A 141845-nucleotide genomic window follows, 5' to 3' on the forward strand; every position below is an offset into this window, starting at 1 on the left:
ATGTTTGTAGAGATCTCCCAGGTTAGCTGTTGAACAGAAGACAAATAAGGCATTTCCAATCTATAGAATTGAATCCTGATTTTTGTCAACAGGATTTCTTAGCACCTCTAGAGTAGCGCCTTCTTCCAGAAATACACAAACGACTCAGTCATTAAAGCTGCCAAATCTTTCAGTCATTCAGTTGACTTTCTTGGTCATATCCTACAGTTCATGTTCTGCAACAGTCCCACTGACCTCCATGAATCTGATTATTGAACAAACAGTCCCACTGATCTCCATGAATATGATCATTGAACAAACACTCCTTGCCGTCAACAAGAGCTTCAAAAGGTGACTTTGTAGGAGCACATGGGACTTACAGACCTATTGGGATAGTGCAATATTTTCAGACCTTCTGCCCATACATTGCTCACAAATAGACTGCAACAGTTTCACCTTGATTTTAAACTTGGAAATATTTCTATTCCTCAGAAGTCTCTATACCTCAATACGTGTAAGGGGAGTTTTTTTGGACTGAACTTGTCCTCTGGCATCCAAGTAGTCCCAGTGGATTTGAACCAAAAGAAACTTCAATAAACTGCTCAACTAAAAGAACAAAAATAATTGCCTCCAGAGGAAGAACCTCTCCACTGTCACAGCTACACAGCACAGTGATAAAACTGAATAAAACTGGTCTCGGTCTCTGTTGACTCCTGAGACCTGGATGGATTTTGTTGCCATTGCTTTGAACTGAAGGACACAAAAGACCTCATTTAGTCTTATTTCTTCGTTCCCTGCCATAAAAGCCAGGAAATGTAGTAATATGGCATTTCCAGTGCCATTTCATTCACTTTGTGCCTGAATTATTTTTATTTCCCAAGGCAAATGGAGACGCATGAGACAAGCGTCCGTCCTTAATTCCAAATTTCCTGCCATTGCCCAATTTAAACCATAGATTTAACATTGTAAGGACAACATTTTCTTCTATATGTGTCTTACTATTGATGTTAACCACTTACTGTTTATTTCCTACAGCAGCTGGGAACGTGGAAACATGTACTGAAAGGACTGAGTCACCTCCCTGTTTTCTCATGTTAGCCTTGCATGGCTCAGTAAGGTCATTTTTGACTCCAAATTCAGGAGCTGAATTTGTGGCTGAGCACAGACCTTCAAAGAGAAGAAACAAGTAGCAAGGAGCCCTGCCAAAACAGGGAAGGCCAAACAAACAGCGAGCAGGGATGGACAGTGGACCTTAAATCCCACTAAATGCAAAGCAAATAACACTGAAGGAAAGGGACGTCCTACTACTCTGTCTTGTTGTCAGAACAGCCAGGATTCCAGCTCTTTTGTGGAGAACAAGAGCTGGCAGGGATGGAGGAGAGCCTTTATTTCCTCCTCAGTTTACACCACCAGCTGGAGCCAAGCCCCCAGCAGCAGCCCCTGGCACCAGCCTGAGGACCCCTCCATGGACTCAGCTTGGGTTAATGACATCCATCTTCCCTGGGAGCTAGGGATTTGTTGTGGAAACCCTGCCAAAAGAGCCTAACTTTGGCTTCTCTTCCCAAACATTTGTGGAAAGGCTGCAAAGCATCTGCTAGGGCCCAAAGCCTAAGATAAGCCAAAGACAAGCAGGGATAGATGTCCCATTAGGATTTTAATTCCTGCCAGAAATGTGGTGCAGAATCAGACCCTGGGTGTCCTGGGTAGGAATGGATAGAAGAGCCTCTTCTTCCTTCCCTCCTTTTTTCCAAAATCTTCCTCTGAAAAAAAAAAAAAAAAAAAAAAAAAAAAAAAAAAAAAGGAAAGGCTAAATCTATGGGGCTCATAGGCATCAGGGGTGAGAGCTCAAGGGTTCCTTGCTGCCCACTCCACTTTTGCACATCTCCCTTGGGAAGGAGAGGTAAGGAAGGGTACAAGGAAAACATAATTAACTTTTTATTTTTTTAGGGAAATAAAGGAAAAACAAAAATGGAGGATATGAGACTGCCAGCAGGAAACCAGGTCTTGGCAAACTGAGGTGTAATGAACAGAAAACACCAGTCCATAGGGCTCTCCACAGGGGATGGTCACAACTGTAATGGAGCCATCAAAAAATTATTGTTTTCCTTACAGTAACACCTCAAGCTCAATTTACAACAAAGAAGAGAGAGCTGTAAAAGAGTTGGAAGTCTCTTCATCCACTGCTGCTTCCCAGGGACTGCATGAGGCCAGTTCAATTTGCACCTTTTATCACCCCTGCCTGTGTTTCACTTGTTTGCAGGAACCCTCGCCCCTAGGCAATAAAACCAAAATTACTGCAGAAAGCAGAACATAGAAACTGTTTGTTTGGAATTAAAAGGGGTTTTACTGAGGTGAGGGCTGCCAAAAAGCACTGCTGGACCCCTCTGCCCCAAGCACCCAAAAACCCTGATCAGTGCCCTTTGCACAACATTGGAGTAGTACAAGATGAGCTCCCCCATTTCCTCGAGTGCCTTCCCATCCATATATTTCCTTCTACCTCCACTTGAAAGTCCCAGCCCAACAGGGACCTGAAGGCTGAACCCTAACCCTAAAACAAATATAATTTTTCCCACACCTTAGGGAGCCATGGCTGCTCAGCACCCAGCAGCACCATGCCCATTTTGGGTTCAGCCCAAAACACAGAAAGTTTACCAGCTCTACTTGGCTTTTCAGCTTGCAAGCTTTTTCCCCAGCTTGGCTTTGTTCTTGTCATGGAAGCATAGACCAACCCTCCAAATTACAGCCTGTTTTAGGGCCCAGCTGCTAACCACAAGAGCAGCAAGCCCCTCTCAAATTTTTTCCATAATTTGTCTTCTCCATTTCTGGGAATTAGGGTCCACAGGGCTCCCTGCCTCTCTCCCAGTGCAGCACTGCTGAGGATGTGATTTGCCTCCAGGAGCTGGTGCAGTCATCAGCCAAGACACATAGCACCTGCATGGAAAGGCAGCAACAGGGGAAATAAAGCTTTTTGCCAGGGGGGTTGATCAAGGTGAATTTTTAGGTGCCTGTGTTAATGAACCACAAGCAGCCAGAAGTAATCCCCAGCTTGCTCCAGAATGCCAAAGGCATTTTTGCCCATCATCTGCACGGTTCTGTATAGACAAGAAATTAGAAATACAGGCAGCCCTGCTTCTGTGGGCTGATAAACTGCAGCTCTTCAGGCTGCTGTGACCTGCCAAGCAACCCTTCCCTGACCCAGAACTCCTCTCCCACTCAGCTTTGCTTTCAGGAAAAATTAGGCTGAGTTTCAAGCAAACCTGGGCTGAGCTTCAAGTGAGCCTGAGCCAACTCCTAATTTATGCAGCCAGTGTATTGTTTGGGGTCAAAGCCATAAGACACATGAAGGCTTTCCCTCACTTCTGCTCCAACCTGCAAGCACATCTGAGACATCCTGGCTGCAATTCTCAGCCAGCAGTGCTCTGGACCACAGCACAGGACTTAGCTGGGAGCAAAAGGCAGCAGGGCTCTGAGGCCAGGCTGGAGCAAAGGGTTAATGCTCGGGGGGCCAAGTCCAGCCCGGGTGGTTATTTCCTCATTGTCCTCCAAAGTGATGAATTCTCAAAAAAACCCAAACCTCACTGCGGGGGAAGATGCTGTTACTCTTAATTAGGCAGAACTGCACCCTAACAAGTTACCCTTTGCCTGAGAGGGTGCTGGAAAGGTGAAGTCAGAAACAGGCTTCTGAAAGCTGCAGAGGCAGAGGGCATGGGGGTCACCCCCAGTTAGCAGGATGTAGGGAAGGTAAAGATCAAGTAGGAAAATGCTCTTTTATTTAAGGATACTCCAGAGACTAGCTGCATTTTACAGACACTGGGGTATCAGAGGGGTTATCATACATGTCTGTTACACTGCAGGCATAAGGCACTGATGATACTTAGCTTTGCCCCTTTTGAAACATGAAAACTGACTCCTCTCCTGGTCACTTCTTGCAGGACAGAACAGAAGAGACTCGCACTGGAAAACAAGGGCCAGAAAAGCCACTGACCCATTCCCACAGCAGCGGGAGGGCTGCACATCCAGAGCCCCTCTGCTCCCCACACTTACTGAGACTACTTGCACCACATCACTGCTGCCAGATAAGCAGTTACAAGTGCAGGAAAAGGTATCCCACCTCATAGCAGATCTGCCAGGTGAACTGAAGGAGAAAAAGTCAGACTTTCTCCTTTTAAAACCTCTGTTCCACTCCTATAAAATTCACAGAGAAAGATTTGGCACCATAAAACCCCAAACCACCTTAAATTAGCAAAAAGGAATGGTAAATTAAACTAGTATCAGGGCACTAAAGTAGGATAACCACCTTCTCATAAATTTTAGCAACAGCGCAGCTGGAAAAACTGGTCAAACTTCACCAGGAACCTCAGTTCAGTTCCATGCAAAAATTCCCATATATCTGTGGCATATTGGTGTGACACACAAAATACATTCAAGCCACCTTTTCACAGCGTCAGCAGAAGAGGCAAGCCATTGTCTGCAGTGGCAAACAAGGAGTCTGTAACTGCTTTCACAGCAAACACTGGGCTGAAAGTGGCTACCAAGAAGGTGCCACAGAGGTTGCCATCTCAGTGGAGAAGGACAAAGGAGAACAGCTCTTCTCTGAGAATTTTGTTCATTTCTATGAGAAAGTTTAGTCTTGCTGGGATGTTGCATTTATATTGTGGCTGAAGGACTGCTCCAAACTGGAGACCAGTAAGTTAAACAATCTCCCCAGCTTGTCTTTGTGCTGCAAATATGTTCCACAGTGCTTCAATAGTTTGGGCAACAGTGGGGCTGTGTGTCATGTATTATTTCTGTCCATCTGGAAGGAGCATTAACCACAAATAAGCAAATTTGCTTGTTCTTTACTGCAAAGAAAGAAGAGCCTTGCCAGAGCAATGCTCCTTTCCACCAACGACAGATGTTTTGGGTATGCTGGGGTACCCACGGCTGCATGTAAACCAAGAGTCACCCTCCTCCACCCTGAGGAACTGCCAAGTTTTATGGGCTGAGATTCTGAAAAACTAGAAAGAGAGGGAAGAAAAAAGATATTTTTTAAAACTGACCTTTTAATATGAATCAAGTTTACTTTTTCCATGGGTCTCTGACCTGGTGTCCCTGTGGAGTGAAGCTTACCCAATGGGTCTTCACTCCTTGCCCTGCCAGTTTTTGCAACACCAGGCAGCTTGCAGGCAAGGTAGAAGGAGCTGGCCAGGATGGTTGCCTAGTTGAGGATGGAGGCACAGGCACAAAAGCAAGGCCCCTGTGGGCCATCCAAACTGGTGCTTGGGGGGGAAAAAAAAATCCCCAAATCTGGGGATTGCAAACTTCAAGTGCCAGCCCCACATTCCCTGTATCCATACACACTTTCTCCCCCACCTTCTGATACACATACAGGCTGCTTCTCTCTCTCCTCCAACCTCCCACATGAGCCAGAGGGACAAAATTAAATCAATAAATAACCACTGTTAGCTCCTGCATTTTCAAAGTGGTACTCAGGGATTTGAGTACATGCAACTTTCATTAACCTCATTTAGAGTCAAAAACATAACACCTTGGCCTGCAACACTGCTCTGCAAACACTGAGACTTTGCTGCAAGCCACTGGTGCTGGCAAGCCCCTGCTGTTTCTTTGCCCAGACCAAGGCTGAGGTTTGGGTTTGTTTTTGGCTTTTTTATTGCTTTGCTTGGGGTTTTTGGGTTGGGTTTTTTGTTTTTGTTTTTCTTTTTTCAAAGAGGAACAGTTGGTGTCCTGAATTTCTCATTTCCCCATTATTGTTTTTGATTGCTGACATTATTCAGAGGTGATCTAAGATCCAAGACCATCACATCCCCATGTGTCAAGGTTTCAGCAGCAGGCTGACGAAGTGCTCTGTGCTTTACTGCTTACATCTGCTTGGAAGGAACACCCAGACAGTCTTGTTTCTTATAGAAGGTGCCCCAAAATTGTGTGGGCCAGGAGCTCCTGGCTCAGTGCAGGAGAGGGTTTAGGTACAGACTCTGCTTCCTCTTCCAAGGCTTGTACCTGTGCAGGTGTTTATTCCAGGATGGGGGCAGATAAAAGTGACAGGAGGCTGAGGCTCCACAGCCTCCGAGACACTGCACGAACACCGCCGCTCTCCCAGAACTGGGAGCAGGTACACCTACTCTCACATCAGCCTCACAGTGCAGCTTTTGAAGAGCACATCCCCTCTCCCACTCCACAGATCCAGAGGGTTTTCACAAAGAGCCATAGGATTTTTGGCAGAGCCCTGAAGCAAGTGCTGCCACCCAGAGCGGGAGGGCAGGGAGCTGTATCCCACCCAGCTTGGGCAGTCAGGAAAACATTGCTGCATCCCAGCAGTACAGGCATTTGTCATTCCTTTTATAAACAACCCTTTCTTTACACCAGGTAAAAACCAAGGGCTCACTTGCTGCAGCCTGAGAGCAAAGGATTTCTGTGTTTTTCCAGCCTTGATAGGCAAGGGATGGAATCAGCAAATTAAAGCAATCACAGTGTTCCTTGTCTTTATTCTGGGAGGCACTGAGCAGCTCTCTAAACCACACCTCAGTAGCATATTGCTGTACATTTACACCCTGACCAGCCCAGACCTTTGATTGTGTATTTTTAGAGAAGACTGAGAAAATACATCAATTGTCTTCCTTTTTGGGAAGTCCTTTCCAAGAATACTAATCTCTAATGAGGTCTGGTTGCAGAAGAAAGCATCCTTCCACAGGAAAGAGCCTTCAAAAAGGCTTCCAAAATCTTCAGCAGCAAATTTGGGAGGCAGGTGAATTGTTCACAGAATCCTAGAATGATTTGGGTTGGAAGGTACCTTAACAATCATTGTGTTCCAAACCCCTGCCACAGGCAGGGACACCTTCCACTAAACCACATGGGTCCACCTGGCCTTGAGCACTTCCAGGAATTGTGGTGTGCACAGCTTCTCTCAGCAACTTGCACAAGTGCCTCACAGTAAAGAATTTAGTTCTAATATCTAATCTTAATCTACTTTCCCTCACCTTAAAACCATTCCCCCTTGTCCAGGGAATCACTGCAAGGTTTTCCTCTGGACTCATTATCTCCTCTTACCTACTAGAAAGTAGACAAGAAAAATAGAGAAAATATTAATTTCTCTAAAATGACAAAACCAAACATTTGTAAGGAAGATGGCAAAGAAAGAAACATGTACATGTAAATTTCATGTAACTAAAAACTCTACTTCAGGTAAAGATACTTCCATAAGTTCATTCCCATGGAAAAAAAACCCCAACATAAAACATTTGTAACACTTTTGTCAGAATGTTTTTAAACAAATGCCTTTTGTTTAAAGAAATTCAGCTGCATCTCGAGCAGTTTAGCACATGTAAAGAAAGTGTGCAGGCTGTTGGCAAAGTTATTTCTCTGTCAGAGCAGTTGCAAGGATTTCTTATTAAAGAGAGCAGCTCTGGGCTCTTTTCCTCTCCCTCAGCATCACCAGTGTGGACGGTGAATCCATGAGCTTGGTCAGTGGAAAAAGCTTCATTATTCTATACATTAGCTTAAAAAAAAAAAATCTATGCAGAGGCTGGTTTTGCTCAATGAATTACTTGTTTTCAGCTACACTTAAGCAAAGCTTTCAGGTCGTGTCTGGAGATGAGTGAACAAACCCCCAAAATCGATATTTGTACACATGCATGCACTTCCATACACCTGGTGATAAAAGAACAAGGCCATCTATGCAGAGCAGAGCCCCTGGCACAGGAAGATACACGCTGTTGTACACAGCTGTGGAGCAGTGGAGTTTATGAAACCTCCTTTACTACGTCCTCAGACATCTGGCTTAGCCTCGCTGGTGTCTGATACAAGTTGTACTCACACAGTGTTCCCCTCAAGCACATGGAAAGATTGTGGGGTTTTTTAACCTTTTCATAAGGTCATCCATTTTGTTCAAACCCTGAGAGAAGTGAAAAGCCTTAGGGTTTTCTCCCTCCCTGCCCTTAGCTCAGGCTGAAGCCAGCCAGTGGGGAAGACACACCAGACACTATGCACAGCCGTGCTGTCATTGTAGCTCACTTCATTTCTGCAATAAGCTGACCAAACCCATCACCAGACAGAGCTGTGTGTAAATACTGAGTCTCTGCTCAGTTCTGCACCTACATCTGGGTGCAGAGGGGTACAAGTTACAGTAGAAGACACTACCTGGGGTGCAGGAGCACACACCTCTCTCACCATCAGCCTTCTCCTCGCATAGCATGGGATCTGCCGCCCTAAAAATAGGCAGCTTGGACAGCTGATCCCCACACAAAGGGCCCTCCAAATCCCAGGAATTCCACATGGCTGACAGACAGGGGAGCAGCCCTGCTTTGTGCCCTGAATACCACTGTCAGCCTGTCTGTCCTGCCCAGCACCACAGCATCCCCACAGCTGAGCTTGCTGCAAGCCCCAGCAGCCCCACACGCCCCCGCAGATGCCTCTCCCCATATCCTGCTGCCGAGAAAGCCAGCGTGGATTTACACCAGCACATAAAAACTTGGGCTTTTCTTATTCTCACAGGCTGGGCTGATTTTCCATAGAAGAGGTCTTTCCACTCCTTTTCCTTCTTCAGCCGAAATCTGCTCTTTTCACCAAGTCATTGTAGTCTTTATGGTGGTTCTTTACAGCATCCACACAAACTGCTCAGGGCAGGACATGCTCATCATAAGAGCCAAAGCCTGCCAATCCCAACAGCAAAGCAAACCCAGACTTCAAACAGCACAAAGCTGCCTGAAAGGCATCAAAATTATGCCATGGGCAACATTATGAAAAGTTATGGTAGTTTTGAAAATAGCTAGCAAGCTTGGAAAAGACTAGCTGCCTGCTGGTGTACCACTCTCAGTATTTTAAGTATCCTTGGACTGCCAGTGCTGCTATAGCAAAACGTTGCAATACCTCATCAAAGCCACAGCATCGTTAGGTTGTTGGTTTTGTCCTGCCCTGAGAGCAGGTAGGAAATGGAGCATCTGGGGGCAACAGCACCTGAGGGGGAAGCACAGCCCAGCCAGAGAGGGAACAGGGGAGGAAAAGCCTAGGTAAGACTGCCCAGAATGACCTGTGGGCAGGAGGACAAGCCTCACAGAGAACCCTTTATCCAAGAGCGGTGGATAAGGCTGGATAAGCCTCCACCTGGGGCAGCACATGGCAGGTATCACCATCAATTACAATGGATAGAGCTGAGGCAAGCAGGGCACCTTTTTAGGACTGCAACAGCCATGTGTAGGAGCTGTCTGGGCAGCCAAGGCTGGAGCCAGCAGCTCCGGGCTCCAGCCTGGGGGGTCCATCCAAGTGCCACCTGCCATGGCCAGTCAGCACCACAGAGCGAGCCCACTGCAGATGGACAGAGGTGCCTAACGGGCTGATAAATGCCTTATCTTGTCATTTTGTTATCCATGTGCACTTAAACCCTGGAGCAGATTTCACTGGCTCCCCAGCTGCATTTCCCCACTCGCGCCTGCCAGGCTGGGCAGCAGAAAGGTGCGAGAGCTGCTCTGACACCAAATCTCTTTGTTGTCTATTTATACCCTGCCCTCTGGAAACAGCTCACTAGCGGCTGTCACTTGGTGTCTTATCTCCCCTCGCTTTGCAAACTGTCTCCTGGCAGCCCACAGCACCCCTGCCACTGCCTGGGAGGCTGCTCCCTTACCACTCACTGTTTTTTTATTTATTTAAAATTTAAAAAAAAAAAAAAAAAAAAAAAAGAGATCATCACAAGGCACTGTTTGGTTAAGTGACAAAAAGGCAGGACTTTACTCTTCTTTGTCAAAGGCATAACAATTTGCCAATGATCCCAAGATCCAAGCCCTTGCTTTCATCTCATTCTTGGCATGCAGAAGTTGATGCCTCCTGCTGCAAAAGTGGGTAAGTGTCATGGTTTGACACGGATAAGAACCATAACAGTACCTAAGGCAGGGCACTAAATAAAATTCATCACAATGAACTCCAGCCGTGTTTGCTTGCATAGCCTTAGGTCTCCAAGTCCTTTTAAAAGAATTTCTGTATCATTATTCCTATTTTATAAAAGGCAAAACCAGAGACACAACAGAATCAAATGACTGCACATATACACTCAAAAGCCATGATCCCAAAGCCTTTGAGCTTGTAAGGCACCAAGAGGACCAGGTCAGCAGTGACTGACCCATGGATTCACAGAGCACCCACCTCCCTTCACGTCCCTCAGTGTCAGCACTTGAGGCCTATTCTGTTCATGTCTGCAGGGTCTTCCAAAGAAGCCAAAACACGTTCACCAGCCATGACACAGTATTTGACTCAGTCCAGAGAAATTTCCCATTAAACCATTTCTCCAGCAGTGGCTCATGACACAGTCTCCCTCACAGAGGAGGCAGGCCCACAGCAGCATCAGAGCCCAGCAGCACACAGGGATGTGTCCCAGGGAAGGACCCTGGTGCACCCTGCTGGGAACCAGCCCCCAGCCCTCTATTAATCCTCATTTTTCCCCTGTTCAGGCAGCAGACAGGCATCCAGGCACCAGGACTGACAGACAAGGGCTTTTATGAGCAACCCAAGTCTCTGCACTCCAGGGAGCCTCCAGCTGTCTCTGGACTGCTTGCAAAGCCACAAGGCCAGAAAGTGTCAGCTGGGGCTGGGGGAGCCCTCCCTCCCCGGGTCTTGTTGCACAGTCAACTGGTGGGGATGGAGGAGGATGAGGAAGCAACTGGGCTGTTGGTACCTGCTTGTCACAGAAGAGCAAAATAGCCAAAACAGGGAGTGAGAAGAAGCAAAGCAAACCTGGGTGCCGTGGTCCAGGTGAAAGGAAGGCAATGGGGTGCCAGAGATGCATGATCCTACCACAGCATCAGGGACATGCAGAGAAAGAGTGACCATGCCCCAGGAGCAGAGAATCACCACAGAAAGGTCTGGGCTGGCAGGGACCTTAAATATCATTTGGTTCCGCTCCCCAGCCATGGGCAGGGACACCTTCCACCAGATGAGTTCACAGCCCCATCCAATCTGACCCTGAACACTTCCAGGATGGGGTATTCTCAGTTTGTCTGGGCAACTTGGGCCAGTGCCTCACCACTCTCACAGGGAAAAATTTCTTTCTAACATCTAATCTAAATCTCTCCTTTCTTGGTTTGAAAATGTTCCTCCTTGTTCTACTACTATTTGCCTGTGTAAAAAGTCACTCACTCTCTTTTTATAGGCCCTCTTTAAGTACTGAAAGGCAGCACTGAGCATCACTGGAGACAGGCTTGCCATCAACCCAGAGCCCCCAATGCCACGAGAGTCACTATTGCAGCTTCCTGAGCACCCTCTTCCTTTCACCAGCCTGGCCTTCTCTCCCGACTATTCATTCATCCTGCCTCCCAGCTGCCTGTCCTCAGAAACAGGCTGGAAATGCGGTTCCAGCTCCGAAAAGCTGCTGCCATCTCCTGGAAAGAGGCTCCTTCCCTGGAGAGTGGCGAGAGTGCTCTGGGACCGCCAGGACAGAGGCCAGAGGGGACCTGGGGCCAGCAGCACCGGCTGCTCCAGGGATGGCTGATCCTCCCACCCCTGGCACACCTCTCGGCCCAGGGACAGAGGTGATGCCAGAGAATGGGATTACAGGCTGGTACCACGGAGAGAACAGGTGGGGACCATGAGCACAAGGGCTGGGGCACACTGTGATGTCAGCACAGCCTGCAGGAACACGCTCCTTCCCAGTAACTGTTAACCAGCACAAACAAAACTCAAGGACCAAGGGTTTCCTTCTCCCCCTCCTGAGTGAAAAACCAGAGTTTTTGAGGAAAGGAAACAGCACAAGATGATCCCCCACATCAGGCCCCAGGACCCCATCACCCCCAGAAGGCTGAGGGGTAAATCAGTTGTGCTCACTGGGTCTCCTTCCCTCTGCAGCACCCCATGGGCTATGCACAGCTGCCCAAAATATAACCCACCCCATCCACAGCTCCACACAGAGACAACTGGCAGTCTCAGAAGCCTCTCTAGGGTACTGATATGCATTTTCATAAAACACATCTGGCAAACAGTGCTGGCATGGCCTTTTTTTTTTTTTTTTCCCCTTAAAAAGAAAAAAAATGGAGCCATTTCTTCCTGATGCTGCTAGAGCAAGGGGTTCAGATTGCCTTCCCTGAAGAGCGGCGCCCGCCGAGGCACAGCTGATGGCCTCACACCGGGCTGCTTGTGCCCAGGAGCTCTGAGCTGGCCCGAGGAAACGTCACTGCAGTATTTATATCCTTTTATTACACTTTAAACCACTGGGGAGAAACAGGTGCAGAGCTGTCTGTGCAAGACTGGCCAGCAACTACCCCCCTCAAGCCCTGAGCTGTTATATACACCAGCACAGACACACAAATGAGGGAGGACAGAGCTGGACCTTTGAAATCCCTATGAGTGCCAAAGTCATGGATGAAATCAGTCCAGGAGGAGGACACACACCCACCCACAGCAAAGAGCTGATGGGTCGATTAAACACAATTAATCTGACAAGGACACCCTGCTTCAGCCCGTGCAGCGGTTCAGAGGGGTCACAGTCAGCTGGAGATACCCTCAAGTGCCTAAGAGAATATTTTCCAGCTTCTTTGACAACTAAATCACTGCTGCCCTTCCACTGCCACTCTGGAGTGCAGTCTTAGGGGGATCTGCTCACAGGGGCCCAGAACAGAGTGGGAAGGCCATTTGTGGTGTACATAGGGTTTGGGCTGTACTTCTTTTTGTGTCTCTCAGCCAGCAGTCCCGGGGGGGTTGCTGGGGTCAGTCTGTCATTCCTCTGCAGAGAGGCTGGGTTTTCTCCTTCAGAATAAAACAACTCTTCTGGACACAGACTAGACTCTGCCCATTTGAGAGCCTCTGAAAGCTACCCATCTTCTTCCTTAGAAGGAGGATGGTTGGATGGTTGGCTAATTTCCTTGAAGAATCTCCAAGGAAATAACCTTTCCCAAACCAGAGTGAAGCCACAGCATCCTCCAGGGAACCAGAACAGAAGCAGGGCCCAGGATGAGTACATTATTGCCCTCATCCCAGACAGGGTGTCACCATCTAACTTGAAATAAACCTGACCCAGACCTTCCCAAGGCAAAATTAAGGGACAACTGGAAGACACCAGTATTTTTTTAGCCTGAAGTCAACTGAAACAAAAGACAAGTGCCCTCACCGAGCAGATCAGCAGTTCCATAACTTGGGTAGTGTTTTGGGAGACTTCCCAGATCTGTCCAGCCAAAAACACATCAAGGGAGAGCACCAGGTGATACCTTCAGGTTCACAGCTGCCTGGCCAACACTCAGGTTTCCTTAACATGGATGAAGGGTGGTATTAGGATTACCAGTGTAATAGCCCAGTGCCTCAGCCTGCCTGGCCTGGGGCAGTAGAGAGCTGGGCAGCAGAATTCAGTGGAAGCACCTGGATTCAACTTGCCTGGTTTTCACAGGAAGGACACAGGAAGCCTTGAACTAATCGATTTAGCATTAATACTTCACTGCTGGAAATCAAAGCTGAGTTTAGCTTTGAAAGCCAGCTTTTACAGATAGAGACATTACCCCGTGCTGCACCATACTGAATTACTCCAGAGCAGGATAAGTCCAGGTGCCACTGTGACAACTACTATGCTGAAAATGAGCCCTTTTCCTTCCCAAGCAGGGGAGATCAATGTCAGAGTCCCCTGCAGCCAAGCACCTCATAAATCTGCCCTGTGGAAGTAGGGCAGCCCCACTCGGGGCGCAGGGAAGAAAGCAGGTATTGTTCAGGGGGGCCCGGGTACGCCGCGGGGAGCGTCTGCACCGAACGCCAAGCGCGCACGCCGCGGGCCAGGCTGCTGCCACAGCCGGCCCTGACAAAGGGCTGCTGCTTTCCTCCCCGCCAGGCTCCAGAGAACTGTGCTGCCGAGCCCTGCACGGCTTCGGAACGGCCACGCACCTCGTGTGAAATGGAAATACCAAGATCAAGTTCGCCTCCTCCGCTCCCCTCCTGCACACGTGGTGGGGGTATCTGTTGCTGGACGAAGCTCTGGGGTTCTAGTTCCCCCAGTGCCATCCCCAGCAGGATGGAGCAAAGCTTTCATAGCCCACCTACCAGCATCCTTCTCCTTGACTTCAAGGCAAAGTTCAGGGTACCTTTCCACCCCAACAGCCTGGGTTTGTAGATCTATATAACATCTGGCTCAGCAAGGAGAGACCCCCGTCCTCTGTGTCACTGCCATGGGGAAAATGCTTCCTCTCCCTGCATACACCTCCCCTGGGAAACCAAAGGTCAGGGGAGCCAGAGGGAAATTTATGGGCTTCCCCTCCTAAAAGACTTCTCCAGATGGGTCTCCACTGGTGGATTTTTTTTCCAGGTGAAGGGAGAGAGGAGGAGGGAAGGGGAGGTGGGGAGATGGGTAAGGGCAAGACCACAGGTCACACTTTTCTTCTCACAACAAGCACATTGGGCAGAAGGACCAGCAAGTGGCCGTGTTGCTATTCCCTCTCAAGCCATGATGGCAGCAGCAGATGTTAGGCTCAACAGCATGCACAAAGCCAGCCCAGGCTCTGCACCACTCTCAGCTCATGCCAGGCCAACAGCAGAAATCCCCATCACAGCAGCCAGCAGCTGGAGTTGCCCCCTGGAAAAGCTCCTTGTGCTCACAGCAATGTTTTGGTGATTTGAAGCACCAGCCCACACTGGAACCAGCAGTGTTTTAGCTGCACAGAGGCACTGGCACCGTGCACCACTCTGCTTCTATTTCAGCCAGCCCTGCAAGCACCAGCCTCACCAAGCCCCTTGGGCAGCAGGGCCAGGGGTGACATTATTTCAGTGCCCCTGCTCTTCCTAGCTGTCACCTGCGGGCAGCCGGCACAGCGGGACTGCAGGCATCATCCAGCCTCCCCGGATTGCCTGTCAGGAAGAGGAAATGCCACGCATTTCCGAGCTGCTTGTACGTGTGCCAGGTCCAAGTGCCACCCCTAAAAATACCCCCGGGAAGGAGAGATGTCACCGGCCGCTCGCTCACTGCAGCCGCACGCTTCTTTTCAAATGAGGCAGCAACACGAAGGAGCCGAGAGAGCCCCAGCCTGGGCTTTTGCTCCTCCCCACACGGGTCAGACGGTGACAGCCCAGCATCACCTACCACAAGGCAGCAGCAGAGCCACGGTAACACGCTCAGACTGCCCGGAGTCGACGTCCCAGAAGATGCTCTTGGCATCCGTGGGGCACGTCAGGGACTTTGACCTGTGCTCTTAATGAAATTAAGCTCCTGCAACGCTCCTGCCTAACCAGTGGCCAGCCCTGCATTGCTTTAGCCCAAAATATTTTGATCTCTCTGGCAAATGATGACAGGCACCTCACTGGCTTCCCCAAAATTCCACTCCTCAGTAGAGATGGGGTAGTGCTGCCCACACAGAGCAAAGCTGCTCTGTTTGCTTCAACATCCAGCCATAAAAAGCATTCCTCAGCCCCAGACATGTGCACCCAGTAGACCACAGCCTGCTGGGGCAGCTCTCCTGATTTTGGTTTTTTTGTTTTGTTTTGTTTTGTTTTTTTATTTTAACTGAGCAGTGCCTTATTTCCAGTCCTGATTTATCCCAAATGAATGAAACTATGCAAGTCACTAAGAATTACCTTCTCATTTTCAGCTGCTTTCATGACCCTAACAGGAAGAGATGGTTGGGACAATTCAGGGAGGCATTAGACACTCGGGCTGAGCTGGGTGTCATCTCCCTGCAGCCCGAGCCGTTCCTCTGGGAGATTTGCACCTCTGAAAAACTGGCACAATCCAGGGCTATCGCATTGCTGGCACTGAGCAGGCAGAGCTCAGCAGTGTCTCTTGCCTCCCCTCCAAAACAGACCCCTGCAGCTGGTGGTACCTGCATAATTCTCCTGACATCAGCTTTGCCAATTGCTGTTGAAGCAGTGCCCCCCTCTCACCACAGCTCCTCACAGATCAAGGTACAAAGAGCACCCGCACACAGCAAGATGGACAAAACACCTTGGGAACCTTTCAGGGACAAGAAATGCAACAGCTGCAGCTCAGCAGCCACCCTGAGGGGGTCATCTGCAAAGGCAGCAGAGCCCACTTCTGCCTGAACCCAGGATATAGCACAGCCTGCCCAATTAATATAGAGAATTTAAGAGTTTAAACTTAAAGAGCTTAATTGCCAGGCTGGCTAAGCAGTATTTATTTAGAGATAAAAAATGTACTTTTTTTTGTGCAATGCATTCCTGTCACCTCTTTGAAGCCACCTCAAGCCCTGCTTGAATGTGTGGACTCTGCAGGCCCACCTGATGCCTGTGAGCATCCCAGGACAAAAGGCTTCTGTGAGGATGAAGCGGGTGTCCAGGGGTGGGAGTGCAGAGGCCACCAGGGGCACATGTGCAGCTGCCCCAGATCCAAAGGGATGCACCAGCACGATGGGGAAAATTGATGATGATGAGGGAAGTCCATCAGGCTGCGTGCTGGCCCCGCAGATTGATGGCCTCTGCAACGAGCCACACATAATGGCCAAGTTCAGGCTGCAGTGGCCGGGAGCTGAAAGGCAACAGCCATAAATAAGGCAGGAGAAAGAGGGAAGACAGAAAGCTGGCAGGGATAAATAAATACTCATGCTGCAGCAGGGCTGGGGGTAGGCACAGGAGCAAGACCAGCAGCAGCAGAACGGGATGCAGCCCACACTGGGACGGAGGTGCTGTCACACTGTCACAGAAGTGGCTGTTTTGGGGCAAGGTCTCCCCATTTGATAACACTGACCTGTTTCCTCCCCAGATCATCTTTTCACTCAAAACCACAGCTAGATGCCAAGTGGGGATGTAGGACGGGAGGGCAGTGTCACTATGTCCTGCCCCCAAAATATAGTGCAGGGGGACAAAATTAACAAAAGGGGCTTGGGACAAGGAATTTTAGGGTTGTAATCCCACTATTACCAAAGCTCCAACTCGGTCTGAGGCTTCCAAGACCTGGGCATCTCAGCAAGTTTCTCCCTGACCTGGCCTTTCCTCATCACCTTCCTCAGCCAGCAGTATCAACATCAGGCTGCTTCTCCTTTCAGCTATTGCCCAACAGTGAAGAGGGGAGATGGGGGGAGTGTAAATTGAGTTTTCCCTCATTGTCCCCCATCTGCTTCATTCAGGACAGTGACTCTTCTCTGGTGTAAATAAACCCTTTGCATTTTGTTGTGGTTCTTTTCTCTCTTTTGCTCATCTCCGCCGTTTTGTCAGGAAAAACCTTGTCCAAAGGGCTGCTGTGATTTACGGCTGCCTTAACAAATGGCTGAGCTCGGGAGCCTTGTAGGAGCCGCTCGCTGGCAGCCTGCCTGGACAAACACACTAAAAGTCAGCCCTGGCCTGGATACTTGAGGAATTAGTGTCCATACAAAGATGCATTAAACACAGGGAGAAAGATGGGGGATTTTTACAACGGAGGCTTGAAAGGTTCCTCCGGGCTGTTTAACATATGGTGCCTCTTCCCTGCACCTGCCCCTCGCTAGAGCAGCTCCTGGATTCCCGTCCTTGTCACTGGACCCAAATGCCACTCGAGTCACTGTCCCTGGTGGGTGCTGCCAGTGTGACAGGGGCTGAGCCTGCCTGCAAGCTGGGGGTTTGCACATCCATGTGTTAACAGGCAATTTTGCCCCAGCCTTCTTCAGCAGATAGGCTTTGCTGGTAGTAGACATATCCCAGAGCAGCCTCTGCTCAGCCAGGCAAGATTCCTCTCTTACTAGCAAAAATACATCATTTCTAATATATTTTGATACTTGTTTTTCAAATTTTTAATAATTTTAATAATTTTTTAAATGCAATGAATAGAGAGAAGATTTTTTCAACGTCCATAAATCAAACATTTTGCTCATGAAATCCTTACATCCAGCTCAGGCATAGGGGAGAACAGACCCAGGGTACCCAGACATGGAGAATTATTAGGGAAACAGAGATACAGTGGCAAAAATAACAATATTTTAAAACTCTCAGCATTTCCTCAGTGGCTGCCAGGAGCTCCTCAACCCTGCCTGTGTTTGGCTGGATCCTTGTTGCCTCCAGCCCAGGCCAACCGTGCATCCCACGCAGCCCCACCACTCTGTTATTGCCATTTGCTCAAATCCCAGGTGCTGCATTAGAGAGGAATATTTTGCATATGCGTTGTCTGTATGTTTTTAAAGTTAATTCCTCCTCTGCCACCTTCTGCTCAACAGATTTGCCCAGCAACACTGTAGAAAGCAGCCCCATGCCAGGAGAGAGACACTCAGCCTTGCAGAGCATGGCCAGGCAATGTTCCCTGGCCAATGCCAAATTTCCAAAAAAACAAAAACAGAATATAGAAAAATACTATGACCTAAAGTTTAAAAATGAAGTAAAATAAACACCACATCGGGTTCTCAAATGCACAAAACATTTCTCCCAAGCAAATCGTTCCCATATATGCGCTGTCTGGGGTGTGGCTGTGCATATTTGGGAATGGATTTGCTCGGGGAGCAGAGGTGGATGGGGAAGGCTCTGGAAAGGCAGTTATAAGAACCAATGTGCTGTAAATCTCCTGCATTAAATTGGATATCATAACCCGTGGCAATTTAGCAACTGAAGAATCATCATGTTGACCCAGCTGCCATGATGTTACCTTAGCTTACCTCTCCATTCTGCCTCCAAAGCTGAGCTCCTCACCCATCAGGCACGACCCACAGGAGCACACTAGAAATTGAAGGAAAAGTTGGAAGTCTCTTCCAGGTATCTGTGCAGATGGCAGGGAATGGATAAAGAACTGTTTTCCCCCCACCACACTGCATCCTCCCTGAGCCAGGCCAGCAATTCTGTTCAAGCAAAACAATTCTCCTGAAATTCTCCTGTGCCTTTGGCCCCCAGCACAAAGGTTTGCCTGCACAGTCACAGTCAGGAGTGGAAAGAGGAAGACTGTCTTAAGTTGAAAGATTTAATTAAAAGTGTGTATTCCATTTTTTATCTAAGTGGAACATATTTTCTTACCTCTTCTACAAACTAATTCTCTTTCTGGGAAATATCTTCTGTTAATAGGCTATCGTGTATCACAGCATGACTGATAAAATTACATCATCGTATTGTGAGATGCTCTACTCAGGGGGAGGAGCTAAGCATTTTTATTTATATATAATTTGAGATTTAGAACACTAAAACAGTCTTTTCCTACTAGATTTCCAGAAAAGCAGCTGTCTTCTTTATTAGATTTCCAGAAGAACACTAAACTTATCTACCTACTACCAGACTTTTAGAGGAAAGCTATACCCTTCTACAAAATTACTACTTCAACAGAAATACATGTGTCACTGTAAGAAGACTACAGCTATTATTTAATTAGACTGCTACTAACACCCTGACAAACAGGGTATCAGGTAATAATCTGTCTCTGTTAGTAGTTTTATTTTCTTCTTTTTGTATTTTTAATTTTCTTATTAAAGATCTGCTATTCCAATTCCCATATCTTTACCTGAGAACCCCCTAATTTAAAAACCATAATAATTTGGAAAAAGGAGATTTACATTTTCCATTTCAAGGAAGGCTCCTGCCTTCCTCAGCAGACACCTGTCTTTTCAAACCAATACAAAGATGCAGCCAAACAGTCCCACCTGCTCACACCCCTGCACCACTGGCCTCACACAGGGCACAGCTCACCTTTCCCAAAAACACACTTGCTGGATAAAACCCTCTCCCTTCCCCACACCATGATGACTCTTCCCCACCCAGCCTCTTCTTAACAAAAAGCTGTTCCTCCATCAGGGGTGTACCAGCAATGCAGGAAGGGGTGTTAACCTCCAAAGCTGCTGGGGTGTAGGACACGAGGGAGCTGTGAAGTAGACCTTCAGAGTAGCAGCTGGCCTTACCTGCACGGAGCAGGAGCTCAGCTCTCTCCCCAGATCTGCACCCTCCTACACCACCTGGAGGAAGGAAAAGCACAGCCACCCCAGGCTGGACTTAAATGGAGCCAGACCATTGGTGTGGGGAGGCTCCAGGTGAGGCTGCTCAGGGTCATTATGATGCCTCAGGTTTTAGCTTTTATGTTTTTCAGATTCTGTGCTGCTTTAGTGTATGGGTCTGGGCTTCATATGAGAGGATGGTGGCTCTCTGCACAGAGCAGGAGACAAAACAATTCCTGCTCCAGCTGGGCACCAAGGACAGATGATCCAAATCTCAGCCCCAGGAGCACAAACACCGTGGGCTGGAGAGAAAAACAAGCAGGATGGGACTGCCTGGGCTAAAGCTGGACTTGGACAATGAACTCCAAGGTGCAAATGGAGCAGAACTGATCCCAGGGAGAGCCCCCAGGAGCGCTCGTGCATTTTGGGACCACTTTGGTTCATTTGGGTGCAGCCCTGGCTGGACTCTTGTGCTAACCAAGGTGGATCTGTTGAGGCTTTTTAATAAATCCCTGCTTTATTCTTTAGCTCTGTCCAATCTCTGTTCTAGGTCAGCCTTCACAAGGCATCATTAATGCAAATGAATGCCCTCAAGGCTTGACACAACTAATAGCTATCCCAGGGGTCATGTCCCTGCTGGGTGTCACTCTTGGGGGTCTCACAGATCCGTCTGCCCCTAAGCTGTGCATAGCTCTTCACTGTTTCCCTGTGCCCTGGTTAATCCTACACCCGGCCCCTCCGGACAGTTGGGTCCAGTGCAGGATTAGTGCCCGCAGACTTTCTTTGCCCATCCCCGAGGCATAGCCCAAAGTCACCCTTGCTCTGCAGAGCCTTCACCAGCTGAGCCTGCCGTGGTCTCTGGGCAGGGCCTCAGGGCAAAAAGCCTCTTTATTTGCCCTGCCGGGCCTATAAAGCCGAGCCCGGGCATGAGCCCAGCCCCGGAGCGCACGGCGAGCTGCGGCCGCGCTCCCTTCCCCCGGCCGGAGCCGCCTCTGCAGCCAGCCGGGAACGCAGCCCAGCCCGTTCCCCGCCTCTCCAGCGGTGCCCAGAGGGCTGCGCTCGGCTTTTCCACGGGAAAAGCTCCGCGATGAACGGGTCCCCGCCGCCGCGGCGCTTCGGAGCCCGGCGTTTTATCGGCCCCCAGCCTCTCCCATTCCCAGCAGCTCTAAAAAGACACTTTGATTTCCACGGTCTGTTTTTTACTTTGGGAGTTAAAATACCTTTCGTCATCACACACGGCAGAGCGGAGTTAGAGAAAGAGGGAGGGGAGGGAAATTCAAGTAATCGAGGGGAATTGCTGGAATGTGCCAGGCCTCTCCAGACACATCCCTGCCACAGGAAAGGAGCTTCAAGCCCATCTGACTGCGGCAGGAAAAGCTCTGGCTGTCCAAAAAGCATTTCTCAGCCTTTTGGGGACACGGAGAAGCCCCTCTGCACAGACCCAAGGCAGAGGAGAAGCAGGGAGCCCTTAGCAGAGGCTTGGCACAGCCTGGTGGGCTGCTTGCCCCGAAACCCAGCTCACCGGCTTGCCAGAGCCTATAGAAACCCCCAGACCCACACAGAGCAGAAGCACGGCCGCTCAGCCCAGGTGAAAAAGTTTTTCAGCTGAAAAGTAAGAAGAAAATGACTTAGGAAAGATGACTGGAGTTAATGGAGTTATTAGAGCCTTATAAAGAGTAATAAGTGTTGGGAAAGGGCTCTTTAACTGCTATTTTGATACAAATATTAAACCAAAAGTACATTGCTGTGCATTACTGGTTGAAGTATACCCATCAGGTTGTTCTGAGAGAGGTCATGCAGTGTGGCTCTGGGGAGATGAGCCCCATGGCCATGGCTTTTTTTTTTAAATAAATTCTTTTAAAATTTTGTCTGTATACATAAAGATATAAAAATAACTAGGAAAACAATCTGGCTTCTAGGAGTATGAAAATGCTGGGCCAGTCCATACCTGCCTGATGCCCTTCCAAGGTGTCCTACAAGACAGAGTTGTCTTGGAGGGTTCCGAGGGTGAAAGCAGGGCTTTACTCCAAACGCCCTACAGGAAAAACACATCTCCCAACCCCGCTTCCACCAAACTGTTTCCACTGGTGAGATTATCCCAGGAGGGGTTGCAGCAGCAGTAATCAAGAAGCCACAGGGTTCCACGTCTGTGTTTTGCAGGGCTGACCTTGCCAGGGTGAAAAGTACAGGGGGAGCAACGGGAAAGGCAGCACAGCCCCTTGCTTGGACTTTTAATTTACTTTCTGCAAATCCCCCCTTCTGCAGCAAAGCCAGGTCATTGCTGTGGCCTTACCAGGGCCAGCAGTGTGGATGTGACAGCGGGAGGTGGGATGGGCACAGAGCAGCAGCAGTGCCAGGGACAGAGGGGACAGACACACAGACACGCCACCCTCCCACGGGAATCCCCACACCAAAGCCAGGAGTGGGGGAAGGAGGAGTGGCAAGCATTGTCAGGGCACAAACTCAGGACACAGGAGGCAAAACTAGCCAGTGCTATAAGAAATGCACATTTTCCCCCCTCAGACCCCTCTGCCAGGCTTCTCCACACGCCATTAGCAGATCTTCTTTCTGCCTGGGCCAGCCTGCTGGGGAATAGTACAAATGCAAAAATTGAGCAGTTTGCTGAAATATAAATAACTGACAAATAAGTAGATGAAGAAATATCTGGGGAGCTGCAAACTATTTCATTCAGCCACTCTAGGAATGAGTCTGGACAGAGCAGCCATGCCATGGCATGGACCTTCAGGCCAGGAAATGGTCTAAATCAGGCTTCTTCCCTGCAGTGTCCTGTGCTGCTTCCTGAGATATTGTTCGGTTTTTTCCACCCTCTTGATGTATTGTCCTGCAGCACATTCGGGGGCTCCCAGTGTGTGCCAAGAACCTCTGGCTGTGACGCACCAGCCCGTTTTAGGTGGCCAGCAGCAGCTCCTTCCTGTGAGAGCTGGGAAGCCAGGGCTCCCCAGGGCTTCCCCACAGTCTGCTCCAGGGAACCTGATGCATTCATTTTTAACACCATTGAGGCACATGAAAAATGACAGTCTGGGGGAAAGAGGACTGTGAGCAGCATCTCTGTGGCCCTGTGAACTGTGTGGAGCTGTCTGCAAAGCAGAGCCCATTGCATTGCTCCAAAATGTAAGCCATCCCCTGAGTTTTCCTGGATTTGGTCAAATAAAGATAGGGAAGGAAAAAAATAAATAAAAACAAGGCACACCTTTCCTCAACCTGGTTCCCAGGCAATAAAAATATCTTGGAGCAGGAGCCCTGGCTTCACAGCTTGGCCAGTGACACAATCATGCTGTGAGCCAAGGCAGTGGGGAGCTCACCTACATCACTTGGCTTTGCTCATCTGTAAGGGGGATTTTGAGGATCCCAGTTCCCAGGCAGCATCAGCAGAAATCATTTGAGTAAGGAAATTAATGTTCTTCCCTTCCCACTGCTCCCACTGACCCCTTCTCCTCCCCGTCCATCGCCTGCTTCAAGCACTGGTAAACCCCTGTAAAATCCCAAATCTCTCTTGGGAACCATACACCCAGGGGTACATTTGTCCAAGTGTCTCTCCCAATATATATGTCAGCAGCAGAGAGGGGAGGAGAGCAAGAAAGAAAACCATTTTGTGAGTATCTGTCTATTTGCAGATCATTAACTCTCCCTGCGGAGCCCCAGAGCTCTTTCATCTGCTTTTTGCTAAGTTTAGGTCACAGACGTTTTCGGGTGCAAGTGTGGTTCAGGGAAAGGCAAAGGCGCTCTGGGCTTTAGCAGATCACTGAGGAGGAATTTGGGCAGGCAACAGGAAAGCTCTCTCCCCGCCTGGGAGGCATCCAGTCAGGCCAGAAACAATCCTGGCTGCTGGAGGCTTTTATAAAAGTAAGAATAGATGTTTACTCGCAGGAAAGCAAGGAACGGAAAAAGCTATCAACGCCATTGTTTGCCACAAATAATTTCACCTTCTCGAGTCATACAGTGCGTTCAAAAAAAAAAGCCCTGCTCTTTCTTATTTAGCATCTCATACTCGGCTGCGGCTCAGCGCGGGCAGAGCCCGCTCCCGGCGCTGCGCGTCCCCTCCGCGCTCCGCAGCGCCTGGTGGCCAGCACGACCCGGCCGGAGAGCCTGAGAGCCGCTTCTACAGACCGGCCGCCCCTCCGGGCCGCACCTGGGGGCTGCCAGCTCTGGAATTGCCGTTTATGAAACACCCTTCCACAACCCGGAGTGCAAGAAACTTCTCAGTGCTCAGCTCATCGTCTGCTGCATTTGTACAGAATCTAAAAAATAGGAAGGCTAAAACTTAAGGCGTTACCTTCTCCTGATTGCAGCGGGGTTTGGGGGTTCGCGAGCGAGCTCAGGCAATGTCAGAGCACCAGGGGACCAAAAACCTCCCCAAAACACTGCTCTTCAGGCAGAAATTGCGGTCTGCCCGTCTCTGAGGCATGCTGCTCTGGGGGAAGGAGCCACAGCTCCCTCCTTTTCCATCGGACCTTGTGGAAGTGTCCTAGCTCTCCCGCCATGACCAGCATCGCCTGCCCCGACCCCCTAGGACCGATGGCTCCCTGAAAAGGCAGCGTGCCCAAAGCCCGCCTGGCCCGTGTCCGGCCAAGGCCAAGGGCGCAGGATCCCAGCACCACCTCCTGGCAAGGCACCGCCATGCACGGCCCGCAAATCCCCCGCAAGCCCGGGGTCAGCAGCGCCTGGAGAGAGAGCCTGGGGCTGCCCAGAGCCCAGTCTCTCGCGTGCCCCAAGCATGGGCATCCTCCCCTCTGCCTGGCACCACGGCCGGCCCCGGGGTGGCTGCGGGCGCAGGACCGCCGTGGCATCCCCGGGTGGCGGCAGCTGCCTGCTGTGGGGTGAATAGCGGCGCGGCTCGCCCGAGAGGGGACCGAATTTAATTTGAGATGAATGGGCACCTCCCTGCAGCCCGTGACATTTTCATTGCGGGCTAACAAGGGGAGAAAAATCCAATTAGGTGACAAAGAGGGACCCTAATCGGCCGTGCAGCCCGGCGTGGGGCAGCGGGGCCAGCACAGCATCCCACAAGCGAGCAGGGACAGACCATGGGAAAACAAGAAAACGCTCCAAAAGAGTCCTCCTGTGATAGTGCAGAGGCCATACTGCAGAATGGCAAGTGCACTCAAAAATGGATTTATAGCGTTGCTATTTGCATCCCCCAGGGTCCCATCTGTCAGTCTCCCAGGTCACTGAGATAAAGTGCCCCAAAGGGAGCTGAGCAAGGCAGGGACATCTCCCACCTACAGATTCCAAGGGCAGGGGTAAGTAACCTGCAGCCAGAAGCATGCTGCTCCTCAGAGAAAATATTAATAAAATTTGGCAGGCTCCTCCCATGGCACCAAGCATTCAACAAAACCAAGTTCCAGGAGCAGGTGAGAATGAGCCACATCAGGGTTTTTTAGCACTGCAGCTTTTTCAAACCACAAAAAGTTTTGGATAACCTGGGTTGCAGGTTTTCCAGCAACAGGTGCCTTTTGCACTGTCTGAATGCGTGCAGCCAGCAGTACCATTTATCTCCGAGCTCTGGTGCCTCAAGAGGGGAGGACTGATGGTGGGACCCCCACATATGCAAACCCCCCCCCGCCAAAACGTGGGGATGTTGGGGCAGCACGGGATGCAGCGAGGGCATAGCAGAGCACTGGGAAAAGCAAGGGGGGCACACACATAAATAACAGCTGGGGTTTGGAGGAAGGGTGATAAATGGGAACGCCGCGATCCCTCGGGAATTATTAACGGTGGGGGAGGCTGAAACCTTGGCTTTGCCCCAGGAGCTGGGCTATGTGGAGAAAGCCGATGGGTGGGAGCGGGCAGGGGGAACAGATGGCTGGGGGAGGCCCGGGGTCCAGCCGGGAGCAGGGGCTCTCCACCAGCACAGCCAAGGAGCTGTGGTGAGGCACAGCAGCCGCGTCTGCCCCAGGACACGGCTGGGCTCTGCCGGGGGGAAAGACCCCCTGTGCCCTCTGCTCCCTGGAGCCCCTCCGGTGGCTCCAGCCGCAGCTCCAGGTGGCCACCGCTGAGTATTGACCCAGCGCTATCTCAGCTCCCACCTTATCAGGGCAAAGGCAGCTCTGGGCACCAGCACCTGCCCCATTAATCTTCCCCTGTCCCGCAGGCCTGAGGTCTCGGTGCCTGAAACAACCTGGCCAGGGAGGGAGCAGCAGGGCTTGGGCCCCGCTGCCCAGCACCTGGGGATGAGGGATTGGTACCTAGGAGATGACAACGAGAGGTTTCTCTTTTCCCATTCAGCTCATGCTGTTGCCCCTGCCCTGCAGATGGGACCACCCTTTATACCAGGGCATGTTGGTGGCAATTTTTTCCACTGAAATTTGTGTACAGTGAACTGGGGATGTGGTGCCTTGAGAAGGAGAGGAAATGAGCTCCACTTGTGAGCGTGGTGTGGGAAGGAGGGGAGAGAGAATTTCCCTGCAGTTTTGATCTGAAATCACTAGCTGAACATGGGCAAGCAGCCCACATTTCATCCACAGCCTTTAGGCTGAAGGTGGAGATGTGATTCCCCATGCCAGGGCCAGCTCCAGGCAGAGCTGCACAAAATCCAGGCAAAATCACATCTGAGGCCCCAGGAAAATGAGGTAAAGCCTCACAGCTCTGGCTGAAACGAAAACAAAAGGCAGCTATTCTTCATGGCTGCAGCTGCACAGCCCCTGGCTTCAAGGGTTAAATACAGTCAGAAATATCAGTGGGGACCATTAAGCACAGAGCTTGTTTGTCCCTCCCACAGAAGGGAGAGATGCCCCATGCTCTGACCAGGCAGAATCCCCAGCAATGAAGGGGCAGCTGAGGAGATTCCAAATGTCTCATCCCCAGCATTCTGCTCTCCCCCGTGGCCCAGCAAACACCACTGAGGGGGTGTACAGAGCTCAGAGGGGCAGGAAGCTCCTAGTGGGAAAACTCACACTCCTGCTTGTCCCGGCACGGGTTTTCTAGGGACGTTCCAGGTAAGAGAATAACAAGGGAGGCAGTGCCCCAAACAAAGGCAACACTGAGCTTTTGCCATAAAACCCACCAAAGGACACTGTGTGCCCAGGAATGGAGAAAGATGCTGGGGGTGTTATCACACACCTCCTGCAATGGGAAGGAACAGCATCACTAAGTGGTCTAAGCTGAGAAGAGTCCAACTAGCCGGCCAAGGGCTTGGGTTCACAGGCACATTGCACCGGCCCAGAGATTAGTCAGCACGGTCTAGCCCAGTTCAAAATGTAAGTGCACACTGGTCTACCCTTTCCACGTGCACTGTGAAGCCCACAGCTCCCAAAGGGCAGTGCAGAGCAGTCCTGCTGGAAAGCAGTGCTGTCACATCAGCCCAGCCTCTGAGCAGAGCCGAGGCTCTGTGCACTGGGGCACGGAGGCTGCTCCTCATGAAGCTCGCTGCTTTTGGCCTCTCCTTAAAAGCCCCTTAAACCCTCAGGTTATGTTTCCCTTGACACAGAAAGGCCCAATTCATTTGGTGAGGGTGCCACATGAAGCCCAGGCGAGGCTGAAGGCGGCTTAGGGGTACTGGCACCCGGTACCACACCCGCTCCTGCACTCCCCGTCCATGCTGCACAGAGAGGATGGAGTTTCCCCCTTCCTTACACAAACTTGGGATCGCCTTTCAGCCATTGCTCCTTTTTTTTTTTTTTTTTTTTTTTTTGTATTGATTTTAAAAGGGGGCACTGCAGCTTTAAAGAGCTTCCCAGACTTGCCTTTGTGACCGGAGGAGAGGGTGGGGTGGTGGCGGAGGTGGGGACCCAGAAGAATGAAATAAAGAGAAGTACAACAAAAAGAAGTTAAAAGTGTGAGTGACAAGTTTTCGGCAACAGGCTTCAGCCCCTGTGGGGTCGTTTGGGCGAAGAATGGCTACAAATGAACAAATGAGCTGGATTTTCATGCTTGGTGGACGGTGAATGAATAAGCATCTTTTAAAACCCTATCAGGAACTCTTTGGATTGTCATTATAGCCGGGAGGAGGAGGTGGGGGGGGGGGGGGAAAGGCAGACTTTTGAAGGCTGATCATGTGAAAGAATCCCGATTCTTTGCCTTTTCCCTGCCGGTAAGCCCGGCTACACCGAAACGCGCGGGCAGCGCAGCCTCAGCCGAGCATCCTGCCGCGGCCCGGCGCAGGAGCGCTTCTGGGGGACACCGGCGTGCCCCGGGCGCCCGGCAGAGCCGAGAGCGGCTGCTCCGCTCGCAGGAGCCCCGCTGGTTCCCAGCGGCGTGGCGGGGACGGGCAGCGCTTCGCAGCCGCCTCCTCCTCCTCCTCCTCCTCCTCCTCGGAACCGACCGCAGCGTCAGAGGCAGACAATGTGAGAGGGCAGCAAGCAACTCACTTAGAGCCTTAGTTAGAGCGCAGAGTGGAGGCTGAGGTCAAAGGAATTGCCCTGGGATTATGGGAATCACCTTCATTTTCTTGCCATCCTTCAGACACGAGGGAGCAGACCAGGAGCGAGGAGGAGGGGAATGAGTCTGTTGCTGAGGAAAGGACCTGGGTGTTTCTCCTTCCCTGGCCCTGACAATGAGCCTGGCCTCTCTGAACCACGTAAATAATTTACAGCCTCTGTTTTCAGCTGTTTGTTATCCTTAACCCCCCATTTTAACCTTGACTAGAACAGAGCATTGGTGAGACAGTTGTAGGAGATTCCACAGCCAGGGTTTGCTTGAATACCTCTAACGCCACAGAAGAGAGGGAAGATTCAGAGCGAGACAGGAATAAAATCTCCTTATTTCTGTAATAAATAATAACATCACATATTCAAAAAGTCGTAGAACTGTGGAATTGTTAAGGTTGGAAAAGACCTTTAAAATCATCACGTCTAACTGATGTTTAGACTGTCTTGTCTAAACAGAAGGAGACCTAAAACTGAATGTTGGGGGCCTGAAAACACCAGATCGTAGTGAAGCATTCTTCCCTGGCTGCAAAAATAAAAGTTGAGTTCAGCTAATGTGGGATTTCAGCAAGCAAACGTGGCAGGGCCCGGGTTAAGTTGGTTTTCATCCTGTCGCCTGCACGTATGTGAGGGCACAAGCCTGAGCCTCTGGAACAGCCACGGTCCCAGCAGCCACCTGTTTCTCCCACATCAAAAAGTCCGGAGGCCATTGCAGCAGCCGTGGTCATAAAAGCTGGGCACTGGCACTGGGACAGCCCCGTCAAGAGAAATGAGACCATCATGCACTAAACATAGAGAAAAGATAAATGGAAAAGGAGTCTTTCAGTCTTCATTATCAAGTTTCCATGGGTTTGCTAAAACCATAGCAACCAGTTCAAGCAATGATTAACCTAATAATGTGGAGGCAAAGAAAAAAAAAAATGCATTCAAGCCCCTAAAGAAGTCACTAGTTCTCTAGAGGTAGTAAATCTGCACACACACACACACACACACCCCCCTTTCCATCCACCCCCAACCTACAGCCCCATGGCTGGAAGACCAGAAGCATCCTAAGTCTCCAGAAAAAAGAATCAGCACTGCAGTAAAACCCACTCTAGTGACCCCTTTCTGAAAATACAGCAGTACAGACATCTTTGTCAACTTTTGTAATACCTGCTCTTCTGGACTGTCCTGCTCTTCTTGCTCCTTTTCTTGCTTCTGTCCACCCTGAGTTCTCTTTTGTCATTTTTTGCAAAAATACTACTTTTGCCGATAAGTAAGGGTGTCGTGATCCTTCTCAGTCTCACGGTACGTGCAGATAGTGAAGGCAACATGATACCTCCTGCAGGGAGATATCGGAGTGGAGCTGCACTAGCAGGGAAAACATTAAATGATTTTATCACCCAAATAATGACGGTGTTTCGCCTGTGGCCACACACAGAGGCCTTGGAGCACTTTGCAGACAGTTAGAGTAGGAAAACAATACACAATTCAGCCAGAAAGCGGGGGAAGGGGCAGGAATACTATTAGGTCTTTCATTCTGCCTATCTGATCTACGACACAGATAGATCACGTTCAGGACTATAAGAGTACACGCAGGGATAGGCCCCCACGGCCTTTTCCGAGTCCTCAGCCTTGCCCCACGGCCTGTATTTCTCCAGCAATGCGGGTGTTCCTTCTCAAAGCAGTAAATAGGCAAAGGAGGGGGACTCTGCATAGATGGACGGGTCCCAGGAGGCAGCAGAAAGTGCAGATCTCCAAAAAAGATCAAGTAGAAAGTGAGATCTGCTCACCTTGCCTGTCAACACTGGCACCGTGGCACCCTTGCTCCCTTCTCCCTGTGTGGGACACCTGCAGCTCCTCTCCGTGGGACACTTTGTTGAACGAGGCTGGATCAAGTGCACGAGTAACAGGTCGCTGCTTCTACAAAATCCACCCGGCCCCGCGTGTTGTGTGTTTTCTGGTCTGCAGAGCGTCTGGTTAGCACCAGGACCGTGCCAGCCCCTCCCTTCCCCGCAGGACTGGGCGATGTCCCCCACAGCCCACCTGAACGGACAGCACCGAGCAGCTCCCGGGAGAGACACAGCCGGGGGGCTCCGCATCACCCCGGTGGGCTCGGGCAGAGCCCGGGGCTGAGCCCCGGCGAGGGGACGCCTGCGCCGAGTCCCGGCCGCCTTCAGCACCATGGCCAGAGCCGCGGCGCCGGGGCGGCCGGGGCGCCGCCAGCGCCGGGGCTGCCCCACTCGAGCCGCCCCACGGCCCCCGGGCAGCGGCAGCGCGCAGCAAGGGGACGGGGGCGAGGAAGGGGCTCCCCGTGGTGGCTCCCCGTCGGCGGGACGGGGGTGGCGGAGCGGCGAGAGCCCCCCGGGCTGCCGCACCCGCTCAGGTTCCACCCTCTCTCCTCTTTCGCTGCGGTGCGGGAAGGGGAGGTTGTTGCGTGGGGGGGGGGGGGGAGTTGTTTGTGCGCGCAACTTTGTTTCCAGTAACCAAATTTCTTTTGTTCAACAAATTGCCTCAATAGCGTCTCTTTGCTGCGGGCAAACGGGCTCAGCTGAGAACAATTAGCATCACAATAAGCTTTTGGCCTCGCGGGCCGCTTTGTCTGGCGGCGGCCGCCCCGCCGGGGCAGCGCGGAGCGGGGAGGCGGCCTGGCCGTAAATCTACCAGCTACAAATTGAGTCCCGGCAGGAGAGGGCCGGGAAGGGCTGACGGAATTCATGCGGGTTCTCTTCTCACCGTGGCAGCGGAGGTAGAGTCTTTCCCATCTCCTGCGCTCCCCCCGGCCCCGCTCAGCGCTTCACGTTCCGGCTGCTGCCCCCGGGCCCGCCCTGGCTAAACTCACCCCCGGGGAGCACGGGGTCGGCCTGAGGCGACGCTGCCCCGGGCACCAGCGCCGCTCCGGGTGCTGGAGCGCTGTGTCCTTACAACAGCCCCGCACCTGGAGACGGTGGGACGGCAGCGGCCGCAGGTCTGCGGGAAAAGGCACCTGCAGAGAGAGGCCGGTTTTTAATCCGAGCGCGGGCCTCGACGGGCACACGCCGGCGTGCGCACAGGCGTGGGACCCCGCTGGGCCGCTCTCCATCGCCGCTCCTCCCTCGCGAGGGAGCGACCCCGCAGCGGGCACACCGCCCGGGGCCCCGAGGAAACCCCCGCGGGGCCGGCGCTGCCCTCCCCGGCGCCGGTGCGCGCGATTTTGAAACTTCCGGAGAGCCCTCGGTGATAAAAACACGGCGTCGCACAGGTCTGGCCGCAACCCGCTTTATTTTCCTCTTCTTTTTCTTCAGAAAACCCAAAATATAGCTGCGGGTACAGACAGCTGGACCGCCGCTGCTAAAAATACTCTTATATACAAAATACATATTTGTTACGAAATATATTCAATAAATACCGATAGCGACAAATTAATATAATTTACCGTTAACGAGTACAAAACCGTGATTTGTTTTTGTCCGCCCGCTCCCGCTGCGCTTTCCAGCCGAGCGGATCGGGACGGGGGGAGCGGGGCTCCCGCCGCCCCCCGGCGCGCAGCGCGGGGCGGCCCCGCTCCGCCCCGCCGGCGCTTTGAAGGCCACGACGGGGGGACACCGGCCGGGCGGCGGGCTCAGAGGAAGGCGGGGAAGGCGGCGGGGCCGCGGCGCAGAGCGGCGGGCGGCGGGGCCGCGGGGCAGGGCGAGTCCCAGGGCCCGGGGGAGGCGGCGGCGGGGGCTGGCGGCGGCGCGGGGGGCTCGGGCAGGTTCTGCTCGGCCAGGCGGAGGCTCTGTGTGAGCGCCCAAATGTAATTGTGGGCGAAGCGGAGCGTCTCGATCTTGGTGAGCTTGGCGTCGTCGGGGAAGGTGGGCAGGACGCTGCGGAGAGCGTCCAGGGCGGAGTTGAGGTGGTGCATGCGGTTTCTCTCCCGGTCGTTCGCTTTCATGCGCCGGCTCCTCTTCTGCTTGCTGAGCAAGCCCTCGTTCCGCGCCTTGCCGCGGCCCCGCCGCGCCTTCCCCTTCCTGCGGGCCGCCGTGTCCCGCGGGGCCAGGGCGGTGCGGGCCGGCGAGGCGCCCCGGCTGCCCGCGGGGGCCCCGCCGGCCGCCGAGGAGGGGTCCTCAGCACCACCGAAATACGGCTGCCCTTCGTCCGGCGAGCGGTCGCTCTGCGGGGCCATCCTGAGAAGACAATCCCGCGTCGGCCGGCCCGGGAGAGCCCTGTCCCCCGCGGCTGTGTGTGCTGAGCCCGGCCGAGGCTGCGGGGCAGGAGAGCGGCTCTGGCTGCGCGCTCCGCGGCGCTCTCCGCGGTCCCTCGAGTGCGGGCAGGAGAGGTTGCGCCGCCGGCACACGACTGCCGTTAAGCCCCTATATATAGGGCCGGCAGACAATGGGGATTTCCCGGCCGGGCGGCGTGTGCGCCCCCCCGCCCGCACCCACCCCTTGGCACGCTTTTATCTTATCAGTCCGACGGGAGCGTGCCGGCTCCGGCACCGCCCGCTGCCCCGGCCACACCACGCGAGACCTCGCTGGCTTCCACGCCGCGTCGTGCCGGGACCCCCCCGGCCCCGCCCGCCAGCCGTCCCCGGGACGTGACCCCCGGGCAGAACCCGCAGTGGGGGCTGCGCCACGGCCGGGGGGCCGCACTCTCCGGGGCTCCGCCGGGGTGCAGTGAGGGTCGGGGCGGAGCACAGGGGCGCAGCGGTGGCAGAGGGCTCCCCAGCACTAGGCTTCGTAACCGGGGAAGCGCCGGCCCCCCGGAGTGGCCGGGGACGCACCGCCGGGCCAGGCGGTGTCTCATCCGGTGCCAGACGTCAGGGTCCAGCTGGCACCATTCCGGCTCCGCTCCCCTCGGCATAGCCACAACCCCTTCCCGCTGCTCCGGCGCCCCGGGGCACTCCCGGAACATCCCCTCCGATGTTCCAGCCCCCTCCCGTCACTCTTCTCCTCGCCCCTGCAGCGCCGGGAACATCCCCGCGCCCCCCGCGCATCGACCGGCGGAGCTGTGAGCGCTGCGCTGAGGGCGGCGAGCGCCAGCGCCGGAGGGGACCGAACGCCGTTCTCCAGCCCCCACTCGCGTCGTGACTTTGCTCCCACGAGGGAAACAGAGGCTGGACCCCGCGGGGGAAGGGCCCTCCCAAGGCCCGAGGCCGCCCCCGCCCCGTCGGCCCGGCACGGGGCGCGGGGGCAGCCGCGCTGCCGCGGGAGCTCGGTGCGCAAAACGTGCCGGGGACTTTTGCGCACCGGCTGCGGCGGGCGGCGGGGAGCGGCCCGGGCCCGGGGCATCTTTCCCCGGCGGAGGGCGAGGGGCCGGCAGTAGTGGAGCCGGGCTCCCCCTGCACGGCACGACGACCCCGGGGCTGCGGGCAGGGCCGCCGGGAGGGCGCAGCCCCGGCGGGGCCGGAGTCCCCCCTCTCCTTCACCAAAGCGGCGCGGCGGATCCCGGTCGGGGATCCCCGTGCCGGGAGCGGCCGGAGCGGCCCCGTTGGGCCGCGGCGGGGCGGGGGACAGCTCCCCCTGGCCGGCCTGGTCCCCGGCCCCACGGGGCGGCCCTGGGCGGCGCGGTGCGCGGCGGTATGGGGCTGTGCGCGCTGCCTGCCCCGGAGCGCGCTGCGGGCGGACGGCCCCGCTGGGAGGGCGGGGGAGGGTGCCGAGGGGGGCGGCCACCGCGGCGGCTCGGGCGCCCCTTCTCGAGGGGCGGCTCGGAGGGCAGCGGAGGATGAATAGGAAGGGCCCGGCGGGGTTGGGGGTTTTTTTTGTGCCTGTGCAATTGGATGACAAAAAAATCTGGCGAGCGAGTTTCCAAGCCTCAGACTGCCCACTTCAAACGTCCTTCAAACAAAAGCTGAAGAGGAAAAGAAAGCCCCACCTGGTACCGCTGTTTGCTAAAATAATAATAAATAGATTTCGTTTAATAAATAATTACAAGAGATTGTAAAGTGGAGTACTTTGGGAAGCATTAATCATGGGGCTGGGGGCAGACATCACCTGCTGGCAAACAAGACAACTTTATTGTTAAATCACCTTCCCACTGCCACTTTCCGATAACTCCCTCCCGTCGCCACAAAGCCCGGCCGGGGATGTTTACTCATAGTTAGCATAACAAGCACCATATTACCACGAACGTGATAAAAACCTGCGGGGGCACCGCTGCGGGCTCCCGCTCACACCTGGCCGGGCCGCCCGGTGCGGAGCTGGCACCCAACGGCCCTTCCAGGAGGGGCCCTGCTGCCGTTTACATTGGCCTGGTTTACGCTGCTTTATAACAGGTTTACTGCAATCCCTATCTCCCGGTCCTATTTGTCTTATTTTATTGAAAACATATGGTAACCAGAGCGGCCCCGGCGCATCCTTCGCCTGCCAGGCGTCGGGAACGTTTGGCGAGCCGGGGCTCGGCCGCAGCCCGCTCACCCGCCCGCCGGGGGCTGTTTGCTCGGGAGAGGGGAGGCCAGATAAGGCTGGGTCCCCTCTCGATCTTGGGGGTGACCCCAGGGTCCGGGGGCCGCCGGCCGCTCCGCGTCCGCCACCCACCCCGGAGCCACCGGTGCGCGCCGGCGGGGCCGGTGCTGCGGCGACGGCAGCGGCGGGCGCACGGCAGAGGCACCTGCCCCGGGGCCTCCCCATCCTTCCCCCGCTCCCTCCGGCCGGGTTGCTCAGGAGGTGCCGTGATTTGCGCTGCCATATGTCGGGCGGGTCGGCGGAGCAGCTGCCGCCCCGGCCCTACCTACCCGGCGCATAATACCTGGGAGCCGCAGCCCCGCGTCCCCCTTTGAGAGGGCAGCGCGGCGGGGCCGGGCCCGCGCCGCTGTTTTGTGACTTTATTGTGGCGCCCAACAGATGCACGCAGGCCCCTCCTGCCCCTCGCCCCGGTGCGAGCGCGCTGCTCGGGACACAAGGAGCACAGATGCCAGGCGCAAGGTGCACCAGATGCCCCCCTTTGTGATTTCAAACAATATTTCTCCCTTCCTCCCCCCTCCCTCCTTTTCCTACAAGAGTGGGAGAAGAAGGAGTGCAGAAAGAAATTTATATATATATATATATATAAACGAACCAATCTGGAGAGGAAAGGCGAGCCCCGGCAGGAGGCGGCCGGCGCCGCCCGGAGGAGCGCACGGCGGGCGCAGCGGCGGGGCCCCGGGGAGGCGCCGGCCGCGGGCAGGGGCCAGGAATGCAGGAATGCCCGCCGGGACGGAAGGAGCCGCCTCGGGAAGCCGCTCGGTACCTCCGGAGCGCTGACCTGGGCACCACAGAGCACGGTCTGTCCGTTCCATGGGCAGCTGAGGGGCGGGAGCTCCAGAGCGAGCCGATATGACCAGACCTCAGCACCTGATACCGATATGTCCCTTGGGGCCACGAAAATGCTCCAAGGGCTGGGAGAACCTCTGCTGTGAGACAGCCTGAGAGGGCTGGGGGTGTTCAGCCTGGAGAAAGAAAGCCTCTAGGGCGACCTCAGAGCCCCTTCCAGTGCCTAAAGGGGCTCCAAGAGAACTGGAGAGGGACTTCGGGTGACAGCACGGAGTGACAGGACAAGGGGGGACAGTGGCTGAAAGAGGGCAGGGATAGATGGGATATTGGGAAGGAATTCTTCACCATGAGGGAGGTGAGGACCTGGCACAGGTTGCCCAGAGAAGCTGGGGCTGCTCCATCCCTGGAAGTGTCCAAAGGCAAGTTGGACGGGGCATGGAGCAACCTGAGATAGTGCATGGCATCTCTGCCCATGGCAGCAGGGAGTGGAGCTGGATCTTTAATATTCCTTCCATCCAACTCTATGATTCTGTGCAAGGATAAATAAACCCTGCGATAAGGGATGCTGTCACTTCACCAGGAGAGGAGAAGCCCTGATAGAAAGCCCAAGAGTTTCTACCTGGGCTTTCACTTTCACTCGACCATAGACCTTTCTCCATGCTTATGTGCCCTCAAAACAGCCAGACAGGAGATGGCTTCCTAAGGCTGCTAGAGCAGACAGCTCTTCTGAGACATTCTGGATCACAATCTTTAGCATAGCAAAAAAAACCCAACAAATACAAACAAACAAAAAAAAAACCAAAACAAAAACCAACCAAACAAACAAACAACCCAAAAACCAAACCAACCAACCAACCAAACAAAACAAACCCCCTAGATTATGTCTGGATAGGAGAGAGGAAAGGAAAAGAAATACTATGGAGAGGAAAGGCTGGGAACAAATGCCAAGTACACAAGGGTCAGTCTGTGATGCCAAAGGTGGGTCCTGTGAAACCTGTTACCTTAAAGTATTTATTCAACCATCCAAGCATGTGCCCTGGCAGAGAAGGATGGTCCTCACTTCCCTGGGAGCCAGCCTCCTCCTGCCATTCCCAGCTCTGCCAGACTTGCTCCCCTCTCCATTTGTGGCGAGTGGCTCCTTGCCCCAGTCTGTCTCACCTGCCAGAAAAAGGGGTTTCTCCTCCACCCTGTTGCCATCCTGGGCAGACAGGATGGGTTACACATCTTCACTTAGGTTTTCCAAATTCTTTAAGCTTTACACCAGGTTTTGGTGAGCTCTGACAGAATCCAGCAGCACTTCACCAGCTGGCAGTGGTCAATTTACCAGCCACCAGTTGGGCAACACAGACTTGAGGCTTCAGTACTCATCTGCATCAGCTCTCCTTTGGCCATCAGTGAATAATTACAGACCATAGCTATGCTGAGCTCAGACTGCCACCCTCCTGACCAGCCCTTCATTCCTATAAGGATAAAAATATGACTTCTGTCATTTTGATGCATGAGGGGGTTAGAAGCACAGCAAACTGGTCATATGGGCTCTCTCTGAAACTCCTCACTCCCTAGGTGCCATCAAACAGACAGATGGTGTCCTTAATGGCCTCCAAAAATAATAAAAATTGCATTTTCCTCTCTTGATTTAGAGGCCCCACTGGTCAGACTTTGAACACACCAGAATCCACCAGAGCTGGCTTTTGAGAAGCAAAAACGTTGCTAAAAACCAGGAGTTTGAAAGGAAATACCCTGTCCAATCTGAAAAAAAGGGCAGAGATGCCCTGACGGACTCACACACCACCCACCCCTCCACAGAGCTTCATCGAAGCCCTCAACATGAGAAGATGGGGAAAGGTGGGGGGGGTGGGGTGGGGGGGTTGTTTAACCCTTTCTTTGCAACTGAATTTAGTGCCAGGCCGCTGCCACCACAGAGAAGTGTGCCCAGTGTGGTGCAGGGGTCACTGCTGAAGCCAAACTCCCGCTGCCAGAGGGATGTGACTCAAACCTGAGCTGTGGCTATTCTCCCACCGGCCTCATGCACTTGCTAGTAACCGGTTCATGCTCTTCCCATCACCATTCCCGGCTGTGCCATCCACCTCTGCCCCCCTGCCGTGCTGTGATGACTGCCCACGGGGTTTAAGGTACTTGTAGCCCCCACACCAATCGCAGCCACACCCACACTCCCGGGGCATGACCCCATCTCCTCCCTCACCAGCCTGGTCCCTTCCTCCCTTCCCCTTTCAGCCTCGGGCAGCATCGTCCCTTGCCCAGCTCTAGTTTTCCATGCCCTTGCTCCCTCCCCCACACCTTTACACCCCTTTCCTGGTACATCCTGCCCTGGTGTCCCTGTCAGGCAGGCATGGTGCCCCATTGCAGCATCCCCCAGCCATTCCTGCCCATCTGCACTCCCAGCCCTTCATCCAGCACTGGGCTCCATCTGCCAAACTCCCAACCCTTGAATTGGAGCCTCCTCCTGTCCTGCAGTGCCGAGTAGAAGAGGATTTTATACCCAAATGGGACCATCTGCTTCCCCAAGCCCAGGTGTATAATGAACCTGGGGAGGCCACAAGCAGCACAGCCCCTCCTGCCAGCCCATGCCAGGACCTCTGTAAAGCTGAGCATCCAACCTGACTCCTGTACCTCAATTTAAAAAATCATGTATTTGCGACTTCCTAAAAAAAAAAAAAAAAAAAAATCCGTGTATTTTCACCCAAACTGCAGATGTAATCCAGCAGTTTAGCCGCAGCCCAGCTCTGCAAGACACGTCACCAGCAGTGCGTGTGATTTCGGTGAGCCACAGCTTAAACTCGTGGCGGCAGGCTGCAGTGGGAGGAGGGCAATGATCTCAAGGCAGGTAACAGCAGGGAAAGCCCGGGGCTTGCCACCTGCGTGCAGCCAGAGCATTGTCACCATCTGCCCCGGCTGCAGGGAGGGAGCAGGACCAGCCCTGCCCGCGCAGCTGGGCTTGGGGTGGGCTTGGGGTGGGGGGAGAGATGCTCCATGCCCCAGCCCATGTCTAAAGGGTCCCAGGATTCCCGGGTTTTAGCAGCACCCTCATCATTTTCCTTCACCGGCAGGCAACCAGCCCAAGTCACCCCCAGCAGGTCCCGGGTACCGGCGTTTTCTGGGGTCTCTGGCTCCAGCAAAGCCCCTGTGCTCAGAGATACATTTTCTGACACCCTCCCATCATCTGACATCCCCTCAGTGCGGGGGCTACACCTCCCTCCCCCCGCTCTTCACCAGAATCCCCACCATTTTCCACCATCATTTAAGTTTCTGAAGTAATTTCTTTTTTCTTTTTTTGTCCTTTTTTTTTTTTTAAAAAAAAAAAAAAAAAAAAAGCAAAGCATCTACCATATGTTCTCCCCTGAAAGGGGCAATTGTTAACAGATCATTAAAACACCGTGGCGAGTGCTCTGAGATTCCTTCCCTCAGTCTTACGCATTATCCCGTCTCTGTCACCCTTTCAATGCGGCTTTGAGGACTCTGCTTTTCTAACTTCCTTCTCGGGGGGAAAAAAAAAAAAAGAAGAAAGAGCCACTAAAATGACCCTCTTCACAGCTCTCCTCCTTGCTTTTCAATGTCCTTTGCGACACCCAACTATAATTGGGGTGGGGGGCTGGCGTGCCGCTGCTGCTGTCACCGGGCTGGGGGTGGCAGGGCCACATCCTGCCCCGGCCACAGGGTGCCAGGGTTGGGACAGCAGGATGAGGGGTGACAGGGGTGCTGCAGGCAACCTCCCCTTCCACTGCTGGGCAAGGGGACTGCTCGTCCTGGGGGGCTCAAACAGCACATCCCAGCCAGCCTGGTGCTGTCCCTGTTCCGGGCATGGGGGATGACCCCATGACACACAGAGTAGATACAGAGAGCATTCCCCAGAGACCCCATCCCCAGAGACCCCATCTCCAGAGACCTCACCCCAAGGGACCCCACCCCCAGAGACCCCATCTCCAGAGATCTCACCCCCAGAGACCCCATCCCCAGAGATCCCCTCGGGTGCATCAGGTGCCTTCAGCAGCACAAATCCATTTGGTATGGAAATAAGCTACCAGCTGGCTGGGAAGTGAGCTAAGCCCAGAGATGGAGCTCTTTAGGGGGCTTGGCTATTTTACCTCCCTTCCTGGAGAACTAACACTGTTTTAGGAAACACCAAATGATAGGCAGCTGGAGACCATCAGGGCATGGCCCACTTCTGCCTGAACAATGGCTTTGGGTTGAGGGACACTTCCTGCAGGCTCTGCACTCTTGTGACCAGGAGGGAAAAGGCTTTCAGAACTCACACAGAGGTTCCTTACCTACATCTTCTCCCCTTCCACCACGGATTTGGCCATTTCTCCAGAGGACCGTGATCCCCAGCTCATCCAGCCAAGCTCCAGGCATGGTTTTGTCTTCTGCTCCACCTTTCCCAGCAACCAGCACAAGGCCCTGAGAGTTTGCACTTCCCCGCGCCAGCAAAGGAGTGTGCTGCATGGGACCAGAGAAAGCACAACACTCCTGCTGGGAAATAGGGGGAGAGGCAGCTGCCCCAGCCAGCAAAACCCAGTTATGTTTGTAAAAACCACAGAAACTTCAAAGTCCTGCACACAGACTTCTCCAAGAACCAATATTCCACAGCAGCTACACAGCTTTGCCAGGGCCTGCAGGTAGCTCCAGGGACCTCAGAGTGCTCCACTGCCCCTGGCTCTTGTCCTCCAGCCAGCAGGTTTTCCCCAGCACCCTCCAAACCCTCCGGCTGCTGTGCTTATTTTCAGCCAGGGAGGTGCTGCTCTGCTTTGTGCAGCTGAGGGACCTGTCCTGAACAGGTCCCACTGCAGAGTCCCCGAACATCCTGGGAACAGGAGCCAGGAGCTTCCCCAGGCAATCCCCCCTCCCAGAACCCCGGTGCTGACCCACAGGAATCTCCCAGCAGGGCTGAGCACTGTGATGGGGCTGGGATCAGCAAGTCAGTCAGACAGCAGTCCCCAGTGCCCAGGAGGACGAGGTGCCTTTGTCCTGCACATCCCCAGCAGGTCAGCTCCCTTCTCCCTGCCAGCACGGCAGCTTTCAGCTCTTCATCAAGGACAAAACTTTCCACAGGATTAAAAAAAAAAAAAAGGTACCTCTGCAAAGGAGCAGGCTGGAAACGCCCGGGACTCCCACTTTGCTGAGGGCTTTTACCAGCTGCTTTTGCCAGAGCTCCGAGCGCTGCTGCGGGGCAAAGCTTTATCCCTTAGAGCTGCAGAGACACTTCAGCCAGGAGCTGAATCCAAACCCAAGCAGTAAGCAGTTCTTCCATCCCGAGTGCAAAACCAGATGGAGCCGTGTCAGTTTGAAGCAGCACGGAATGCAATTTTGACAAGACAAACAGCAGCGCTGCTGTCCCAGCCGAGGGAAGCTGCTGGCCTCTCTCCCCCTCCCCGGCGGGCACAGACATTAACTGGGGATGCAAAGGCCGAGCAGCTCCCGTGCCACGGCTGCTCCCGGAGGTGATCCCGGCCCAGAACAGCTCAGAGGATCCCGGCAAGTGGCAGCCCCCGCCCTCTGCACTTCAACACCCACCACACCATTTCAATTCCTGAACCCACACAGGAACCTTTGAATAATCAGCTGGGGCAGAAAAGTCGTGAATGCCGGAAAGTCTTAGTGAAGAAAAGAACTTTAGGAAGGCAAATCCACGAAACAACTTCTAGCTAAATAGTTTTTACATCTTAAACGCTGATATTCTTCCCCACCGGGGGGAAATTGGCTCCGAGGAAGGAGGGGGAGCTGTAGGCAGCAGCTGTATCCCGAGTGCCATCACGGACAGATGATGATCACTGCGGAGGCTGGGCGCTGCCGGGGATTTCCCTGGAAGCTGGGTCTGCCCGGAGGAGCTCCCCAAGCGGAGCAGGGCCGGGGCCGCTGCAGGAGCCCTGGCGCCCTGGGGATGCAGAGGGAATTCCCGGCGAGCAGGGATTCCATCCGCGCCACCAGAGGGAGACCTGCCCGGCATTTCTCCTCGGGATCCGCGCTCATGAAAGATTTTTGTTTATTTATTATTTTCACAGCCTCTGCTCGGTACTCCAGCCGGGCACCCAGCTCACCCAGCTGCCGTGACTCTGTGGCCTCACGAAATAGAGAGGGAAACCTCTTTTTTCTTTCTGATGGAAAGCAGGAATGCATGGAGCACGAACCACTGCAGCTCACAGCTGTCAGAGCACTTTAAAATTACACACACATAATAATCCACAATTCTGGGATTTTGTGGCGTTGTCTCAGGCTTTTAAGGAGCAGCCAAGGAACATTTTCTTAAATCAGGTTAAGGATGCATCTGTGAGGAGCAGCCCAGCTGTGGCTGCTCCTGCCAGGAGGACAGGGATTCAATTAGATCAGCATTCTTCACCCATCTGAAGACAATTTTCTCATCAGCTTTCTGGAGAAGACAGCTGAGCAGAGAATCTCTCTCCTCCAGCCACCTCCCAACAGGCATCATCCCTCCCTGCAGTCACCGTGGCCTGTGAAGCCAAGAGTTAATTTCCTCAGATCCTAGGGAATGGGAAGGGTCAATAGTTTCTGAATCAATCATTTATTAAACAAAATCATACAGGGTTTACTTTGTGACTGTCAGGTTGACATCACTCCCACCCAAACTCTGTCAGTGGGGATGGCTGAAAATTCAGATCAGCTCACAAATTTTCTTCATAAGGGATAGTTGCTCTCTTGTATCCCAAAATACTCCCCCCATTTCATTTAAACCACCTAAAGTTTAACCACACTTGGGCCACCTCCTGGTTTCTGGGCTATCTCATATTTCACACCACCCCCATATTTACATTTATTAGGGGAAAAAAAAAAAAAACCCTTACTTTTGTCACCAAAGGAGAACTACCTTTGTCATTCCCATCTTCCCAGCCCAGTCCCTGTACAAACCAACTCCAGCTTCAATTTTCCCATCCTCCCAAGCTGCTCCTCCTCCCTTCTCCTTGCACACAAACCCACCATTAAAACACACCTTGCTTTTTAACTTACCAGAACACATCATTCAAGACAGACCAGGAAAATTTGGGTGGAAAGGAGCAATTAAATATTTAAGTAGTGGCCATGTGCAGGACCCAACGCTAGAGCGTGCTGCGGACCTCCCACTGCCCCTGCTGGGCTGGGATCTGTCCCCAGAAACCATCAGGAACACCGAGCAACCCGGCGAGTCCTTTTTTGGCTCCTGGAAACACATGAAGTTTGTTCAGAGACTCTTGGTGAAGGCAGAGAGTTAAGCAGCAAACGCTGAGTTTTGAAGGAAGCAGAAAAAAAAAAAGTCCAGGACTGTGGCAAGCACATTTCTCTCCCTCTCAGGATTTTTTATAGAGGTGCACAGAGAGAAATGAAAGAGAAAACAATTTCTATTTCTGCTCTTTGTTTTTCCTATGTGGAATGTGTTTGGAGAATTGTTTACCTGGGGTGATTGCTTGGTTGGATTCTGGTGAGGATTGTTTGAGCCTGATGGCCAATCCAACCCACCTGGACTCTTAGAGAGGGTCACGAGTTGGGTGAGAGTTAGAGTCAGAGAAAGTAGTATGTAGTTTTAGTATTCTCCTTTTATATAGTATATTGATGTATTTTAACATAGTTATAATAAAGAAATCATTCAGCCTTCCGAATTGAGTCAGACACGGTCATTCCTTCCCATTGGGTTTGCCTGCGTTTACAATACAGGACAAGAAATTTATTTTAAAAAACAGCAACAAAAAGCAGCAAGGAGAGAATAATGTCAGATGCTGCCCTGTTTTTCTTACTGGAGTGTTCAGAAAATAAGAGATTTATATTCAGGATATAAACCTGCTTTATTCTCATCCTGACTTCGGTTTAATTGAAATATTATGATAATTAGGTTTTGCATTTTGCCTGCAGGCCTGTCTGGGGCTGGAGAGACTGCTCAGGACAAAGGAACACCAACAAAAACCCCAGAGCTCTTGCTGGACTAAGAGAAGCCAGGGAGGCACAGATGTTCAGTGACTCTCCAAAAACTGCTTGGGCAGGCAGCATGCAAGCCAGACTCACAGCTCCTGCTACTTCTACCTTTTGATTCAGCATTTGAGGGACAGGCTTAAGTTACATAAGAAAATAAAAATCATCATAAACGAAACCCATGCCCTTTAAAAAAAAAAACCAACAAAAACTCATTGTTTTTATTTAGACAGTAAATTTTAAAAACATCTTGACATACAGAATTCCAAAAAAATATAAAGTCATAAATCACCTAGTTAATTTACTACAGGGGAAAAATACAGTACATCCAAGACTCAAACATCCTGTAAGTTTATACAAAAGCCACACAGTAATAAACTGCATTAGAAAATAGATCAAGCATTACCTGACCGATTTGACATTGGCATCTGCCCCATTATTAAAAGGCACAGAAAACTGAGCAATGAAAGTGATCAGCATCACATCCATTATTGTCAGTAAATCCATCATGAGTAGCATAAAACCCCACTATTAAACACACGTTTAATATTCACCATGTGGATCGGTAAGAAATCTCTCCGGAAGGAGTAAGAAAATAAAGCTGGAAAAGGACAAACACTTATACAGGACACCCCGAGACGCAAAGACACTTCCTAGAAATCGAAGTTCAAATCTTCTCCAGTTTTTTTCTGGCCGTGTCACCACTCAGCAATCACGCAGAAGGAATTTAGTCACCCACAGACCCGCGTGGGGCCCCTCCGCCGTGTCCTGGCTCGCACCCACCGCCAGCTGCCGGCTGCTCCAGCACCCCCAGCCTGGCCCAGCCCAGAGCACCGGCTTTGCCTGGTTTGCAGGGCTGGGGCTCTGGCTCAGCCCGGGTAGCACATGCAGCAGCCGGCCCCGCCGAGGTCGGGGGCAGCCCCGGGGACGTCCCCGAACAGGCGCTCGCCCAGCTTGTGCTCCGCGATGATGTCCTCCACCCGCGTCACGTACAGCAGGCTCAGCAGCACGCCCAGGAACTGCCAAGGCAACCAGGGCAAGGGCAGCCCAGTCAGGCAGCACAGCCTGCCTCACTGGGGCTTTGGGAAGGCACACTAGTCACAGACAGGGGAGGAATCAAAAAAAAAAAAAAAATCCCCCAAACAAAAGCAAATTGCCTCACCAAATCCTGCAACAGCGATGCTACTGAATTACCAGAATGCTACATTACTTCAGCTCATCAGTTACATTAAATTCACAAAGAAAACTGTGATTATGGTCAAATGGGATTTCCCAGACCCACAAATCACACGTTCCCCCTCTCTCACCTGGGGCAGCAGTATGCCGAGCAGCACGCCAGCCATGATGCTGTAGTTGTCCAAAAACCAAATGAGCACAGCATTGGTGCACCCTCGGACGTAGATAACGTTCTGAACACTCAAGCGCTGAAAAATATCAGAGTAAGGGTTCAGCAGGCAGCTCCACTGGCGTGAGATGCATGTGGCAGATGTGGTTTGCCTTCCCACCTCCTTAAACCCACCGAGTTTAACAAAGACCTCATCAGTAACTCTTCCATCTGTTGTTAAGCTGCTCCACACCTCAACAAATTACTCTATTATTAAAAGTTATTCTACACCCGAGTAAGTAATTTCATTGTCTTAAACCTGTTTGTTGCAGCTATTTTTCAACAAGAAATGCACCCAATTCTCATTTAAGACCACTTGGAATGCAGAGATGTCACTCTTTAGCTTTCATCTCTGCTTCCAAGTTGAAAATACAGCAGTGGAAAAACATAAATTGTGGACCAAGTGCTTTGCAAAAAGACCCTAAAAAGGTCAGGAACAAGAGGATTTTGGATTCAGTCCTGCAAGCTGTGCTGCTCCGTGACCCCAACCCATAATATAAAAGCACTTGAGGCTGCAGAGGGTCCTAAGCAGATGAATGGGGTGAATTTAAGCATAAGCTCAAGTGCTCCGTGTTAGAGCCTGGCTGCAGCCTTCAGGTGATTAAGCCACAAATCAATGAATCTGAATGAAGGCAAGTTGTATTTAAAGATAACCGGTAATCCCAAAAACCAACAACCCAGGCTGGCATTGTGCTCCAAGTACCCCAAATGAGCTGGGGAGAGGAGCTTTTCCAGACCAGCCCCGGCCCTGCCTCCTCCCAGCACTCCAAAGCCAGGAGTGGAGAACTCGGGCAGATCCAATTACCGATTTCCCTTCTTAATCACTCTGCAATTACTGCCTTGAGCTGGCAGCCTCTCCTCTGGAGCCACCGGGGCTGCTCCCTAAAGGGAAGGCTGAAGGAAGAGGCCCCATCCCACTCCTGGAGGGAGGAGAAGGCAGCCAGCACAACCAGGGAAGTCCCCCTGCTCCTCCAGGGGTACTGTCACAGGCTTAAAAATAAAACACCCACTCCTGGGATATAAAATACTTGCAAACAGCTAAGTTGGCTTTTATCAATGCCAGTTTTACTCTGTGAGAAACTTTGGCTTTTAAGTACTAAAAGCTTTCCCCAACTCAAGTCACTGCTTCACATTTTGAAAGCAGCTTTTTGTGCATTGATTGTGCAATTAGCTTGGGAAAGTTGTCAAAAAACCAGGAATCAAGGAAAATTAAAAGAAGGGAAGACACAAAAATCAAACAAGATGAGATTTTTCTCATATATGGAAATTATTCCAGTAAAAAAGAACCATTTTAATTGCCGATTTAACTGCCTGGAAGATTAAAGCACATAGAAAACACTTTTATAACAGACCAAAAAAATGCAGAGGAGCAGCACCCTCTGCCATGCCCCAGGGTGGGCACTGACTACGTTACCTCTTGGTCAATGGTTTTGTATCCACACATAGTGTTGATAATGTCTGTCTGAAAAGAAAACAACAAATATGAACTGCAGCAGGAAACTAAAATCACAGAAATATTATTTTTACTCTGTGTTCACCCAGCTCATATAAAAGCAATGACAGGGTTACTTCCCAGTCCAACACCAGCTTATCCCAGCAGCCCCAGTGTCAGATTTAGTTAGAGCTCCCCATGATTTTAGAGGAATGAGTATTGTCAGTGTGTCACTGACAATCTGAACCATTTCTATCCAACAAAAGCAAGGTGGCACCAGCAACCAAACCAAGCTGTGACAGAGCTGTGTGACACAGCTGTTTCCACAGAATGAACAGCTGAATTTCCTTTTAAAGCCTTAATAACTTAACACACCTTATTCCTAAAGCCAGGGGTTAACACAGCCTTCATGCCAAGATGATGACATATTTAAGCTCAGAAATATCTTAGTTTCAAGTAACTTCCAATACTATGAAGGCCTTTTACAACACTAAATTCATTACAATGTTCATACAATACCATTACATACATGAATATAAAACTCATATACTTAAAAGAGACTGAGTGCTTGCATTCACCACAGACTACTAACATATTTTCTGTAGCCATGTAACGCCTTCTGTGGGTTCCAAGGCTCTACCTTGAGAGCCTGGAAAAGCCAACCTGAAAATCATGAAAATGAAAATCATCCAATGTAAAAACTCACTGGCATCAAAGGAAGCGGCCAATAAGGAGAAGTTTTTAAGCCCCCCAGAAAGCTGGGCTCTCACCTTGAACACACACTGGCTGACAAACAAGGCTCAGCACATTCCTCAAACAAAAAGCTCAGACTCTCCACAGGGCTGTTGGGAAACTGTGTGGGGTACCCATCTGCCAGCCACAGGTAATAAATCCACTTGGAAGTCAGTATCAATATTAGGCACCAGTGTGCTGTGTTGGCTGTGAGTGATTTCATGTTCCCAAAACAGCTGAAGCCTGACTGACTGACACGTGGTCACTCCCAAAATATGTGACCACAAGGAAGGCAGTCCCATCCTTTAACTTTAAACACAGAATTTGCTAACAGGACACCGTGACATAAGCAAATGTACGCAGAGGAGATAAATGCATTGGAAACAGAGGATTATAGGCATTTGGGACTAATTTCTATCCACTCCACTAGTGTAAGTCTTCAGTAAATAATTTGACATAAATATAGTTCCTTTAGAGCCCCCCCAGTACGAGCTGGCTCGTGTTAGCAGAAGGCTTTAACAGAGGATCAGCATCCAGGCACCGACATTAGCAGGAGTTTTCCATGACTACAAAGCCAATGAGTAATAACAAACCATATCTGTAGCTTTCTGGGACAGAAACCAGCCTGTATTTGGAAGGATTTGTCAAACACACAAGACTGATGCATCTTCTGGTTGTTCTTCCTGAGGCACAGCCCTGGTGCTGCGCTCCCGTGCCACACACGGCTCAGCAGCAGCAGCACCTCTGCTGCAGAGCTGCAGCCCTCGCCTGCTGCAGCACCTGCATGAGCCACACTTCCACCTGGGGCTTCTCCCTGCCCTTCTTTAACTTCCCTGGGCTTAACTCCATGGGATACCAGCAGCCTGATCCTTCCCTCCCAGCTGTCGGTGAAGCACACAGAGAATATACCCCCATCTTTCCCTGGAGAAGTTTTTATTTCAGTGCTTTCCCTTTCCTGAAGGCAAAATCCTGAGTTGCTCTGCTCCATCCAGCTGCAGGCTTTTTCTCAAACAGCTAAGACTCAAAGCATGACTGTTCAGCTTTGGTTTCTGAGAATAAATCAAAGCTCATTACAGATTTAAATAGACCATTCCCACACACCAAAAATGTGTGTGCACATGTAATAAACACCTTCCTGTGATACACATTTCTCAGCGACACCAAGGAGGATTACTGACACAATCATTGCATCTATTTGTCTTTTTTTTTTTTTTTTTTTAATTAAACAGCCATGCTGAAGGCAGATGTTGAAAGGGCAGCCTAAACCAGGCAGCAGCAGGATATCCATCTTACACACACCCAGTCTCTCTAGCTCATATTCAGCCTGAGATCAAATCCCAGTGAGGCAGGGACTGGCTGTACTGGAGTAGTTGAGGAATAGTTCTTCATCAAATTCAGCATGACATGCACCCCTCAAATGAAGGGCAGTGAATTACAGAATTAATTAAAACACATTTGCATGAAAATCAATGCCTGCTCCTAGTGCTGTCAGCACCAGTGAGGATCAGTTCATCAGAGCTGAGAAACTGGTTCAGACTCCAGTCCTTCCAGCACTTTAGAGAAAGGAAGTTTTCAAGGATAGGTCGGGGCAGACCTGTGCCCACAAGCATGCCCTCACCCTGAGGTCAGTTGCCCACATTTTTGGATTATTCTGAAGATGACAAGGTCACTCTGTGTGGTTTTTAATTCACGCAGCAGCTGGGGCACATCAGTCTGACCCCCCACCCACAGAAACCAGCAGGTCCCAGGCTTCCTGGCAAAGCTGGAGCAGCAAACCCTGGGGAAAACACCAGCAAAACTGAATTTTAAGGAGGTCTGGTTGGGGCGAGCCATGAGATTAGTGGAGGTCCCAAGATCCCTTCTGGGGCTGAGAAGTGGGTCAGTAAAATGGACCACAGCCAGCACATCTAATCCATTATTTTCTCCCTTTCAAGCTGTCAAGACCCACAGATCCATTAGGGGAAGAAAGGACCCGTTTTCCTTCCCTTCTTACCCCAGACTTCCTAGTGTCAGGTGCTTTTTTTCAGTGATGCTGAGGGACCAAGACTCACCTTATTTCTGATGCAGCAAGTGTAGGGCACCCCACAAGCCAGTGGTCCTGGAGCTTCACAGTTGTGATACACGTTTTGGGACCAATCTCTATAATCTTCCCCACCACAGCACTTGAACTGTAGAGAAAAAAAAAATACAATAAAAAAGACACAAAACTCAATGATATCAAAGGTCTTCTCCAACGTAAATGATTCTTGAATTCCAAAAGGAAAAGGGGAAAAAAATTGTACCTTAAACTCTTTGAACAAGTAGAAAACAAAGAAAGAAGAAAACTATTTTAGAAGCCCTGAGCTACCAAAAAAATCTGTCATTTTATCAGCACAGCATGTATGAATGTGTATGATAAATACAATTACAAAGAATTAAAGATACAGGTAATACTTCTCTGTCACCCTCTGAACTCCTCTGTCACTCAGGGTGCCAGAGCAAAGTACTTGGTGCTAAGTCCACCTCCCATCTTTTCTGAGTTGAAAAAACTACTTTTCCAGCTCTGGACATCATTAAGCAGTGTTTTTACATTAACTCTATCTTGACCTGCAATCTACCTCTGCAGTTGTTTTAAGAATTACAACTACATTTCCAACTGGATCTAAAAGACAAAAGCATTGCTTTAAGGCATAAATTAATCTCACCAAAACATTGTGGCTGTAATTTACAAGAACTGAAAGCTGGCAAACAAATACTTTAAGTTTACACTGACTTAATATAAATATTCACTTTATAATTTAAACGGAGGGAAAAGGAGGAGCTCATTTAATCACTAACGTGTAGGCTCGCTGTACGTACCCATAATTTTGGGCAGTGCATGGAAAATTTAAAGCATTATGAAGCCTAATGACAAAATTTCCTCAGGATGGTCTGCTTCTGACAGACTTTCCATGCTAACTTTGTTTTTCAAAGCAGGCTGCCATCTCCATAACGATGTCCTAGAATATATGTATCACTTCCTAAGTCAATTTTTTAAATAACCATTACTTGGCATGGTCATGGACTTTGCATGGGCCCTGACATCACATTGCTGAACACTTTCTGCTCCTTCTACAGCCTCTGAACTGCATGGCAGAACTCTTCAATAACCCAATAAACATTGCAACAGATCAGCCTTATTAAAAAAAAAAAAAAGGCTGTGAGGCTGTGAGTCAATGCCAGGTGCCATTAAGTAATGCCCAGCTGGGCTCATCAGAGTTTCTGAATTTTAATGGCAGGTAGATGCTCTTCCACTGGTACTTCCTCACAATAAGCACCTGGTTAAATGGCCCTGTTCATGCCCTCGAGCAGCCACACAGTGGCCCAGGTTGTGGCAGCCCAAGTGCCACCTCATTTCTCTTTACCCAATGCCTCCTGTTAGCAAGATGCTTCTCAATCTCCTGGACCAGCCAGCAGAAGCACTGAGTGCAAGGCCATGGCTGGAATTTAGGCTGAATTCATCTCAATCTAGCTGTGGGGCCACTATAAACCTACAGGTTTGAAGGATCTGACCCTGAGCATTGAATTGACCTGCCAAGGCAAAAGCTGCATTTGGCCCTCTCTTTTTGCAGTGATGTAAGAGGATTTTAAATGCCAGCTGGAATGCTGGATGAGCCCTGACCTCAGCAGCAACACCATAAGAGATGACACACAAGATCTCATCCCCCTCATCAGTAACAACTTGACTGTCACACCACCAGAAAAACTCAAAGCTGTTCCTGACTTAGTCCAAGGAGAAAAAAAAAACAAAACAAAACAAACCAACAAACCTGCTTTTGAACAGAATCCATGATGTTCTTGAAGTCTAAATCATCATAGTAATTCTCAATTCCTCTTCTAATGTTATCATTTAAAAATTTGATTGTCTAGAAAGCAAAAGGAGAACAAGATTCATGGGTTGCACAATGGGCACATGGGCTTAGAATTAGAAGAGCAGGTTAAAATGACAAGTGTAACTGATGAGCACAAAATAAAAGGCTTTTTTCCTTCTTTTTTTTTTAGAGAAAAAAACAAAACACTCATTAAAGCCCTGCAAGGACCAACCATCTGTTCTCCTCTAGAGGAGCAGCCTCAGTGCTGGGTTTGGGCTGGCAAGTTCCAGCAGTGCGACACCTCTCACTGCTGAGACTCTCCAAGCACCTCCCAGAGATGGTCCCATTATCCCTGGATATGGATATCCCAGGATCCCTGTCCCTGGGGACCCTCAGCATCTTCTGGATGACAGAGCAGTGGGGTTGGGTGGTGGATCTTGGCACTGTGGTCTGCACCACGCCCCGAGCAACAAGACTTGACTGTGTCACCACCATCCATGAATTTTTTATTTTCCATGAACTTTCCATGAATTTGAGTTTCCAAAGAGTCCATAATTGCCAGATAGAGAGCTTTATTCCACATGGAGCGGAAAAAAAGGTGTGTTTGTATGTTTTTTGTATGTTTGTATGTTGTGTAGCTGTTTTAAGAAATATGGTAGCATGGCGATGGCAGATATAAAATGGTGTCTCCTCAGCATGGCATATTAGAAATTAAATCAACAAAGTGTTTTTAAAGTTCAGAAGATGAGAGAAAAGGCAGGGAAAAAAAGAGTATTTAGTTTTCAAGATCCAGCACAATCTCAGCGCAGCAAAACCAGGGACTAATCACTACCAGAATGTAACAACTTTGCTTTCAATGCAGCTGCTGAAATGGACAAAGCTAAAGCCTTAGAGGTCAAAAAACCTGAAATACACCCAGTAATCTTCTCAATATTACAAACTGCAACACCCACAAACTAACCAGAACAAAAAGGATGATCACATCACTGATGAGAAATAGTACAGGACCCTCCTAGCTGGTCAAAAACCCCATTTAGACTGCACAAATTTGAAAAAGAAGTAGAGAAAGAAATGGGAAAAATGCACATGACATGCAAAACAAACAGGACATACGCAGAGGCTACTACACTAAGCTTCCATAAATACTCTCTTGTTCTCCCTAACCAAACTTCTCCACTAACCTTGAAAAACAAGGGAAGAAAGCTGTCCCTAAGTGTAGTCGTCTCACTGTAAATTGAAGCATAGACATCTAGTACTTGCCATAGTGAATACATTTACATTTTAAAGCATTTCTAACTGAAAAAAAAAAATAGCCTGCTGCTTTCTGTGCAGAAAAATCAAGGGCTGTATACAGTTATATCATGCTTGTCAGTGATGGAGTCTCCTAGATAAATTTGCTACGTTGCTCATGGATGTGGGCAGAGAAGAGCTGTCCTTTAACTGAGGCAAAACATTTGGGCCATGAAATAACAACAGCCTCCAAATCCGTCTGGAAACGTCCCCAATTAGCTGTCAGACCCAGCTGGCAAAAGAGAAGAAAGCATTTTGTCATCCACAAAGAGCTGGAAACTCATTTTGCCTGCACTGCACATTTGTAGCCACCAGATTTTCTCCAAGTTCCTTAACCTGGAATTCATCTCCAGAGCGGTGGCAAACCCCACTGCTGAGCCCTGAAAAGCCTGGGCCTGTCTGCAGAGTGCTCAGGTGACAACTGTTCTTCAGCAGAGCTCAATCACAGCAAAACCTGAAGCAAGCAGCTCACCTGGTTCCTGAAGATCAGGGCCACCACTCCGCCCGTCAGCTCGATCAGCAGGCAGAGTCCAAGGATGTACATGAACTGCAGGAAAGCAAGTGCAAGTCAGTCATTAGACAGAACCCCAATTACTCTTTCAATTAGTTCCTTTAAGTCTAGCGTTCAATTGCCAGTAGACTTGGCTTTCAGTATGGAAGTTTAAAGGAAAATATGAAATTATGGGTTTGTTCTTATGAAACTATCAATGTCATGAGAAAGCCTGTTTTCCTCACTTAAATTACTTTGGGTTTTGCCCAATTGGCAAGCATATTATTTTTCTGCTCTGAACGGACTCAAAACCATTAGATGAAATTATGCTGCCAAGACAGTCCTTTCCACACCAGCATCCCAGAGAAGCATACTGATGGGCTGCTACAAACCACACCACACTCCATGTTTTTATGCTTCCTACAAAACCAGTACTTACCTGTTAGCTTTCAATTAGTGGATAAAGCAGCACACCTTAAGATAATCCAAACCACCTTCTTCTACACTGCCAGTGCTAAATCAAAGCAAAATTCCAGACTTAGTGGCTTTTAATATGTTGCTTCCCACATTTATTTGCCTATGTATATACATGTGCTCAAAATACACTCACGCACAACCATGTGTGCATCCACGAATGCCCATGAAAGAGTGTGCAAAATGTGAAAAATATGAAAAAATCCATTGCACTGTGAGAGAGCTGCAGCATGCCAGTACTTGAAATGTTTTTTCCAACCCTTCAGGCATAAAAAACAGGTGTCAAGCAAATTTAGGTCTGCTGTGTAACAGTGAGCTTCATCAGGAGAGAAGTTTTAAGATCCCTTGTCTGAAAATAATCCCTAATGCTCTCCCCTGAAGGCTGCTTTAATTTCTGTGTGCTCGGTGTCAGGAATTCACCAGGTATCTTTTCTCCTGCTAAATCTGGAATCAGCCAGGGAAGCTGGCATCAGGAACTTGCTTTGTTCAACACCCAGCTGGGTTTGCTACCAGGATGGGAACAGAAAATGTTCCTGGCATCTGACACACCAGCACGCTCAGTGGGAAGAAGCCTAAGGAGGGACTCTCAGTAAAATTCCAAATCCATGGTTATTTCAGGCTTTGCCCTCCGTAACAAACCACGAATTTAGCATTTTGTTAGGCTGAACTGACGTGACAAGGCCAGGTTGGGTCAGGTTTTGAGCATCCTGGTCCAGTGGAAGGTGAGCCTGCTCATTGCAAGGGGGTCACACTAGGTAGCCTTTAAAAGGGCCTTTCCAACACCAACTCAGTGCAGGAGGAAATGAAGTTTGCACCCTTTACTTTTAATTAATCACACGTGCAGCTTCCATCTGCTACCTCAGGAATTTCCCTAAAATTCACCTTTTCAGAGGCACTGGGGAGAAAAACCTTGTGCCTTTCATTTCACCCTCAGGGCCCTTCTCTCAAAGGCCCAAGCTCCACGTCTGAGGTTGGACACACATTTTCCAGGGCAAGACAGACAGACTCTGGCCATGTTGGATTATAAGTGATTTTGAGTTTGTCAGCTTTTGCTACACTATACTATAAATGCTTTAAAGTTAATAATTTAAAATTACCCCTCATAAGTCTTACTACAATGTATCTTTCATAGTTCTATTTCTCTGACATATCCTTATTTACAGAGTCATCTTTTCAAACTTATTTCTAATTCTATTTCTCTCTCAACAACATCTGTTTTTATTCTATAACATTTCTAAGTCAACATTTCTTATCTCAAAGCCTTCTATCAGACTTCAAGAATTCTCTAGAAACCCATTTCCCACAGGACCACGCCGGACGTCAGCCTGAGCCAGGGCTTCTCCCCTGAGCTGCTTCCCCTGGGCTGAAACGAGCAGCCAGCACCAAGTGGCACCTTGGCAGCTGGGTTTGCACAAGATACACACCGACTGATAATAACTCCCATTCCTGGTTATTTCCCACACTGCCTGAGCTGCTGGAAGCTCCTTTTCCCAGCGCTGGGCTCAGACCTCGCCGCTCCTGCCGCTGACAAGACCCAGTGCTGCTGCTCCCTGAGGAAGGGACCACAGCCACTAAACTCACATTTAATTAAATCTTTTTAAAAAGCAACCTCGTTCAAATGTTTTTCAGCGCAGACATAGTTCTGGATGTGAATTCAGGGGACAGTGGAAAGCAAAAGCAACAAGCCTTAGAAACTAGGAATAAAAATTCCAACACTTACTGCTTGCAGAAGGCATAAATTGTCTCTCAGAGAAGCCAGTACACCCACAAAGGATACCAGGAACATCACGATGCCCAAAAGTATTAAAATAATTGCTGGGGCTAGAAAGGCACTTTCTAGAGTTTTGTACTTCTGTCTTTCAATTTCTGCATAAATCCCAACTGCAAGGACGAGGGCTCCGATCACCTGGAAGAGAAACAGAGGAGAGCAGGGATGTTATTTTTTCTGCCAGTAAACACAGACATGACAGGCTGTGAGTACACAGGAACCTGTCACTGCTCACTTCAAGATTCATTATAAACAATGAAACATCCAAAGCAGAAGTTTGGATTAAAAAAAAAATATAAAACCTCTCGAAGACTAAAGAAGAAAAAGAGCTGAGTTGGAAAAAAATGAAACTTGTTCACTTCAAAAATATATTTCATCATGTTTTAACATTCTGGAACTTAAACTAATCAAAATATACATCACTGCCTGAAATGTAATTTATTACCCATCTGAGATCACATATATTACATATATGACCAACTGCCATGGCTTTAATGACCCTCCTTTGTGTGTCTGTCTGTCCTTCTCTCTGTGTGTATAAATATATAGAAATACATACATGCCTCTAACATAACCCAGTTTCTAAGCTGGTCTGCAAACAGCCTATCTGCCCCTTCATATTAACTCCTACTGTATTTAAGCTCAGTAACTACAGTCAGATATTTCCTATACCTCCACTCTTCCTGCCATCAGGAGAAAGGCACCAGATTAAAAACTAATTAAAAGAAAAAAACACAAACAAACAAGTTTGACAAGTTTGAAATGATATCACTTCCTTGAGCAACTACCAGATAAAGCTGGCAAGTGAAATAGGAAGGGACATTTTTCATTTAACAAGGTAAAGATATTTCAATCAAAATAATTAGATAGGTCTAAATCATTTGGCATTAAAGCTACAGTGTGCTGCAAATCACTTTGAATTATGCTAAATTAATTAAAATTAAAAATAGCCCACAATACTTCATTACAAAAATTGCAGTGGAAAAACTTTGCTGCCGACTCCAACAGCCAGACACATCATCAGAGAGGAGACCAGGCACAAATCAATCATTTTGGCAATCTGATAAACAACATTCCCCTTTCCTGACCTGACATTCCCCCAGGAAACAGGAGTCTGCTCTCTGCACACCAATGCTTCTTAATTATACTTCTTTTTAATTTCACTTCTTAATTTTGGATATGACACAGTATATCCCAGACAAAGGGCTAGAGGGATGCACGATGTGAGTTATGAGTCCATGAGCCAAACAGTTGAAATATTTTTTTAATTATGGGCTATCTTAAAATAAATAGCAACTTACTGGAAGTTCTTGATTTTCTATGGAAATTAATAATGACAACAAAGGACAATATGTAGGGAATGCCCTTAGTTTGTCATTTGAAGAGAGAAAATTCTCAGGAGGGTTCAACCATAAAAAGAAAATATACTGAAGCTATTTAAAAAGCAACTTAAAATTTGAGCGAATTGAGAGTAACCCCAAAACCAGATTCTCCTGCAAACACTGAAGTGTCATTAACAACAATAACTCTTGCCTGGTAAATACCTTGTTTAAAAAGTAAAAAAAAAAACCAAAAACAAAACAAAAAAAAAACCTCTGGACATAAAGCACAGGTATTAAAGCTTGATAGGGATTACCAGAATTTCAGAAGACTGTTGTTTCAAGACTAGAACTTTTTACTGAAATGTCTTTTTTTTAACCATAGTTTTCTCATCAAAGCATTACATTTCAGGGGGTTTTTGACTAAAAGGTACCCGTAAATAAAATATTTATCTATTATAATATTTTATAATAATATAAATAAAATAAAACAAGATACTTTAAGAACTTTAGATACATAAATACATATAGCATCTTTATATACACATATCTTCGCTGCTTTTCACTTCACTGCTCCCACACCCTCCAAGACTTATGCTTCCATTATCTTCTATTTTCTTAAGCATCTAATAAAAATTTTTCCAACATTTAATGGCCGAACCAACAGCAGCATTTACTCGTGGCAAGCAGATGTGCCACGGCAGCAGCCATGCCACCCGAGTCCCTTGTCCTGCCGGTGCTGTCCCTCCCTGTCCTGGGGTGGGACACAGCACCCAGGGCTGTTCCATCCCGCATCCTCCACAGCAGCTCCCGGCCTGGCAGCCCAGCTGTGTGCACGGCAAAACTCACACCACATGAGCTCCACCAGCAAATACCGGGGATTTCTCTGGGGCTTTTGCCTGCTGTCCCAAGAGAAAGGAGAAGCATGCGTTTATTTATTTATAAGTAGAAGCTTTAACCCTGTATTTACAGTTCTTTTTCTTAAATGAAGCTCAACAAGAGCACCTTCTGTTTAAAATGTTGGGTTTTGTTTCAGCTGGGCAAGAAAATTACATTACAGTCCCATTCATCAGGAAAAGAGGTATCTGGAAAAGTTACACTGACAGCTAGTTTTTAAAAAAGCCCTGGGCGACAGGGGAAGACCACAAGGCCTGTAGCAAACATCCCCTCCGACACTCCCAGCAATGCTTTAATTTCCTTTCTGCTTCAGACAAGGCTGGTATTTAGTGCCTGGTGGTTTAAAGCCATCCCGGGGACTCAAATCCGGGACTTCATCACTCATAAGGTACCAGAGGAATTGGAACGGCAGGGAGGGAACTGAGTGAACATCCAGACAGCAGCAGAACATCACAAAGCACCCAGCATTCAACAAAGCCAACACTCCCACAGCCACGCTTCCATTTACACCGATTAAAGAAAAAAAAAAAAAAAAAACAAATCAACAAACTCAGCAAGAAGCGCGGTGCTGAGAAGAGAACTGACGTTATTTCCAGCCGACGAGATCTGCTTCGCTCAGCTGCAACAAAAGCGAATTCCACGCGCGAAGCCCACGCGGAACGCGGCGGGTGCTCGGCCCCGGGGCCAGCGGGACGCTGCCCAGCACCAGCTGCCCAAACAATTCCACAATCCCCTGGCATTCCCCTCCTTCCTGCCCACCCCATCCTCCCCCTCCCAGAGCAAACCATCTCCCCCGGCCAACAAATGGAAGCTCTTGTTTATAAACGAGGGCAGAGCATTGAAAATCCAGAGTGAGCAACTACAAAGAGTAAATAAAATCCGCAGGCTGCCTGAAAGAGGCTTTGTCCTCCGAGGATGGTTTCAGAAGGGCCCTTTCTCTGCCACCAGAGGAATGTTTACATCCCACCAGCGAGGGCCCTTGCTGCCGACAGAAAACACCGAGCAGACGCTCCTCCGCGAAGGATGCGCTGCAAAAAAGGGTCGGAAAAATAACACAGCAAATTTGAATTTCCCTTTCTGGATCTCACAACTGCGGAATAGTTGTGGAGGAACACAGGGAGCATCAGGAGTCTAAACCCAAGGGTTGCTTTGTCTGCTGAGACAGACAAAAGACATCCGAAATCCCAAAGAGCCTGAATTACAACGAACACTTTGTGTTTCAATCTTTGTTCATTAAATCACGGGGTGTCTCTGACACTCACTATCAAACCTGGCAGATCTAAGCCTCTTCTCCTACACAGCAAAGCAAAAGCCTTATGCTCCCAACTGGTAAATACCATGTCAGACAAAAACAGACCAGCCAAACTAGAACTTAAGCAAAATTTCAAAAGAAAAAGCCAAATAGAAAACATCCTGCTCTGACATCAATGCCACTTGAAGCCATCATCTTCCCAGAACTTGAAAAAGCCCCTTTAAAAATCACAGTGCTTACAAAGAGCACTTGAAAGGGCTCCAAGGGTTCCTTCCAGCCCGAGGGCGCCTGGTGTGGATTTCCCACATCTCAGAACTCAGTGGTCATAGTCTGGAGCCATCACCTGCGCCTCTCTGGCTCTAACACCTGGATGAGGACAGCAAGTGCCAGACACCTGTAACTCGGGACAGGACATTCTCAATCCACCGAGGAGCGACGCTGTAGGGCAAAGGCTCTGTTTGCCACCTCCAGCCGCATTTCCATACGCACATGAACGATTTTCACCTGCCAAACTCCCAACCCCTGCCGAGTCCCCACCGCCAAAACCAGTTTGTCAGTGCCGAGGCGCGGATGGGGCTCTGCGCCCACGGCCGCGGGTGTGCCAGCCCCGCACCCAGCCCCGCACCCAGCGCCGCTCGGTCGCGGAGCCCCGCGCAGGGCGCCCCGCGCTCACCCAGAAGGTGGTGGAGTAGGTGATGAGGCTGAGCTTCAGGCACAGGTAGGAGAGCCGCCCGCAGTAGCGCGCCCGCTCCGGGTCGCCCGCCGCCATCCTCGGCACCTGCCGGGCCCTCCGCCCCTCCCGGCCCGCGGGCGGGCCCGGGAGCCGCTTCCGGCAGCGCGGGCAGCGCCGAGCGACCCCTCCGCCTTTCTCTTCTGCCTCCTCTTCCTCTCTCTCTCTCTCTTCTTTTTTTTTCTCTTTTTTTCAGCTCCCCGGACGCTCGGTCGGGGTCAGCCCCGCAGCTGGAGGCGGCAGGAGGAAATGGATCCGGCTGCTCCAGCAGGAATCTGGCAGCGCTGCACGCATCCCCGGACCTCTGCCATCGCCATTAAGTCAGCCGGGATCAAACTACGCCCGTGGGAAGCCGCTGCATGGGCGCTCGGGTTTTTTGGTGGAGCATCCAAAACCGTGGCAAAGCAGGATCCCTACACCCTGCACAGGCACGAGGAAGCGTTACCAGGGCATTTACCTCTCTTGGTGTCACCCACGCGATTGCATATGCAAAGAGAGTCACGTCCTGCCGACACCAGCCACTGGGCGTATTGCTCTGGCCGTGCACCGACCTCCATCCCCGTGCCCGGAGCTGTGTGACGGCGGGCCCGGGATGGGTCTGACACGGCCATCATGAACTGCAAACGCCATTCCTGCCTCCGAGACGAAATAAACCCTTTCAAGCCCGCAGTGCTGCGCTCCTGTCCCACAAAGGGCTATTTTTCCCCCGGGGAAAAATGTCTCATTCAAAGTGGCGGACAACTGTCACAGGGTCGCTTGTTTCGTCCTGGCCCGGAGCAGAGGCAGATGGCATTGAAAATCAGTGTCTGGTGTCAGAGAAGGTGAAGTGGGGCAGCATTAATCCTTAAGTCACCTACCAAAGAGACTGGAAATCCTCTGAGAAATCCGCGTGAGAACGTGTAAACATTCAGTCACACATCATTTCTTTAGGGCATACAATACACCGAAGTCTCGTTTCTAAAGGCTCAAAAATATCCCTGGATAATTCGATTAGAAAAAGTACTATTGCTGTCGCCTGCAGTGCTACTACATTCTGCTTCTGGAAAACAATCCACCTCAGGACACTCCCAGCAGCAGAACAGCTCTTCACCTCTAATGTTTCTGGACAGTAATACTATGTCCTAGAGCAGTTACCCTCTAAAATACCAACAACTTCCATTTTCACAGAGATTTGCAAATATCCCTGACACTTAGCAATGGCATGCAGGCTGGAAATCCCATCACATATAGTTGCTGGGAATTAGTGTCTGTCGTGTGGTCTTCATGTCTCATGGGTGTCATCACATCCAAGCATGTTCTTGTCACATAGGCATCTTCTTTGAGTATTTAACTAAATTAATTGTTCTGTTGACTTTTTTAATTCCTTACCTTGTCATTTGTGCTGATTCCTGCACATAAAATTTCAGGGCACATCCTGCTGGATGGGGAAGCTGAGTAAAGGCGTGTCCAGTTTCCTGTTTTTTTCCCTCAGAACCGAGTCAATGTATCAAAACAAGTTCCTGTTTTGAAGCTGCAAGACAATAATTGGGCAATCCCTTTCTTTTCCTGAATCCCAGACTTTGTCTATACAAATGGCAAGATTTCTGGACACAGTTTATCAGCAAGTGGTGGTTAAAGTAAGAAATTGTGAACTGCCCAAGGGTCCATCGGGGTTGCATTCTTTCCCCCTGAGGCCAGTGCAGCACAGGGCTGCAGTTTTCCAGTTAAGAGTCTGGCAGATTGTTCATTACAGCATATGCTGCTGGGACCATCCAACAGCACAACTAGCAGTTGTTTTGTTCATATTCAGGATCAGTAACTTCCACATTTCTTCACTCATTGCCAGGGGTTGTCCTAAAGACACCAAAAGCCATGGACTGCAGAGCTTCAGGAGCTCTGCAGAAAGAAGTGAACTACAGCTAGCCCTGCACCAAACCATGACAGAAAGACCCAAAGCTTTTCAGTGCTACCAGAGGCATTTTTGCTGCTTCCTTCCAGCCCATGTCTGGCTGATGAAGCTGCAGGCCAGCTGCACTTTGCCCCACCCAAGGGGGATGCTCATGGTCCTCATGTCCTGCTCTCAGAGCTGCTCCCTGGACAGAGGTTCTTCCTCCAAAAGCAGAGTTCAACTTGCAACACAATTAAAGCCTCTACTGCCTATATTACCTTGTATTATGTTTCGAAAACACAAAACACCCCTCAATCACCCTTCCTGACCTTGCAGACCCACATCTTTTGTTTGCATCTCTCACCCTTTGCTCAGACCCGGATTGGTGACTCAGCACAGTAACGTTTGGCCTTGACAATCCTGCCCATAATAAAAACAGCAGTGAAACCAGCCAAAACCAAACCCCCTGCTCTCAGGTAAGTCCCTTTCTCTGGTGTGATTCCAAAACCACTGGCGAGGCAGGTTTTACCCACTGTCTCAGGCAAATGTGACTTCCCTGGAGAAATCTGGAGCCAGCCTGTGTCAAAAATTGCTCCAGTTTTCAAGTCAAAAGGCTGATAGCACACACTAAATCGCTGGCTGGGCTCCAGGATGATAACCTTGTCAATGCACAAACAGCAAACGAATAAAAGCAGTGGGTGTGGATACAGGAAGGCAAACCCCTCCTGTCTCGTACGATGAAATGTTGACCAAAGGGTGGCTGCTCTTCGATTATCACCTGAGTAACAGATCAGGGACCAGGGCAGATGGTTCACACGAAGGTTCCTAAAGAAACCTGAGCACCTTGAATGTCTTCAAAGTCAGCAAAGAGAGGTTACAGTTCCCCACTTAAGGGTCAATAAGTGCAGCCCTTTTTCTGAGCAATTGCTTCCATTCTACTTTCTGTAAGTGATAAAGCACTTTAGTGCACTCCCAGTGAAATGTATGGAGGGGTTTGCTCCTATTCTCCTTTAAATGTGCAGGGATTTTAGACAGCATAATAAAAAAAAAAAATTGAAGAACACTATTAGCTGTTGAATTGGTATTGCAAGTCATGAACAGTCCTCCTGAACTGTGTACAGAAAGTAGAAGGTCCCTAAGCTGTTTAATGAGGTGTAAGTCTTTGAAGAAGCACCTGGCAGAGCTTTGCAATGCACTCTGGAAGACAGGTACAAGTGTACCTTTTCAGTTTCTGGGTAGGGAAGTGAGAGGGATTGCCTGCAGGGAAGAGGAGGAGACATTACATGCAGGACTACAGGTATTGATTCCTTTAAAAGCAATACTTGGGCAGCTTTGTAACAGAGGAAACATGTTTGAAAGAGTTGGTTTTGTGATGGGTTAACTCAAGGCTACCTCCAGAAATTAATGAAGCAAGGAAAGATTCTGGGCTGAGCTGGTGCAAGGGATCCTGAAGTGATAAACAGTGCCCTGTTACAGGAGAGCCTGGTACAGCTGCAGCTCCACCAGCTCCAGGAGTTGGAAAACTGCTGCCATGCCAGCACTACAGGCACTCTGAATCCTGAAGGCAGCTTTTCATACATGAAACCCCTTCAGCTCCCAGCCGAGCAGGCACGAGTCACTGCCAAGTGCTCTTGGAAATCTCAGCCTCAGTGTGTCACTTCTGGTTTTTTTAAACTGACAGTGAGCAGGAGCACTGTGCTCCGAGCAGAGTCAGGGGTTCCTCTTTCCTATGAGAACCCAAAATTTCTGCATGCATGGGGTCACCAAGTTCCTACAGCACACACTGAGAATGGGGATGCAGCCATCCAAAAGAAAGGATCTTGCTGAACTGTATCAAATATAGTTTCTCTCTTGCTGTGAGAGCTCAGAGGAAGACAAGCAGGTCCTGGAAATTTGAGGATTTCAGGACTGGGAAGCTTGGTGAAGTAACCACCCTTGCATGCAAGCCTGTAAAAATCCTGACAGAGCAGCGTGGCCATTGCAGAGGTTATTCAAAACTAACTGAGCGCAGCAAGGGGGGCAAGCTTCGTGTACCACTTTGCCACATTTCATTTGATGTCAAATTGGTTGTTTAGTTTTCCCCTGCAAGAGACTCCACCTCCTTTCAAAGTCCCCTTAAAACCTGCTGAGATTTTATCCCAGTGCAACTCCTGCCTCATACTTGATAGCTGCACAGGGAAAGAACAGCAAATGTCCTCAGTCCCACTGGAGGGGATTCAGACACCTGGTGCTTTAGAAAACTGCTGCCCTGACAAAGAATTTCTACGTGGATTGAAGTTTTTTTTGGCTTTTTCGCTTTTATGTTCTCTTGTCCCTGAAAGTAATCTAAAGGAAGACATCACTTGCCGCTGGCCTGGAAAACATCTTCCTTTCCCATTATTTCCTTCCTTTTTTAGAGGAAAAATAAACCTGAAGAAGAGAGTTGGTCTTTAGTTTTTTGCTCTTCAAGCATAGGTTAAAATGCCAGGGAAGAAGGAGGAGGCCCTTGGCATCTCTCATCTCCTCCTGAAGCTGCTTTGCATCACTTGCAAAACAGGACGAGAGGACATGAGACAGCTCATCCCGATGTCCTTTTAACAGCATTTGGTTAAATGCATGGAAATTCATACACCAGCATCTACTGCAAGGAAATGAGCAGATGCCAGAAGATTTTCTTTTACACTTACAAGAAGTGAAAAGCCATGGGCATGTTTTCTGTTTTTAACGCGAGCAACGTTTCTTGGGCTGGCTCCCTCGAGGACGGCGGCAACTGGATGGCGGCAACCCAGTTCAGCCAGCCGGGCTGGAGAATCGCTCTCTGGGCCATCACCTACTCCTTCATCGTTGTCACATCCATCCTTGGCAACGCCACCGTCATCTGGATTATTCTGGCACACAGGAGAATGAGGACTGCTACCAATTACTTCATCGTTAACTTGGCTCTTTCGGACCTGCTGATGTCCGCTTTCAACACCATCTTCAATTTTATCTATGCCAGCCACAATGTCTGGTATTTTGGTGAGGAATTCTGCAGGTTTCAGAACTGGTTCCCCATCACTGCAGTGTTTGTGAGCATTTACTCCATGACAGCAGTGGCTGCAGAGAGGTAAGAGGCGAATGGAGAAGATGAGGTCCAGAAAAGATCCCCTGTAAGTCATAAAATAAATGGTTGCAATAGTCTGTGCAGTTGGCCCCCACTCTGTCAGGTGCTGTATCAGCAAAGTGGAATGACTGCCAGACTGTGGGGTTTGATGCTAATTATGGTGTGATCTTCTGCTTTTTATCCCTGGTCTGAATCACACCTGAATCTGTAATGAGTGAAAGTGGCAGGTATTTTTGTTGTTCTTGCATTATTGATCATAAATTGTTTCCCAATCATCCTGAAAACTCTACTGTGGCTTTGTTGGTTTTTCGTTTTAACCATGAGACTGATATATCTGTAAAAAGGAGAATCTACTGCAGGCTGCTGAAACTATCAGCAGTCCTAATCCTGCCGTGAGTCCAGCAAACCAGCAGAAATAATGGAAATTAGATTAGAAATGGCAGAGTCTGCTCCCCTGGTTCATTAGAATGGCTTCTTCTGAGAGGGAGGGAATTAATTACAGTGATTCTGTTTGACTTCTGGGGCAATTTGGTATTTTCATAAAATTCACTTCCAGCTACCAAGTCACTTTTACTTTAAGCCTTAATTGAGGGAGTTTGACTGTGTTTACAGCTCATTGTTAAATAGCATGAAGCTGTTTTTCCTTTTTACTAGAAAGTGGCTAAAAGCCTCTGGGAGTCTCCTCCCTTAAAGGCAACGCTGTGTGCAAGAAGGAGAGGAGTTATTTTCCTTTAGGCTCTGCTCCCCTTCCACCCTTCCTGTCTTCCCTGCGTTACTTCCCCTCTCCCTGCTGCAGCCTCAGGGACAGGGATTTATTTCCCTGGGGCAGCCTGACCCGGTGAAATAGCAGCGCTCCTTTAGCAAAGGGCTGAAAGAGCGGCTGTTTTATACACGTTGTCTGACAAAGAATATTTTTAAAAAGCTGTTTCAGCCTGTTGTCATGTCTTCCTACTCTTGTTCCTTGGGGATTTTTGGTGAAAGCACCTATATAGCCAAAATCTCTTTAGTCACGTGGCACAGATCAGAAAAAGAACTTAGCTCCTCACTGCAAACCATATTTAGGTATTCTTTGGTTAGCCTTAAAACAGATCCTGACGCTGTCTCCTGGAAACTCGACGCTTCCATTTATTAAGAGAACTCGTGTCCACTCCAGCCCCAATGTTTAACTTCTGCAAAAACAATATCTTCTGAAATGGTTTATTTTAAGGAAGGAGGCTGAGAATTGATCTAAGTCACTTCTGTCTGGCATGGAAAAGCCCCTCACCGCTGGGTTTGGGATCTCTCCACTTCCCATTCCCAGAGCAGCTGTTCCCACTGCAGCGCTCGGGGCAGGAACGCAGCCTTATCGATCAGCTTGAGTTCCACACTCCACTTAGCAAAGGCTCCTGTGACCTGATTGGAAAGGGCACAAGAAGGTCCAAAATTCAGCTTGTTTTGCCTACATGCATGAGGAGCAGAGAAAGATTGTAGTCCCAGCATGCTGGGACGTCACAGGGGCATTCAGAGGGGGCACACCGAGCACGAGCAGCAGTGGGGGAAAAGGCCGTGCTGCCACACAGCAAGAGGGGCCAGGAGACCTCAGTAGGTTTGATAAATCTCCCAGCTTGCAGGAGCTCACCTAAAATCACAGCTTGCCTTGGGGGTGCATCCCTGGCAGCATGGGAAAGCCTGTAACACCTTTGATATCTGCAACACAGGCTGCAGTGACAGCACAGTGGTTGGCATCATTTCTTCCCAGGACTTGCCATTCACTGAGGGTCACAGATCATCATTTCAGGCACTTCTGTGGGCAAACACTCTGGAGAATATGCACCAATGGATTCCTCCCTGACCAGACTTGAGCACTGTATAACACTTCCTATGGCAAGCTAAAGAAAAGCAAGGTGACATGAAAGTTTTATAGCTAAATAAGGCCCTGCTGCTGTGCAGCCCTGCACTGCTCACCGTGCTGCCTGTCCTGCAGCAGCAGCTGGGCAGAACTCCCTGCCAACAGCCTGGCCAAGAGACAGCACAACTTGTCTGATTTTTTCCTTTGAAAACCAGGAGGCAATGGGCATTTTCCACTCTACTTTGCCTTTGTTAGAACCATGACAAAGAATAGGGGCAGCATGACAAGAAATGCATAATTGATTATGTAGTCGTTACAACACCATGCATTTCCACACAAGGAACTTAAAACCAGAGGGCTCCTGAGTAATCCAATAGTCAGATGTGCCTGAGGGCTCTGAGCAGGTGTGGGATGAAAGGGTCAGCCCTTCCCTCCTCTGCAAGCACCAGTGCTCAGGCACTCACAGACAGAGGCAGACAGGACAAGTTTTCCACAGCTCAAAATCAGTGGGGGAAAAATCGGGGTAAATGATGAGTCAAGACCCCAGTCTGCTCTTGTGCTAATACAAAGCATCAGAGATTGACATAATTAGGAAGAATTATTAATTAAGAATGATGAATTAGAAAAGCTTGGCTGGGCTTTTTTTGGTAAGTCATTTGCAAAAATAAATAAAAGAGCGAGAATACTTGTTACAAGGACTTGGAGTAACAGGACAGGGGACATGGCTTCATGCTAATGGAGTGAAGGGTTAGAAGGGATATTGGGAGGAAATTCTTCCCCTGTGAGGGAGGTGAGGCCCTGGCACAGGGTGCCCAGAGAAGCTGTGGCTGTCCCATCCCTGGAAGTGTTCAAGGCCAGGTTGGACAGGGCTTGGAGCAACCTGAGATAGTGGAAGGTGTCCTGCCCATGGCTGTGGATTGGAACTAGGTAATCTTTAAGGTGCCTTCCAACCCAAACCATTGTGGGATTCTTTGAAAAAATTCCAAAAGGGGAATGCTTGCAAAACCTGTATGCAGAAGACACAAAGGACTGCTTCCTCTTCACACCAGAATCATCCATCCACGTGGGTTTAACAAATCCTTCCCTAAGACCTGCAATAATTCTTTTCAGAAAGGATTAGTTCCTTATTATTTACAGCCTGGAACCTGTCAAAATATCTATATTAATAAATCCCACTCACTCCCGGTGAGTTTTTACACTTGCTGCATTTGTTGAATAGCTTGCCAGTCTAACTGTAAAAGCACTACACCTGTTGCTTGCAGGTATGTGGCCATCATTCACCCCTTCAAGGCCAGGCTGTCTGCTGGAAGCACCAGAGGGATCATTGGGATGATCTGGCTGGTGGCGTTCGGCCTTGCCTTCCCGCAGTGCTTCTACGCCGAGATCACCGTGGACAACGGAACCATGAAGTGCATCGTGGTGTGGCCTGACGACGTTGGATCCAAGCACCAGCTGGCGTAAGAGACACCATGGAACTCCCAGCTCAGGCTAAAGCTAACCAGGAAAATAGTTTCATCTCCAAACTGCTGGCTATGGAGAGCGCTGGGAGAGAGAGCAGGAGAATGTGGGGCTGGGGCAGCCCATCTAAACTCAATTTAAGCCAGCTGTGGCAAAAGATGCCAGGTGATTGTGGTTCAGGGTAATCCTGAACCTGCCATCCTCCCCTGCTTTGAAAACTAGTTGTAATGTCCAGAAACCCTACATACAGAGCTTGGGGAATTTAAAATAAACCAGTGCCAAAAGTCTCTAAGCAATCAGTAAATCCTGGTTTCAAAGGTTCTGGATTTTCTTCCTCTGTCAGGCAGGAGAAATCTGGGTACTTTAGTGCTGAGAAGCCACATAATTAGTTAAAAATGATGCTGCTCTTTGTGGGGGTAAAAGGAAAATAAAACCTGAGAGCAGCATGTTTCAAACATCCTAAGGTTTCATAGACATATTTATCTGGGCACACATCTGAGCTCCTGGAGGTTCCTGAGCCTCACAGTGATTTTCTCCTGCTTGAAATCAAGATTGTTCAAACAGATGAAACAAGCCATACCCTGCATTTAGGGTTTGTGCTGGGATTACTCATCATTCAAAGCACGCAGGGAGAAATTTATCAAACAAAACATATTTTTACAAAGTAGCAATGGAAGAAATGAGGAAAAGGAACCAATCGATTGACAAAGTGCAAACAAGTTTTCAAACCAAAACCCACCATGAAGGGTTTTGCCCGGCTCCATGCACATGGGACATTTTTCCTGCTCAGTCTTCATCTCTGGCAGGCAGCTGGATGCCTCCTCAACTCAGCTGTTACCAGACTAACTGATTTTCACACTAATATGTGCCAAGTTCCATGACCTTTGTGTCATTTTGGCCAAGCTGCAGCATATTCAGTGGTTGCCAGTTGTTCCCAGTTGAGCAAAGAGTAAAATCAGGCTCAAACCTCTCATGTTTGGTGATGCCCCTCTTCCTGGGGGCTCCTTTTTGGTACCCTCTGGTACTTCTTGGGGAACAGGGTGCCAGGCTCCTGTGGACTGAGGAGGAAGGAGAATAGATAACCACTAATACATGAGTCACTGGTGACTATTCCATTCGGACGAAAAGCGTGAGGTTTATCTCTCCCACATCCATGGCATGGAAAAGTTTCAAATGAGTTCCCCAGCATGCTGATAAAGTCCCTGTGGGCTGGAAAGGCTGGCTCTGAACGTGGCAAATAGCAGAGCAGATCCTTTCTGGGATCTCCAGCTGAAGAGCAGCAGCTCCTGACCACAATCCATCACTCACCAGCTCTCTCTCCCTGAACAGCCTCAGATCTGCAGGTTTTGGCATCTCTCTTAGGAAGGAAGTTGGAAACACTGCTCCCCAGAAATCATACCTAGTGATGGGTTTTTTGGGACAGATGCCTGCAACACAAATCATGGAGAAAAAGCCATGTGCAGCCATTCATATACTAGCAAAGAAAAGAAATACTAAGGAACACAAAGAAAAACAAAAAAAAAATTGAGAGCTGGGTTCCTGTGTTTACTGTGTGTCCTCTGAATCCTTTGTAGTTGAATAAACCCATCTTTCAAGATTTCTAGACTTCAGAACATAGGAAAACCCTTTTCTGCAGGAAAGATGTGTATAATTATGACAGAAAGAAGTAAAAAACCCTCCAAACAATGCACTACTGACTGCCAGTGCCTGAAAAAATATTAGATATAAAGGATATAGAAGTTTAACCAGAGTAAACTTAACCACAGAGGATTTTTCTTCTGGTGACAAGTTAACTTTGCAGCAAAGTAGAAAAGCTACAAGACTAAAGGTTTCTTTTTACGTGTGCTCAAACTGAGGCTCCCATCCTCCCTTCCTCCTCCCAGGACTGGAACCCTAAAAGGGCTTTGCTGCATTCCACACACAGATTTGGACCTTCAAAAGAGGAACTGCTCTGAGCACAATTGGAAAAAGTGTAAGACAAGCAGGGACAAACATGCCACATCTCACAAATATAGTATTTTTTTAATGCAGCCACCAGTCTGGAATTTGCAGCCACCCCAAGGAACAAACACCCATTTCAACAGTGCTCTAATGTGAGGAGTAACCCCAGAGCCTTGTCAGACTGAGAAAGACCATTTACACTCCCCCAGCCTTTTGGGGTCACTGCCAGCAGCGTGTGCCAGAGCCCTCCTGCCTAATCCTACTTTTCACACTGTTTATGTTAATTTGACAGCTGCTGTAAGGGACTGAGCAGGTTGTTCCCTTCCCATAAATGGTAGTTGCTTAAACTAATCAGCCCCCAGCATGAGGGAACCAGCAGAAGTTTGTGGGGTGACACAGAAAACTAGAAAGGGCTGAGGTTAAAATACAGCTAAGGGGATGCCAGTGGGGGGATGCTTCAGCTGGAGCAGGAACTGAGTGGCCTGCTGGTGGTATATTAACTCTGTGTGCCCATGCAAATAAAAACAGCCAGCTACACAAATACAGGCAACATCCCTTCCTCACTATCTGCATCTTTGTGCACCCTGTTAGCAGCCAGATATCTTCTGCAGTCCCTGATCTGGCTTTTTACCACTGTTGCCACTGCTGCATTCATCAAGTTACTCTATAGTTTCTGGATTATTCCTTTCCTATACCTGTGATTTAAGGGTTTGTACTTTTGCCACCATCTCTCTCTCTCCTGGCTGCAGTAGGATAGCAAAGCTCAATTCAGGTGGCCCGGGACTGCAACCCTCTGCTAAAAGATCAGTGATGTTACTCTGTCTTGAAAGGGAGTCCAGCCCAAGGACCACTCATCACACCACCAGAGAGATGAGATTTTGCTGTTTACAGAAGTCCCTGTAACAATAATTATAGGCAAAAATTCTTATTTGTGGTTTTGCTAATAGGAGCCAGCATATATATCCAAAAGCCAAGTTCTGAAAGAGCTCTCCAAGAGCCATACTGACTGTGAAAAACTGCTTGTTCTTCTCTTTCAGGTACCACATTGCCGTGATTGTGTTGATTTATTTACTGCCTTTAATGGTGATGTTTGTTGCATACAGCATTATAGGAGTTACTCTGTGGAGCAGCACAGCTCCAGGCAACCACCTGAACAGAGTCCACTACGAACACCAAGTTAATGCCAAAAAAAAGGTCAGAAGTGAAACTTAAGTTCCCCAGCACACCAGCCCTGCTAGTTCCAGTTCCAAAATGGAGCTGGTGTTCCACAAAAAATCTTGTGGGATTGGGCTTGAAAGGTTAACAAAATATTTTGGGTCCGGGGTAAAAGGCATCAGCCTGCAAGTTTGAAAAAAAAGGTGATTGCGTGCACCAGCCAGCCTTCAAGGAAGAAAGCTCACAGCAGCAGGCCAGCTGCCAGCAGCCCTTAGAGAGTGAAGAGGATCCACACGTTGCAGGATAAGCCAGGGTAAAACTCTGGAAGAGTGGAGCAGTCTCAGTGTAAGAGCAGTGATCTCGTTTCCCTGCACATCTCCCTGGTGCAGCTACAAGCAGCTCCTCTGCAGAGTCCTCTCAGTGCCCTGGGAAAGGTTTGCTGTAACCCCCGCCCTGTTCCCATCACCAGGGCACTCCCTCCCTGTTCCAGTTTCCACAGCCAGGGCACTCCCTCCCAGTTCCAGTTTTCATCACCAGGGCTGGTTTCTTTGCCACAGCAGTCCAGGTTTACATTCCACACTCTGCACTTTGGGAGGGCAAACCAGCCTCAAAGTGACACCAGCACTTCCCACTGCCCCAGCAAGCCCCAGAGCCCAGAGCCCAGGAATAACCCCTTTGTTTTGTTTTCCTAGTTTGTGAAGACAATGGTGGTAGTGGTGATCATTTTTGCCATCTGCTGGCTGCCCTATCACATATACTTCATCCTGGGGAGCTTCAAGGAAGACATCTACCAGCAGAAGTACATTCAGCAGGTGTATCTCGCCGTCTTCCTCCTTGCCATGAGCTCGACAATGTACAACCCCATTATCTACTGCTGCCTGAACCAGAGGTGAGGTAGTGTGAGCATGTGTGCACAAAGAAAACTCAAATCTCTGACTGAAAAAAAGCATAAATCTCAGGAGGTTAAAACAGCTGTGATTTTCAACTGCAGTCCCTAGGCCAACGAGACAACTTAACTGTGAGATGGGATGCACTCTGAGCTTTTAACTCAGCCCACAGTATTTTCTGTTTCTGAATAAAGTGCAAGCAGCAGGCACAGGATCAGCACAGCCACATTTGCACCCATTTCCACATGCAGACCATCCTGTTTCCAAGGGGATGATCTGTAATCCCTGCACTGCATCTGCTGAGCCAATGCTCTTCCCAGGCCACCCCCAGCACAGTGCTGGGCTCACCCCCATGGTGGGAAGCAGGAGCAGCCCACGGGTGACTGCAAGGTGCCATCGGGATGTGTCACCACGAGGGAGCAGCCAAGAAACGTCCCTCCTGCTCTGCGCTGGGAGGGCTGCGCCATGCAGGGCGCAGGGAGCTGCTCTGGCTGGGTCTCCGTGCCAAATCCTGCATCCATAACCCCCCCATGCCTCTTCAGGCTCGCTGTGAGCCTCAAAGGTAATCAATGGTTATCAGCACAAATCCTGTGCAGTTTCACCGGCACTGCAGCAGCCCAGTGTTTAACTCCAGCGTGATGCTGCGGGGCTCGCTCCTGTGAGCCTTTCAAACATCATCCTGCCTGTGAGCTGGCAAAGGAAGAGTTTTTCAGGCCATTCACCCAAACTGCATTTAGCATGAAACACACAAACATGTCCTCCCCCTCCTCTCTCAGAAAGCTGACAGCTTCCTCCTTTATTTATTCATAGTTTTTTTTAAAAGCTCCCAGTAGGTAAATGCATGTATTTTCCTCAGATTTTCTGTGTCTCACAAATGCAGTTACCAGCATGGTCAGCACCATCTACTGAGCACATCAAACACCCTGCCATTTCACTGATCACTATGTTAACTTAAAATACAAGGAAATCTGATCAGAAACTCCTAGTGCAACTCCCTCCATGCTTTCATGCATTTAGCTTTTCACCTTTTATTCCTTCGATTTCAGTAGAAATATTTATTTCCATAGTCATTCACAGGTAGAACCAAGTAATGAGTTTGTTCATTCTCTGCACAATTAGAAAGGTCATTTCACCATGTATTTGCTTTTCTCACTTTTACAGGTTTCGCTCTGGCTTCAAGCTAGCATTCCGGTGGTGTCCCTGCATAAAAGCAACAGAAAAAGACAAACTTAAACTTATGTCCCCATCTCTCTACCAGACAACCCACAGGAAGTCAAGAACAACAAGTTTCAACACAGAAACTCAGCTGAATGACAGAGAGAAGACATCATTTACCCTCACCCAATCAACACTTTGATTTCCTGCTCCTGGTTCTGTATCCCCATACACCATGCCAAGGCAGCAGATCTGAAGAAGCCTGAAAAGCAAGTCTTTTTCTCTGGAGCAAGTGTTTCTTACAGGACTTCTTTAGATGCCATCAGCATTGAAGGCAGTGTGTTGATAACATTTATATCCATGTAGGTCCAAATATCACCCAGCTACGGGTATGAGTTTAGCCCTCCCTTACATCTCCTGACTTCAGTTCCACCAAGACACTTCAAGTCAGGAAAAAGGTGATGGAGCAGAAAGGCTGGGGCTCCTGTGGCCCAGCTGGGATGGACCCCCAGGGCTGTGTGGGCAGCCAAATCCCATGGTACAGCAGCCCCAAGGCACTGTGGGCCAAAGCCTGTTTACAACAAAGGCAAACACTAACACATCCAAACTGAAAAATCCAGCCTGCCCTCAAAATTTTCTGCATTCTGGGATTTTCATGCCTACAATTTCACCAGCAGAAACAGTTCCTTAAGATGCTGTCATTACATGGATTTCTATAACCTCATCCCAAAATACGATGATGTTTTCCTATTAAACCATGGTCAAGTGACTTCTCCTTCACATTAATTGTGGTGCCTAATTTAGAGCGCGAGGCTCTCAAAAGAGTCAGTAGCCAGGGATGGCCACTGGCTTGGTCAGGGCTCATGGATCCAATCAGAATCCACCTCCTTTACATCCTTTTAGTCCTAACAGCAGTGGTCCATCACTGTCTTTTCCCAGATAGTCCCTTCACCTTCCCTTTCCAGACTTACCCCATATTTATCCTCGTTGCTCTTCCCAGATATGAAAATAAAGGCTGAAATATGTCATCTTCCCAGCCTGAAGCATTATGTGCAGGCACACAAAATAGGAGAATCTGAAATATAAACATTATGTAAAAGTAATACAACATTCAATAATGGTGTGGTAACTTAGCACCTTACAATCACCTTCACTTCTCATGCCAGGTTTGTAAATAATATCATAGAGCCATACCTTATCAATTAAAAAGCTCCTATAATGTTGACAAGATCCAATTATTTGAAATATTCTCCTCTGCTCTGTGAAAGACAAAGTACAAAGTGCTGCCAGGCTTAAATTCTGCAGTAAATTCACTGAAAATGTTCATGGCTTGAACTGAAAGAGAACTCAGGGATATAATTTTGCCAAGGCTGCTCCAAAACAGGTATGAGATACACGTGCTTTCTCCACTTCTCCACCTCCCTGGCTCTGTGGAGAACAATTATGTTATGCAACCAACTTGTTCCACTGTTGGGACAAGAGAGCCCAGGCCCCTCTGAAAAAGTTCACTATTTTAAATCATTCCAGCAGACAGTTTCTAGTGTGATGATACGTGGCCAGGCCTCTGCCCAGGCCAGCCTGCTCTTCCCACACCTGCCCTGCTGGGGTGTGTGCTGGGAGAGGGAGAGCAACAAGAGGCATTTACAGACAGCCACCACCAAGTCACTCTGCCAAAGGGATGGAAAACCCTTTGGGAGGGATGCTCTGCCAGGCACACATCCCTGGCACCAGGCGAGACATGGCAGAGACTCCTGCTCCAAGGAACTGAAGGACACCTACTCACAGAGTTCAGTATTTGATATATGTGAGCTGCACTCCCCCTGCCCAGCTGCTGTGACTCTAAGGCCTTTCAACTCTGCAGCTTTCTAATGCAGAGTTTTTTAGATTAAACAGGCCTATCTTGAGCATCCCACCTTCCCCCTCCCTCTTCCATGACACCTGAACATCCAGCCAGAGTCTATTGCAGATGGCCCAGAGTCACACACGTGCTGCATCCCCATGCAGTCCCTGACTGGCACTGATGTTTTCTGACAGCTCGAGGCATCTCCTTCTCTTGTTGGGAAGCAGAGAGCACAGGATGATTTCTTCACGTTACAAAAGGAATTCTCCATGCCCTGACAGACTCACAGTGCAGATCCTGAGGTTTTATCCCATAGAAAAAGCAACAGTTAAGGAGGCAGAGATGCTCCAAGCTCTTGTTACACGAAGGCAGCCCAAGGCAAGCTACGTTATTGCTGTGATACATGAGGCAACAGGAACACCATGCCCCATGGTAGGTACATGCAATTCTCCATTAATAAATATAGACAGGATTAAATACCACACAGCAGTAAAGACATCCAGGCCAGCAATAAGTCCCTCCCCTGCATGTTCACTTGTGTTCCAAGTAGCAAAGTAGTGCCTGCAGTCAGTAAATAAAAACACTTGAAGAATCTCATTTTTATGGCAAAAGAACAAACAAAAAGCACAGAACGGGGTTCAAAAGTTCAGAAACACTTTATTTTGCCTTCTGCTATTTTCTTAAGAAAACAAAACAAAACAAAACAAGGTCTGCTTGTTTTAAAACCCATTCAAAAGGCTTCTGAGAGAACCCCAGAGGAGTAAGGAGCAGATGACATTACAACAAGGGTATGCAAATGGTCTTTTCCCCAGGAAATATAAGATTTTTGTGTTCATATTGCAGTAATTACAGCTTAACAGTTAAGAGGACTGTGATAATATTCACCAAGCCTAAAAAGCTTTAAGAAAGACATCTCAGTCATTGCTTGGGTAACACTGGAGACATTTCTTCAGACAGTTATAGCTTGTGATTCACTTGAAACAGTTTCCTAGGGGAAAGAAGTAGTCTGGAAATGGAAATCCCACCATGTCTCCCTTTGGAAAAGAACCGCCAAATACATCAACTATGGTCCACGGTAGGAAAAGTTAGAAACACAAACTCACTCCCTATTTGTTATGAGCTGGATCCAATAAACAAAATGACCTATGCCAGCATCTCCACAGTCACCCTGAGACCAAGTTTAACTTCCACTTCTCCTTCACCCTTTATCCTGCACTGAGCCTGGCCCTCAGGTGCTGAAGAGCTTCAAACCCAGGTCCCCAGGCATGGCTCACACCACCCCTACAGCACTGCCGATGGCAGGCACAAGATTTGCAAACCTTCAAGCAATTCAAATGCAACGTGTCCTCTGTGCCCAAAAAGCTTCTCATCTTCTTCTGTCTCCTGTTTGGGGTCATAGCTGCACCTCAAGGCTGACAGAGACTACTCAAGCCATAACACAAACTGTGCTGTTGGAGAAGCACTGCTTTAGCAAAAGGGGTTTCATCTCCAACACCTCCCACACAGGCAGTGCCAGCCAGTGGTGTAGGAGCACCGGACACCGGGACTGTGCTGAGGTTAACCCTACGCACACGCGGAGCTCACGGACACGCCGGACCCATCACCAGCCTAATGAAACCACGCTGCCCTTGGTGCAGCACCCCGAGGTCCTCCTGCTCCACAGATCCCCCTGCACAAGATGGGGCACGAGGGGCACCCGGACGAGCCACACGGCCCCTAAGATTTGGGCGCTGTCAGCGCTGTGCCTCTGCTGAACTACAGCAGGAAACACGAGGCACGGGGACCTGTGTGAATCTGACCCCGAATGCCCGGGAATAAAAACACACACACAAAACACAGGCACCACTGGGATTATGCTGCAGCTCTCCCTACACAATAGGTCTTCCCAAAGCATTAAGCCACCAGCCAACAGCACCTCTTCCAGAAAGAACCACTAAACACCAGTTAACGCACATCAAAAAAGTTTAATATTTTCACAAGTATCACGTAACACTAGTACTGGAGCTACTAGTGTGTAAAGTAAAAAGACCCTCTACCTTTGCAAAACCAGTTAGGCATGCAATTTTTCAGGTAGACACACACTTAAAGCTGCAATGACTGTTTGTGACTTACAGGTTACTTTACAACATTCACTCACAGTGCACCATAATGCATATTGAAATGTTATCAATAGGTAGGGCAATCCAAATCTTAGGGAGTGGAACGAGAACAGAGAAGAGTAGCCTGCAAATTTCCATCTACTTTCTGCAGGAAAAGGCAGCAGGGAAAACCATGCAGACATCTCAGATTCATTTTTGGTAGAAGAGTGGGAATTAAGGACTACTGTGTGGTCTCCCTTTTTGCAGAAAGTGGCATGACTTAAAAATGTTACTCGACATGTACCTTCCTAACTGCTTCTCAGTTTAAGTGATGCAACTGGTATGCAAATATAATAATGGCATCAACTGGACAGAGGACAGGGTACACCACATGTAAATGATCTGCTGTTGCCTTCGTCCTTGGAATAAGCTACACCCAATTTTGGCTTTTTGGCTTGTTTATGCACCTGGGTCCTCAAAGGCAAGATCAAAACGCAACCTTCCTCTTCCTTTCTGCGCACTAACTCTGGCCTAGTGTTTGTGTTCTGAGTGACTGCTGGACAGCATTAAAGATTAAAGCTCTGTGTGGAAGCAAATACCCATTTAAGGCGAGAGACGGAAGTAGGCGCATCCGGGGGATGGGGCTGGGCTGCAGGTTTAGTGGAAGGGCAGCTGCAGTGCCCTAGACTAACAAGAAGAGACAGGAACTATTTTCTATAAGAACCCTTCGACAGAAGAATACAGCACAGCCGTGTAGGGAGCATAGATCTACTGATTTCGCAGGTCTGGAGATTTGGATTACCCCAGTCACCAACCACTCAGCTTTACTCTTTAGGGATTTCTCGCCAAAACGTGATGGATTTCACCCAGTAATACAGCACTACTCACAGAAGCAATGGGGAATACCAGTGGAACCAGATCTGTGGGACAAGGATGTTGACTTTCACCATGACAAGAGGCATCAAGAAAGTGAGTAAGTCACAGTGTCAAGTCCCACTACAGAGTTACGTGCGTGCACAGTGCTGACACACCAAAATGTTTTCACAACCGCTGGAGACGAAACAACAGCAGGTAGATAATGCAGGAGGGAGCTGTTGCTTCCCCGTCACTTAAAAGCATCAACACCCAGGTCTGGTGGTCAGCGTGCTGGCAGTGTGCTTAACAGGGATGCTGCAAAGAACACGTTTGGTACGATGCAACGGGAGCTCTCAACGCACATCACTTGGGGGCAATTTTGTCTCGGACAACAACTGATTTTTGACAACTGCAGAAATTATAGACTGGTTTTTTTTTCCATGACCTACACATGGGGAAGGTACCAACAAGGTGAGTAAGAAACATGCAGATTGGGGTCCAGAAACAGGAGATATTATTAAGAGCACACATTCTATCTTGTATCCTATTTTCTTATGTCATTAGTTGTAATTTTTTTTCCCCTGATAAAGCAGTGAGTTCTGAGTTTTTTACCAGTTCTGACTACGCAGTCGCTGCTTTATGAGAAACACAAGACAGAATTGAGGCCAGGATTGTGGAGTTCAGTTCTGCTCAGCCTCACGAAGCCTGCATCCCACCGCTGTGATGAGCGCTGCCCCTTTCCCGCTGCCGTCCTCCGACAGCAGGAAGGTCACATCGCAGTTGGGTGCCAGATCTTTCACTGTTTGGTGCATGATCCTCGAGAAGCTGTGAAAGGAAACAGGGCAGTGGGTGAGGAAGGCCCTGCAGCAACTGTGGAGCACTGCCACAGGCATTTGCACTGCGTTCCCTTTCATCAGGCTAAGAAGTAAAATGTTGGAAATCAGGGTGGATTTGAAGCCTGGGAGCAGTAGGAGTCAAAGGAAAAAAGCACTTGCATCCCAGCTCCGCCTGTCTGTGTGAGGTTAACTGGCATCAGGAATCCACAGCAAAGGGAAAAGAACAGACCACGTGAGTCCCCTCCTTCCCACCCATCTCCCTCCATGCACACTAGAGGTGGGCACTAGTTCTCTTCTCCTGCCCCCAGCATTTTAGACTCCTGCCCTCACCTGCATTGTTCTGCAGCAGCTCTTCTCTGCTGGACACTGAAAAGAAGCATCCTCCAAAAAGGCACCAGGCATTTCAGCACTGCTCTGTCATTGCCTGTCCAGAGCCAAGAGATCCTTCCCTTGCTACACAGCTTCCAATACTCAGCAAGCTGTGTCCCCTTCAGTTTCTCACCACCCCAATAATTTTTCACAAGTCATTCTTGATCCTCTTGTTGCCCTTCATAAAGCCCTGAGCCCCCTGACTAAGACATTTTTTTCCCCTGGCTCTTATTCCAGCAAGTGAGAGAGTCCAGCTGGGACCATCAAAAGGAAGGACGTGCACGCAAGGCACAAACAAATGCTGAGAAGCAAACACTCACTGTGGGTGGAGTTTGTAGAGAGTGCCATCCACACCAACCGTTATCTCCAGGCGCTCTAACCCTCTGTTCTCCCTAATTTTATCTACAATGGCAGCCATTCCAGCGCCACACAGCTGGGCTGCTCGCCTCGACACCGCCCCGCAGACTGTCTTGACAATGATGCTGTCGTCACAGGTGCTGTTGAGCCCCAGCTGCTGGAGGATGGTTCGCACCTGCAGCAAGGCTAACCTGTCACTGTGGGAGGAGAACACAGTGTTACAGGTTTCCCTCAGTCAAGCCATAAGCCCCACTGCACTGATGGTGCACCCACCCCAGGTAGCAGCCTCTCCTGACAGCACAAGTGACCCTGGGGAATGCAAATTCAGTCACCCCTGCACTTTGCTGCAGGGCAGGGAAGGGGTGCAAGCAGCAACAGAGGCTCCAAGTCCAGCTCTGCACTGCCTCCCCTACTCTTTGCTTAACATGGGGCATTCCAGGAAAATATTTTTAACAATGACCTCGGGTTTTTCTTCCCCCGTGAAGCCTCAGAGATTGCTTTAAAATACAGAGTCCAAGCAATAAAAGCACAAAAACACCCAGTAAGCAGTGCTCACTCAGCTAGTGCTCATTCAATTCCACAACTGCACTTAAACACACACAAGGGGCCCAGGAAAATGGCTTGATTTCCAAACAAGGAAATAAAATGATAGAGTGAGGGAATCCTTAACAGCCCTTCTGAGGGTTTAGAAGTGAGCATTGCTAGAAATGCAGTAGATATTGTAAGGAATCCTCCTGCACACACACAGACTGAAACCCAAATTCTCTCCAGAGAAGCAAGCAATGCTCTCCAGCTGTCCTTCCCCCATCCAGCAGTGTCACCAGACAAACACTCCAAGCAGCCTCCCCTGCAGTGCTCTTACCTCTCAATCTGAGAAAGGAACTTGGTTTCAAAGATATGTCTGGTCTTCAGTGTCTCTGAAATCTGGCCTCGGAACAGGAAACCCCGTTTGGTGAAGTCGATCAAAATATTGCGGACTATTTCCCCCAGGTACATGCCGCTGATCATTTTCTCATACCTGCAAGGAAAAACAGCTCACAGGGAATCTGCCCATGCTTGCAAAGGCAGCATGACAGGTGTGTTATCAGGCAAGTGCCCTATGCACATAGGGCTACAGGTACCAGGGGTAAGCATCACTCCTGGGACACTCCTCATCCTGTGCTACACAGAGGTCTGCAGGTGGAAGATATTTCCTCTCTCTAGTTTGAGGCAAGACTGCAAGTGGGAAACTAGGGTCCTGTGTGCAGAGTTGGAGGCTGAGAGAGGTTCCTCCCTGGCTGCCTACTGGAAACCAAGTGTTTGAATTAACTGAAAAGAATAAATCAACCCAACCGACCATCAGCTTGCCAACTTGCAGGTCAGTGGTCCTGTGAATGGGCTGGATATGGTTATTTCCATCCTTTATCTTGCAGAGGGTTGGTTTTGAAGCACAGGATTCCCTTAAAAACGCTACATTTGCAGTGACTGTACCTCGTGGTTTCCCTGCAATTTTGCTGCATGGAGCCACTGAGCTTCTTCTGTTCGGAGGTCTCAGCCATGTTTTGCTCTCCCTCCTGTCCAGCATCATTCTGGTTTGAATGGAGCATTTTGGGGTCTGTGAGTTGTCCTTACCAACAAGAACTGAACAGTTCGATTTCCTGAGAAGGGCATTCAGTGATGCATCCTTTATTTCACCTCCTGAAGCTCTACAGCAGGGCCTGTGCCCTGGGCTGAGCAGAGCCCAGCACACCATCCCGCTGGAAGCAGGCCACGCAGTCCATTTAATACCATGAGCTCTCTCAAGCTTGTACCCAGCAAGTTTCCCCCCTCCTGAGTGCCTATCTCTGGAATAAATTATTCCCCTGGCAGTCTCCACTACTGCCCTTGGCTGCTTACTCCACGCCAACTCTGCTGCTGCATCAGGCTCGCTCCACGTCTGCCCCTCTGGGTCTGCTTGAGCCTCAGCTTCTAAAGAGCTTCCCGTGGGACTTGCCAACTTGTCTGTATTCCTCAGGTTTTGTGGGCAGATTTACCCTATTCACAAAATCTTTTTAAAAGCTCCTGGCATCAAAGCACTGCTGCAAAGAAATGATGAAAGACTAGTCCTAGCAAGCAACAGTCTCAGCCCAGTTTTCATCAGTGCTGGGTACGCATCTCCTTGTCAAGTTTTTCTTGAAGGGGACAGAGAAGTACTTGTTCAAACAAAAGCTGAACCCCAAAAAGAGGACCTAACTCCAGAAGCAAGAAAGGCAGGTCCTTGAACATGACTTATCCCATCCAGAAAATTGCCTGAAATAAGAGCTGGCCTCAACTGCTTGAGAGCTCCTGACTGCTTTACAGAGAGCAGCTCCAAGCTTTAACCACGCCAGCTGGTGTAAGTTCAGGACTTCCACAGGCACAGCCCTCTACAAAGAGAGTTCAGCTAAAAGAGATTAACCTGGGACCCAGAGTAAAAGAATGACTAGCCATCATATCCCCTCTGTACAGCACAGGATGAGAAAAAGGGCCTCTTCATAATTTCAAGACTTCTGAAATCCTACCGAAAGCATTGCTGTTGAGTCCCATGGCAGCAACTAAGTCACAAAAAAACAGTATCCAGGAAAAGCACAGAGAGGGGAGATCCCACAGGATAGCAGGACTGCAGTAACTTTCCACTCTTAACCTCTCCTTTCTCAACTGGGAGAAACCCAGTTCTGTCTTAGAAGCACTTAATGCAGGCTGGCTCATATGTACAGCACACATTTATGCTGCAGTACCTCTGCTTGCCAGCATTCAGGGAGAAGTCATCGACTGCTTTGTCATATATTGTCCTGATGTCGTCCAGGCACCCGTTGTCCCCGAAGGCTCCCCACTCCGTGTTCACACACATCCTCCCCTGCTCACCATCCACCATCTCGATGTTTCTCATCTCCTCCATGTAACAGGCATTGCTGCCCGTTCCTGAAAGAAACAAACACTGAGGTTACTCCTTGGCTGGAACAGAACAAGGCTAAAGCCAGCACCACAGCCCTGACAAACTTTCTGGGGGACCTTCAATGTTGTTCTTTTCTGAAAGAAGTAGTTGAATCATCATTTGAAACATCACAAAAACAACCCCAATCCCTGACTCTTGGACAGCCCTAAAGGGAAGGAGACCATGACTCCTGTGGTGCATTGCTCAGGGTGGCTCAGAGAGGAAGCTCACCCAGGCCAGCTGGGCTGAAGGTCCCACGCTGCAGGGAGGAAAAGCAGGGCAGCCCTTTCAGCACACCAAACCTCACATGCTTCTGACCCCAAAACTTCAGGAAGCAGAGAGCTTGGGAACCACCTTCCATAAAGCCCACAGTATTCAGGGAAAAATATGTTGAACTGAAAACCTCAGCAAGTTCTGAGGTAGCACGGGGTTTACCAGCTGATTGCTTGGTGGGTTTTCCGATTTTAATTGCTTATTTTCTACAGCAGGAAGGTCACTTCAATGTTGAGATGAGGCCATATCTGATATTTCTTCAAAGAGGCTCCTAAGAAGTGTGGCAAAGTGCTCCATGTACACAGAGGTCTTTAGGGAGGAAAGCTTTACTAGCAAAGAGAGGCAGCTTTAGCTGCTACCAGGGCAAAAGTTCTTTTCAAGTTATTAAACTCTCATTTAATCCTGCATCACAAATTATATACCAGTTGCTACACTACAGCTCGTCTGTTTTCTTTTGCCGTGTTTTTAGGGAATTACATCAATACAGTCTGAGCTAAAATAGATCCTCCCACAGATCCCTTCCCTGCTGCAGGAGAGCTGAGCCCTAGCACAGGGTTTGGCAGGGGGAATGTCTGGGTTTGCAGGCTGACAGCCAGGTTTGCAGGAGCAAACCAGACCAAATCCAACCAGTGCCTGACCTCCCTCAGGTGCTGTCAGCCAGGCAGGGTAGAGGGAGCTGTCAGAGTCCTGGGGCTTTCATTCCCATTATCCCAGAGGTGCCCAGGCCACCTCTGACACCCTGCTCTGCACACAGACATGCTGGCTGCACAGCAGATCTGGCAGGGCTGCAGTGGATGGTCTCCAGGGGGTGTCTCAGCACCCCAAGGACACGCTGTCCTTCCTGGTGGGAACTCTGCTTCCTGCAATCACGGCACGGTGGAGCTGCGCAGGCACGGCTTCCTGCCCACACTGCATGTGCTGACTCACCCTGGATGTTTTCCAGCTGTCTGCAGGAGAAATTGGTGGTGTTTTATTTTCCTACAAGGCACTTCACAACTGAAAGCACTCCTAAAGCTTGCAGGTGCCTTGTCTCCTTTCCTGCCATGGAAAACTCATTTCTCTGGAGAGCTCTGGGAATTCACACTGCCCCATGACTCAGGCTCCCCAAGCGTGGCATTTGCAGAGGCATCAGCAGTCGCTGTGGAATTACTTCAGCTGTCTCACTGCTGGGAAGGGAGCTGTGTGCCTGTGCTCAGTCTCTCACAGCTCTCCACCATCTGGGAATTGTGGCTGCATTTTGCAGCTTTATTCTGAGAGACCACTTGGCTTGAGGAAAGCTGTGGGCCACCATAACATCCAGCAGGGACACTCTTGACAGGCCAAACTAACTGGAGTTACTGAGGCTCCCTGAGCCCACATCTGCTTCCTTCCCAGGCAGCAGCATGCCTTTACCAGACAAAACAGGCAGAATTTAATGTGTATCACAGCCTTGGTTATCTCGACTGATTGTGGACAGAACTAAGCTGGCTGTTGAATTTTGCTCTCTTTTACTCCTAGATATCCTAGCTTTATTTTCAGTTAACCACAGGGATGCCTCCACGAGAACACAGACAGATGTGTGGATATGCTGTTTAATAAAAAGCAGCTCTAACACATACCCACAATGAGCCCAATTTCACAGTTTGGATCTTCATAAGCACAAGTCATCATTGTGCCCACTGTGTCATTCACCACAGCCACCACATCCAAGTCAAATTCCTTTGGGAGAAAGAAAATAGCAGTGAGAACTCTGGGCTAGGGGCAGTCCCTTCCAACAAAGGGGATGATGTAGAAACACACTGGAAACAACAGAAAGCATCAGCCCGATTTCACACATGCAAAAACAGGAACCTAATCTAGCAGCAGACAGCTAAGGTATGTGCTCTACCTATGACAGACTGTCTTCAGAATGAAGTTTATCCCTGGCTTAAGTATGTTTAGGCACTTATCTTTTACACAGGGACATGGTATAAATATCAGTATCACAGCAATTGTGTAGCAACTCCGGTAACAAAGGTTTTAAGATTTCCTTTTCATTGGCTGATAAATGTGCAAAATTAACACCTTTCTCAGGTGCATTTTTCTTCCCTTGCTAGAAAGTTTTGGGCAAACTTGTTGAGGCTTTTTCAAGATCAAGAAGAGGAGGAGAAAACTGTCCTTTAGGGTGCACCAAGGTGCATTCCTACAGACACCTCTTTGAAAACTCCTGCTTTCTTCAAGCATGTGGAAATTGCCACAGAGTTTGAAAGAAGCCTTGAAAGTTCTGGCAAATGTGGAATGTCAGAAGCCTCTGGGGAAAAACACTCTTCTGTGCAAGACAGGAGACACAGCCTTTGTCTACTAAGGCACACAGATCCTGTGAGAGGGAGCCAGCCTGACCCACAAGGTCTGTCAAGTCTGGAGACGAGTAGAATGAAGGAAAAGAAAAATCACCTCTCTTCTTTTAATTCCTTCTCTAAGTAAATATACCACATCTTCTCCCTCACAGTCTGTAGCTTTGAAGCCTTTTGTCCAATTGAGAAGGATACCCTATAAAGCAAGAAAAGAGGTTATCAAGTTGCTGGGACTCAGATGTTATTCTGTACACTTAACTTCTCAAATACTTTAGTGTGATGTTTTACACAAGAGTTTCTGTGAAAAGGAATACCTCCTCAGTACGTCGAATTTGTATCTAAAACAACTAATTGTGATTGGGCTCTAAATTTCCCGAGCATTGCAACAAACTTAAAAAAAAAAAAAAAAAAAAAAAGTGACAGGAACAACGAACCCAAAAACCCCAAAAAAGTGTTATAGAAAATATGCCTTTTTTAAAAGAAACCCCAGCTAAGTACACATGAAACTATTAACAGCTGCAGAGGTTGGTGTAAGTATGTGGCAGTGAAGAAATTAAACATATAAGTGCAAATAACACAAGCCCATTTGTCAGGGGTGTGCTGCAGGCCACACTGTCACCCTGAGGGTGACACAGCCCACAGATTCTGGTGCAACCACTCCATCCAGTGAGACAAGATCACCTGGGAATAGGCACTGGCAGCAGGGATGGACTTTTGCTTACTGCTTGCAAAACCAGGGAAGTGTCACAGACCAGCAGGTTTACACAGTTGGAAAAAACATAATGCCTTATAAAAGGGATATGATCACCACGGAAAATTTAAATGCTCTTATCTGTCACAGCCAAGGGCAGCATTTGCATTATTACCCTTAAAGGAACTAATTATAGGAGCAGCTGTCCGGTCAGGGTCAGCACATGAACCTTCCCCTTGTGTGACCTTCCTGTAAGCGTCATGTGGGTGACATGAAGGCAGAGAAACCAGGTCTGGCATAAGCACAGAAGCAGATTCAAAAGATACTAAGGAACTTACAGCATCCAGACTTGTCTGCTTGCAAGGGAAGGAAAAGGTGAAGCCAAGAGGAAGACGTGCTCCTTTTATCCCCATATAATCCAGGAAGTCAGAAATGCAGGTAACAATGTGATCAAACAGCTTTGAAAAGAAAAGTCATAATATTTGAAATTGTACATGTTATGTGCCCTTAAGGAGTTATTTAAAAAGCAGCAGTGCAGCCAAAGAGAAACACAAATACCTCTTCTCCTGTTCCCTGCATCACCTCTATGGGAATGGCATAGATCTTGTTGTGCATCTCAACTGTTCTCCTTTTACCGCTGCGGATTTTCACTAGCAAAACTCTAAAGTTTGTCCCTCCAAGGTCAAGTGCCAGAAAGTCTCCATTCTCTGTAAAAGAATATGTGTGTATACTTGAAGAACCCTAAGTAAAATCTGAAGAAATGCTTCTCTCAAAGTATTTTGATAGAAGATCTCCTAAAAACTCAGTTGGGAAGATCTTCATCAAAGGAGGACTTCAGATACTGCTCTGATTGTTTTGTTTTCCTTTAAATCAACAAGGGAAAAAGGACCCACACAACTGCTCCCTGAGAGAGAGTTGAAATTTGGCCAGCCACCCCGAAATGCAAAGTACTCAAGTAACGTGAGCAGGCTTCCCTTCCTATGGCTTTGGGTTTATGATCCCAGCTGTGGTTTTCCCCCCTCAATCTGTGACTTTGCTTGCACCCTGGGGCAAGGACACAGGATCAGGCTGCCAGCAACCAGCACGGGCCAGCACTGAGATCTCCTCAGGTTCCTCTTTGGTTGCACCAGATCTGCTCAGCCTCAAACCCCGCACTGGGAGCCCGTTTGGGCACCCTGTAAGCGAGCCAGAGTCCCCACCGCGGCGAGGGCACAGCTCTACCTGTCCCATCCGGCGTGCTGCGGACGAAGGTGGGCAGCATTTTCACTTTGGCGGTGTCGTGAGTCTTCTTCTTCAGCCCCGCTTCCATCTCCGCCCTCATCCTCTTCTTCACCTGCAGCAGCTGCTCGTGGGTGAGCTTGAACTCGGCCAGGGTCTCGTCGATGAGGCGGTGCTGCTCCGACAGCCGGTAGGCCACGGCCGTCACCATGGCCGCTCCCTTCCCGCTGCCGCTCTCCGACAGCAGGAACCGCACCTCCGAGTCGGGCACCAGGCGCCGCGTGGTCTTGTGCAGGCGCCGGGCGTACCTGCGGGGAGGGGAGGCTGCAAGCCCGGCCTCTGCACTGCCCAGTCCAAAATCTGCGCTGCATCCCCGCAAAACCTGTGCTGCATCCCCCCACAATCTGCGCTGCATCCCCCCAAAACCTGCGCTGCATGTCCCCCACAATCTGCACTGCATGCCCCCAAAACCTGCACTGCATCCCCCCAAAATCTGCACTGCATGCCCCCACAATCTGCGCTGCATCCCCCCAAAACCTGCACTGCATGCCCCCCACAATCTGCACTGCATCCCCCCCAAATCTGCACTGCATGTCCCCAGAATCTGCACTGCATGTCCCCAGAATCTGCACTGCATGTCCCCAAAACCTGCACTGCCCTTCCCCAAAATCTACACTGCCAACACCAATCCAATGCAAGGGGACTGGGCAAATTCACCACACTCAAACTAACTACAGCTTGCCAAGGAGGAAAACTCCCAGAGAAGAGCAGTTCTTCTTCCTCCTGAATTTCTAATTTCTTCCTCCCTCCTTCCTCCCTAATTTCTAAGCAAAGTCAGCAAAAAGCAAGGGAGAGCATCAGTCTCATCGCCTGATCCTGGATGGGAGAAACTCCCTGGCTGCAATGCTGCTCTGATTCCCTCTCCTGGGATCTCTCCTGAACTCGCTGGTTTAGATGGTGTGGGAAATAGTTAAAAAACCAAAATTGCCCACGTTTATTATCTTAACAATTCCCAGACCTCGCTCAGTCTGGAAAATCTAATCAGAACACTATTCTTGGACACTTTTTAGTTCTATGGGTTTCTTTAACTGAAGAAAATATTTTTTCAACAAATAATGGGAAACTGAAAATGAAACATTAAGCATACTTCTCCTTTCAGAAGATCCCCTATAAACATAATTTTCTGATTTCTACATAAATCTATACAGCTGTTTCACTATTAATGTAACTTTCAAGATGGGGAAAACAAGACAAAGCCAGTTTTTTAAAGGCCACAGAAAGTTAAGCACTGTTTTTGTCCACCCTGGTTTCCAAGTGTATCTTTAGAAAAGACTGGCAAAAATAGGGTTAGGAATGGGCATTGAACTGGAAATGGAGGTGAAGGTGAATTAATGCAGGTCTCCTCACAGCCAATCGATGGGCACAAATATTATGTTGTACAAAGAAAGTCTCCTCCCAAAATGTCTCTTGGTGATATCTTAAGGTATCTACTCAGACCACCGTAGTTTTTCCTGATATTGCAGTATCCAGTTACTCAGGGTTTTGGTTCTTTTCTTCACTTAAAGGACACCTCTCCTCTCCCCCAAGCTCCCCAGCTCAGACCTAAACCCCCGTGCCCATGGTTCATCATCTCACAGCCTGCCTGGGTGATGTGCTGCATTGTGGGAATCCAGAGCTTCCCTATGGCTGTCCTGGAAGGTCTGGGATCCTGGCAGGGGGTCAGGAACCCCCCTGGACAGAGCCCCCAGAGACACTGTCTGTGATCTCTGTCCATGGAAAAGAGTTTTCAATCTTACAGGATGAATTACCAGCTCTGAGTGTTTGATATAAGTAATAATTAAGTGTGGCATGGGTGCAAAAGTAAAATTTTAGGATTCTAGATTAGGGGTTCAAAGGGGACAAAATGGAGGAAATTGGGTGTGTCTTGTCCTTTTTCTCCTTCTTCATGCCCTCCATGTTTCACTGTAGTGTTGGCATTTTTCTGCTGGTTTAGGCTGGGGACACACTGTTCAACGTAGATGATAGATATTGGCACATTATTGTAAATATAACACACATAGTTTTTGGTATATAATGTTTGTAACATCCCACTGAGGGCAGAGCCCCACACGCTGCCCTGCAGGACAGACCTGCAGCAGGGCAGCAGAACATGTTAGAGATAAACAGAATAAACAACCTTGAAACCAGCACAGACCAATTATGACTTCTTCTTTGGCTGCGGGGCTGAAAGACAGAGACTTTCTACAATCTTGGAATCATCAATATCTCAGATTCCAACACTGCATGATGCGCTCGCCCCTTTGCAAGCCGGAGCCCGTGGCAGGCGACGCGCGAGCGGCAGCGGCCGAGGCACTCACTGTGGGTGCATCTTGTAGAGGGAGCCGTCCACGCCCACGGTGGTGCGGAGGCGCCCCACGCCCTTGTTGTCCCGCAGCTGGTTGAGGATGGCGCCCAGGGTGGAGGCCACCAGGTTGGCGGAGCGGAAGGACACGATGGTGCAGACGTGCTGGACAGCGATGCAGTCCTCGTGGGACGGCTCCACCCCCAGCCGGGTCAGGATTTCTTTGGCTTTGTTCAAACCCTCTTTGCTCCTGCAAAGCAAAAGGGACTCCTCAGTGGGCATGTATTGGACTGCAGGACTGAGGCACAGCCAAACGTGGGTGTCCCTGCCTGCCTGGGGTTTGAGGAAGAAAGAACATTTCTTACAGATCTGGACATGCATTCATTCACAGATGGAAAAGCTTTCCATTAAAGCCCGGTGCAAACATGCCACCTACAAACAATGCAATTCTAGGTACTACAGCAGCCGCACTGTGGGGAGGATTTGGAGGAACTAAAATGTTTTTTTCATTTCAGTGATGCTTTAAAAACTACAAATGGCTTCTCTTAAACATGAAGCAGCAGCCCCACAATTCAGTAAAGGCCTGACCCACACCTAATCCCACACTCATTCCCTCGCATGTGTTGATAAATTAAGCCCAGGGCGAAAAACAAAACCCTGAGCAGAGGTTGCCTAAGCATTTCATCCTAACGGGTCTCTTTTCATGCTTTTACAACCCCACTGAATCTCTGCCTCTTGCATTGTTTTCTTCCTCATTAGCATCCAGCCTGAGAACAAATCTTCTGGCAAAACTTCTCCTTGTCCAGCTCAGTCATTTCCCAGACAAAAATACAACAGGTATATATTGTGCCATCCCTAACTGCCCTCCATACATCTTTTTAAGGACTCTTGCATCTTGCTAGCATCAGCTAGAAATTTGAAGCTGCACAGGCATGTGCCCCCTACTTATAACCAGCATCTCTTCAGGAAGTAAGGTGGGATTTCAGGGTAAATTTTTCCTCTTAATAACTGAATTTCTCAATAATTGCATTTTTCTCACTGCTGTTCAACCCTACCTTGGTCCACGACACAGACCTCTATGGTTAAGACAAATGAACACACACATTTAATGGAAAGCTGTTCAGATAACATGGTCTGCAGGGACAGGAGTAAACTCTGGTAAGAGGAACAAGCATTATAGAAGTTACTGGCTGCTCCCTTGGCGTCATACTCACCATTTCAAAAAGAAAATCCAGCCCAATGACTATGGTACAAACTATCCCAGTGATGTGAATTTTAAAAACACGGGGGGAAGAGCCTGTGAGTACTGACCAAAGGGGTGATGACACTCTAAGAAGCCAACTGGCACATAGCTCAGAGGTCACTGTGCAGCACCCGGCACTGCCTACGAGACTGAATGCCCTGCCTTGTCGCACTTGTTTCCCTTCTGCCCAGCAATCCCAGGGATACAGCAAGGAGCAACACAAGCATTTGCTAGGAGGCACTAAGCCAACTCACTCCCATGTTTAGCTGCAGGGCAGCAACTCTGTGAGCAGTGAGAGAGGTACTACGGCTCATACCCTGAAAGCTGCATGGACTGGCAGACTTCATAGCTCCTCCCAACACAGCAGAAGGGAGAAATCTTGGGGAGGAGGGCACAGACTGTCTGCTGGGGGTCCCCACATGCCAGCTCTGTGCAGACAGTAGAGAATGGCAGATACCCCCAAAGCATCACACTCGCCCACAAAGCAAAAAGAGCAGGAAAATTAACATTCAGAGTCACTGTGAAGCTCAAGGAGTGAAAAGGGATAGATTACTCACTTTTCAATGGCAGAAACGTGCTTTGTCTCAAACTTCCCTTTGGTGAGAAGCTCAGGGGTGATTCTCCCCTCAAAGAGCAGCCCCTCCTTGGCCATCTTCACCAGGATAAGCCTCACCAGCTCCCCCATGTACAGCCCACTGACCATCTTCTCAAACCTGCAGGAGAGGACAGCAGTCACCCACGAATCCTCGAGCAACACCGGTTAGCAGAGCCCAGCTGTGCCACCATAAAGCCTAGCCCAGCCAGACGTTCAACTCACTACAGGCAAAGCTTTACTGAACTGCAGAATTCCTCATGCAGTTGGGAACTGGGGCACAGGACAGAAAACAAGAGAACAAAAGTCCACAAGTCACTCACAGCTGCTTCCCAGGATTAAGGGATCCACGGTCGATCTCTCGGTCGAACTCCGTCCTGATGTCTTCCAGCGAGCCGTCGTCTCCGAAGGCCCCCCACTCCGTGTTAATGCACATCCTGCCCTCGTCCCCCTCCACCAGGTCGATGTGCCTCATCTCCTCCATGTAGCAGGCGTTGGTGCCCGTGCCTGGGAGGAAAGGAGAGCGGGAGGTGCTGAGCAGGCGGGGCAGGCAGAGGCAGAGCAGCCCGCGCGCGCCGCAGCGAGCATTACCGATGATCAAGCCGACTTCGCAGCGCTGGTCGTCAAAGCCACAGGTCATCATGGTGCCCACGGTGTCGTTCACCACAGCCATGATGTCTGCATCGTAGTCCTGGGGAGCAACAAGTCATTACTTGAGGGATTTTGGAAGGAGTTTTGAATGAGTTTGAGGCAGCACTTTGGAGTTGGTTCTGATCATGTGGTTTATTTTTTTATCTTCTACACAGGCAGGAGGGGTGAGTTCGGCTCACACCTTTGCTGCATGGCTCAGAAGGTCACAAGACCTTTTAAGGATTTATTGACTAATAAAACACTGCTAACAAGGATATTTATGTTTCAGACCCAATCCTTAAATATTTCATCTTATGGACTCCTGTAACAGTGTAAGCTTTTCTAGCCAGTCATATTATGGCACACATAACTACAGTACTGCATTCTAAACTTCTTGTTTACCCTTGCAACTACTTTTATTTTTATATCTTAAACTCTAAACTTTCCTCCACTTATCATGTTTCTGCTCCAAACTATAAATCCACATTCTCACTTCTAGCACCTTAATTTGGAAGCCTTTTCCGAGGTCTCGGATCAAATCCTGTGTTTAATTCTAAACTTTGGCTGACAGGCTCAAAGTTCTGAGAATTCCCTACATTTTGAATTCCAACAGCTTGGGCCACAGGGTTCCTCTGGAAAACGCTGCTCCTGTTCCTCGCCAGTTTGCTTTCAGCGAAGAGTCTCACAGGGAACAGGAGACAAATAATCTGTCTGAATGCCACAGCTCATCTTTTAAAATATTCCCTGTTCTGTCTGCCAGTTCCCCATCCCACGTATCCAAGAAGGCAGTGAGAGCAGAATAATGCAAGCAATAAAACAGCACTAGGAGCACTCTAGAGAGCACAGGCCTGTTCTCATATAAGCACACAGGCAGGAAAGGAAAGGCCCATACACAAGGCAGAGGGAACTTTGCACTGAAACCTCATGTAATGATTTGAAGCAGCTACTTGAGGCATCAATCTAGAAAATATTTCTTATACGTTTATTTAACCATCAATGTGTTTTTGTTCAGGTGAAGATTTTAATACAAAAAGAATGTAATTAAATAAATTACATGCAGCCATTCCTTTCTAAGTTCTTCAGTGTGTGATTCTGCCAAGTCTAATGATAGTAACTGACTACAGTAATGTTGTTTGGTGAGGGCAAAATTCAGATTTGCTTGAGTCCACAACTGCCCAAAGAAAGCAAATACTTCACAGTTTCCAATGAATTTTTTTGGACGCTGAGTAATCAACATATGACCTGGCTGCAAGCATTATGCAAACCCAAATTCATTCCCTCTCACGCTCAGTGCCTTTTTGTTTAAATCAGCAACCTGGTCATCTTCACTCTCTATGAAGTCAACACTGAGAAACTGCAGGGAGCAACAGCTTGCTGAGCCTGAAATCCCCTTCTCTTCTGCTCAGCTCCTCCCTTGCTCCCACACACAGCAGGTGCACAACTGAGCTGAGTCCAGTCCATGAGAAACAAGTTTCTCAGGAATGGGACGTGTTGATATCACTGAAAAGCCACAGCACTGCCACACAGCACTTCTCCAGTTTTTGAACAGTGATAAAATCACTAAAGGTTGCCAGCAGAAAGCCACGACACAGCAACTCAGCTCTGTGCTGTGAGGAAAATCACAGCTTCTGCACAGCAACTCTGACACCGCTTCATTTTTCCAGCAAACCCACACATTTTCATGCCAGGAAGCAGAGCTCCACCACCACTCAGAGCACCTGCTCAAGTGAGTGACGTGAAGAGTGGTCCCTGACAAAGCTGAGATACAGCTAAAAGAGAAAAAGAAGTGCAATTTACCCCACGTTTCTTGATGGCTTTGTTAAGCAGCCTCACGACATCTGCTCCCTCCACTCCGCTCGCTTTGAAGCGCTTCGTCCAGGTTATCAGAAAACCCTGATAAAACAAGACACCAACATTCAACAGGATGAAACCATAAGACACACACTGATTTTTTTTTCCCTTAAGAAACAAGATTTTATATCTCAAATGAGTCTTCAGGTCTCTTTTCTCACATGACCTCTAACAACCCAACCTGAGACAACTGGTGGTCTTAGAGCCTAATTACAGTGAGAATAAAGATGGAAAATTCTTTTCCCCTTGCTTGCTAGAAAATGGTGTGTCTGCATTTTGTATTTCCAACCTGCTCTTCTCCCTGCTACTCCTCGACAGTTTTTCTTGGAAAACCATTTAATCCTTTTGGGCCATGGAAATAAGACTGCTTTCAGAAAAAGCTGACTGTACAGGACTGACTAAAGAGCAGGGATATGATGTTGCCATGTCCAGGATTCAGCTGCAGTAGAGATCAGGCTGCTGCACATTTACTGCCTGGAGTCCCATCTGTCTGGGCTTGTTTAACTGTGGGATCGTGTTTATGGGTCAAGGCAAACAAAAACACTGAAGATGTAGCAATTCATGTCCCTACTTTACAGCACAGATCAAGAAGGAAATCCTGGTATTGAATTCCTTGTCTGCAAACCATCATGAACAGCCTCCAAATACCCCAAAGTAATAACTACACTGATTTTTCGTTATTTACATAGTGCCTGGCTGAATCAGAGCATTCAATGAACAGGTAAATAATAATAAAAGAAAGAAGAGAGTATTGACAGTAATCAACTGACAGAAAGACAACTCAAACCAGCTCAGCTTTCCATACCCACTGCAATGTTCAAATCTGTCACAACAGGAGTCCAAGAAGCTAAAAACCAGAAAAGCTGAAGCCTGTAGGCACAAGCAGCCATTGCCCAGGTGTATGTTTGTCCATATCTCAGCTTAAAAATCAATTTTCCCTCCAAACTGAGACAGCTACAGGGAACAGAGGGTCAGGGCAGCTCTTTCCAAACCAGGAGACACTCTCCTACCCCTCAACTAGAAACTCAGTTTGTGTAAGTTTTGCCAATGGTGCTGCCCTCGTAAGCACCATTTAGAATCCCAGCAAAACCCCGTGCTGCTGTGCAGGGAAACTGTGGGCAAAGCCCACTCTGCTGGCACAGCTTTCATAGGCAAAAAGGTCACCTTTTTTCACAAAACTTTTATAAGAAACTGGTCAAACCACACTGGCAAAGAGCAGCTCCTCTCAGCATGACTGGCCACTGTGCTGGAAGGAATTTTTCCTTCACCAGCAAAGCCTTGGCAGTAGAAAGGAGCTCTTGGAATGCAGCAGGGCTGAGTGGGGCCCAACCATGCAGTGCCCATCTCATCACCCTTGGAGCATACAGGGACCACCTTGCCTCCTTCTGCTCACCAATCACAAGAAAACAGCACCCAAGCAGGCATAGCCTCACAGAAGCTGCAATCTGAGAATAAACCTGGCCCACAGAATCCAGAAAAACCATATTTTTCAGACACTCAAAACACATCAGCAAAACTGTCAATAATTTTTTTTGTTGTTGGCTTCCCTCTCCAAGAGACACCCTCCCTTGTCTCATTACTATCCCACTCCACTCTGCCACTGCTCAGGTGTCCCCATGGCACCCCACGTGCTGCCTGCCCCTGCCCCACACAAGCACAACTCCATCCCAGCTGGCTGGAGCAAACCAACCCACAAACAAGCACCACTCATCATGCAGCTAAGCAAACCTTCCCAAGGGCACCTCAACTTCACAACCACATCCCCAGCACAGCTCTGCTGTGGTCAGGAGCCTGAGCCTCACCATGCAGCACAGCCAGATGGGAGAGCTGCCCCGAGATCAACTCATCTCTTCTGATCTGATGCAGGTAAAGGCAGCTCTCTGCTCTGAACTGCTTTCAGGCCCTGAGTTAGTCAGCACCCTTGGGTTTAGCTCTCAGCACTGCCCAAGAAGTATGAAATGTAATGAAAATCATGTCTCACCTGGCCCCCTTCAGCACCAGCATCTGAGGGGCTGTTGCACCAGGCTAACCTAGAGGCCTGGAAGCTGGAAAAGCAGGTCATGCTTTAACAAGGCAACCTCTGTGTGTTTTGTGTAGATTTAGCTTTCCTGCATTCCTTTGCTACACCATTGCCGTGGCAATGCTGTACCAGGAGGCTGCTGAGTCACTGGTGGCACAAGGAGCAAAAGCAGGAAACCACCACAGCATCCTTGTCCCAGGAATCTCACCAGTCACTCACAGGGCTGGTTATCCCCATCCCCTGCACAGCAGGCTGGCTCCAGTGATCTGTCCCAGCAGTGCTGGGGACCAGGATTGCTGCCCGACCCAGAGCCGTGTGCACTTGTGAGAGGCAGCAGAACCCAGCAAGCCCTGCTGGGCTGGGCACACCAACCACACACCGAGGAGAGGGGAAAAAGGCTGCACAGGAGGCAGGGAAAACCACTGCCAAGTTTACAGGGTAAGCCATAACACTGAGGAGGAGCTCAGCACAAAACATCAGCTGTTTCCTCCTCTTTTGTTACCCAGCACTTTCAGGCAGAAACATAAACACAAACACAGTGTGACAGCGAAATATAATCCCAATTTATCCCCAAAATGAGACCTGTCTGGGATACTGCTTTCATGGCAGTGTTTTAATAACATGGCAGCTCTTCTGTGTACTAAGAAAACTGTGAAGTCTTCTTACCTCATCTAGCTTGGATTGTCGACAGGGGAAGGAAAACGTAAACCCGACTGGTAGTTTCTTGTCTTTGATTTGTTGTTTCTCCATAAAGTCTCCCAGGCATTCAGCAACATGATCAAAAAGCTGTAAGAAAAATATAAAACCACCATGATTAGAGATACAGCTTCAGGGATAAAATGTTTCAAACTCCATAAGAAAACTGATCTGAGTGAGGGGAAAGGGGAAGATAGCTCTTCAGATTTTAAAATATATATAAATGGCATAGCTATGAAAATACTCTCAAGCAGGATATAGTAACACCTTAATAACTAATACATTATGAAATGTACTGTCCTTTTACACACCTAATTCTGCAGGCATCTTTTACACCCATATAAAAACACTTCCTGAAACAAGAGGCTCATGGCTCTCAAGCCTGCTGTAACCCTTCCACTTAACATTTGATGAGAACAAAAATGCTCTTTTAAACTTTCTATAAGAGGAAGGTACCAGTCAAAAGAACATTTGGGATCCAGTCCCACAGGCGATTGAGCACTTTTACAGTGATGTAGAGAAGACTACATCTGCTTCACTCAAGCATTGCTGAGAGCAGAGAACCCAGCACTTTGCAGGAGCCACCCAAAAGAACATCATCTCAAATCTATTCCCAAAGCACACAACAAACAAACAAAAAGGAAACCCAAGGGATTCATCTAAATATTTTCCATGTTATCTAAAACAACCAAAAATGGGGATATTTTCTGCATTTTTTAAAGGTTGAACTAGGCAGGCAGCCTGCACCAGGCTTGTGGGTACCAACTCGCACCTAGATGCCTTGATGGCACCTGTGACCATGGCACTACATGTCCCTGTCAGCCAGGACAGGAACCAGGGAGGCACAAAGGCCTGTCACACTGAGCCATTTGAAAAGCCCCTCAGGTAGACTGCAACGCTCACAGCTGAAATCAAGCCTGAGCAATTGAAGCAACAAAAACACAGGTTTGTATTTACCAGCACCAGAAAGCCAGACATGCCTTCAACTGACCCATACCACAGATGGATGGCAAGCTATTAACAAGTCACCGCCTGCCCCAGGATATAATTGTACCTTACATTTTAACTCCCTGAAAAAAAAAACAAACAAAAAAAAACCCAAAGAAAATAAAACAAATCCTATCTACAGCATTGGTGGGATCTGCCTAGAAGACTGGGGATAACTGGGAGGGAGTACAAAAAGACATCTGTTGGTTCCAATTAGCCCACACAGCTTTATTAAGAACAATTGAGAGCCTTGGAGAGACAGGAATGTACTACAGCCAGACTGCAGCAATTGCAAAGGATGAATAGGAATATTTTGTCCTTCAAAGCAGGTCAAGAAGCAGTGTGAGTAATGTTACAATTAAACTGAACACCTTAAACTCATGCCTTAAATGAGGTCAGATTTGATTAAGGAAAAGTACAGTGGTTTCCCAGGGAGAATGTTGCCATTCATTGCCCTGCACAAATCAAATACTTTTTTTGAGCCCACACAGAGAAACAACATGGAAATGCAATGCACACTGATGCGCTTCTGGAAGACAGTTTTCAGCTGTCCAGATGAGGGACACAGGAATCATGAAAATAACTACAGTTACATAATAAAATATGGCAACTTCTCCAGGAGGAACACAAAAACAGCAGGAGTGGGTGTTTTGATTATGCTTTCCATTTGAAAGTATCTTGCTGAATACTCAATCCTACTAAACTTTCAACTGCTTCCAGGATTACAAACAAAAACCAGGGGCCAACATCAAACCCCTCAGGAGTTCAGAGAGCAGGAAGCAGAAATGTTGACTGTGTATGTTGTTACAAAAACCCCTCTCATGCAACAAACTACAAATGCATGGAGAAAAGACAGGATCTGCTTTGTAAGTCTAAATGCAAAGAATTCCTGGGCATTCCCAATAGACTCCACAAAGTCCATGCACCTGCTGTTTGCCCGTGCAGACCTGGCAGGACCTGCCAAAGCCCACCTATGTGAGCTAGCAGTACACTGGGAGGGCAGGCAAATGCATTATTAGCCATAATGTGGACACTACAGGAGCTGTGTGTAGTCAGTGATGCACAGTCTGGCCGTGCTACTGTTGTTCACAAACCACAGAGGGATGGCCTGGCTCAAAAGCAGAAAAAAGACAGGCATTTATTTGTTTTGCTACCACTGATGCTCGTAAATTTTTCGTAAGGAGACTCAAGGCAGCATCTGTGTGTGCCCATGCCTGTATTAACATCCAAATCTTACCAGTGCCAAATGACTCTGACTGGATAGTAGAGGCAACATTACAAAGATCCAGTAAAATTTCATTAAAGTGGGGAAGGTGCAGTAATGAAAAATCATAATCTTCTTTTACTCATAGATTTGCAGTAGTGAACAATGTGAGCCAAATATTTTATCATATGTCAAAAAGATGAACAGAGAGAACGCCACAGCTGAGAGGAAAGGACCAGTCTGATTTATAGACCTGAGGCAATACAGCCTGAGACCCTGAGCAACAGATCAGGCTTAATTCCCCTGACCAAGAAGTTGCCTGCTCAAGCTGGGCTCCAAGAGGTCTCCACAATGATGCACTTAGCTGGCAGACAGGAGACTTGGACAAGCAACTGGAGATCCAAGCTCAGGCCCCAGCCCCTCAATGGGGATGATTTAAGGAGCAAGGAAACCACAGTTTCAGATCCAGAGAACAGCCACGAATCCCTAAGTTATCTACAGTGCTGGCAGAGCACAAAAAGCAACACCAAAATCAAGTCTCAGGCACATTTCTGTTCACTGAGCTGACACAGGAGACAAGATTTTTACACATTTTAGACCTGCTATTACCCTGCTGAAGTCAATCAGAGTTTTGCCCTTGACTTTGATAGGGAACTGTCTCTGGTAAAATTGTGAACCCATGCCTGACAGATGGACAAAAATGGAAATATCGAAACCAACCACGTTAGGAGATGTGAAGCCATAAATCACAATCTTTCAATAAGCTGATAATGCACTAAGCTTTAGGAGTGTAACTCAGCAAAGTTAATGACACAGCTTGCTGGAAATCATTAGGAGTCTACCCGACACAGGCACTTCAGTCCAAGTATTCCACAAATCTGGCTTGGACATTTCAGAAAACCTCAAGTATAGACATCAGTCATAAGCACCAAATCACCAGCTGCCTGTCTGCCTCCTGGGCATCCCCCATGCTTCTGTCTGAAGGCACACAGCAAGCTTGGATCACTGTGTCATGGAACAACTTCAAATCCAAGTGCTATTCTGATAATGCTTCCAAGTTCTGCTCTTACTTTCTTGGTACTTCAATACTGTGCCCATGGGGTCAGTGGAAGCCTTGCTTGCCTTTCAGCTAAAAAGCCATGACAAAGCCTATCAGCCTGAGCTCCACACTGTTGCTTCCCAAGAGCCAAATGGCCTTTGGATATTGAAAAATTAAAACACAGATATGGCAAAGGATGTGGAAAGAAAGCAGATGTCTCTCTTCCCAGCTTCCCCTTACCACCCTTATCATGTCTCCATCTAGAATCCCCTAAAGCCAGGCTGCCTTGCCTCCCCAGAACAGATACTGGGGTGTGCAGACAGCCTGCTGCCTGTCAGCCTTCAGCTCCTGACACCCTTCCACAGACAAACAACCCCTGCTGCCAGCCTGCCTCCGAGCAGCCCACCCCATGCCCCTGCCTCTGCCACAGGCAGCTCAGCTCAGCTCAGCTCCCCTCCAAAACCATCCTGTGGGAAAGCCTCTGCATGACCTTTTGGCTCAAAAACAAAGCAACAAGGCTAGGAAAAGTCCTTACAAGAAGGTTATTTTACTGCTGTGGTTCAGATACCACAGCAATGCTTTTATCAGTTCTACTGACAAGCCATCAGTGCCATCTTACACTCACTGATGCATAAGAATGAAAAGCACATATTACATACAGACAATAAAGGTATTAAGGTGACTACAGAAATTATATGTAAGGTAGAAGTGCTGTTCCCACAATTTTTCTTTTTCTCCTCTTTTGCTTATTCTTCTGAAACAAGCTTTACATTTCCTGCAGGTCTCACACTCTTGAACAGCACCTCATTCTAATAAAAAGTGTAAAAATCTTGCTGTTTCCAACAATGAAAATTACTTGTTTTGCCTTATGCTGACACGGAGACAAATATGCCAGTGTAATCCACTTCCTGATCAAAAAAAAAAAAAATACTTTAAAAGAACTAAATTTGAAATCCAAGGGAATGGATACAAATATTTTCTACTCTTGGAATAGAGAAGACTAAAAATAAACCCTTTCAATTACTCAACAAAACTTAAGTGAAGCTGTGCCAAAACATTCTATCAGCTTCCCGTAATTTTTTCAATGAACTTGTACTTTTCATGAATGCTGAGTTGCTCAGACTGCCAGCACAGAGATGTGTCTGTCATGGGGATTTCTACCCCTCATCTAACACTACAATTGCAGGGCTGGTCATATTCATTGCTTACAAAGACTAAGTTGTTTTCCTGCTCTCCGTTTGTACTAACGGAAAGTAAGTTCACTATAAAAGCCAGAATTTTTATTTCAAAGCCATATTTTCCCTATCTTGTCCAGAAGTCTCCCACATGATGACAGCAGGTTTGCAGCACCCATGCATGCTCTGTTACACTCCTTATTAATTTTCAGTATTGACACTGAGGTGCAGTCTGCATGCTGTAGGTACAACTGTTACAATGCTAAGCTCATTCTTGTGAGGGTTTTCTAAAATCTAAGCAGCTAATCTTCAGAGAGATGTGCCAAGAAAGAGGTGCTTACCCGTGTTCCACTCCCATGCATGATGTCCTCTGGGGTATTATAAATTTCACTTTCCATCTGCACCGTCTGCTTTTTTTCATGCGATACCTTTACCCGAAGAATCCGGAAGTAAGAGCCACCAAGATCCAGTGCAATGAAATCTCCTTTCTCTATGTGGAAAACAAGGCACAAGTGATTAAAAATTATCTACAATGATGGGAAACATCAAGCTTGGTAAAGTGCAGCACTGAAGCAAATGTCCAGTCCCTACAGCAAGGAAGTGCCAGCTGCAGGGCATCCACGTGAACCTGATTCCATTGATCTGATTCCCTGAAATTTAACAGGAAGTTGGTGCAATGGCAGTGCCAACCACCATTGATACACAGGCAACTGCAATGAAGGTTTACCCAAAAAGAATTCAAAACAGTGGGCAGTCTGTATCCATATCTCACGATGAAGCTGGAAGAGCAAAGATCTCGGGAGAAAGCCAAGAGATATTGAAAACAGAGGCAGTAAAATGAAGGCATGCCACTGACAAGCAGCCTTTTGCTGTAAATAAACCTGTGTCATTTTAGCAAATAACAGTGGATGGTGGCTGCTCTGAAAATCAACAAATTACACACAAATGTAATGAAATGAGGAACTACCCCCCATCTTGTGTTGTCCAGAAAGGCTGAGATTCACTGCAAACTGCAGACAGATAAGAGAAGTCAGAGAAAGGACAGCTTAAATAAAACAGCCCTGTACTGCTGCAGGAGTTACTCAGAAGTTGTAATGTCTTGCACAGAGCTCTTAATATCTGCCCAGGTGGAAAGAGTTGGGGTACCTCCATCTCTTCCTATGCTGGAGAGAGCTGAAGCCAATCCAGCCTGCAGAGACTCCAGGCTATCCTGAGGAATGACACCTGTGGCACCCCTGGAGCAAGGCAAACATATCTATCTGACCTGCTCATGCTATCTCATGCCCTACCAAAGAGGCAGCAAAGACAGCAATTGCCAAAATCTGCAAAAGGATAGCATTTAGGGAAGCAGTGTGCACAACTTTCTCACACAGGAGCGTGTGCCCAGGCTGCAAATAATCACCAGGGCTCTTTGCAAGGATTTGTGTCTGTGCACAGCATCCTGGGCTCACCGAGGCTGCTCAGGGGGCAGCAGAGCAAAGCCACCCAGTGTCTTCTCATCCTGCTTCCTCATCAGCTGTGACTTTCAGAAGGCCATTCCTAACATCACCATTTTTCCACTTTTGCCTAAACTCAAAGTACAAAAACCTCTAGCAGCTGGGAAGATTGTTGTAACGTGTTACCTCAAACACACTTGGCTCCAGAGCCTACTGCCCCCAGAGTGCCACAAAAATTCCAGGTATGCAATTTATCCATGAGGATTTCCAGAGCCATACTTGCCTCTAAGATTACTCTGTCCAGTCTCATATTAAAACCACTAAAATCTGACCTAGTGAGCTGCTCCTCCTCATCACCCCATGCACCTCTGGTAGCCTCACCCAGTCAGCAAAGCTGATGAGCTGCACAAGGTGTCCCTCAGGACAGGATCTTTAACAGAAACAGACCAAGAGAGGCAAAACACACTGCAAATGTCCCTTTGGCTTTCCAAGGTTGCAGTGTAATACAGAAACAAAACAGTGTCATGTGAGAAACCACAAAGAACAATAAACTCCATACAGAAAAACATAGCAAAATTACAGTGGGAGCCCACAACTTCTAATACACCTCCTAATTTTACTGCACTGCAGTGCAACTTGTCCTTCTTGCTGCTCAAGACATGGGCAAACTGAGTTTGCCATAAGACAGATCTTGCAGTGCTTCCCTACCTGTTTCTGTGTGGCTTTAAACACTGCTTTGCACCAGTACAAATGTCATTTAAAACATGAGCATACACAAACTGGATATGCAGTTCCCTTTATTTGGCTCAGGATAAAAAAATCATAACCCACTTCACTGCAGCAAGTCTGGAAGTCAAACACTGACCACAAGTTTCTCATTAAGCCAAATACCCAAATAAGCTTTATGTTATGGGCATCATCTGCTGAGTGCAAGCCATTACCTCCAAGAACTAATGGGAAAATCAACACTGGACCAGATGGCCCTTTTTCAAGCCTAAGTGCATACCTCAAACAAACACTACACTTCTGAAATACCTTCCTTGTAAATAAATTAACAGGTTAGGGTGTTTGATTTCCAGCATCATCAAGCTCATCGCAAGGTAAAAAATTATTAAGAATTATCCTTCAGCCTTTAAAAGATCTCTGAACTGTAGTGTAAAGCGTTCCACATGCAACTAGTTTTCTTTTAGTGTACTTGAGGAATTAAACCCAAATAGCAGCATCTGTGCTTTGTAACACCAAGGTTCAATCAAACCTGCTGTGAATTTATTTGGACTTTGAAAGCATTTTGAATTAGCTTGAACCACCATTCTGGGCACTAGGGACAGAAAAACCTCATGGCTTTTGTAAATTAAACAACTCTGAATGAAGGGAGGGAAAAAACTGCTAACATCAACACCTCCAGAGTCTCTAGAATTATTGCTCACAAACTCCTTGTTGAAAAAGAACACAAGCACAGATCTGAAACTAAACAACAGTATTTTTCTGAATAGTCAGCTCCCATAATAATAACTGGACTCAGAGGAAAGAGCTTACAAGGCAGTAATTAGAGACAGGCCAGAGAAAAGGGCAGGCTTTCAGCCTCTGGCTTTTACAGAGGGACAGCTGAAGGCAGAAATTGCCATCTCTGGGCACATCAACACAGCCACATCTGTGAGGGCCCCCGAGAACCTTTTGGAGGAAGAGGGAAGGGGCTCTGCACCTGTCCTGGCTGCATCTGTGCCGTGGCTGCGCCAGAAGCGACAGGCACACATGGGTGAGTCAGGGAAAGAAATGCCACAACACCCCCTCACAGCAAACATTGCTCATACCTGGGTTCAGAACGTGCCCTTTCAGGGAGAGAATGGAATGGCTCTGTGGGCTTTTCTAGCATCTATCCAAAGGGGTTCTAGCCACCTACACACACAGATCACCACTGAGATCTACAGAACTTGTCCGGGGCGAAGCTCTGCCTTGCTCTAACGCGTGTTGCAAAGCACTGCCAGCAGTGTGCCCAGCCTGGAGAGGCTGGCAGGAGCCAGGCGGGCACAGGAGCAGGAACTGAGCACCCTGCACACAACACACGAGGCTCTTTTTCAAGGAGGTGTGTAATCTGAAATGAATGCCTTGACACACAGACACGCCTATGCACAACCAGGGCTGCTCACTGCTCTGGCTCCTCCTTGGTCCCAGCAGTGCTCAGCAACCTCTCACACCTCTCCTGGCCATGTGCACATCCCCTTTTTCCTGAGCCATCTCTAAGCCTTCCCAGACTGTACGATGGAGTAATTTTCAAAATTATTTGACTTGCTGCAAGCAGCTCAGATTTGATACCGTGCAGTGCCTGACAAAGCAGGGAACTGGGGACTAGTCACTACTCAAATGAACTCAAAACAAACATCAATGAAAAAAAAGGGGGTTTGGAGCCAGTAAAAATGCTGGGATTTCACACAAAAGCCCTCAAGTCACCTCATGTGCAAACCCTTAGTGCAACCTCTGCCTGTGACCCAGCTGTGTGTGGCAGCTTCTGCCTTTCTCAATAGGCTGCAAATTTCAACACAACATTTCAACATAGCAGCCAGCAACGATAAATTAAGGGAAACACAGGATTCAAATACATTCTCCCTTTGATTTTCTTCAGACAGCAAATCACATCTCAACTCAAAGCTTGAGATGGCAGAAATCAACAGCAAAGCAAAGCTACCAAAGAATTCCACCTGCCAGACAGCAACGCCAATTTACACAAAGTACCTGGCCTCATGCTCTTTCACCAATAAATTCTTGATTTAAACTAAAAAAAAAATCCTCAAAATAGGTAATAACTCTGTTATGCAGTCTGTGCAATTTCTGCACACAGGTAGGCACCAAACTAGTTAATTTGTGGTAGGTACCACACTAGTTAACCAGCTCATGCTACATGAGAGGGAAACCGTGTTACTACTAAATAATAAACACTATTATATAATGTTTATAAATACATTTAGATACTCTGCATATGGTATTTTTTTACAAACACATAGTATTTTTTAAGTAACAAGTAACAGAGGCAATCTTGGTCTCAATTACCAACATAACATCTTTTTGGTGTCCAATAGCAATTTGTGCCACTTTTGTCTGGTACAGTAGGCAGGGAAAAAACGAGTCCTGCATATAAATGGAAAAAGCTCAGCACACCAGAGCAGCAGCTTGGGAGCCACGTGCTGCATCCTCCTTGAGTTCTGTGAGTTTTCCACCAAGACAGTCTGAAAGAGGAAGCTACAAAATGCAAAATGAATGCCAGGAAACTCAGATTCAGCCTGTAATGGTTCACACTTCCACTGGGGAAAAAGGAGACGAGATGTTAAAGGAAACAGTACATTACTAAAAGGCACTGTATTTAGGACTCCAGGTCACACGAGTGTGAACTGCATGAATCAAAAATCATTCTATGTAAAGTATTGACTGCTGGCAGACAGGTCTCAGAGTAAATGTACCGAGTGATAGTGAACCAACTGCTAGGAATGGCCCTTCCACTGGCATTAAAATGGCTTTGATAAAGGAATCACAAAATCTTCCAGCATCTGTGGGAACAGACCTGCACACAGAGGGGAGGCTGTCTTCAAAATGTCTGGGCTTGCCAGGAAGTAAATCCCTCTTGCTCTTGGTAGGACATTGTGCATTTCCAACAGGCCTCCAAAAAGCACACCCTCCTTACTACAGAAAACACTCAGCTGCTTACCTGAACCGTCAGGAATGGACCTCACAAAGGTGGGAAGCATCTTCACTGTGGCCGTTGGGTTGAAATCCCTGGAGAGGCCGTTCTTCATCTCCCTCCTGAAGCGAGCCATGACATCCAGCAGTGTTTCGTCCGAGAGCCGCATGGCGTAGAGGTACTTGTCAATCTGGGGAACACATAGCACCCCAGGTGAAGAGCTGGGCTCTCTTTCATTGCAAGAAGAAGTGTACAGCCCCAGCATGGGCCCTGGGCTCTGGCCAAGCTGACAACACAGCCACACACTCCATGCCTCATCTTCTGTCTCAAAATCATGGAGAACGTACAAGTCCAAGGCCTCCTGAGGTGAGCTCCATCCTACCGTCTTCCCACAGCACAACGCAGTCCCACATCACCTCCTCACTTCCACACAAAACCATCTGCCCACAGCCTCAAACCACCACCTCCAGCCCTTGCCCCACTTCTCAGCTCTCCCGACTGTCCACGAGCTAAACATCTGGAGCTAAAAATCCCTCTTTTGGCACCTTGTCCCAGCAGGGGAGATGTGGGTGTCAGGAGTGCTTTGTGTTTAAAGCCTTACATTGGGAAGGACTTGCCACAGTAGTTTTGGGGCTACACCACAGGCTGAAAAATTATTTTTGTGCAGTAGACCACTATCCCTGTCCCACTGCAAAGCTATCATGACCAGAGGGTCTGGAAAGACAGAACTTAACTGAGAGTTAGATGTGAGTAGACGGCACCTTCCTTCTCAAGACAAAATATCAAACTAAAAGTGGTTAAATTCTCCCTTGTAGCTTCCAATGGCAAGAGCTTGCTCTACCTCCTTGGTAAAAGGAGGCAGTTCTAGTTTTCCAACAACATTGTTTTCTATAATAATACAACCACCTTCACTGTCAGGAAGACTGAGAGATGCTTTGATGCCTGAAAAATACAATGTGGCCTTGAGGGGTTCTTGCCAGACACACCTCCCACCCCTTCTACCTCAGCTGCCAGTCTATTCTTGCCTCGTTTCTTTACCTGCCTTGGAAGTTTGGTTCCACAAACGGCTCAGATCAAAGCCACACCTTTGGGATCACTTTTGCTTGCAGCTTAGCAAGACAAAAAATAAAGCCCTGCCCATGTTTTCTGTCCTCAGCAGAACTGGAAAAGCCACCTCATTTTAAACCCCAGGCCAGCTCTGTGCCAAGGCTCCCTGTGTCTCCTGGGCTGCTCTGGAAGCCTTAAGAGCAGCTCATCTCCAAGTTGGCATTTATGTCTTACAAGACCAAGGCCACAAAAAACCACTTTATGTGAAACGTACGCACAAACGTGCTCTATATACCGATGACTTTGAGACAGGAAGCTATGAATAATGCCCTTCACAAAGGAAATGCAACCAAAATCTCATTAAACCCTAAACTGACCATAAAACCAGCACCAATCGAATTGCTCATACAGCAAGCACTCCTGCCCACCCTACTCAAGGTCTCCCCAAAGACAGTATCTGCTTGAGTCAGACACCCTCCTGCCATGACCCAGCACTTATTCACACAGACAGGCGGAAGGCATGGGTTAGTGCTGCTGGGCACAGGATCCAGCCCAATCCCCAGCCACAGGGCTGGGGGCCAGGCAAGCCTGGACCACAAGGGACACAGCCAGAGGCTGCACAAGCTGTGAACTTTCCAATGTCGTTGCTTGCAGAGGAACAATGACATGATTGATAACACCACGATGAAATGAGACCGTGCATTTTCCCCATGAACCGGTGACGTGACGGTGCAGGCATACAGCCGAAGGGCAGAAGAGCTGAGCTCAGGTTCTCTGCAACAGAGGCCAAATGCAAGACTCCCGGGCAGCATCCCCACATCCCTGCTGGGTCCTGTGCCAGCCTCATGGGCCGACAGCCCCTTCACAGCAACAACCACAGCCAGTCGCTGGCATCATTTCACTCCAAGAATGAAATCCTGGATGGGATGTGCCTTCTCTGCAGCCCCAAACGCTGTGGGGATGGATGCAGAGGCTGGAGTCTGGTTAGCAAGAAGGTCTCTCCTTCACGGCAAACCCTGCCATGGTTTTTTTTAGCAGTGTGCAAAGCCATGATGTCAGAGCATGAGCATACTCCCTCTAAAAGGAGGGGGGGAACCAAGCTCTTTTTCAGGCTGAGCTTTCAGCAGCCCACGCTGCCGCTCAGAGGGACGATCCCCCAGATCTCCCAGTGAAAGCTACAGTAAACAGCACTCACAGCCAGACCTCACCGTGCAGCTCATACACCCCTCTACAAAGCCCCAGTGCTGCATCCTCCTCCCAAAAGCAGGGCGGAGGGATTCCCGCTCACCGAAAGCCCTGTTGTGAGCGCAGGTTGTGGCGTTTGCACAGTCAGGACTGACGAGCCCATTCTCCCCACCTCTGCCCCTGTGCTGCCCTCAGCAGCGAGGCAAAACGGGAGGGAGGGCTTTTTCTGCTGCCAGAGAGGCCAATGAGCGCTGCCAGCGCCCTTACATAATTGGGCTGGACGCTCCTGCACGCAGGGAGCATCACTTTCCATGGCACCCAGGCCATCCATCCCCACCGCCGAGGTCCCCGGGGCGGGGACACCGAGCCTCCGCTTGAAAAACATCACTCCTACGTATTACAGCTTCCAAAACCAAGAAAATCTAAAAAAAAATTAAAAAAAAAAAAGGCAGTTTTTTTTTTCCTCCCTGGCGGAAAGAGAGTTAGTCATTCCAGCAGTGTGGCAGCAAGGGAATAAGTGCAGCCCTCCAAGGGAAAACTCCCAGCAAATAGCCATAAATAACTTGAGGCGGGGGGAGCTGGAGGCTGGATCATGGGATGGAGGTTTAATAACTCCCTGCTCTGCCGGCAATAAAAGCCGATCACAAAGCAGATCTCAGCCGTGTGCATGGGGAAGCTGCGGAAAGGCTGCCCAGGACAGACAGGAGCAGACCCACGGCCCAAAACAAACTAGAGACAGAATCTGTGAGCAATTTTTTAAAAATACTATGTCATCGTCTGAACCACATTCATGTATTTTTCCCCGTCACATAGGAAAAATGCAGTTTGTACTTGGGGAAAAGAAGTTTCTGAAAACCCAGCCACTGCAGTGGTTGCGAATAATTATAAATTAAATAGGCAGCACTAAAGGTTCAAACCTAAGGGCCATTCCTTAAACACATACCTTCATCCCCAGAACACTGACAGCAGTCAGTGGTATCCAAGAAGAGAGCACTCACAGAACAATTTCAGAAATCATTAGCACCTACTTTACTGACACACACTTCATGCCAAAACCCTTCACCATGAAAACATTTTTCTGCAGAGCTAATCATACTCCCTTCAGCATGAGGAAGATTCATCAGGAGTCAAAGCAGGTTAAAACAAGTAGTTTAGACAATTTTGAAATTGTTTGTGCTAACTTATGATTTATCAGATCGGTTCCTAAAAAGCCTTTATAGGGGTGGGTCACCAATACAGGGCTCTTCTGGATACTAGTTGTTAAATTTTATATTCCATTCCATCATAAGTTTTTTTCAAGCTTAAACATCTACATGTCTCTCCTGGATCACAAAATCTCTTTATTGATTCGGGTAAGACAACAAAAATATATTGTTCCCCTGGCAGACAGAAACCAGGCAACACCTAGAGGCTCCCTTTGCCAGGGCCAGCTATGGCAGGTACAAACCTGTTGGGAACAAAAGGCAGTTTTACAAAGTTCTGGGGCCAGGGACACAGCTGCCAGGCACACTCCATGACTCCTTATCCCTCAGGATAGGAGTCAGCTCTTGAGAGAAATCGGGGCCACAGCTGAGTTTGGGCCAAGTCCCCTGTCTGAGCGAGGATGCTGAGCTCCTGCTGCTGTCCCCGGAATGTTACAAACATTCAGGGAACAGATGTCTGCAAAAACATCTGGTCGATTTAAGCTGCTTGGACCACATGTATTCACACAGTACAGGGCACCACACACTGCCAGCTTGCTGCTGCACACTAAGGTGACAGGGATGTGCCAATACAAGTGGTTTCATTGGAAAATTGTCCCTTGCAGGGGCCACAGCGTTCACGCCATGAACAACCCCTTCCTTCAACTCTACACCTCCACCCTGCCAGGACTCATCTAGAAAAACATTCCAAAAATGACAAATTTTTAAAAAGCCACACTGAAACTTAAGGGGGTACACACAAACCAAGCAGAACCAGCACAGAAGCATTGGTTCTTAGGTCAGGTTATCCTGTTCAGGGCCTGAAACCACCAGCCCCATCCATGCCCCTCCACAGACTTCCCACGGTGGAAAGGCAGCTGCAAAGCATTACAGAGATGGGAATTAAAAAAAAAAAAAAAAAAGAAAAGAAGGAAAAGAAGGTCACAAGAGAAGAAGAACGTTCAGCTTTGGCTCGTTGGTACTCTTAACCCATTCCCAGCCCTCCTGTGACCCACAGCAGCATCCTGAAGGTGACCTGCCAGCTGTGCCAGCACACACTGAGCCGACTGCTGTGACGGACCAGCGAGGCAGAGGAGCAGCTCCGGCAGCCAGGAGCCCCACGGGGCAGCACGGAGAGCAGGGACACCGCCTTGGGTGGCAGCCCTCGGCCACAGGCACGTACCAGCAGAAAGTGCTGCTCCCCCGGAAGCGGCGAGGAGAGGGAGGGACTGAAATGAAGCCGAGCAGGCACGTATCCCTAGGAGCGGCACACTGATGGAGCACAAAGCGGGATACTGATGGAGCACAAACCTCACCAGCAGCACGCTGAGATGGAGCAAGAGCGCTTCTGCCCCACGGGGAAGTGGGGAATGGAGCCCACCAGCTCCCAGCAGCTGCTTGGGCAGCAGAGCCTCTGGCTGCCACAGACATCCTCCCTACAGGACAGCCACGACTGAGGAGGCTCAATATCCGTCGCAAAAGGACACAAACAGGAAAAGATGTCTTACATCCTCTAAAAACAGTAGCCTGCTTTTTTGGCTTTTCAAATGGGTTTTATTTTTTTTTTTTCTTCCCTTTTCCAGACAAAACCAGCTTGATCCATAAGAATGCTTTACAGCTCCCTGGCCGAATGGTTTCCCATACTGCCAGACAATAGCTGCCCCATGGTGCCAAACCATCCTGCAATAAATAACCCCCAGAGCACAGCAGAGTTTCCCTGTCCCTGCATCTCCTCCTGTTCCTCCCCACAACCTTTCTGCCGCCCCTGGGCCACCACACACACTCGTGCTTATCTCGGCCTTCTAAATATAACACACACGGCGAGACAGAAGGCCCTAGCCAGGCATGCACGCCTGGCACCAGCAGCAGCACTGACAAATCCTGCGGGAAAAGGAGCACAGTGGGCCTGGCAACAGGAGAGCCATGGACGTGGGGCCAGGAGGTGCAGGCTGAGCACAGCCTTGGCTCCTGGCGAGAGCCGCTGGGCAGAAAAGCCAAAGAGCCAAAGCTCAGAAGGAGACGTGGAAACCATGGGAAGCTGTGTCGGGGTTTCTCCGAGGGAGGAGTGGGCATGGCTGAGCGTGCCTCCAGTGGGTCAGGCTGGGTCACCCACACACTGGAGCTGAGCTCTGCCCAGGCACAGCCAGAGGCCCAAAGGGATGAGGTGCTCTCCTCCTGCTGGGGACTTTCTCAAGCCCCAAGAACACTAAAAATCAGTACTACTACAAATGCTGGCACTGAGGCTTTCCTGAAATATTTTGGGATGCCTTCATCCCGAAATATTTTAGGGATGCCTTCAGCCACACACCCAGGTGGGTCACAGGGCACCACCTGAGGAGGTGGCAGAGGGGAAGCCTTTCTTTCCTGACGCCAGCCCGACTCACCGACATTGGCAATTATTTTCCCAATTCGCGTCCCCACATCCTAGCCCCAGGCCCCCCACTCCCTACAGCTCTGCAATATGCTCAGCCAGGACCCAACTGCCATGTTTTTATTTATCCTTGTGGCAGTGCTCGATCCCAGGGTTGTGCCAACCACACAGCAGCAACCACCTAATGCTGGAGGAAAAGAAGCCTATAGAAATGCTTCTTTTTAAGCACAACTGACAACCATTTCCTGTAAATTCCGATCTTGCAGCGGCACAAAATTCAAAAACTACCTGCTCCTCGCCTGTTGGAGTGGGGATGCTTCCAGGCATCCTTGGAAAGAAGGGGAGCTCCCCTTTCCCCCCTTTCCGGGGATGCTGGTGCCTACGAAAACCACGAAAAGCCATCACCCCCACCGTTCATCGCCAAAGCCCCCCAGGTCCTGCTTGACCGGCCGCTGTGCATCCATCACCCACACCCTACTCCCATCCCCACCGGCGATGCTCTGGAGGGTTTAAACCCGGGGTTACCCCTCCTTTCTCCCGCAGCTGGGTGGCTCTGGGGACAAAGCAACGAAACCAACGGGCGGAGAAAAAAAAAATTAAAATATTTTTTAAAACCATTTAAAAAAAAAAAAAATCAAGCGGCGTGGGCGGGGGGCGGCCCTCGGCCGGGGGATGTCCGTCTGACCTTTTTGACCTGGTCCTCCTTCAGCTCCGTGAAGTAGTAGGCCAGGAGCTGGGCGGCGATCATCCTGCCGGCTGCAGCGGCGGCTCCGCACGCAGCGATGCGGGGCCCGGGGATGGCCGCGCCGAGCCCGGCCCCGCCCGGCGCCGCCCCCGGCCCCGCCCGGCGCCGCCCCTTCCTCCCCTCCTCCCCTCCTCCTCCTCCTCCTCCTCCTCCTGCTGCTGCTCCGGCCCGGCCCCGCCCGGTGCTGGGCCCGGCCTGCCGGAGCGGGGCAGCGCCCGCTGTCACCACAGCAGCCATGGGGACGGGCTGCTGAGGGCATCCCCGAGGGGAAGAAAATATAAAACAGGAAAAAAGAAACAAAAACCCCTTCTTGGTGACTAAGGCCAGTGGAATCCTGGCGTGTGCCCGGGATAGTGCGGGCAGCAGGACCAGAAAAGTGATTCTGTCTCCTGCGCTCAGCACTGGTGGGGCTGCAGCTCCAGTGCTGTGTCCAGTCCTGGTCGCCTGGATTCAGGAGGGAGCTGGAGCGTGTCCAGAGAAAGGCAGTGGAGCTGGGGAAGGCTCTGAAGCACAGATGTGATGAGCGGCTGGGGAAGCTGGGGTGTTGAGCCTGGAGAGGAGGGGGCTCGGGGCGGCCTGCTCACGCTCCTGGCTCCTGGCCTGTGGGGATCAGGCCACAGGACCAGGGGACAGAGCTTTGAGCTGTGCCAGGACACGTTTAGGTTGGGCATTAGGAGGAACTGCTTTACATTGGAATGGGCAATGGGCTGCCCAGGGAGGTGGTGGAGTCGCATTCCCTGGAGAGGTCTAAGGAAAGATGGGGCATGACACCTCACGCTGTGGTTCATTGACACGGTGGTGTCAGGGCTAGGTGCCCTCAGGCACATGGTGTGATTCTTACAGTGATCCTGTGCAGGGCCAGCAGTCAGACTGATGATCCTCGTGGGTCCCTTCCAGCTCAGGATATCCTATGATTCTATGATAATACGCTGATGGAGAGGGCTCCTCCTCCCCACTATTTTGCCGTGTTGGAGCGCATTCCCCTCACCCCAAGGAGACATCCACCACCATGAGGGCTCTGAGGGCCCACACACACATAAAGTGACACAGAGCCCCTCCAAAAAAAAAGCTGAAGGCCAAATGCAGATGTCAAGTGACACATGTCAGCAGCCTTGCCTTGCCTGCTCTTGCCTGCACTCCGTCCACGCACAGGGACAGGAACACACACCCATGCAAAGGAGGAGGTGTGATTTGCACACAGATTATTTATCACACTATAAGTGATTAAAAATCTGCCTCTTGAATTTCCTGCTTCCTTTTTAATGCGGCTTTAATTAAATGGCTTCACTGGCCAAATCAAGAGCTGCTTTGGCAGACACATCCTCCTTCAGACTGCCCTAGTCACTGCAGGCAGGGTGGGCAGGGTTTCCTTCTCTGGCTCCAAGCTCAGAGAGATTTTCATCACGCATTTCTCTGCTCTGCACCTGTTACTCCTGCTCACTTGCGTGGCCAGCTGAGGAACAAACACGGCCGTGCTACCTCCCTGTGGGCACAGGGCCCTGCCACCAGCACAGCTGGAGCTCACAGCTGGAGCCCACGGGTGGCACAGGGACAAGGGGCTCAGCTGAATCATCCCAGCGTGCTGCAACGTCACCCAATCCCTTACACAGACTGACCAAGCTCTCCCGCAGATGCGATTCCCTGCTCAGTCACGCTCCTCCTCTGCTGCTGGTCAGAAACTATCTTTAATTCCCAGCCAGGCTTGCTCCTGTTTTCAATCCATCTGTCATCTGCTAAGCCTTGTCTTTCATCTGAAATCACTCTCCTCACTCCTGGGTGTTCACTTTCTATAAATACTCTGGAAGTAACCCTACACATTCACAGCTTGTGCTTCTCTAGGTGAGACAGACTTCGCTCTTTTCGGTCTGAATGCTGCCGGATACTGCTCAATTCCCACAGGATTTATGTTAGTGGAGCTGCCCCTACGTGTGGTTTACAAGTGCTACTATCTATCTCCTCCTGCTCAGACACCCCAAACACCACTACATGCACAATACTCCCCTCAGTTACCTTGCTGCAGGAACGCTTGTTCATTTAAAACACCTGAACACAAACTTGAGTTGTTTTCAACTAATCTTTGACCAAATAAAAGGAATTCAAAGCATCCCCTCTGGCTCTCAAGGAATTTCAATCGGACAGCTAAAATACTCACAGTGCTTCTCTTTAACATGACACCTGTTGCAAGAACATGCAAGAGGAGGACATTTGTTCTTTTGTCTGCCAGAATTGTGACTTAGAAGTGAATTCAGAATGTCATATATCACTAAAGTGGCCTTTGGCTTCCTGATCATTTGTATTATATTTCCAAACTCAGAAACAACAGCCTCAGGTTTCCTTTAGGCTACAAGAAGCAAAAAGTAAGTTCAAAACATCACTAGACAATCCCTCTTGGTCGTGTGCAATGAAAATAAAACCTGCACACAGCACAACCACCCAAATAAATTAAAGAATTAAGTCTACACTGGTGCAGGAGGGGTTTCATGTGACAAAGTCAAAAGCAATTAAGAGATGGTTAAAAAAGTATTGCAAATAATTGGGTTTGTCTTCCGTTGTTGAGCATAGCATTCAGGAAGAATGAACTTGACAGAGTAAAAGCCACTGAAGAAAATGTAGCAGTCCATCCAAGGCAAGAGAGCTGCAATATTTAAATGCGTGGTATTTTTAAACTGCTCCGTGCAAGGCTGGGAGCACATGACCACCTTTGATGCTGTAACCAGCACTGGGATGAATGATCTTCCCCCCTGTCAGGGAGCTGTAAGGGCAGCCAGATATCCCTATGGACACCCCAACCCTTGGCAAGCCCCCCTTGCACTGCCAGGCCAGCAGTGAGAGCCAGGTGTTGTTTTGGGGGGCCCTGGGAGGAGCTGCCAGGCAGGGGAAACAGCTCTTCACTTCTGTGAGTCTCCTCCTGCCGCAGTATCCAGCCCTGGGCTTTCCCTTCTGCTTTACTGGAAGGGATCAATTCAGCAGCCAATTAATTACCAGCATCTCAGGTACTCTGCCAGGCACCCAGCAGGCTATTTTGAAAGCCACTGTCCTTTAAGACAAATGACTGGAGGCTGAATGTGGCACCTGATGACTTGCAGCTATTTTGATTGAGCTCTAATCTTATTGGCCCCATTTAACACTACCCAAGTGTTTCAGCTGACTGAAGTAATTCTGTGAATCAGCTCTCCTGGATGTGGGTAAGATTTTTTTCCCCCCCCTCTTGCCTATTTCTTCATTAAATGTTCACTGCTCTATACAAGTCTGCATTCCAATTGAACTGTACAATGAGTGGATTTTTTTTGTTTCAATCTTATCACATCATTTTGATGTACACAGCCGATGCTTCCTACTTTTGTAAGAAAAAATAAAGTTGTAGTTGTGTTTGCTGTAGTTTTTGTTTTAGGTGTCTGGAAAATGCTCAATCCCCTTTTCTCCCACATTACATTTTCCTTTCATAGTTCTCAAAGCAAAGTGAAAGAAAGCATCATCTCTAATAAACACTAAATTCCCAGTTCGTGACAGCAATTCTGACTGAGGAGGGGGAGCTCCCATTCTGGGGTAGGAAACCGAGTGCTTGCACAGAAGAAATCACCATTCCTTTGTGCTGAACTTAATGCAGAAGCTACTAAGAAAATCTAAAAGTAGCAGATAAAACAGTTTGATGAGCAATTCAGTTGAACAAGTTGAACCACATTATATGTAATTTCACCTTGCCAGGGGGCACAGCAAGCAGGCACTACCACACAGCCAGCCAGGATGCTTTCTTTCATGCTTTCCCTATGAAAAAGCCAGATTAGCTAGGAATGCCCTGAGGGGAGCTCATTCCATGCATGGGAAAGGCCTTTCCGTGTGTGGACAGAGCACTGTACACCTACAAAGTGGTTTTTATGCTCCTGGTACAGCATTCCAGGAGTATGTTTCCAAAAGATGTTTAAGGCAGGAAGACTAACAAGGGGTTTGGCCCATTCTTCTGGAGATACTCCAGGGGAAGGGTGAGCTACTTTTTAATGAAGTCCCCTGTAGGAAATGGAAAGATAGAAACTTCCACAGATACTGAAGGGTTTGATTTGCAGCCTTGGAAGAAGCTTGGATTTATGTAAAAATAAAAGTTCACAAACATTAAGCAGAAAAATTATAAACTTATATTTCTATAGTAAGAATATGCCTTAAGTAAGTAAGAAACTATTGAGTAAGATAGTGAAGGGTTTTACAGTGAAGCAATGTAATTGTATAGAGTAAGCTAAGAGTTTAGATGTTTTAAGAGGCATGTGTGTGTATGTGTAATTGGTAGCCCAGTGGATAAAAGTATACATAATGCAGCAGAATTAAGTAAAGGTGATAGGTTAGAAAAACAAAATAAACTTTGCAGCAACTTTTCACTGGATAAGAATGTTGTATATTGCCTTGTAATGAAAAAAACTTGTGACTACTTTGAGCTAAGGCCGACTTCTTACTCCTCTAAAATCTCACAGCCTTTAGAGGCTGATGTTTATCTGAGCAATAAATCGTTTTTAGTCCCATCCCTTCATCAAGGCATGGATAATACTCCCCCACCTTTGGAAAGGTTTTGGCACTGCTTACCACACTGAGCATTTTAGAGCTGAGGACACTACACGGGCCTGTGGGTTTCAAGACTCCAATCCCTCCAGAGACAAAGCAGTGTTTCTGTAAGGTGTGAACTGAGCAATTAAAGATCACAAACAGCCAGGTCTAGACTCTCAACTCTGGCCATGATGAAAGGACAGTGGAGAAGGAAGCACATCCAGCAAAGGAGGGGTGTTTACTGATTCACGTGGAACACTCCTGGGGCAGATGGAAGTGCTCTGTGCCTCAGCTCCCCATACCTGAGCATCAGTCAGCTGTGTTGGCTTTTATTTCTTTAAACCAGTTGCTGTTCTTCAGCATCAGAGGGGTGCAAAAAGCATGGCCCCCACAAAACCAAGACAACCAATAAGAAGATAACACAAGCCTCAAACTCATGGCTTACAATTAAGCCCCATTATTTGGAAGGTGTGGATGATCCTTCTCTCTCAGCCTCAGTGATTGCAAGGTTCATTAAGCTGGGAACAAACCAAATTACTCCAAATTTAGTTAACTGCTACTTTCAAAAGCTATGGGTTGCCTCAGCCATCCTGCAAAGGACTTCCCACTGCATATATGTGAGAAAAGAGGAAACTGCTCCCTGGAGGCTCACCCCCACAAAACCTAACCTCGAGCTCCTGCGTTGCACAGCACAGCTCCTCTGTGCTGCTTTCTAGCCCTCTGAGGTTTGCCAGCTCAGGTCCAGCCTGCTGACATCCCTTGGCACTTGGCAGGCAAGTCCACACACTTTGGTCTTCCCTTACACACCAGAAGTGAAACACAAGTGCAATTTAACCAAACTGATCTCTTTCTTTTCTCCCTTCCTATCCTGGATATTCACCATTGCACCTTCTTTCTCTCCAGTGTCAGAAATACAACTAATTTTACATCTCTGCAAAGGAAAGCAATAACAATTCCAGTTTTCTGACTCATCTTGGGCCCTGCGCCAGTTAAATATTTTTTCCATTGAGGTGAGAACTGCTGCATCAAGCAAGCATTTTTATAGTGTATTGGTAATAAGTCATTATTGCAGCTCATATACCTATAAATCACACCATACACACACATATTTATATGCAAACAGAAATATATCAATGAACTTGATTTGCAAGGCAATGCAAGAGTGTTTGTGTTAGGGGGACAAACCCAATGTCAATGAACTACCTTTCCTGACTGGAAGGTGAATCATTTGTTTCATTTCATAAAACATCTCTTGACTCCAGCAAACTGAAAGGAGCACAAGTGCAGATTTCTTACATCTGCTAAATGTCCTGTGCTAGTAAACAATGTTAAGAGGAATTATGCTGAAAAAAGGTCAAAATATGGAGTGCAAACTGGTTTAAATTTTCAGAAGCAGCAAGTTTAAAGTATTTTCAGTTGTTTGATTCAAATGTTACTTTCAGAAGAAGCACTTCAATATCTGTTAAAGGATGGATGCATAACCAGCAACTCACTTAAGTGATAAGGCAGTTACAATGATTTAAACAAAGGAAAATATAACCTAATTTACTGTACTATATGGAGATAGTTCTCCTAAATCTGCTTTCAGCTCCTCACAGATCATTGAGCTCATTTGTCACAGTTTAGCTCTAACACACCTGCTGCGTGGGAAGACTTTCAAAACCAAAGCCAGTCCTCCAGGCCTGCAAAAGCAGCTAACCTCAGCAGAGGGCTGGTGTCTGTGCACTGTCCCAGGCAGGTCTGAATGGCAGGGTTCAAACCTTAAACTGTTGTTAAAGAGTTGGAAAGTGCCCTTTGCCAGCAGTGCACCTTTGCCATGTGAGCAGTGAATCCATAGCCAAGAGCTCATCCTTTCACATAGGAACACAACCTGCCCCTCTTTGGTGGCTTTCCACCAACACCAAGCAAGGTGACACCTCTTAACCCAGCCTAAGAGGCCAGTTTCCACAAAGGATACACATTTCTCCTTCATCCAGCATTTGATGCTAGCAAAAATCAGTTTGTATCACAAGTCCCAGACACACAAGGTGCCAGCCATCATTGCCAAGGCTTCAGGATTGTGCTCCTTTTCCAACAAGCCCCAGTGTAAGGTGCAGTCAATATTCAACAGTCAGACCCCCCCAGGGCCAGTCAATATTCCTACCACCTGGGGCTCTGCCTAGCAGGTGAAGGCCCTGCACCCTTTAGCCCAGTGGGGGTGTAAAGCAGGTACTCACTTGGCACAGTGGGGAGCAGCAGGAGCTGGGGACATCCACAGCACCGGGCTCCTTCCGTGTGGCCATAGCAGGAGCACCTCTTCTTATGTCATATGGCCATCACAGGGCACTGCCAGCAACAAAAGAGGCAGAATTGTAGGTTTTCACACCTCCCTCCACAGCCTCAAGATGTCTCTGAAAGCCACACACCCCGCAGACAGGTACACTCTTCAAAACCCCTCCAGCAGCTGGGATACAGCAGATGCACACTCACAGCTCAAATCAGCCTAAGAGAGAGAGGAAATTGAGGACATATGGGCTGTGGACCACAGGTGTAACCCAGAAGAATGATGGAAATAGGGAACATGAATTTCACCTAGGCACTGGCCCTCACATAGCCCCAAGGTACAGTGGTGCCCTGAGATTCCTGCCACACACAGAGAAGGAGGGCTTAGCAAGCAAATGTGCAACAAAACACCTGAGTCCTGTTAACAGTTTGCTATACTAATTAAAAGAACCCACAAAAGCTTTGGAAAAACCAAAATATTCACATTAAAAATCAGTACAGGAAGACAGTCACAGATGCTGGGCTTGCAGCTAAGCATCATCAAGAAGCAACCGCAGACTTTGAGCTGCTTTGTGATAATCTTGTGATACTTTTTCTTTTTTTTAGTTGAAGTCCAGAGCTGTCTTAACAAAGGCTAAGCAAATGCAAACAGCACCACTGAGCAAAATTTTGGCTTCTTCAACTTTACAGGCTGCTGTCATGAGACATTTTGGAGTGGAATCAGAGACCCAGTGGGGTCAGCCCCAGCCAGGTCCACATGGTATGTGTCAGCTTGTCCTCCCTCCCCACCCCAGCATTTCTTCTCAAGCCACGCTGGCTCTCTCAGGAGTTTTTGGGATGGCAGTGGAACTGAAGGCTCTCTATGAGGAAAAGTGGGAACTGCCCCAAGCTGGACTGTTCTGTTACTGGAGTTCCATGGGAAGACTGTGGTGGCACAGGTATCCATCCTGGGGAATACTGGTGCACAGCAATAACACTTCTACACTGAGGAAGGTGTTACATTAGTTTTGTCTTTGCTTCTCACTGTGCAAATCCATCTTAATTAATATTCCCCAAGTGGAGTCATCCTTTCCCATGGTGAATTTTGGTGACCCATCTCCCATCCTTATATCCACCCATCCTCTTGCTTTGTGCCCCGTTTCGCTCAGGAAGAGACTGCAGGCAGGCTGGGTGGGTGTCAGGTAACCACACCAGGTCAAATACAAATCCAGAAGAGATTCTTGACCCCTATCTTCATTCTCAGATTTTTCAGACACAAAAAGAAATGTAGAGGTGGAATAAATAATTTTCAATAAACAAAAACTCATGTATGTGTCAGAAAGCAAGTTCTTGTTTTAATTGAATAGATTTCTCCATCCCCCTGACCCATTTCTGGTAGGAAACCTGAGAGTCTGGCTTCACTGTGTAGCTACAAAAGATGGGTGATGAACATTTTTCTCATATAAAAAATAAGCTTTTCTTGTCATCTCAGCACTTTAAATGGGGAACCCAGCTCTACTGACTTCCTGGTCAACATCTGTGCTCCCAGGTTTCAGCTGCAGTCCCAGTACTCACTGCAGCAAGAGATAACCCCATCCTGCTTGTCTTTCTCTTCCTTTCTTGAGGAAGATACAATTTTTAGGAAAGCAGAAGTTTTCTCACAAGAGCCTCTGTATCCTGGGCCACTGCAGCTCATCCCTGCTGGCTCCTTTGACAGCTTCTGAGTCCCCCAGTCCCGTCTGGGACCTGATCCAGCACTGACAGACCCATGGCATCCCTGTCTGCCAGCAGGATATTTCTACTCTGACATTTGAGATCAATACAAACAAATGTTTTAATCACAAGTTTTATCTATAACCTCGTTTTGGACAGATAACAGCAACAACAGCCTGTGGCTATCAGTCAACGTTCAGACCCAGAAAACACCCTCAGCTGTTTTATCACCTGCCCTCTGTATCAGGTGCTGCCCATTCAGGTTGCCAGCGTGGGTTTCAGGTGTGGCACAGGTGAGGAGCTCTCCTGCTGTGCAGGGTCAGCCTGGCCAGCCCCTTCCCTCCCCTCCCCTCCCCTCCCCTTCCCTCCCCTCCCCTCCCCTCCCCTCCCAGCAGTGTCACTGCACGTGGTTCATCAGGCTGGCAGGATGGGCACCCTCCTTGCAGGGATCTGTCAGCACCCCAGGTGCCCCCAGGGGACTTGTTCCTCACTCTGCAGCACTGCGTGTTCGGAACAGCAGTTTTGGCTTGGGCTCTTAACTTCCACCAGAGCTGGGACAAAAAATCCAAACGACTTCCAACTGCACAAGAGGAATTTGCTTTAAAAACCCCCGAATTTTTCACATACCCTTGGCTTTATCTGGAGAGCAGTCTGGAAAGCAAGACACAGCCACCAGCACAAACAGGATCCTAAATATATTTGAAAAGCAGAAGAGCCTCTCTGCAGCCGAATGGCGATGGTGCTTCATTTGGATCTGCTTTCCAAACACTTCCACAGCACCCCCTTCCAATCACAACATGCCACTTCGAAATGCCAGTACCACTTAGCTCCTGAGCCTATTAGACCATGAAGCAATAAACCCAGAGAAACAAAAATAACCCAGATACCTACTTTAGCAGCCAATTGAGTAGACAGGTGCTATCCCGAGGGTTCCATGGCAAAAGCATCCTCAGAAATGCCATACCTTGACCTTTGCACAACAGGTGGCATGAAGCTGCTCTCCAAAAGCCGTGGTGTCTTCCCAAAAGGTGCTAATATTAACTATAGCCCTTTGTTTCTTTGCACTCAAGGTTTCTCCCCGTCAGCTTTCTGGCATTTGCCAGTGTGGTGCACGCTTTACTGGGCAGATATTGAGCTGCAAATTCCTTCATACTTCTCTATCCACAGCATTCTGCAGCTAAAGCTCTAGCTGGCCAGCAGATGAAAAAGCTACTTACTGCTTATTCCTGCTGCAGTTTGTTGAATTAAAACCTCTTTGTTTGCAAGCTGTAAACAAATTCTTCTTAATCTTTCAATAAAAAATGTCAATTATGCTCTCTAACAATGTAACTTCATTGTGATGAAAGAAGGCATTGCTATTGCTCTAATCATGATAACATATCAGCTGCTTTTAGAGTCAATTCCTTTTTGTGCAAAATTTAATGACCATGCAATTATTCAAATTTCAGACTAACAGACTGAGCTTTAGACCTACAGCTCTGAAAACCCTTTTTAGACCTTGCTCTGAAAACACACACTTGAATGCAACAGAAAAGGCTCTGGAGCAGAATTTCTGAGTTCGGAACACAAAACACCTTTACAATTCCTTCAGCACAGCCAGACTTGGGCCCACATTAAACACAGCTACTCCACTGGAGAGCCAGGGGAAGAAAGCCAAATTCTCAGCATGTTATCCCAGGCACTACCCAGGCCCTCGGCTTTCATTTGGCTTCACTGGGAACCGCGTTCATGTCCAGTTTCCTCGGCTCTCTCTGGTTTCAGGGCATTTCCTGCAGAATCGCTGGCCACAGCAGATGTGCCCTTCAGGCATTTCAATTTTTTTTTTCCCCCTCATGCCAGTATTTATCCCATTTGTTTCCAGAATCAGCTGCTGCTCCCAAATCAGCGTCCGTAACTTTCCGCTTTGAAGAGTTCAGGATGAGCCTGCTGGGAAAGCACCTTCCATGTTTGCCTGCTCAGACCCTCCATGCCTTTCCACCATGCATTTTCTCCTCCTGCTGAGAGCTCCCCTCTAGCCCAAGTTGTCCATCCCCAGCTGGTCTGCTCCATTAACCACTTCCATCCCAATCCTTTATTGGTGCTTCCCTGCACCAGAGGTGGCTGCTGCTGCTCCAGGACCTCAGCTCACCCCACAGATGAGCACGGAGGGAAATGCCTGGGCTAAGCTCAGCCCCACGAGTCTCATCCCCTCCACACCTCCCTGCCCTCCAACTCTTGTGGCAGCACAGAGCAGCCTTTTTTTAGCTCCCAGGAGGGGACAAGCCTGACACGGTGAGGACAGTCCTCTCCAACGGGCTGGCAGGCAGCAGTCCCAGTCCCACTGCTGAGCAGATGGCTCAGCATCCCTGGCCAAGCCAGCCTGATGGGAACGGGGCTTCCCAGGTGCACAGAAAGCTGAACATCCAAACAGCAAATTGAGGAGAACAAAAACAACCCTCAGAAAAGCAGACTGAATCAGTAACACAGGTGGGTTTGAGAACAGAACCCTGTTCTTAAATGCCTGAAGCTGGGAGCTACATCTCACCTCCAAGTCCAAATAAATGGAATAACCCCAGTGCCTCCCGTCCATTAACAATAAACGCATTAATCACTTGACTCAGTTAATTCCCTTGAACAGTCCTTGTAATTAACAGCTCTTAACGTTTCACACCTTGCACTGCTGTCATCCCTTTTCTCACTATTAAGACTTACTTTAAACTTTTTCTAATATGCAGTAACAAATTTATGGGGAAGCTTTAATTGTTGGTGTGCCATACTCTTCACACCTCTCTCCCCTCTTCTCCTTTCCAGCAAAAGAAGAAAATAAAATATAGTGGCAGTGAAACAGACTCAGTCTCCCCCCATCTCTTTTGGTTTTTGGGGTTTTTTTAAATATATCTCTGGTTTAGTTTTTGTCTGGTTTTAACTTATACTTTTCTAGATAAAAACAATAATTTGTGCTGTTTTGGGAGAGTTTAATTGTTTTAGGTTTGAGATTTTTAAGTCAGGAAAGATCAAGACTGAAAGGACCTTTTTCCAATCCTCCTAGCTTCTTGCCAAGATTCCCCCAACATTTGGTTCTTCAACTCCTGCACAGGAATCCTTTCACCTGGAGCCCTTTGTCCATTTTCCTGTAGCCAATTCCTTGTGCCAGTGGGAAGGGCTTTCTGGAGGAACCCAGATCTGTTGTCTCTTCACAGAACTCAGCTTTTCCTGACTCTAGAGGTGCCTGGGCTGTACGAGGCCCCCAAAGACAAGAGAGCAGATGAAGTGTGATGAGCAGGGATGGGGCTGGTATCTGGATGGTGTTAAAAAAACACGCAAGATCAAAATTATTTTGGCATTCCCCTCTCAGACAGACATGACCCATCATGTTTACAGCACCTTCAGTGTGCACCTGCAAGGTGATAGTATCAATGAGAGAAAGGAAAACATTAATTAAAATTTCAGTGGTTTTATATCTTGCTTTCTGCATCAGCTTTGCAGCGTGGATTCAGTGCTGGGACAAAGAAGACATCTGCCTTATTGCCCTTCCTCCTCTCCCCTCAACAGGCCACCTGTGGGCAGGAATAGATCCCTTCTGTTATTGTTTTATACCTATATGTGTATTTATCCCTTGACAAGCTACTGACTTTACAAGTCTGAAAAATGCTCTGGATAAGCCTTCAATGTCAGTTCAAGGCAGTGGTGGTCCTCTAGAGAAACTCTAAGTTTACCTAGAACAGGACAACACTGACAAGTCTCCTGCTTCCCCTCCACCTAATTCCTGTGGTGACCTCAAACCCAAGCCAGTTCATTTCACCAAGCACAAGGAAGCAAATCAAGAAAGATGGAAGGAACAATACTTTCATTTTGGTATTACCTACATGTCAGCCTCAAACTCCTTTACTAATCTGCTAATCCTATATAATATTGACTTCTCAAGAAGGGGGATCATGCTAATCAGGATTTCTGAAGGATTTCCACATGATCCTATATTTACTTTTGAACTTTGTCAGAGTGACAAAGGAACTATGTCACCACTGAGCTGCTGCTGCATTTTCTCTTATGGTTTATGAGTCAAGGGCCAGCACTGTCCAAATCTACAGCCACCAAAATGTGTCTCTATGTGGCAACACAAGATATTTAGGATTATTTTTTCCCCATGGATGCAAAGGTAACTGCAACCATCTACTGGGAATTTCTGAAAGGCACAAACCTTATTTCCTTCTCTCAGAAATACTTCTGTCACACCTGTGATTTAAGGATCTTTCAGCTTTCCAAATTACATGTATCACTTAGATGTGAAAAAATATGTTCATGTCTTAAAGAACAACAAAATTGATAAATTCAAGCACTAAATATATTAACTGGAGGGAAGGTAGGTGGAAATGAAGCATCACAAAGCTATCCAGGAAGCAGTAGAAAAGTAAAAGTAGAAAAACAAAAATCTAAGATGTGAGACCAGAACAATCCCATTTTATTTTATATTTGCTAACAATGTAATGTCATGATCTGCAGCACATCCTGTTCAGCACGGGATATGCTGTGTTACATTTAATAAAAGGCCTCTACTTTTGTTGTGAGCTGGGGCTTTAAATCACCACGCCTGATGGCACAGATGGCAGAGAAGCGTTGTGCTGCAGCAGTTTAATATCTGTACAAGAGAGACTGCAAGTTTGCACCAGTCCTTGAGTTTCCATATGTTGACATGACCAGGAACTTGCTGCTGCATCCTTACCCAGATGGAGAACATTCTACTTTGGAGAAAGCCAAAGCACTGCATGTTTATGGGATGTCTTTGAAACCAGGAGTTGTCTTTGGTTGGAAGATGTAGCTGGGTGTGTATTCTATCCCCATCTGTCAGAGGTGGGCAGTTATCTTCTGTTAATTGGACAGTTTTTCTTTATCTCTCCCACAATCAATCCCCCTCCAGGAGACCTCTGCTGTTCATGGCCACTGAGTGTCCCTGCACGGCTGAGAAAATTCCATCATCCATGGGGAGATGCTGCGCCCAGGGGAGGAGCCAAACATTCCTACCTGGATCCAATCTGACCTGGGAACAGCACAGCAGCCTTTGCCCCCTGCATTCCCAGAGGAGCAGCTTTCTTCCCCCTGCATTCCCAGAGGAGCAGCTTCCTTCCCCCTGCATTCCCAGAGGAGCAGCTTCCTTCCCCCTGCATTCCCAGAGGAGCAGCTTCCTTCCCCCTGCATTCCCAGAGGAGCAGCTTCCTTCCCCCTGCATTCCCAGAGGAGCCCAGGCCCATCTCCCCCAGCCCTGGAGCTCCAGAGGAAAATTCCCCCCTTGTGCAGGATCCTGCTCCAGCAGAAGCACAGCTGGCACTGCAGGAGGGCTGAGCCCCCCTGGGATGGGGCTGTGCCACCTCCCTGACACACAGCCTGCCAGGGCCTGCTCTGACTCTGGCAGTATTGTTTGGGGTTTTTTTGTTTTGTTTCTTTTTTTGCTTGTTTGTTTTTTGTTTGTTTGTTGGGTTTTTTTGTTTGCTTGTACAATTGCATTTGTATTTTTAATTTTCCTAGTAAAGAACTGTTACTCCTATTCCCATATCTTTGCCTGAGAGCCCCTTAATTTCAAAACTGTAATAACTCAGAGGTAGGGGGTTTACATTTTCCATTTCAAGGGAGGCTCCTGCATTCCTTAGCAGACAGCTGGCTTTTCAAACCAAGACACAAGTGAAGGCTGTATCCCTGGTAAAATCCCACAGTGGCCAATGCTGCCCTGCTCCAGGATGAGAGCTTTGCTCATTGCCCCTCTCCCAGCCCCAATGTGCATGGGGCCAGATGTGTGTGGGAGCTGCCTGCAGCAAAGGCAGGAGCATCATGGCTGGGCCTCAGGGACCTCAGCAAGAGCTGCTGAGCATTTTGGGAGCCGTCTCAGGTCCCTGTGGTTGGATTCCACTACACCCACAGACTCACTGGGGAAAAAAAATACTGCATAATGCAAGCCAATATTATTGTGTGGGCCTGATCTACTACAGGAAAAGGAATAACTGCAGCTGAGGTGTAAACTGACTTGGTGTGAGTATTTCCCAAAAAGACTAAAAAGAAAATCAAAGCAAGATAGGATTTCTTTCTATATGTGAGGGTTTTACCTTGTTTTGTTACTGATTTGCATTCCAATTGTGCAGAACAGGCTTTAGAATAAAAGTACAAAATGTGTTCTGCATCATGCTCACATGGCTATCATGGGGCAAAAGTCTGCATCACCTCATTTCATATGTACAGGGACATACTTCATTCACAGGTGCACTTCTGCAGAATCCACCCCCCCAAAAAGGCCCAAACCCACACAGATAGTACGAGATTTCATGTGCCAAAATACCTGCTTCTCCCTTTGGGGCCTAAAATAGCTTAGAAGAGCTATTCCAGGCCCCACATAGACTCTATATCTGATTCTTTTCTTCTTCTACACCCAGCCCCTCCAGACTTAACCTGTTCATCACCAGCAACAAACTTCCATTCCAGATAACTGCCCTTACTACATAAGAAGCTTTGGTTCCTGCAGCTCTGTGGATTCTGAAAGAAAAAGTAAAATACTAAGTTTCTTGACAAAAGGAGAAAAACATAAACTCTGATATGATTTCACAACTTGTCCCTTCCCAACTGCTTGGTATAGCAAGCTCAGCACCATGAGGAATTCCTTCAAAAGTGAAAATTATTTGGAAGTATCTTCTACCCATCCAGTAACTCCAACACAGACACAGAGCTGTTGACAACAGAACTGTTGACGCATTTTGTTTTTTAAAAAACCTACAAAACAGCAAAAGTCTGTAGCTTCCAATTTTGAATTTGTGATTGCTAAATTTAAACCCAGCAGCAGCCTTGTTACAGATTATTACATAAACCCAACTGCTTATCCCGCTGCACCAACCACAGTTACTTTTGACCTAACTAGGCTTAAAGCACATTTCTTGGCCCCACTTTCTGTTGTCAGCCCACAAGGAAGCAAATACCCACAAAGAGAGGATTAAAAAGGATACAGCAATACTTGAGAAGAGAGGACACAGATTTGCAGCTTCTCTGTACCATATTATTGTTTTGGTTTGTTCTGGGAAAATCAGGTCAGGGACATTTGGTCACAAAAGGCTATAAGCTCTATCCACAAACCCCCTTCACAATCACTGAAGTGCTGCTGTGTACCACTTACAGATTTATGTTTAAAGAAAGGTTTAGGTTTAAAGATTTAGGTTTTAAGAAAGCTCCCACTTGTCTGCATGTTCTTCCCACAACTCAGATGATACACTGGACAGAGAAGCAAAGGCTCACAACAACACAGATTTATTTACAAACACACTACAAACGGGCAGAGCAGTAGGCAACAGCAAATAAAAAACAAGGAGAAACTCCTTTGCACAAAATAGAAACAATTCTCTCAGGAACATGCAAGAAGATAACAGAGGGAAAACAAAGAGGAGACTTTCAGAAATTTAGGTGATTTTTTTTTCCCTCTACACAATGTTTTGGTGGCCTGTTTGAAACCGTCTATGTAACCCTGACACAGACGCTGCAGACTCTGTAGCTCCTTCTACATTCTCTGTTTCCTTCAGTATCAAAAGAATCAGTCACAGTCAGAATCCATGCAGCATTGGTTTAGCTTTATGTGACTCAGATGCACTGACATATTTTGACACAAACTGATATTCTGTGGAATCACATTTTTTTTCCTTTACATTAATCTATTAAACATGCCTCCTGTACTCAGGGATATATTGCATTACACTTGCAACCAGTGCAGCAGCGGGGGAGCATCACTGACCAAAGGTCCATTCCTTTATTTCACCTGCAAATTTATTGTAAAACCTGTGAAGCATTGAACAAATATGTCCACTAGATAAGATGCAACATCAGAATCTCAATATTCTTTGAGCCAGGGCAAGACAAAACTAAGCACACGAATCCTAAGAAACTGGTGATAAACTCAGTTGTGGTACAGTACCTTAATTAAGATGTTGTAAAAAGACACATTTGGGTTGATTTTCTTTTGTTTTCACTCTCCCGTGTGCATTGGAGATGCATTGCAGGAAGTACAGAACTGAATAGACTGTGGCATGCCAAGACATAATGCCAGTGGGGAGCAGAAACACTTAACCCAAGTTACCAAAACTCCACAATCCTGGTTGGTCAGAACCAGCTGCTCCTCAAAAGAAGGTACCTGTGTGCTGGTGCCTGGCAAAGCTGTCTGGAACCACCACTCAGCAAACCCCTGCTGCACACGCCTGGCAGGGCTGAAATTACTTGACCACTCATTTCTACTTCTGTCCAACATTATGCAATCTTTTTGCAACTGCAGTAATGAGGGCAGCTCCCTTCCCACTTCCATCTTCAGAAAGCATAAAAGTCACATCACACTGAGGGGCCAGCTCCTTCACTGTTTCCTGCAGGATCCTAGAAAAACTGGAAGGGAAGGGAGAGAAGAACAGAATATTTAAGCAGCTGCTTTCTGAGCTGAGATCTTTGTACTCACCTATAAAGCAAGGAACCTCAGCCATTGCTTTCTTTTGCTTTTTCTCCTATTCATGAAAAATACAAATTTCTGTACGCAATCAAATTCTAATTTTTATTTCTCCACTTGGATTTTGTTCAGCATGATGCCACACACTGCCCACATCTTCAGAGATCATGAAGGAGGCTCTCTTCTCCCAACTCAAAAGCTAATGCATCTATTTCTAGGCCTTGTTCACAGAATGTTGACCCACCTCCAAAAACTCAAGACTGCTTTCTATCTAGGAGACTCAGATATTGTCTAAATCTACCAAAACACTGGAAAATAAGTATTAGGTTCACTCAACATCCCAGAGAAAAGAGCCTACCAGTGGTAACTGGGGTTGACTTTACAATTTTTGATCCAATGGCTAGGAAAGGGAAATAACAAAATGCAGTGAGATGTATTGGATCCTTACCCCCTCTCAGGTTTTTAATCACCTCAGCAGAAAGCTGGTACAGGTATGTTTTCACAGTGAAAACAAGCAAACCAGCAAAGGGAAGAGGTACCAAGGTACTCACTGCGGATGGAGCTTGTACAGAGTCCCATCTGCTCCAACAGTGATTTGCAAGCGCTCCACGCCTCGGTTCTCCCTCTTCTTCTCCACAACAGCAGCCAGCCCTGCCCCACAGAGCTGGGCAGCTCTTGTTGAAACAGCTGCACACACCTCCTTGACCACGATGCTGTCCTCACAGGTGCTGTCCAGGCCCAGCTGCTGCAGGATGCGCCGCAGCTGCGGGAGGGCGAGCCGGTCGCTGCAGGGAGCACACGGAGCCGTCAGGGAAAGCGCCAGAGCTGACACAGCCGTGCTCCAAGGGAAATGGGACCACTGCAGCTCTAACACTCCAGTTCTTTCAAGGCTGGTTTCTGCCTCAATTCAGGTGGAAAAGCTGCTCCTGCCATGCCCTTTGCCATGTTAGGCTGCATCTCCAGGAGGCACAAGCAGTAAGCATCCAGCTAACTCCCAAAGCCATGAGGGAGCAGAGCCAGATCAGCCACGGGACTGCTACTGCAGATCTCAAAGCTGAGACACTCCTTTTGAGGCTTTCCACAGCAGAAAGCTTCAAATAGCCTAGAGACCATTGTAATCATGTACAGATATATGGGTATGCACATATTTGTGTATCGCCAACTTCTTGCTTTCTTAAATAAGTGCTATTTGAAGTCCCACAAGAAACAGCTTGATGGCTAAGGCCATCATTATCCAAGATATCCCAGGATGTGTAAAGGAAATGATAATTCATATAATTACGACAATAATTCTGTAACTTCCCCAGTTTCTTATTTTTAAGTTTTATTGTGGAGGTGGGGGATGCTCTAACTGACTTAAATGACTTCTTGAAGGAAAGAGCTCCACACACTTGCAAAATACTGTTTTCTAGGTGTCCCAGAAGACTTTAAGGATTTAAACCACATAAATCTAACAACTTTACCTCTCAATCTGAGACAGGAATTTTGTTTCAAATATGCCTTTTTTCCTGAGAGATTCCGAAATATGTCCTCTGAACAGCAGCCCTTGTTTGGTTAAGTCAATCAAAATTTGCCTTACTATTTCACCTAGGTACATTCCACTGGTCATTTTTTCATACCTGTTGGGTCAAAAGAGGAATAAAAATGTTCATTTAAAGAGATGGCTCTGTTTAGCATAAGGAGTGTGTACATGCCCTGTGAACTCAAAAAAAAAGCAGTCCAAGCTTCAGAGCAATAGCCATTAAACTCCATTTTTCAATAATCAAAAATCTGTTACAGTGACTTCAAGTGCAAACATTAATTACAATATACTTACCTATGCCAAATGGCAACAGAAGTAGAAAAAAAATCCTTGCAATATTAAGCAGAATATTATGTTAAAGTCAGAGTCCACACTGAAGTGAAATTTTTCCCTGTCCCTGAACGCATTCAACAGTGAGTTACATCTAATCAATACTGTCTTAACCCAACAAGCTTGAGTTGTATTTTGCCTTTGAAAAATCACCCTAAGAGGAGGAACAAAGTATGACCTAGAATTTGCAGGGAAATCTTAAAGCTGCACTGTTTGGTAATGCTTTAAGATGAAAACAGTGCTGTGGTTAATAATGTAGGTCTTTGTTCTTTTTCTTTTTTTTTTCTTTTTTTTTTTTTTTATATCTAGGTTACTTACCAAGCAACAAAAGAAATGCAATATTAAAATTTCCTTTTTGATTATTCATTCATTAAGCACATTTGAAAAAGCAGCCAGTGTCTCTCAAAGACTGACTTCATCAGGCTCTTGACATCAGGACCATCACATTTACCTCTGTTTCCCTGGGTTTAATGAGCCTTCATCTACTTCTCTATCATATTTTGTCCTGATGTAGTCAATGCAGCCATTGTCACCAAATGCTCCCCATTCTGTATTAATGCACATTTTTCCTTCATTCCCTTCCACTATTTCTATGTTTTTCATGTCCTCCATGTAGCAAACATTGGTGCCTGTTCCTAGAAGGAAAGAAATTACAAGACTTCAGCTGGAAAAGTGAAGCAGCACCAGAAACTTATGGAAGATGATTGCAGTGCTCATCTTAAAGCTCTCTTTGCCACATCTCAAATTACAAGATCCCTTCCAACACAGGCCATTCTGTGATTTTATGCTTAGATATATTTCTAGATCAAAATCTGGAGGAACCAACTGGGGCAATAACCTAAAAAGTCCAACAAGAATTCATTCAGATTTTTAAAAGTATTTGCTTGTTCCATGGTCTTATGACCTGGCTACACAGTAACTATGAATGTACTTGTCAAAACAAGAATTCATGCTCTATCTGCTTGTATTCTTTTATCCTGCACACACTTGTTAGGCACCATCAGAGAGATGACCAAAAGTCCAGCAGATTGAGGAACTTATCTGCTACAGATGTTGTTAAGTTTCCTGCTGAACACCACACAAATCTGCCAAGAACCCCAAGCAACTAGTAACACAGTATATCGAACTCAAATAAAAGGTGCTGGTTTGCAGATCCCAAAGCCCAGCTCTGCAGAGGTCACTTGACCACCACTGTACCTGCAATAAGGCCAATCTCACAGTTTGGATCCTCATAGCCACAAGTCATCATGGTCCCAACAGTGTCGTTCACCACGGCTACAATGTCCAAGTCAAACTCCTGAAACACAAGTCACGATCAGCAGTGGAATGCCAGAGTGAGGGTGCATTAAATACACCAAAATAAGCAGAAAAAACTAGCTCACATTTCTTCTCCTGATAGCCTCTCTTAGCATATCAACAACATCTTCCCCCTCACAGTCTGTTGCCTTGAATCCTTTTGTCCATCCCACAAGCGTTCCCTGAAGCAGAAGAGAAAGAAAGTCTTAAGTGAAGACAAAGAGCAGACTGTGCATTGCAAGCATCAGCTTTTTCTTGCCTCCCACCCCAATGCTTTTTTTTTTTCCAAATAGCATCTCTTCCTGGACAGGTTACTGTGGGTGTCTAGTGCAGGCTGTGCTCATGTGTCTTTGTTACTCAACTGCTGATGGTAGTGGCTCCAGGTTTTCTCAGCTTTTTGTCAAGGCACTGCACACAGTACCTTCTAAATCTCATTTGGAAAATGCTTTTGTTGTAACTCATCAAACATTAATGAACATCTACTGTTAATTTTTGGGTCGTTTCCTGAAGAACATTTGGTATGATCCCACAACTCCAGGCAACACTAATTTGTTTCTTTTCAGACAACAACCACGCCAGACAGAAGTTGATTTCCAGGTTACATGAAGTAATTAGCTTTACACTTCCTAAGTGGCTCTGGACTGTCTATCCAAAGGGGAAAAAAAAATAGAAGACAACTGGGAGAAAAATCTGATATTAAGAAACACCCTCAAGTTCTAGCAACAGTAGAAGACCAGTGTGACATATTATGGGAAACAGATGTGTCTCACTCAGTTTGCCATCAATACTGTAGAATTTGCTTCCTATCATTTCTCAAGACCTAAATGCTAAGCTGTGGGTTTAGGAAGCATATGAATTCATGTTTCCACAAAAGGCCAAGTTCTATTACTACAGTCTCAACAGTGAGCTGAAAACTGAGACAGAGCAGACTAATTTCCAGGTTTAGAAGCTATTGTGAACCCCACCAGGACATAAAAACATTCAATAAAATAGCAGTCTCTCATTTCCCCAATATCCTACATATTTGACTAGAACTTAGCAGTACAACATCCCCTGCCCCTCTTGGAAATTCATAAAAATAGTATTTTCTTACATAAGATCTGAAAAGATAACAGATATTATATCTGTCAAAAAGCCAACTCTTCCAAGCTGAACAAGTAAGTTCAGGTCTGTCCACTGACACTCAACAAAAAGAAGCTAATGTGGTGCAGAAGTTACACAGTCAAAGCTGTGCAGTACAGCTTGGGAAACAACCTGGGACTGCAGCTGAGTAAGCAGGAGGAGCCATTTGTTATCTGTTGCCATTGAAGAGTTAAGGCAGCGTAAGGAGGCTCCTGGGTTATTAAAAATTTGCACTTCATTTTGTTGTCATGAGGGCTTAACCTTTACAGAACAAAAACAAGTTCACGTCCACCGCTTACCAGAGACAAGAAGTGAAAGTTCTGCCTCCAATAGGCAGGTGGATAACATGGGATGATGATAACTTTCTCATGAAACACAAATGATTTGCAAAGTAAAGTAATAAATTCTCCAAACCAACAAGTCAGCCTTGCCCAAAATGATGTCATTTACCAAGCAGATGCAGAGCTGCCATCTGACCATTCTGTGCTGCAGCTCTTACCTTGTCAATGCTGGTTTGCCTGCAGGGGAAGGAGAAGGTGAAGCCCAGAGGAAGACGAGCACCTTTAATCCCCATATACTCCAGAAAGTCTGCTGTGCACTGGACAATATGGTCAAAGAGCTGGAAGGAAAGAAGAAGCATATAAATCTCACAAATAATCCCATATAATGGGCCTTGGCTGGATCAGTTAAACATTCATTTAAGATTACCTCTTCTCCTGTCCCTTGCATGATCTCCAAAGGAATGGCAAAGATTTTGTTATACATTTGCACTGATCTTCTTCTCCCACTTTTGATTTTGACCAACAGAACCCTGAAATTTGTGCCACCGAGGTCAAGGGCAAGGAACTTTCCTTTCTCTGAAGGAGAAGAAAGTTATTTCATTTTGGTATGTTGTTCTGACATTTGCCAGTCAGAACAACATACTGATGACAGCACCGTTCGCTATGGCATTTATCCCATCAAGTCTACTAGCATGGGGCCGAAGATAACAGATAACACAGCAGGAAGCACTGGTTTGACAACATAAATTCCACAGCATGTGCCAGGTTAATTAGCACACTCTCTCCCCCCCAAAAAACAGAAAGCAACTTTCCTGAACCGCCTCAAGAGCTAACCTCACCTGTTCCATCTGGCATCCCACAGACGTACGTGGGCAGCATCTTCACCGTGGCCTGGGCTTGCGTCTCTCTCTTGAGCCCGTGCTCCAGCTCAGCCCTCATCTTGTCCCTCAGCTCCCGGAGGATGGCGGGGGGCAGCCGGAGGGCCGCGAGCGCGGCGTCGAGGCGCCGGCGCTGGGCCGCCAGCCTGCGCGCCGCCGCCGCGACCACCGCGGCCCCCCGGCCGCTGCCGCCCTGCGACGGCAGGAACCGCACCTCGCACGCGGGCGCCAGCCTCCGCACCGCCCGGCGCAGGCGGCCCGCCAACCTGGCAGCGAGAGGCCTCCTCAGGCTCTCGCAGGCCTCTGGGGCATGGCGCGCTTCATCTCCACTGCACTCAGGCCCCAGCCAGTCTGGGAGAGCAGCTGGAGAAGGTTTCCACTTTGGGAAAGCGCAGGTTCAAAAACAGTGCAGGGAAGGGTGGAGGGAAGGGGAAGGGGAAGGGGAAGGGGAAGGGGAAGGGGAAGGGGAAGGGGAAGGGGAAGGGGAAGGGGAAGGGGAAGGGGAAGGGGAAGGGGAAGGGGAAGGGGAAGGGGAAGGGGAAGGGGAAGGGGAAGGGGAAGGGGAAGGGGAAGGGGGAGAAAGAGAGAGAGAGAAACAGAAAGAGAGAAAGAGAAACAGAAAGAGAGAAAGAGAAAGAGAGAGAGAAAGGGAGACAAAGAGAGAAAGGGAGAGAAAGAGAGAAAGGGAGAGAAAGAGAAAAGATAGAGAGGGAGAAAAGATAGAAAAGAGAGAAAGGAGAGAAAAGAGAGAAAAGAGAGAAAAGAGAGAAAGGAGAGAAAGGAGAGAAAGGAGAGAAAGGAGAGAAAGGAGAGAAAGGAGAGAAAGGAGAGAAAGGAGAGAAAGGAGAGAAAATAAAAAACCCCACAGTGATCTGCAAGTGTCCTAGAGGCCCAGGAGTCACTTGAGAAATCAACTGCATTTCCTCTGACACCATTATTCCAGGTGTCATGTTTTTCACAGAATTCACAGAATAATGAGTTGGAAGAGATCTTAAAGTTCATCAAGTCCAGCCCAGCCCCAACACCTCAACTAAACCATGGCACCCAGTGCCACATCCAGGCTTTGTTAAACACATCCAGGGATGGTGACTCCACCACCTCCCCGGGCAGGCCATTCCAGAATTTTAACACTCTTTCCGTAAAAAACTTTTTCCTAATATCCAACATATATTTCCTTTGGCACAGCTTAAGACTGTGTCCTCTCGTTCTGTTAGCTGCTGCCTGGAGAGAGACCAATCCCCACCTAACTATAACCTCCTTTCAAGAAGCTGTAGAGAGTGATTAGGTCACCCCTGAGTCTCCTTTTCTCCAGGCTGAACACCATCAGCTCCCACCCCACTCCAAATCCTAAAGCTCCTGGAACAGCTTTGCAATACCTAAGCCAGTTAGACCTCAGCCCAAAGCTGAATCAAAGCCGGCAGTTCTCTGAAAAACCACACACATGTGCAGATGGAGGCTCTTAGCAATTACCAAATCCTCTTTAGTTACTCACTTGGGGTGGGTTTTGTAGAGCCCCCCATCAATCCCAACAGTGGTGCGCATCCTCAGCAGCTTCTTGTTCTCCCGGAGCCGGGTGAGGATGGCTGCCAAGGCGGCAGCGCAGAGCTTGGCCGAGCGGGAGGAAACAACGGAGCAGACGTGCTGAGCAGCAACACAGTCCTCCTCCGAGGGAAACAGCTTCAGCTCTGTAAGGATCTCTTTTGTGTTGCTCAGGCCTTCCTTGTACCTAACCCCAAAACGAAAGAATACATCGCCAAATACAATAACATATAAATCAATACTTTGGCTCAAAAAGAAATGAGAGGAGACCATGACACAACCTATCAGACAGCATCATAATTGGGTCCCATAAAATAGTAATGTGGTCCCCACAGCATTCCCAAAGTACCCAGGGGAGAGAGGCTGCTTCCTGGGGTTCAGCACTTGGGACCAATCAGCTTGTCGAGAAGAAAATGAGATAAACAATCCAAAGGAGAGCACAAGAACAGATATACAGCTTCACCCAATACAACAAAGAAAATAATTCCTGGAGTGACAGTGAGGACCAGGATCCCTCTTCAAAACATCAGAATCCCAGTTTTCCATGCAGTCCTCCATTAGCTGATCTATAACCTGTACTACATCTCCACAGCCCCGTATTCCCACATCAGAGAGGCTGAAAACTGAAAATCCACACACTCAGGTCTCCAGAGAGGTTATTTAAACAACCTGCATCTGGGCTGTTTACCAGTACACTTGTTACTGTGGTTCTTTGCTAAAACTATCTTACACCAATTTCTACTTTCAGAAAGGTCAACTTTTCTCCTACGCAAAAGCAAGATCAAGCTGAACAGCTCAGGATTGTTCCCAGCACTCACAGATTTTAACTACACTTTCAGTATCACTGCTGTGCTAGTGAAAGACTAACTTTGAGAGTGGCTACTCTCAAGGAGCATATTACAAGTTCTTACTTTTCCATTGCAGACACATGTTTCATTTCAATCTTGCCCTTAGTAAGCAGAGCTGTCGACACTTTCCCATTGAAGAGCAGACCTTCCTTTGTCATTTTTAGGAGAATGAGTCTCACAAGTTCCCCCAAATACAGGCTGCTGATCATCTTCTCAAACCTGGAATGGAGCACGGGAAGGATTCCAGGTGTTCACCAGCTCCCCTCTTGAGCCCTCCACAGAATCATACCAGAGCAACACCTGGTTTTAACAACACATGAGCAACTGTAGCAGCAATTCCTTGGCCTGAAGCAGGGAGCTGTGGAAGGTACTCACCCTCTCCAGAAGGGAAAGATCTGGATTAGACAGAACCAGCATCAAGTCATCTCAAGTTCACTTAAGACAATTTCTGTTCCTAAGGGGCTCTTGGCAAACACTGGAAAAGCATTCTGAGAACTCAGACTGCAAGTCAGTCAGGGAATCACTTACAATTGTTTTCCAGGGTTGAGAGATCCCAGATCCAGCTCCCGATCGAACTCTGTGCGGAGATCATCCAAAGCACCGTCGTCTCCGAAGGCCCCCCACTCCGTGTTAATGCACATCCTGCCCTCGTCCCCCTCCACCAGGTCGATGTGCCTCATCTCCTCCATGTAGCAGGCGTTGGTGCCAGTCCCTGTGGGTATTGGATAAGCCACTGTTTGTTCCATGTGTGATTTTTCTTTAAGTCCACATGTTTGGGAATAAGTCAGTACATTGCCTTTGGAAGAAAATACAAACGCAGAACCCTGTGGCACAGGATGTTAATATAGGCCACTTGCACCCGTGAAATCATCATTTCACAGTGAATGAAAAAACACTGAAATTATTCTAAGGTTTGACTTGTTTAAAAACATTTTTTTCTCTTTCAAATGCATGTCTGTATGCCTAATAAAAGGCATCATAGTGCATAAAAAGGAGAAACTGTGGAAAACATAGCTGGTACTAATGACCAGACGTGAGGGGAATTCAGCTTTCTCTGGACAGACACAGTAATTTTCTATACAGTCAGCAGAAAAGTTTAGTATGCTGGTCACAACTGAGTCCAGACAAAATGGGGACTGTGGTATTTGATGGCAATGTGATCAGCATAAAAACAGCTGCTTTACAGAAGGCAGCCAGGCTTGAAAACCCATTGTTTTTTCCATTTTCTTTCTGCTCTTTCCTGTATTGTGAAACTCCCTCCTACATCAGATTTGTAGCAATTCAACAAATTAGAGGGAAAAAACCCTTCATGGTGAACAGAAAAAATTACCAATTATGAGTCCAACTTCACAGCGCTGGTCATCATATCCACAAGTCATCATGGTTCCCACCGTATCATTGACCAGTGCCAGAACATCAACATCTATGTCCTAATAGCATAAAGATGAGTGATTAACAGGGAAAAAGGCTCAGAAAGCCTCCTCTGTGATAAAGCACCAGCATGCAGACATACTCCCCAGGTTGCACTTTGAAAGCCTCGTTCAGGAAAACTCTTCGATTGAAAGACACTATTTCCTTTTACAACACTCTTCCCCACAGCTCTGTAAGGTTACAAATATCTCTGAATTCTCAAGTGTTTCGCCAGCCTCTTTGATTGAAGCATTTGTTTTCCCCAATCCCACCTCATTTGCCAGAAAAGTGGCACGTTATTGGTGTGAATGTTGTGATACTGTGCTCACAGGCTGTGTGAAAGGTTAACATCCTACCACCTGAGCAGAGCCCACCAAATGGGACAGAAAACACACACAAATGCAGCTACAGCTGTGCAGCAATACCACACTCAAGTAGAAAGTCCTTCCATTGAGGCTATGCAGTGTCCTCTTTAATATGAAGTCATCAAGATATGAAAAGATGCTTTTCATTTCTTAGCTGGCATTATCAACAGCACCAAACATGAAAAGCAAGACTTTCCAATATATTAAAACACAGTATTACTCAAAGGCTGTATGCTAATTCAAGGGCAGATTTAATCATGTCTTACTGCTGACCTTAAAAATTGCCATCAATGGCTCCATCCTACAGACTGAAGCAGACAGGCAAGCTCTGGTGGAGTTAGGTGTGCCAATTTGAGATGACAGTTTCCCCCTACCAACCTTCATCCCAACAAGCCAGGCTGTGAAACACAATGTGTGAAATTACTGAGTGTTTCATATCTCACCCAGTAGTTTCACAAGAGGTTTCCTGGGGCTGAGACAGTGGGGCCAGACTGGTGAGCTGTCACAACTAGCCTGGGCTATCAGCATGCAGCTCCCCATGTGTTACCAGAGCAATCTGAATTACAGCTGTGAGAGAGATTCAGATCCACCAGATGTGCAGGCAGGCTGGGCACTTGCTACTGAGCATCCCTGAAGGATGTCTGACAGCTCTCAAAAGAACCCACACACCAAGAGATGATTTCCCAGGAGGACCTTCTCTGGTTCAGCTCCTGCAGGTACAAAACTTGCCTGGTGCTTCTGGAGGGCCCTGCGCAGAGAGCTCACCACGTCTGTGTCCTGAACTCCTCGGACCCTGAAGTGTTTTGTCCACGCAAGAAGAACCCCCTGAAAAGTAACAGTGCAGTGATGACCCAAAAGCACACAAAGTTTAGCACACAAACCATAAAGTCAGTCAAGACTGAAGTGTGTGGAGAAGTCCATCATTACACTGAGCCAAAATAAGTCAGAGTAGAACATCTTACCTTGGGGTACATGTCAGTATCAACACACCAAAACACCAAAAAGGTACAGCCATAAAGTCCCAATTCTGTAAATGTTTTTCCCTGTGCTTCATTTTAAAGCACGTGTGGCTTTCTTATGCTGATCAGAGTCTAATAGCATTAAGCAAAAGGCATTTGCAGGACTGGAGCCCAAAGCACAGATCACTAGAAATAAGAGAGGCTAGAATGAGAGAACACAAAATAATTGCAATCAGCCCTTCATTTCCCCAAGAATTGTGTCAAGCAGCTACAGATATTTCCTATTCAGAATCAACTGTAAATACAAAAAAAACTGTGAGTGATTAAAGAAATAAAGATGCTTCCAGACACACAAGTGCACATCTATTTCTAACAGTGTTAATACAGGGGCACATGGTTCCTGTGGAATTGGGTACTGACTGAGCAGTAGTGTAGCTTTAGCTTAAAGATTATGCTGCCTTGAGAGGAGAAATGAATCCGTGACGAATTGTCAAGTCTAGTTAAATACTAAAAGTCACCCATGCCTTCTTCAGAGAGCTATGGAAACATGACCCCACGTAAAAGCCACAAGGTAGCACCCACATCCAATGGCTTCTCCAAATTCTTCAAGGAGCTCAGCTTGACAAGAGTGTTTCTTTATGCATCTTACCTCCTCCAGCTTGGTCTGTTTGCATGGAAAAGAAAACGTAAATCCAAGAGGTAACTTCTTATGCTTCAGGTTTTTGGTCTCCATGAAGTCTGACAGACAGTCAGCAATGTAATCAAAGAGCTGCACAAGAAGAGAGGACAGGACAGCTGGGCTGTGTCTCACAGGCAGGTGCAGCAGCGCAGCGGCAGCAGCGCAGCGGCAGCAGCGCAGCGGTGCCCTACCTCGGCTCCGTTCCCCTGCATGACCTCCTTGGGTGGGGGGTAGGACTTGCTCTCCAGCTGGCTGCTCTGCTTCCCATCATCAAACACCTTCACCCAGTGGACATGAAACTGGGAGCCGCCCAGGTCCAGCGCAAGGAAGTCACCCTTCTCTGCAGCAGAAGGGGACAGCCATCACTGGGGGTGGCCACCGAGCGTGGCTCAGGTGCTGTTGGAACCCTGGTTACTGAGAATTTTAGACTTCTCGTGCTGACAAGCACTGACTCCCCAAAGAACATTACATTTAACCTATGGCCATAGAGAAGACTTCCAAAATTAAATAGTAGAATTGAAATTATAGGTGTGTAGTTTGAATAGAAGTGTGTAATATCACATAGTAGAAAACTTAGGAGTTTAAAGTTTTAGAATACAGTAATATATATAAACCAAGATATAATTTTAAAGTGGAAACTAGTCCTTCTTCTTTACCTTCTTCTTCATAAGTTTAAGTAGTATTATGTAATTAGATAAAAAAGTCCACATTACGGGCCACAGATAGTTATTAAGTTAAAAGTAAAACTAATTTAAGTGTCATTTCTTAACTAGACAGTTTATCCTTAAAAAGCCTTGTAAAGAGAGAGAAAGGTCTCAATTTTTTAGCTTATTAAAGTGCTGTAGAACTCACAGTTTATAAAACTGTAATATAAATAAGAACTCATAAACATCTGAATCCAAACAAGAAATACCGTCTCACACATTTAATCCTGACCCTAACAAAAAAAAAAGCAAAGGCTCAACGAGGTGTCATGCTGATGGCCACAGCCCAGGGCCCTCCCTCACCACAGCCTCTCCTGCCCCAGCAGATCCTTATCCTATGGGCCTGGGAGCATCAGAAAAACTGAGAGCTGGAAACCCTCAGCAAGGCTATCAGGTGTCTCCTTTTAGCCTGCTATGTAATAGCTAATTCAATTTTTATTTGGCAGTTTGGGTTTGTTCACCCTGCTCCTTCCTGGATGCAGCAGCATACTTTCAAGCTGCAGAAGGATAAGCTTCTCAGCAAGAAAGGCCCAAAGCAACTGCAAACCAACCAGAGCACACAGGGGCTGCAAAACTGTCACCTGAAATGTGGGACAATCAAACACGAGATCATTACCTGCAGCCAGTAGAGGATGCAGGATTTGCAGATATGTTAAGACTGAGCTCTAGAGCAGAAGTCAGATTCCACATGGAGCACAGCTAATTTGCCACCCAAAGTCAACCAACAAAATCCTCTTCAAATGGCTTTTGGTGTTTCTGTGAAAGTACCATTTTGTTTCACAGGCTTGCTCAGACACAAACATCTCCAGCAGCAAACATCAGATGGAAGGACAGTTTGGCCTCACTGCTACAGTAGAATTTGTTTATCACTCACACAGGAAAATGCCCTTCCCAAAAGGAAAACACAAAACACAGTGGTATGTGCCTAGCCTTACATGATCTTTGTTCCACATGATTAAATCTGGTCCTGAAAGGAAAGGAAGCAGGAAATTCTACCTGTAATACCATGGTTAGCTATCAAAGGTGAGGAGGCAGATTGGGTTACTCAGTAAACTGTGACATTAGTCAGACTATTAATCCCTAAACAATGAAAAACTGAAGATGCTCTTTATGAGTCATTTCAGTCAGCAACACTGAGGGCACCAAAAAAAAAATCTCAAAGTTAATAATAATAAATATGTTAGTAATAATAATAAATAATGGAGGAATAAGTTTGAGCTGTTTAAACCTGCTGGAAGTTTTAACAAGTCTGGAAGCAAGATAACCAACAAGGATTTTTCCAGAGGGCAAAAATAGAAAAATCAATGTGATACTTAAAGTAGGCACTGTGGCAATAAGATATAGCCAAGCTTGATGCTGCAGCATGTCCTTGGCACATAGGAATGGCCACACAGGCCAGGAGAGAACTGTCCGAACTTGGCCTTGGGGGACTCTTGCAACACAGATGACACTGCGTGCAATTTTCCAAGTCCTCTGGCCTCAGGGGTTCCCTGCTGTTCCACGAGACCTCAGGACCAGTGACTGCCACTGAGATTGCAAGGGTTAAGAAAGGACTTCTTTCTTTCTGACAAAGCTAGCAGAAAAGGAAGAGTGCTCCCTTCCATCCAGTCAGCTTGTGT

At 48.1% G+C, this 141845-nt stretch overlaps 5 protein-coding genes across 6 annotated transcripts in view; 1 reads left to right on the forward strand and 4 right to left on the reverse strand.

Annotated features, from left to right (window-relative positions):
• Positions 1–31715: 31715 nt before the first annotated feature.
• Positions 31716–32258, reverse strand: NEUROG3 (neurogenin 3). Its single transcript, XM_077784492.1, has one exon. It carries the CDS (start codon positions 32256–32258, stop codon positions 31716–31718), a length of 543 nt encoding a protein of 180 aa, XP_077640618.1.
• Positions 32259–43415: 11157 nt separating this feature from the next.
• TSPAN15 (tetraspanin 15) lies at positions 43416–58914 on the reverse strand. Of its 2 annotated transcripts, XM_021529080.3 has the most exons (8): positions 58775–58914; positions 54586–54771; positions 52374–52448; positions 50570–50665; positions 48833–48949; positions 46032–46079; positions 44541–44657; positions 43416–44252 (listed from the first exon to the last, which is right to left on the reverse strand). In XM_021529080.3, exons 1-8 carry the CDS (start codon positions 58868–58870, stop codon positions 44103–44105), a joined length of 885 nt encoding a protein of 294 aa, XP_021384755.1. In that variant the 5' UTR covers positions 58871–58914; the 3' UTR covers positions 43416–44102. The 2 variants fall into 2 exon arrangements, with proteins under 2 accessions (XP_021384755.1, XP_077640911.1); XM_077784785.1 differs by lacking the exon at positions 50570–50665.
• Positions 58915–63364: 4450 nt separating this feature from the next.
• Positions 63365–72503, forward strand: TACR2 (tachykinin receptor 2). Its single transcript, XM_021529123.3, has 5 exons — positions 63365–63783; positions 66871–67065; positions 70045–70201; positions 70855–71051; positions 72211–72503. Exons 1-5 carry the CDS (start codon positions 63380–63382, stop codon positions 72404–72406), a joined length of 1149 nt encoding a protein of 382 aa, XP_021384798.2. The 5' UTR covers positions 63365–63379; the 3' UTR covers positions 72407–72503.
• Positions 72504–74681: 2178 nt separating this feature from the next.
• On the reverse strand, positions 74682–111462 carry LOC110469887 (hexokinase-1). Its single transcript, XM_021529078.3, has 18 exons — positions 111319–111462; positions 104877–105039; positions 100085–100233; positions 95309–95428; positions 92569–92664; positions 90733–90832; positions 90465–90648; positions 90107–90262; positions 88323–88556; positions 85969–86273; positions 85306–85454; positions 85086–85205; positions 84157–84252; positions 83343–83442; positions 81275–81458; positions 79402–79557; positions 78503–78736; positions 74682–77802 (listed from the first exon to the last, which is right to left on the reverse strand). The coding sequence occupies exons 1-18, from the start codon at positions 111379–111381 to the stop codon at positions 77658–77660; spliced, it is 2754 nt and encodes a 917-aa protein (XP_021384753.1). The 5' UTR covers positions 111382–111462; the 3' UTR covers positions 74682–77657.
• A 15641-nt stretch (positions 111463–127103) lies between these two features.
• Positions 127104–141845, reverse strand: part of LOC110469886 (hexokinase HKDC1) — a 20042-nt gene continuing 5300 nt past the window's right edge. The window contains exons 3-18 of the mRNA XM_021529077.3: positions 139714–139862; positions 139493–139612; positions 138614–138709; positions 137440–137539; positions 136638–136821; positions 136173–136328; positions 135215–135448; positions 133684–133988; positions 133272–133420; positions 133063–133182; positions 131528–131623; positions 131343–131442; positions 130597–130780; positions 129757–129912; positions 128845–129078; positions 127104–128235 (exon numbers count right to left, since the gene is read on the reverse strand). Coding sequence (XP_021384752.2) covers positions 128091–128235; positions 128845–129078; positions 129757–129912; positions 130597–130780; positions 131343–131442; positions 131528–131623; positions 133063–133182; positions 133272–133420; positions 133684–133988; positions 135215–135448; positions 136173–136328; positions 136638–136821; positions 137440–137539; positions 138614–138709; positions 139493–139612; positions 139714–139862 — 2528 coding nt within the window. The 3' untranslated portion in view covers positions 127104–128090. The remainder of the gene's footprint in view (positions 128236–128844; positions 129079–129756; positions 129913–130596; positions 130781–131342; positions 131443–131527; positions 131624–133062; positions 133183–133271; positions 133421–133683; positions 133989–135214; positions 135449–136172; positions 136329–136637; positions 136822–137439; positions 137540–138613; positions 138710–139492; positions 139613–139713; positions 139863–141845) is intronic.

Source organism: Lonchura striata, chromosome 7, assembly GCF_046129695.1.
Source record: "Lonchura striata isolate bLonStr1 chromosome 7, bLonStr1.mat, whole genome shotgun sequence".
In the NCBI taxonomy this organism is placed as follows: domain Eukaryota; kingdom Metazoa; phylum Chordata; class Aves; order Passeriformes; family Estrildidae; genus Lonchura; species Lonchura striata.

Bases quoted from the DNA above. Each gene is read 5' to 3' on its own strand.
- NEUROG3 (XM_077784492.1), bottom strand. From the start codon at position 32,258: ATGGCCCCGCAGAGCGACCGCTCGCCGGACGAAGGGCAGCCGTATTTC.
- TSPAN15 (XM_021529080.3), bottom strand. From the start codon at position 58,870: ATGGCGGCGGGCGACCCGGAGCGGGCGCGCTACTGCGGGCGGCTCTCC. The intron at 50,666-52,373 runs GTGAGCTGCTTG...TTTGCTTTCTAG, and splicing joins CCCTGATCTTCAGGAACCAG to ACAATCAAATTTTTAAATGA. The intron at 44,658-46,031 runs GTAACGTAGTCA...GATATTTTTCAG, and splicing joins ACAAAACCATTGACCAAGAG to CGCTTGAGTGTTCAGAACGT.
- TACR2 (XM_021529123.3), top strand. From the start codon at position 63,380: ATGGGCATGTTTTCTGTTTTTAACGCGAGCAACGTTTCTTGGGCTGGC. The intron at 63,784-66,870 runs GTAAGAGGCGAA...TGTTGCTTGCAG, and splicing joins ACAGCAGTGGCTGCAGAGAG to GTATGTGGCCATCATTCACC. The intron at 71,052-72,210 runs GTGAGGTAGTGT...TCACTTTTACAG, and splicing joins TACTGCTGCCTGAACCAGAG to GTTTCGCTCTGGCTTCAAGC.
- LOC110469887 (XM_021529078.3), bottom strand. From the start codon at position 111,381: ATGATCGCCGCCCAGCTCCTGGCCTACTACTTCACGGAGCTGAAGGAG. The intron at 95,429-100,084 runs GTAAGCACCTCT...TTTTTCTTACAG, and splicing joins TGCATGGGAGTGGAACACGG to CTTTTTGATCATGTTGCTGA. The intron at 90,833-92,568 runs GTAAATTGCACT...GTTGCTCCCCAG, and splicing joins AAGCCATCAAGAAACGTGGG to GACTACGATGCAGACATCAT.